Source organism: Erinaceus europaeus, chromosome 17 (assembly GCF_950295315.1).
Source record: "Erinaceus europaeus chromosome 17, mEriEur2.1, whole genome shotgun sequence".
Classification (NCBI taxonomy): Eukaryota; Metazoa; Chordata; class Mammalia; order Eulipotyphla; family Erinaceidae; genus Erinaceus; species Erinaceus europaeus.
Genome location: NC_080178.1, coordinates 66607828 through 66749691, shown reverse-complemented (window position 1 = coordinate 66749691; position 141864 = coordinate 66607828). Strand labels below are relative to the sequence as shown.

General features: G+C 43.4%; 13 protein-coding genes and 1 pseudogene across 13 annotated transcripts in view; 8 read left to right on the top strand and 6 right to left on the bottom strand.

The window, feature by feature from the left end:
- Nucleotides 1-4458, bottom strand: part of LOC103122823 (tripartite motif-containing protein 5-like) — an 11067-nt gene extending 6609 nt beyond the window's left edge. The window contains exons 1-2 of the mRNA XM_007533443.3: nucleotides 1971-4458; nucleotides 320-415 (exon numbers count right to left, since the gene is read on the bottom strand). Of these exons, the coding sequence (XP_007533505.1) occupies nucleotides 320-415; nucleotides 1971-2390 (516 nt within the window). The 5' untranslated portion in view covers nucleotides 2391-4458. The remainder of the gene's footprint in view (nucleotides 1-319; nucleotides 416-1970) is intronic.
- Nucleotides 4459-10515: 6057 nt separating this feature from the next.
- LOC103122889 (tripartite motif-containing protein 5) lies at nucleotides 10516-25391 on the bottom strand. Its single transcript, XM_060175818.1, has 7 exons — nucleotides 25262-25391; nucleotides 21304-21788; nucleotides 19083-19178; nucleotides 18161-18442; nucleotides 14605-14812; nucleotides 14047-14073; nucleotides 10516-13805 (listed from the first exon to the last, which is right to left on the bottom strand). The coding sequence occupies exons 2-7, from the start codon at nucleotides 21727-21729 to the stop codon at nucleotides 13147-13149; spliced, it is 1698 nt and encodes a 565-aa protein (XP_060031801.1). The 5' UTR covers nucleotides 21730-21788; nucleotides 25262-25391; the 3' UTR covers nucleotides 10516-13146.
- Nucleotides 25392-29981: 4590 nt separating this feature from the next.
- Nucleotides 29982-49699, bottom strand: TRIM6 (tripartite motif containing 6). The gene is made up of 8 exons (XM_060176939.1): nucleotides 49614-49699; nucleotides 40537-41026; nucleotides 38884-38979; nucleotides 36236-36466; nucleotides 33362-33384; nucleotides 31797-31897; nucleotides 31326-31352; nucleotides 29982-31131 (listed from the first exon to the last, which is right to left on the bottom strand). The coding sequence occupies exons 2-8, from the start codon at nucleotides 40957-40959 to the stop codon at nucleotides 30569-30571; spliced, it is 1464 nt and encodes a 487-aa protein (XP_060032922.1). The 5' UTR covers nucleotides 40960-41026; nucleotides 49614-49699; the 3' UTR covers nucleotides 29982-30568.
- A 5528-nt stretch (nucleotides 49700-55227) lies between these two features.
- On the top strand, nucleotides 55228-56464 carry LOC103122888 (olfactory receptor 52H1-like; annotated as a pseudogene).
- Nucleotides 56465-62240: 5776 nt separating this feature from the next.
- Nucleotides 62241-63203, bottom strand: LOC103122887 (olfactory receptor 52B2). The gene has a single exon (XM_007533504.3). The coding sequence runs from the start codon at nucleotides 63189-63191 to the stop codon at nucleotides 62241-62243; it is 951 nt and encodes a 316-aa protein (XP_007533566.1). The 5' UTR covers nucleotides 63192-63203.
- Nucleotides 63204-73970: 10767 nt separating this feature from the next.
- LOC103122822 (olfactory receptor 52H1) lies at nucleotides 73971-74918 on the top strand. The gene has a single exon (XM_007533442.1). It carries the CDS (start codon nucleotides 73971-73973, stop codon nucleotides 74916-74918), a length of 948 nt encoding a protein of 315 aa, XP_007533504.1.
- Nucleotides 74919-86442: 11524 nt separating this feature from the next.
- Nucleotides 86443-87441, top strand: LOC103122886 (olfactory receptor 52D1-like). The gene has a single exon (XM_007533502.2). The coding sequence runs from the start codon at nucleotides 86443-86445 to the stop codon at nucleotides 87439-87441; it is 999 nt and encodes a 332-aa protein (XP_007533564.1).
- A 1312-nt stretch (nucleotides 87442-88753) lies between these two features.
- LOC103122885 (olfactomedin-4) lies at nucleotides 88754-95136 on the top strand. Its single transcript, XM_007533501.1, is given in 6 exon segments — nucleotides 88754-88759; nucleotides 89058-89112; nucleotides 89223-89411; nucleotides 90166-90325; nucleotides 94414-94597; nucleotides 94600-95136. Coding segments are annotated over 6 exon segments (1131 nt in total).
- Nucleotides 95137-98114: 2978 nt separating this feature from the next.
- UBQLNL (ubiquilin like) lies at nucleotides 98115-100393 on the top strand. The gene has a single exon (XM_007533500.2). It carries the CDS (start codon nucleotides 98330-98332, stop codon nucleotides 100193-100195), a length of 1866 nt encoding a protein of 621 aa, XP_007533562.2. The 5' UTR covers nucleotides 98115-98329; the 3' UTR covers nucleotides 100196-100393.
- A 4192-nt stretch (nucleotides 100394-104585) lies between these two features.
- On the top strand, nucleotides 104586-107018 carry LOC103122819 (ubiquilin-3). The gene is made up of 2 exons (XM_060177508.1): nucleotides 104586-104665; nucleotides 104916-107018. Exon 2 carries the CDS (start codon nucleotides 104953-104955, stop codon nucleotides 106915-106917), a length of 1965 nt encoding a protein of 654 aa, XP_060033491.1. The 5' UTR covers nucleotides 104586-104665; nucleotides 104916-104952; the 3' UTR covers nucleotides 106918-107018.
- A 9288-nt stretch (nucleotides 107019-116306) lies between these two features.
- Nucleotides 116307-118168, top strand: LOC103122882 (ubiquilin-1-like). Its single transcript, XM_007533499.2, has one exon. The coding sequence runs from the start codon at nucleotides 116431-116433 to the stop codon at nucleotides 117979-117981; it is 1551 nt and encodes a 516-aa protein (XP_007533561.1). The 5' UTR covers nucleotides 116307-116430; the 3' UTR covers nucleotides 117982-118168.
- Nucleotides 118169-124135: 5967 nt separating this feature from the next.
- On the bottom strand, nucleotides 124136-125102 carry LOC103122818 (olfactory receptor 52D1). Its single transcript, XM_007533439.2, has one exon. The coding sequence runs from the start codon at nucleotides 125092-125094 to the stop codon at nucleotides 124138-124140; it is 957 nt and encodes a 318-aa protein (XP_007533501.1). The 5' UTR covers nucleotides 125095-125102; the 3' UTR covers nucleotides 124136-124137.
- A 5711-nt stretch (nucleotides 125103-130813) lies between these two features.
- On the bottom strand, nucleotides 130814-132323 carry LOC103122814 (olfactory receptor 52D1-like). Its single transcript, XM_007533435.2, has one exon. It carries the CDS (start codon nucleotides 131768-131770, stop codon nucleotides 130814-130816), a length of 957 nt encoding a protein of 318 aa, XP_007533497.2. The 5' UTR covers nucleotides 131771-132323.
- A 7559-nt stretch (nucleotides 132324-139882) lies between these two features.
- On the top strand, nucleotides 139883-140830 carry LOC103122881 (olfactory receptor 51I2-like). The gene has a single exon (XM_007533498.1). It carries the CDS (start codon nucleotides 139883-139885, stop codon nucleotides 140828-140830), a length of 948 nt encoding a protein of 315 aa, XP_007533560.1.
- Nucleotides 140831-141864: the final 1034 nt, after the last annotated feature.

Sequence of the window (141864 nt, the reverse complement as noted above, 5' to 3'; positions counted from 1 at the left end):
ACTGACACTACAGCACAAGTCAGGATGATTGTGTTGTTGCTGTAGAAGAAAAGGCTGAACACTTTGGCAGGTGTTGGGTGCAAAATTCATTTGTCATCCTCACCAGAGAATCTCTCTACAAATACCTTCTTCTAAAGACCTGTATTCATCAGTGACGTGTTCCCTAATCACCCCCACCTTTACTAGGCAAAGAGCAGGGGATGCATCTGATGACTTGTGCGGGCTTATCATCAGTCAACAAAGAGGAGGGAAGGTCTTGTGACTCAGCCCCCAACTCTTACCCAGGTTCCTAACTTCCTCAGAAAATGCCTCCCCTTACCTGCCAGGAAGTTTTCTCTTCTCTGATGTGAGCTCTCAATTCTTCAGCTTCTGCCTTCTTTTCTGACAGTTGCCCTAGAGTTGCCTGGAGTTTCTCCTGTGAGAGAAGAACAAAGTTGAGTCGAGCTATGAGCTTCTTTAGTGTGTGAATAGACAGAAGACGGGGAGAGTCAGACAGATGTCTTAAATTATAGAGTTTAGAGAAACCGAAAGAAAAGAAATTAAAACTGTGACCTGAAAATGGTCAAAAACCTGAAATGGTGAATGGTTCAGTAAGCAGGTTCCAAATGCTACCATGCTGCCAAGTGGACTTCCCTGGGCAGACAACCCCATCAATGTGTCCTGGCGCCCCACATCCCCAGAGCCCTGCCCTACTAGGGAAAGAGAGAGACAGACTAGGAGTATGAATTAACCTGCCAATGCCATGTTCAGTGGGGAAGCAATTACAGAGTCAGACCTTCCACCTTCTGCACCCCACAATGACCCTGGGTCCATGCTCCCAGAGGGATAAAGAATAGGAAAGCTATCAGGGGAAGGGATGGGATACAGAGTTCTGGTGGTGGGAATTGTGTGGAGTTGGACCCCTCTTGTCCTATGGTTTTGCCAGTGTTTCCTTTTTATAAATAAAAATTGAAAAAATAAAAGTAGATGCATGTCATGCTCTCTTCTCCAAGAAAAGACTGGATTTCTATGTCCCAGAAGAACATAGCTGATTCTGTACCAAGAAAATTGCTTGTATCTCAATTTACCTATCTCCTACTTATCTTTCATTACAAAGGCTTATTGAGAATTTTTCTTAGGCACCAAATCATCTCCTAACACAAGCTTCAAAAACAACTATCGCAGCCCAGAAGGTGGAATAGTGACAGGAATGTTGCACTTAAAAGCATGAAGTTGGTCACTGAATTCCCAGGATCATGTATACCATCCTCCCCCACCCTGATGTTAATAAATATATAAATATTTTTTTTAAAGGTATCTCTTAATGGCTAAAAATCTAGCATTAGTGGCTTGGGAGGTAGTAAGGTATATAAAGCATTGGACACTCATATACAAGGTTTCTGTTCAATCCCCAACATCACATGTGTGAGGGTGAAATTTTGGTTATTTCTCTCTCCTCCTCTCTATTATTACAAATAATAGATCTTTTTAAAGTTAAATAATAATAATAATCTAGGATTATCCTTTTGTAAGTGGCTAGATGTCCTCCAGGCATTAAAAAGTGAGAATAGGGGGAGTCAGGCAGTAGCTCAGCAGGTTAAGCGCAGGTGGCGCAAAGCACAAGGAGGGGCATAAGGATCCTGGTTCGAGCCCCCAGCTCCCCACCTGCAGGGGAGTCGCTTTACAAGACATGAAGCAGGTCTGCAGGTGTCTATCTTTCTCTCCCCATCTCTGTCTTCCCTTCCTCTCTCCATTTCTCTCTGTCCTATCAAACAATGACGACATCAGTAATAACAGCAATAATAACCACAACAATAAAACAACAGGGACAACAGAATGGAATAAATAAATAAATATTTTTAAAAATTAAAAAAAGAAAAGAAATATTAGGTCTTAGGACTTTGTTGACAAGGTCATTAGCATCAAAGGCCTAGTGGATTTCCAAAAAGGTCCAATTTCTGCCCTGTCATCCATTTATCTTGTTCTCCCACCTGGTATTTCTGGGCACTCTCCTCCAGGAGGAAAGTCTGGTGGCCGCGGTGCTCCTGAGACCTCTCACAAAGCCAGCAAATGACCTTCCCATCCTTCTCACAGAAGAGCAGGAGTTTCTCTCCATGGCGCACACAGAGATCTCTCTTCTTCTCCTCTGGGCTCAACTTGACCTCTCGGAGTTTCTCCACTATGTTAGTCAGAAGCCGAATAGGACGCAGTTTCTTAGGCTGGTAACTGATCCTGCACACGGGACAGCTCTTGTCTCCTTCTTGGGCAGTTCCAGACTCCTTGTCATTTGCTAAGATGCAGGCCTGGCAGAAGACATGACTACAGTCCAGAATGAGGGGTTCTCTCAGGAGATCCATGCAGATGGGACAGGTCACCTCCTCCTGTATGTCTACCAAGATTCCTGATGCCATCTCCACTGCTTTCCAGCTCCAGCCGTCTGACTTCTAAGGTCTTCTTGCTCCCAAGTGCCTGGCTGATTGAAACATTGTGGGGGGGGGGGGGGGCTTAAGCAAGAAATACATAAATAACAAAGTTTAACTGTGTACAAATCAAGGATGGATCAAGATCAAGTTATGAAGATAAAAATAAAAGAGGAAAACAAGGAAGAGAGAGTGCTTGACCATACAATTTTTTAAAAAAGTTCTTTTCTCATTATGTCAGCACTTCTTTCTGAGTTACTGTCTACTGACACAATCTTGTCTTACCTGTGTAATGCTTGTTGGTTTTCTGTACTCATATGGAACAAAAAATTTTGCTCTAAGTTGTGGTATATATACACAACGGAATACTATTCAGCTGTAAAAAAAAAAAAAGGTGATGTCACCGTTTTCAGTTGATCTTGGATGGACCTTGAAAAAATCATGTTGAGTGAAATAAGTCAGAAACAGAAGGATGAATATGGGATGATCTCAATCTCAGGCCAAAGTTGAAAAACAAGATCAGAAAAGAAAACACAAGTAGAACCTGAAATGGAATTGGCATATCGCACCAAAGTAAAGTGGTGGGTGGGGAGAATACAGGTCCAAGAAGGATTCAGAGGACCTAGTAGGGGTTGTATTGTTATATGGGAAACTGGGGAATGTTATGCATGTACAAACCATTGTACTTACTGTTGAAGGTAAAACATGAATTCCCCAATTAAAAAAAATCAGAAAAGAAAAAAAACGTAAACAGTACATAAAAATAGTTATAGTCTTCATATGAATTGGCTTTCTTTTTTAAAGTCAGTCATTAATCCCTCCAGTCTACAGTAACTCGGTTCCATTCATTAGACACAACACACACACACAAAATTTGCTATAAGGACTGTTCTCTCACTGTTTGTGAAACTGAAGTCTACTCTAGCAAACAAAGAAGATGAGAGTAACTTAGTCTGGAGAAATAATGACTCCTCCAAGAAAAAAAAAGAAAGACTTATCCACTCTCTTAAACCTCTTTCCCAGTGTGATACTTTCAGTCATCTCACCACTTCTGTCATTATTATTATTATCACTATTATCTTTACTCATTTATTGGCTAAGACAGTCAGAAATCAAGAGAGAAAGGGGTGATAAGAGAGTGAGAAAGACAAAGAGACACCTACAACACTGTTTAATGACTTTTGAGAACTGTGGTTGCTATCTTTGGGAGGTGGGAGGGTGGGGATACAGAACACTGGTGGTAGTTTGGTGTAGAGCTTTACATTATAGGGCCGGGTGGTGGTGCACCTGGTTGAGCGCACATGTTACAATGTGCAAGGACCCAGATTCGAATCCCTGGTCCCCACCAGCAGGGGAAAAGCTTTACGAGTGGTACAGCAGTGCTGCAGGTGTCTCTCTGTCTCTCTTCCTCTCTACCCCCCCCATTCCCTCTTGATTTCTGGCTGTCTCTATCCAATAAATAAAGATTAAAAAAAAAAAGAACTATACACTATAATCTTAAAGTCTATTAGCACACAGATTAACAGTAACATAGTATTAATAACAAATAAAAGAAATTATTATATAAAAATAAAATAAAAAATAGTCCTGTTCATAACAGAACCTCATCTGGTGTCCAGACTGGCATCAGGGAACTCAGGCAGGTAGACCTGGAGCCTCCGGGGGGAGGGCCAAGGGTTTGGCTGAGACAGTCAGCTGCTCTTAACTGGCCAGTCACCAGCTCCAGCAAAATGTCCAAGTTCAGATAGAGCCCCAAAGCACCAGCCCTTTGGGAAAATAAGACTATTTATCAGATTCTCTTCACTTGTTATGAAAAAAGATAAGAACTCATAAAAACAGATTCTTTACAAACACTCTGCTGGGAACTGAAGGCAGGGGTGGGCTGGCTTGGAGGGCGAGTCTCAAGGTAGAGAAACCCCAGAAGTTCAGTGGGTCCCATGTTGAGCCTCTTTCCCAGGCTCTAGTTCTACAAGGAAGGCCCTGAGTTCCTACTGTGAAGGGCTTTTATCTCTTCTTGTGGAAGAACTTCATTTGGTTACCCAAACCTTAAAAAAAATTTTTTTTAAAAACTTGAGATTTCAACAGCTGATCATCTTGGGAGCCATCACGTACTCACTTTTAAAAACAGTTGCATTGGATTATAGTGACGACAAATATAGTCATGTTAACAATGGAATACTACGACATACAGTAAATGTATGAACATATATTTTTAAAAGATTCACAATTTTTTCTGAATTCACTGTACTATCATCATTATAGCTAGAAAGGTAGTGAGAGAGGAAGAGAGAGAGAGAGAGAGAGAGAAAGAGAGAGGGGAGAGAGAGAGAGAGAGTCCTTCAATGCAGTGAAATCCAGGCTTGAACCTGGGTCACACACACGGTAAAGCAGCACAATATTCACAAGCTATTAGCCCCAGCGCATGGAGTTTTGTATCTACTGCTGCTCAGTGTCTATCTACGGACTGGCTCCTCTGGAAGATGAGCATCAGCAGCCCTACCCCTGCGCCCTACAGGGATCCTGGAGGAGAAGCCAAATGCCAGGATGTCTGCACCCTGCACCCATAGCTCCCTTTCCACTTGGCTGGCAAGGCCCTAAAATGCAGGTGAATGCAGATGTGGGAACCTGGAGACCCTGGTTGAAGTTAATCCCCATCAGGCGAGGCATCCCAGAGCTGGAATGTCAAAGCTGGAAGACTGGGAAACTCAGGTCTCGCTCTAAGTGCCTCTAAAGCTTGTGTTTGTCTCTCTTTTCTATCACTGCTTTGCTTCAGTAAATGCTCATCTCTTGGAACGTGGCCGAGTCCTGTAACTCTCTATACAGACAGTCTATGACTTTACGAGCAGAGTTTAAAGGGAACTTCTATATCCTTTGCCATTTTCCCTCTGGCACCACTACTGAAATTCAATGATAAATGTTCCTACCACTGAATATAAAACTATATAGTCCAGGTCCCCTGAGATAGAGCATAGGTTCAGGTTCACCCGTGCCCATAAACTAGGGAAAAATATATACCTGATAGCAGAAGTACACAAGAGCATGCAGGGAATAACCCCCAACATTTCGTCTGCACTATTCCAGTCTTTAGGTCCATGATTGTTCAACAATTTGTTTGGCTTTGTATGTTAACTCTCTTTTCAGCCACCAGGTTCCGGATGCCAGCAAGATGCTGACCAGACTTCCCTGGATTGAAGACCCCACCAATGTGTACTGGAGCTCCGCTTCCTCAGAGCCCCACCCTACTAGGGAAAGAGAGAGGCAGACTGGGAGTATGGATCCACCAGTCAACGTCCATGTTCAGCGGGGAAGCAATTACAGAAGCCAGACCTTCCACCCTCTGCAACCCACAACGACCCTAGATCCATACTCCCAGAGAGATAGAGAATGGGAAAGCTATCAGGGGCGGGGGTGGGATATGGAGATCGGGTTATGGGAATTGTGCTGAACTGTACCCCTCTTATTCTATGGTTTTGTTAATGTCTCCTTTCTTAAATAAAAAAAAAAAAGAAAAATGAAAAATGAAAAAAAACTAATGCTTAGTCATCATCCTTATTTTGGCCACAGACATCCATCAACCATTAATTTTTTTTTTGTATTTTCATCAATTTGACTTTGCTTATCAATTCACCAAAAAATAGGATTATAATATATGGTGACTTGAATCCAATGCTATCACTCCTCTTATTGCCAACAACTTCATCTACCCTGGATTTATTTGCAATGTCATCCGCCCCTGAGCTACTGACTTCTCTTCTCTTTTCCCTGCTTCAGTTCCCCTGACTTTGAGCTTCCTTCTGCTCTCAGATCCTGCAAGATGATCAAAGTTTCAGAAGGTGGCAGAGGAAGAATGACAGGAATGAAATTGCCTACTTCTCCAATGTCCCCTACCTGTCTCACTTCTTTACCCTGTCCCTTGGCCCTTCACCTATTTATTCTCTACCTACTTCTCCTGCCGCACCCCCCCCCTTTAAAAAAGGAAGCCAGGCATTGGCATACTCAGTTAAGTGCATGGTGTGCAAGAATATGGGTTCAAGCCTCTAATCCCCATCTGCAGGAGAGAAGTTTCACTAGCAGTGAAACTGCAGCAAGGGAGCTCTGAGTGTGAGTGCACGCATGCTACACGTGCATGCTGCATTGGAGAAAGAAAATTCGGGGAGTCTGGCAGTAACGCAGCGGGTTAAGCGCACGTGGCTAAAGTGCAGGGACTGGTGTTATGATCCCGGTTGGAGCCCCCAGCTCCCCACCTGCAGGGGAGTCGCTTCACAGGTGGTGAAACAGGTCAGCCGGTGTCTGTCCTTCTCTCCTCATCTCTCTCTTCCCCTCCTCTTTCCATTTCTCCAACAACGACAATAACAACAACAAGGGCAACAAAAGGGAATAAATAAATACTTTCTTAAAAGAAGAGGGAGTCGGGCGGTAGCACAGCGGGTTAAGCACAGGTGGCCCAAAGCTCATGGACCGGGTAAGGATCCCTGTTCGAGTCCCCGGCTCCCCACCTGGAAGGGAGTCACTTCACAAGCGGTGAAACAGGTCTGCAGGTGTCTGTCTTTCTCTCCCCCTCTCCATCTTCCCTCCTCTCTCCATTTCTCTCTGTCTTATCCAACAACGATGACAATAATAATAATAACTACAACAATAAAACAAGGGCAACAAAAGGGATTAAAGAAAGAAAGAAAGAAAAGAAAAGAAAAAGAAAATTTGGCTTTTTGAGGTTCCCCAAACCCTGACCTTTATAATTGCTGTACATACCTTTGGACACCAGCTGGAGAGTCGTGATTACCTGCAGCTGAAGGAAGAGCCCAGTGAAGGCAGGCCAGGAGCAGACCTGGTCAGAGGTCACGCACTGAATCCCAATGTGGCAACTTTCTTACACAAAGAGGGTAGAGAGCTCAGTGAAAATGAAAGCAGAATACCCGGGTGGGGAGGGCAAGAGAGCTACTGTGGACCAATGGGAAGTCTCCACACTAACACAATGGGAGGGGCCATGACTTCCTGCAGCTGCAAGCAGAAGAACCATGTGACTACAGTCTTAAATGAAACTCTCTCTTTAAGTTCATTTTAATTTAAGTTTCAGTTCTGTTTCTCTTGGATATTTAAGAAGGCTGCAAACAATTTGAAAATGAAAATGCAGATAAAAATGGTTATACCTCCAGCTTTGGGAACATAAAATACCATACTGCATTTGTTTGTTGAAGAATTTTCTCTTGGGGGTCAGGCATGGCACACTGGGTTAAGCCCACTTAGTACTAAGCGCAAGGACCCCCTCAAGGATCCCAGTTCAAGCCCCTGGTTCCCCACCTGCAGGGGGATTACTTCACCCACATTTGATACCCAGTGAACTTTTTACTTTAGTCCAGAATCCTTATCAAAACATTTTCTAAGAAGCAGTAGAAATAGAAATTACATATAAGTGCTTTTTACTGTGCCCCAGGATGGTTCCGTAGCCCCCATGTCCACTTGGGCGATTCCAAATTATATTCCTCCATGAGGATAATTTCTGGAACCATCCTTTCCACCCCGGTTCCATGGCTGCCAGTTCTTAGCAACATCGCCCCGCCAGATATTCGTCGGGATGCGGCATCATCTAAGTTCATTTCCCACGTCTATGCTCGACCGGACCTGCCAATATACGCGGATATCTTCGCCCACCCTGTCCAACGCTTGACGTCTCGTCACCCAATCTGGTCCCCTATGCCTACACTGAACTTCTCTGTTGCAGACTCTTGGAAACAGAGCTGGCAGTCAGCTGAGGTCAAGAACAAACACCTCATCACAGACCTCTGCAAGCGTCAACCCAGCTCTGACCTAGCACGTTATGATCGGGCCCTCCTCAGTCACTATCGAACAGGCCATGGCCGGTGCGCCGCTATGTTCTATCGCTGGGGAGCCAGAGACGACCCGAACTGCCCCTGCGGCTCCAGACAGACTATGACCCACATAGTCAACGACTGCCACCTCTCCAGATTCAAAGGAGGTCTCGAAACTTGACATCAGGCTCAACCTGACGCTGTTGACTGGCTACGGAAGAAGGGCAAACGCTAGAAGAAGAAGTGCTTTTTATCACAATCTTTATTTTATTTTGAGAGAGAAGGATATATATCAATAACTTCATGTCTTCTACAAAGAGCATACCCCGAGAATTAAGCTTAGAAGATAAAAGATGGGAGTTGGGCAGTAGCACAGCAGGTTAAGCGCACGTGGCGCAAAGCGCAAGGACCAGCATAAGGATCCTGGTTCCAGCACCTGGCTCCCCACTTGCAGGGGAGTCGCTTCACAAATGATGAAGCAGGTCTGCAGGTGTCTTCTTTCTTTCCCCCTCTGTCTTCCCCTCCTCTCTCCATTTCTTTCTGTCCTATCCAACAACGACATCAATAGCAACAATAATAACTACAATAATAAAAACAACAAGGGCAACAAAAGGGAATAAATAAAATTATAAAAAAAAAAAGAAGATAAAACCTGAGTTCAATCTCCAGCACTGCATGTGCCAGTAATATTCTGGTTCCCCTTTTCTTCTCTCATTAATAAACACACACTTCTGGCAAAGATGGTGGCACAGCCCAATAAAGAAATTTAAATTTAAAAAAAAAATAAAACCTTGCAACTAAGACCAAAAAATTACAACAAATTTCTATGCTACATACAAATACAAATACACACACACACACACACACAACTAGTGCAGGGAGCATTAAACTAGTCATGACATCATAACCATATCTGGAAGCAGAACACTGAGACTTTCCTAAAAGCAACCCTTGGGATCCAAAAATAGGTTTCGTCACACATCGACACAGCTGATACTTCCAGTAATTGGTAGAGCAAGATTTTATTACTCCGTTGAGACACTTAGGTGCTTTGTACATTATATCCTTTTTCCTTCAAAAAATTATCATATTTAAAAATATGCACCACAGTTTAGTGCATTTTTCATACCAACATTATCTTAAGAAAATAAACACAGACCTTAACTATATTATTTCTGGTTACACTATTGGAATGTGGAGAAACAGAGCTTGAATTCAGACACTCTGGCCAACTGAAAGTTTCCTGTCATGGTATTTGTGATAACATCTGCACTACTGTCGGGCAGCCCCCCTGCACCATATGCTGCATTGCTGACGCTGTGGTCTATTTACATAATCATTGTTTTGCCTGAGACCCACCCTGCCTGCAGGGTATTGGTTAATCCCACTGGTTAGAACCTTCACAACAGCTGCTACGGAAGGTTTCTACCTTCGTACTCTTTTCTCCACCCCCTCTCCTAGCCATTTCCTTTCCCCACTTGCCACTTCCGGTTAAAGATATATATAAAGGCATTGTCTCTGATCAATAAAAGCATTGCATTGCGTTCCCACTCCACCACGAGTTCCTCAGCTCTCTCTCTCTGGCGACGCTAGCCCAGCACACTACTTTTTGAGGAATTAGGAGCAGCATGAGTAAACAACACACTAGTAAGAACTCTCTTGTTAGCTAATGGCTTCTATGGAAGGAACAACTCTAGATAAGCCATAGAAAAAGTAGGGCTTGAGGGATGGGCAGTGGCTCATCCAGTAGTGCACATGTACAGTGAAAGAAGTCCTGGGTTCAAGCCCTAGGCCCCACCTGCTGGGTAGAAGTCACACAAGTGGTAAAACAGTGCTGTAGGTATTTCTCTCTCTCTCCCTCCCTCCCTCTCTCATTTTTTCTCTCCCTGCTTCTCTCTCTCTCTCCCTCTATCTTTCTCTATCTCCTCTTCTCCTCTGAATTTCTCCTTTTCCAAATAGAAGAAAAATAAAGTAAAACCAAGCCCAAAAAGTGATAAATTTTAAACCAATACTAATAAATAACTCAAATTAAAAAGTGGGCCAAGACCTGAACATTTTCTAAAGACGTTATACACAGGGTTTAAAGACATAAGGAAATAAATGCTTCACTTCATTTGATTAGAGAAATGCAAATTAAGACCACAATGAGATACCAGCTCACACCCCTCTCCCCAAAAATGGCTTACATAACAAAACAGGAAGTTTAAGCATTGACAAGGATGTGGAAAGAGAAATCTGTTATGATGCTGATGAGAATGCAAACTGAGGCATCCATTATGGAGAACAGTAATAGAGACTCTATAAATGAGTAAAAATAGAAATACTTTATTGTCCAGCAATACCACTTATGGCATTTACCCAGAAGATATGAAAACACTAATTCAAAGGGACATATGCATGGCCATAAATGCGTAAGAGCTCAAATCTGAAGGCAATCTCAATGTTCATTGACAGAAGATGAATACAGAAGTTAGGGGACATATACTCAAAGGGATACTGTTTAGTAGTTAAAAATGCTAATACTGAGTCCTTCAAGAAAAATTATCTCATTATTTACATTTCTGTAATATCTCAATGAAAATTAGCTTCATTCTGAGCTCTTGTTCCCAGATTTATTTTAATTGAGGTAATGTTTACCTACAGGCTGTATTTTAGTTGAACAGTATTGTTGCCAATTTTTTTGGCTGCCCTATCCCACACCACAGTGCCAATCTCCCTCCCTCACAGTCTGCTGAATCGCCTTTCTGTCCTGTAACTCCTTCCCTTTTGATTACCTCAGCTCTGATCCACTTTGTGTAGTTATTACTGTAGGATTTATTAGTAACCGTGTAGGTGAGTGTTTAGTCTACCCCAATCAGCCCTAGTTTTGCAGTCAGAGTTCTCAGGAGTGGAGGGAAAAACCTGTCCTTTAAATAGAAGGAAAAATGTTTCCATGACTTAGACTGGAGTTGGTATATTGCACCAAAGTAAAGGGCTGGGGTCGGGGGAAGGGTCGGGTCCTGGGGCATGATGACAGAGGAGGACCTAGTTGGGGGCGGGGTTGGTTGAACTGTTATGTGGAAAACTGAGAACTGTTACACATGTACAAACTGTTGCACTTTACTATTGACTGTAAACCATTAATCCCTCAATAAAGAAATTAAAAAAAAAATGTTTCTGTGATGGTTACTCATTCAAGACTTGGTGGCATCCCTTTATCTTTTGGCATGTTTATTCATTCATAACAACCAGAAAACAAACAGCAGAATGGGGATGAGTAAACCACATAGTTTAATAACTTCATGTTTTCTTTTTTTTTCAAAGAGCAAACCCATGGAACTTACTTGAGAGGATAAACCCCATACAACTAACAACATCAAGAAATCATAACAAAGTTCTATGAAATATATGGAGTGTGCAAAAGCTTGCACTCATCTATCACCAAGAGCCTTGGAGTAGTTGTAAAAACAGCACAGCCATACTTGGGAGCAGAAAACTGAGACTTTCCTGAAAGCAAACCCCTGGGGTCCAAAAACACATCACAGTACATCGACACAGCTGATACTTTTCAGTAACTGGCAGAGTGAACTTTTACTACTCAGCTGAGACAGTTAGGTGCTTTATATACTACCCTCTTTCCTTCTTAAAAAAAAAAAATCCCAATTACAGTGCAGTTTTCATACCATTATCTTAAGAAAATAAGCACAGACCTTAAGTTTATTATCCCAGGTTACACTGTCAGAAAATGGAGAAACAGAGCTTGAATTCAGACACCCTGGTCAACCAAAATCTTTCTCATGGTACAGATTATTTGTGATAATATCTCTTTTTAAATTTTTTTTATTAAATACTCTTATTTATTTATTATTGCACAGAGACAGAGAAATTGAGGAGCACGAGAGAGAGAGAGAGAGACAGGAGACAGAGACACCTGCAGCACAGCTTTACCACTTGTGAAGGTTTCCTCCTGCAGGTGGGGACCAGGGACTTGAACCTGAGTCCTAATGCACTGAAATGAGTGCACTTAGCCAGGTGAGTCACTGCCTGAACTCTTGTTACAACATCTCCATCACTTTCTGAGGAGTGAATTGACAACATGAGTAAACTGACAACACTAGTAAGGATAATAATTTGTTAGCTAGTGACTTCTACGCAAGAAACAACACTATATAAGGCACTGAAAAAGTGATATTTCAGGGCCAGGTGATGGTGCACCTGGTTAATTGCACGTATTACAGTGCTTAAGGACCTGAGTTCAAACCCCGGTTCCCTTCTACCTGTAAGGGGAAAGCTTCATGAGTGGTGAAGCAGGGCTGCAGGTGTCTCTTTGTTTCTTCCCTTCTCTGTCTCCCCTCCCCCTCTCAATTTCTCTGTTTCCATCCAATAATATATATATATATATATATATATTAAAGTCATACTTCAGGGACAGGCATTGGCTTACCCAGTAACAGAGTAAACTTCTATTATTCAGTTGAGACGACTGGGTGCTTTATGTCCTTCTCCCTTTCTATCTCCCCTTTCTCTTTCAATTTCTTTCAATCTGTATCCAAAACTAACTAAATAAAAGTGTTTTGAAAAAGAAAACCTTAAAAAAAAGAAATTGTTAAAATTAAAAACAACAAAAAACGATACTTCATCTTCTCAGTCAGTAGCAGAGAAAATGAGACTGTAGAATTTTAACAGACATAGTATCTAACTAGTTCTAAGGCCTCAGTCATTTCTCCTTGGGAATAATGAACATGTTAAATTACAACTTCCCCTAGTGCAGACATGATCTTGGAGGACTGTAGATTGTAGAGCCTATGACTATGACGGATGACACTCTAACAAAAAACACAAGTGAAGTGAGATGGCAATGGCAGAAGTGGCAAAATGGTGCTGATAAGCTCACTGAGTGAGATGCACCCAATCCAGAGACACTACAGAGAAGCGTTTTGGGTCAAGTTTCCTGAGCTGGGCTAACACACAGTCATGGGGAACTCACAAGTCATTGGATTGAGGTAAGGTCGCACTTCCTGAGAAAAGGAGCAGGAAGAGAATTTATAGATTAAACAGCCCTGGTTTGTAACATTGTAGAATGAGAGAGTGTCTGCCTCTCCATCTAGGAAAATTCCCACACGACGGGGAGGAACAGTGGTGGAAAGAGTCACGGTCTCAGCATCACCAGTGGAAGAATCTACAAAAGCAACATATTCAGATGTATTCTGTAAGCCTATAACTTGGTAGCCATATTTAGGTTGATATAAGGAATAAACATGCTTTTTCAAAAGGGGGAACCCCTGGTCTTGTAGGACAGGGCCCGTTTGGTTTTGCTGACAACATCCTGCATCGTATATCCCCAGGATCCAGGCACGTTTGTGAGACACATCTACTTCCCAGTAGTGTTTCCCTGACGTAATAATTCTTGAGCCGAGGACACCATAGTCTTCACAATAACCACCTTGCTCTGGTGTATTGCTGTTGTGAGCAGGTCTCATAGGAGCCCTGTTTCTCTGCATGCGTTTCCCAATGAGATGGTTCATAAAAAAAGAACCATTGTACATGTATCTCACTTGTCTTCCATCTGAAGAAACAACAGCACTGCACTTTTGAGTGTCAGGTTCCAGGGTTATATCAACTGTAGAAAAATCAGAGTTGGGTTAGGGTGAGGGAGACTGTGTTGCTTTATCATTGACATTAGAAGAGGGATCTTGAGAATAATTTATGTGTGAACTGGGAGAATCTTCTTCTGTTCTTGGGTAGAGGTATAAAATACATTTTTGTGGAAAAGGAACACAAGCCTGAAAACATACAATCTACTGGAAATATTTAAAAGCTATGAAAACAGATGGACTAATTACAATGTGTTGTTTCCTTACCCCAGTACTGTTGTACATCTTTCAATTCTAAAACAAAGAAGAAAGAAAATGCAGTTGAGTATAAGCAAGGAAGTCAGTACAGAAATCTATTCTCCTAAACTTGGGATTATGGTCAGGTAGTAAATTTATCAATACAAGAGCCCATGACCCTGGTCACTTCCTATTAAACATGGCCACAGACCATGTCATTACCACTTATGTCTCCTCCCTTCTCTCCTCTGCCCACAACTAGAAGCTGTTTGCTCTTCTGCATTTAGCTCCTGCCATCACAAAATCTAAATGCACTCAGTTTCTCTACACTACTCACCATTTTTTAAAATTTATTTTTTATTTAAGAAAGGATAAATTAACAAAACCATAGGGTAGGAGGGGTACAACGCCACATAATTCCCCCACCCAATCTCCATATCCTACCCCCTCCCCTGATAGCTTTCCCATTCTCTATCTCTCTGGGAGCATGGACCCAGGGTCGTTGTGGGTTGCAGAAGGTGGAAGGTCTGGCTTCTGTAATTGCTTCCCCGCTGAACATGGATGTTGACTGGTCGGTCCTCTACTCACCATTTAAGGCTTGTATTGTTCGTCTCAGACCAGGAGCTTGGTGGACACTCCTTTCTGGCATGGAAAATCTTGTCAGCTTCTTCAGAATCAAGGTCTCACTCCTATGGATGACAAAAATGAGTCCCAGAACCCTAACAAGTTGATCCTTAAAATAACTGACTTCCTTCTTCTTTGTCTTCCTCTTCATCCACCTCCTCCCCTCCTTCTTTTATTATTTGTTTCTTACTTATTTATTTTTGCAATACTTGTACCTTGTGTATATTCAGCTCTCTTCCTCCCTTTCCTTCTCCCTTTCTCTCTTTCCTTTTCTTTCTTTCTCTCCTCCTTTTCTTTCTTTCTTTCTATCTCTTTCTCCTCTTCTGTGTGTGTATGCACACTTTTAACATGCTCAAACTCTTTTTTTTTTTTTCAGAGGGAGAGAGACACATACAGAGAGACAGGAGAAGGCACCACAGTGTTCACATGTGGTTCAGGAGGAAGAAAGAGAACCTGAAGTTTAGCACATAGTAAGGGATGTGCCCTAAGGGTCCCATCCACTGACTTCCTACATTTCTACCTCTTGATGTACTTGATCTAAAATATACAGTAAAAGGGAGGGTAGAGTCTTGTCAGAACTAAAAATAAAAGTAATGTCCACCTTCTCAGTTAGGTGTGTGAACCTAGGAGGTGTTGTCTTCTCAGAAGTAATGTCCTTCCTTGTATAATAAAATCATTAACTTCTTGCCACCTCCTAAAATGTATATGAAATATTGAATGGGTCTGACAAAATTGTGCTATCTTAAAAAACACATCATGTGGGGGGAAGAGCCAATATGGTGGCTTGAAGACAACGTTTGGCATATGCTCTGCAAGGAGGTGGCTTTAAACCTGGGAATCTCAGCCACCAAGTTGCAGATGCTACCACAATGCCAACCTGATTTCTGTGGACAGACCTCACCAATGTACCCTGGGACCCCACCTCTCCAGAGCCCTGGCCCACTAGGGAAAGACAGAAACAGGCTGAGAGTCTGAATCGACCTGCCGATCCCCATATCCAGCGGGGAAGCAATTACAGAAACCAGGCCTTCCACCTTCTGCATCCCATAGTGATCCTGGGTTCATGCTCCCAGAATGATAAAGAACAGGAAAACTTCCAAGGGAAGGGATGGGATATGGAACTCCGGTGGTGGAAATTGTGTGGAATTGTAGCCCTCTTATCATATGTCCTGTCGATCATTATCAAATCAATAATATATATAATCGTGTGTGTAAAAGTGGATATGGGAACTCTGGGAGATGATTAGAAAGAGAGACTGCAGAACTTGGATCCTGGGTATTTGAGATCTATTCAGTGTGGGCAGATGGGTTGGGAAGACCAAGATCTCCAAGTCTGGTTCTCTGGTTTGGGAATCCTCACTAAAAATAATTACAAACACTTAGAACTGAGTTGGTTTTGAACTCCTGACTACCAGTAGATTAAATGGCACTTATCTGGAAGGAGGCTGATGTTGTTGTCAAGTGGATGTGCAAAGTCAGACAGTAGGATACTGCTTTTCAATTCTGACTTCTAAAGTACATGACCTAACAAGGTACATTTGCTTGTACTAATAACAAAATATTCCTTGAATCTCATGTATGTTTCAGAACAGAAACTTACTGGAAAAAAAAAGGGGGGGGAGTGTCTCTTCCAATCTCAGGACAGAAATTTAAATAAACTGGAGCTATCTCATATCCTATTTGCTTAACCAATAAAGAAGACCCATTCTTCCTGTCATAACTCAAGCACCAATGACATACAGGGTTGGATATATTACACAAGGTTTTTTTTTTTTTTTTAAGTAGCAAAGTCACTGAGGTCTGATACTTCAGTGTCACATCCCCAATAATGCAACTGCTCCAGAGTTGTCACTTCTCACCACCCACCCAGATCCCTTCCCATAGGATCTACCTTATTCTCAATAGCTATAGAACATATGCAGTAACTTGTAAATTCATGATAACACTGCACCCAAATTTTCCTGATCAGTATGATGTTTTATCCTGACCGTGAGAAGACTGATGGCATTAAAGCTCTTTTCACAACAAAAACACTTAGCAGAAGAGATCCATGCACACTTATGTTCATAGCAGTACAACTTGTAATAGCTCAAACTTGAAAGGAACATGGAACATAGATATCCTATGATAGATGAATGGCTAAGAAAGCTGTGAGATATATATATATATATATCACAAATTAAAAAAAAATCATGGACTCATCCCTTTTGTGTCATCTTGAATGGAACTTGAAAACATCATGTTGAATGCGATAAGCCAAAAGGAGAAGTATAAATACCAAATGATCTCACTTCTAGGCAGGAGTTAATAAAGAGGGACAGGGAGGGAGAAGACAATGTGAAACTTGGACTGGTCATGGAGTATTGCATCAAAGCAATGGACTCGGGAAGGAGCAGGAGGGAGGAGCTGAAGAGAACTCGGGGGGGGGGGGGGGAGGGAGTCCTGGTACGTGGTGATATAGAGGGAGCTGGGTTGTGGGTGAGACTGTTCTGCACAGAATTTTCACAGGGCTATGAGAAACTTGATCCATGTACTAATGGGTAAACATTCTAAACTGTTAATCCTTCAGTAGATATGATTTCTAAACTGTTAACCCTTCAGTAGATATGATAAAAACAAAATAATGCTATTTGACAGTCAGTATTCTACCTTTGAGCTGTGTCCCCTCCTAAGAGGGAACTGGGAACCCAAAGCAGAGGGTCATCTAGGTACCTAGATGAGAGAGACACCTGTCACAGAATGATGAGAAATGACAGCCAACTGGAAACAACTGTTTTGTACATTATTACTTTCCAATAAAACAATAAAAGAAGAATATATATATATATATATATATATATATATATATATTTTTTTTTTTTTTTTTTTTCACACGAAGGACCATTACTGGTCTTTCACACATACCTGTGCAGGATGGCATTCACATCCTAGAAGGAAAAAAAAAATGAGCCTGGAAATACAAGACCCTCCTCAACTACTAGTCAGTGCTTAACACTAGATCACAAATGACGAGAATCTATTAGTTGCACTGGACACACAATAGGTCTTCTCTCCGTGGCAATTTTTTTTTTAAGGTTACAGGTAACTTAGTATTTATTTTTTAAAAAAACTATTTTTTGAATTTTTTTTTTTTTTAACAATTTAAGGTCAGTGTCAGAATTCAATCAGTTTACAAATTGGAACATTAAGTGCTTAGATGAAAGGACTATATACTGAGACCTAAGATCAAGGTAGTTAAAGAACTTGGAATATTCAGTCTATTTTCCCCCCTGACATATTGAATTAATAATGATTTATGAGATTATGAGTTAATAGGAGTATAGTTTTACACTGCTCTCACCACCAAAGGTCTGTGTCCTCCCCCACCCCCCCATGGTGGAGCCTACATAATATAAGTGAGCTATCTCCTTGTTTCTCATGCATTCATTTGTACTAATAACCTCTGCTATGATGCAGGGAGCTAGTGCTAAAGGACCACTACCCACTGAGAGCACAGATGTGCAGAAGAGAAGGGAAGTTAGTCTTCAGTTGTCTTCAAGTTCAGATTCTGTCTGAAGGATCTCCGTCTCACCTGCAGCATTTCCACTGCTGACCCAAGCAGTTGATGATCCAGATTTGAGATGAGAGCTGTCACCAACTGCCTCTGCTGGGCCAACTCATGCTCAGCCTCTGTCATCTTCGAGAGAATGTCTCCTTCCTGTGTCTTCAGCATTTGCAGCTCCATCTGCTCCTCTGAGTCCAGGACATCTCTCAGTTGTTTATACTCTGCCTGGACACTCTGCATCTCCTTTTCTATTTGACTCTTCAGCAATGAGAAAGAAAACACTTAGGGTCTTAAAGAGACTAAGGACCAGAAAGAGAATCATTCAGTGTGGCAATTCCCACAGAGGAGTAAGTCAGACACAAAAGAGGCAATTTTGGAGAAGTTAACTTTTCTTGTTAACCTCCCTCCATCACATTCTATAATGACCCCTAGTCTGCAATAGTGAGGTCAACCTTGAGCCCCAAATTCAGCAAGTTATGTTGGCTTTTACAAAGCTATCCAGGATAAGTTGTCCTCCAGTAAGTATGACCCCCAACGACACCCATTATTCTGACAAAATTGAACTCTAAGCACAAAGCTGTGAGTTTGAAACAAATGTTTTCCCTAGAAGAATCAAAAAAAAAAAAAAAAGAAGACAGAAACAGGACAAATAATTTCATTAACTAGTCCTACTGGATGAATAAATTTCCTCCAAAGATCTGACTTCATCACTTTTCAGACCTCACCTCTATCAGATAAAGTTTTCTTTCTTTTTTTTTCCCCCCTTTGAAAGATGAATGAGTTTTAGGGATAAATGAGTTTTAGTCATATCAGGAATCAGGAAGGGAGTTCCTTGTGACTGATATCCCAGTCTACCCAAATTTCTGCCCAATTTTTTTCAGGAAGTTTCTCTTCCTACCTTCCATTGAGTTCCCTGACGTCTGATGTCAATTTCCAGAGACTCGATTTCCTGCTGTTTCTTTCCCAGTCTCTGCAAAGTTTTCTGGAATTTCTCCTGAGACGGAGAAATCAAACTAAAGTTAAACGATGGGATTTCATAGCATGTAAACAGAAAATAACCAGGGGTAAAAACAATGGGCTGGTGTCTTACAAAAATAAAGTTCACAGGAACTGTGAGAATAGCAATTAGGACCTAAGGGTAGAAAGAAAGCCTGCAGTTGTAGATGTGTTGGGGTCACTAGAGAGGAGCCAAGATGGTTGAATCAGGAGAACCTGTATTTGCCTCAGTAGACCCCAGCAAACTTCTAAGCAGAGGAAACAGGAAACACCATCTACTCAGGGAGGAGACTGGGAAGGATCTCAGAAAAGAAATTCCAATACTGGAGAACAGGTATCAAGTAGGAGTGTGAACCACTAAGTTGGGAACAGAAAGATAAGTTTGTCCTCCCCACCAGTACCATCATGCAAGCTTACAATGACAAAGCAAGAACATGAGGCTGGAGACAACAGGGTATAAATGAGGTAAGAGTTGCCAGAAGATTATATTTGAGCAGGAGAGTGCTACTCACACTGCTGCCATAGTGGATGACACACAATCTCAATAGTAATAGTCCCTAAATGTTGGATCCTGGGACATTTTCTGTGTCCCCCACAGGGTCTGCTCACTAATACTTGCCAGCGGGTGGTAGCAAACAACAACAAAGTATAGTTATTGGAACAGTGTGGTACTGAATTAAAACAGACACACAAGTGCTTTGGGAGGTGGTGCAGTGGCCAAGGCACTGGACTCTCAAGCATGAGGTCCTGAGTTTGATCCCCGGCAGCACATGTACCAGAGTGATGTCTGGTTCTTTTTTTTTTTTCTCTCTCTCTCCTATCTTTCTCACAAATAAATAAAATAATAAAAATAAAAAAACGGACACACAAAATCAGTGGCATAGAATTGAGAACTCAAGGTGGTCATGGAATAACTGGGATGGAATTTTCTCTCCTCCCAAAACAACAAATAAATACAAAAGACCCAATTGAAGCCGTAATCTACAGCTGAGAGATCTGCAGCCTCAGGTGGGTTGAGGCAAAAAGGGGCATGCCGGGTTGAAGCACAGCAAAGTCAGATCAGAGCTCAAGGAGGCACGGAGCACCATTTTGGCGATTTCACTTGAAGGGCAGCAAGCAATGAAGGTTGTTCCTACTGCCAGGAAAAAAAAGAGAGAGAGAAAGGGGCTTAAAACTTTTCGATCTTTGACTCAGGGAGTATTTAGACTTCTTAATTTAACGCAAGGATACAACATAAAACAGAGTATTTGTGACCACAAGACAGCCCAAAGCAACCACCCCCACCAGCCCACTGCACATCCCAGATCATAAGAACAAGAGAAGCCTAGAGATCACAATAGCACCACCTGCTGGCCATCAATAACCATCACAGAATATCAGCAGCTGCGACTCCCTTCTCTCTCTAGTCAGACCCAAGTCAATCCAGGCAAGTGTGATTAGTAGACTGAATGGTACTCAGAGAGGGACCTCATAACACACCATATAACATGGCCAAACCAAGAAGAAATATTAGAGAAATAAACCAGGACAAAAGTCCAGATAACCCCCCCCCCCAAAAAAGGGTTTTGAGGATAAGATCCAAACACTAATTGAGCTATTAGTCACAGAAGTGAGGACAGAGTTTGAAAACAATATCATCAGAAATGGGGGAACAGCAAATGAGACTCTGAAAGAAAACACTATCTGGAGGTAAATGGAGAGCTGGAAGCTGAAAGCTGAAATAGCTGAGCAAAGAGCATCCTCTTGCCCTTGTTTTTTAGTGTTGTAGTTATTGTTGTTGTTATTGATGTCATTGTTGTTGGATAGGACAGAGAGAAATGGAGAGAGGAGGGAAAGACAGAGAGGAGAGAAAGACAGACACCTGCACACCTGCTTCACTGCCTGTGAAGCGACTCCTCTGCAGGTGGGTAGCCAGAGGCTTGAACCGGGATCCTAAAGCCAGTCCTAGCGCTTTGAGCCACGTAGGCTTAACCCGCTGCAATAGTGCCCGACTCCCCTCCTCCAGATTTTTTAAGGTGGACACAGGAAGTAAAGAGATCATAGTGGCCAGGTTAAGGTGAGAAGATGGAGGCTTCTTATCATGTTCCACTTTCTGTCCTTTCTGCCCTTCCTCTCACTCTTACCTGGCATTCCTTGACAACCTCCTCTAAGAGAAACGTTTTGTGCCCATGATGCTCCTGAGACCTCTCACAAAGCCAGCAAATGACCTTCCAGTCCTCCTTACAGAAGAGCAGGAGTTTCTCTCCGTGGCGCGCACACAGAGGTGCTGTCTTCTGCTCCTCTTTTAGGCTCCACTTGACCTCTCTGAGCCTCCCCGCTATGTTGGCCAGATGCCGATTAGGCCTCAGGTCCCCAGGTTGATAACTGGTCCTACACACGGGGCAGCTGCTCTTTCCCTCTAGGTCAGTCAACAGCTCATTTTTGTTTGCAGTGATGCAGGCCTGGCAGAAGCTGTGGCCACAGTTCAAGCTCAGGGGTTCTGACAGGAGTTCCAGGCAGATGGGACAAGTCACCTCTTCCTGTATGTCTACCAGGATTCCTGAAGCCATAGTAGCTGCTTTCCTGCTTCTTTTGTCCTGGCTATGAGGTTCTTTTTGCTCACAGATTCCTGCATAATGATAAAAGTTAAAAAGGGGGGCTGAGTATGAACGGTAGGAATAAAACCGCACTGTGTGGAAATAAAAGGAAAGCAAAGAAACAAAAGAAAATGGAGAGGAACAACGGAGAGTGTCTGATGGCTTGATGAAAAAAAAAAAAGAAAAATTTATGTTCAAAAATTGTTCAGTGCCTATTAAAGTGCAGGTGGGGACCAAGTGCTTGGACCTGGGTCCTTGTGCCTCTCATGCCTTGTAACATGTGCCTTCAATCGGGAACTCCAGTTTGTCCCTCCCCCCTTTTTTGTTTCCCTTTCTTTTCTTTTTTTAAATAAATCTTTTTTCACTATTATCTTTATTTATTGGCTAGAGAAAGCCAGAAAACTAGAGGGAAGGGGGTGACAGAGGAGAGACAGAGAGACACCTGCAACACTGCTTCACCACTTGCAAAGTCTTCCGCCTGCAGGTGAGGACCGGGGGCTCAATCCTGGCTCCTTGTGTCCCTTTCTTCCCCCTCCCTTTTCCTTTCCTTTTAATTTATTTATTTATGAGGGAGAGAGGTGTAAGAGAGAATTGGAGCATCAAACGTGAGACCTTGAGCTTATATGTTCAGAATTCCACCATTGTCCCACCTCCCAGGCCACATCTAAATCAAAGCCATCCCTCTCTCTTTTCCCCAAGCACTGCTTTACTATGTCCTGACTTTAGCTGTTTACTTGGTGCTGGAGCCTTCCCTGGGACTTCTGATAACACACTTTACTTCTAATTCATGACAGGGATGATTTTTCCCAAACTAAGGTGAGACTAGAAGCCAACTTTAGTCATGTTGATTAAAACCCATTTGGCGCTGTTGAGGTCAGAATGACAGGAAGTACCTAGCGAGGTCACAGACACTGCTGCACCTTGCCAGAACAAATATTCTCCGGGCACACCTGGGGAAAGAATTTGTTGCACAGGAAATGGGAGTGGTAACGGGTGTGGCTTAGAAAGGAGAAGGTGGGGCTTCGGAGTTTATAAACTAGACCTGTGGACGCAGCTTTCTCTCTATGCTTGGGTGAGCCTGTGAACATGTGAGTAAAGAGCTCCTCTCTCTCTCTGTCTCTCTCTCTCTCTCTTGCCCTAACATGTGAATGTTCTCAATTTTCCTGAATAAAATTTAAAATTCCTGAAAATCATGCTGTCTCCTCAATTCTTTGAGGTTGCACAATGAACCTTTAAACATGTAGGGAAGAAACTCAGCCTGAAATTTCCCCCAATGCAGCCCTTTGAGGAGAGTGAGCTTCCTTTAGGTCTCTCCTGGCTGAAACATAATGAAATTAATGCCAGACACATTGACGAGAAAAAAAAAATAATAATATGCAAGGTCCTATATACATGGGAAAGACACAATAATAACTAAGCATATTTTAAGCCTCCTCTTCAAATAACCAAGTACAAAAATTCTTGGGGACCAGGCGGTAGTGCAGCGGGTTAAGCACACTTGGCTCTAAGTGCAAGGACCGGCTTAAGTATCCCCATTTGAGCCCCCAGCTCCCCACCTGCAGGGAGATCACTAAGCAAGTCTGCAGGTATCTCTCTTTCTTCTTCCTGTCTTCTCCCGATTTCTCTCTGTCCTATCCAACAGCAACGATAGCAATGACATTCAAAACAACGATAAACGAGGGCAACAAAAGGGACAAAATAGCCTCCAGGAGCAGTGGATTCCTAGTGCAGGCACCGAGCCCCAGCAATAACCCTGGAGGCAAAATAAATAAATAAATAAAAGTTCTTTCTACAAGCTCCTCTTGCTCCTGATATCTTATTTGCATCCAGATGGCCGATGTAATTCAAGGAAAAGGGTAATTACGGTAAATGATGCTCATTCTGTTAGAGGAAGATCAGGACCAGAGGGCCCTGAATCCCCCCAGTTCCACTGGGACCCAGAACATTTTTGACCAGGAACCACTGTCTTTTGTCACTGAAAGGGAAAAATTTCTGGAGAACTCTTGAGAAAGTCAGGCCCTTTGTTTCCCTTACCTGACAGGGATAAGGAAAAATGAAAAACATTCAGAAGTGGTAATAGTATAGCTTGAAAGACAGTGATGGCAGTGTCTTAGAAGTTAGGAAAAAAGAAAAAAAAAAAAACAGAAAAGCCCAGCTTCATTTGGTCCTTTTTGTCTACTATGTCTCTATGCTTACACTTTCTTTTTCCTGAATCAGAGTTTAAGATATTCGAAACTATGGTCCTCTCAGTTCTTTGTGGAGTTAGCATGGCAAACCAGACATTATGGGGATACCTTTCTGCCTCATTTCCCCCATAAGGATCCCGAGTATCAGAGTCAGTGGAGAAAGAGGATGCAGACAGAGCCTGTCAGCGGAGCATAGTCTACTAGTCAGGTCAGAGTGACAAGAATCTGCCTAGAGTGCCCGCAGGAAGTATTTCACTGCTACCCTGAAGGTCATCCAGTCACCAGCATTCAAAGAGCCATTTGCCTCTGATCCTATAGTTAAGAGAGACCTTTTACCTATGAAACACTTAAGATTCTGGGGCCAGTTAAGCACACATAGTACTATGCACAAGGACCTGTGTTCTAACCCCCACTCCCCACCTGCAGCCGGGGTGCTTTACGAATAGTGAGCCTCTCTTTCTCTTTCATTTTCTGTGTCCTATCCAATAAAATGGGGGGGGGGGGGGGAGAAGGAGGTGGCTGCCAGGAATGGTGGATTCTTACTACCAGCACCAAGCCCCAATGATAATAATAATAAATTAACTTAAGAAAATCTGAAGATTCTGTCTTTTCTCAGCAAGGCACCACACACATTATAGAATGAGCAGATGCTAGTAGATGCAGTCTAAAGAGAAACCTTTTACACCTATAGACATCTAATTGTTTACAAGGGGCCCCAAACTATTAAGTGGAGAAAAGAAAGTCTCTTCAACAAGTGGTGTTAAGAAATCTGTAGAATGAAGTTGAACAACTACATTTCACCACACACAAATGGACCAAGGACTTGGATGTTAGACCAGAAAGTATCAAATGTCTAAGTCTCTGAGGTCCTAGGTTCAATCTTACATGCCACCACAAGCCAGAGCTGAGCAGTGCTCTGGTAAAAAAAAAAAAAAAAAAAAAAAAAAAAAAAAAAAAAGAATAGTAAGTAAATATATAAATATTTAAAAAAATAATACAAATTCGGGGCCAGGCAGTGGCGTACCTGGCTGAGTGCACATTATAATGTGCAAGGGCCTGGGTTCAAGCCCCTGGTCCCCACCTGCAGGGGGAAAGCTTCACGAGTGGTTAAGCAGAGCTGCAGGTGTCTCTCTGTCTCTCTCCTCCCCTCTCAATTTCTCTATCTAAAAAATAAACATATTAAAAAAATTAGAATTTGGGCTGCAACTCGATTACAAGGCCCTGAGTGTACAATTACACCCACCACAGAAGGAAAAAAAAGAAAGAAAGTAAAAGAAACTCATTTCGTTTGTTGTTTGCTTTACGTTTCCCAAACTTACCTTTACAAAGCTTTGGATTCCAATAAAAAGTCCTGTTTCCTTGCAAAAAAATGAAGGCAGTCTGGGAGGCAGAGGTTATTCACCAAAACAGAACATAATTTACACAATAATGAAATGAAGGAAACGAAAGCAAAACTCTCGGGATGGGAGGGACATGACGGGGTAGTGAGGGGGGGAGAACTGTGGACCAATGGGAGAATTCCAGGGAGGAGCCAAGACTCTCTGTGCTTGAGCACTGAAAAACTGGTGGTTTCATTCTGTGATCCTTAGTTCAACCTCTAAGAGCTGTTCTCTCATTAACTGCACATCATTAACTACTGTCTGTGCAGATGCCAAGAAAAATTAACCCCACATCTTTGGGCTCTTCTGAGACAGAGTGAACAAATTTTTCCCCTTTTTCTTTTGTAATTTTTAAAAATATTTATTTATCTATTTTCCCTTTTGTTGCTCCCTTTTTTATTGTTGTTGTAGTTATCATTGTAGTTGTTATTGATGTTGTCGTTGTTAGGTAGGAAAGAGAGAAATGGAGAGAGGAGGGGAAGACAGAGACGGGGAGAGAAAGATAGACACCTGCAGACCTGCTTCACCGCCTGTGAAGGCACTCCCCCTGCAGATGAGGAGCTGGGGGTTCGAACCTGGATTCTTACGCTGGTCCCTGCACTTAGCGCCAGGTGTGCTTATTAACCCGCTGTACTCGACGCAAACAAATTTACATGAGACAGATAAATAAAGACCCAGTTTAAAAGTATATGTAGAGAATTCATATAGCAGTAAATTCTTTTTTTTTACATTTTATTAGCGGTTAATAATTATTAACAAGATTGCAAGAGAACATGGGCATAATTCCATACACTTCCCACCACCAGAGTTTTGTGTCCCATCCCTTCCACTGGAAGCTTCCCTATTCTTTATCCCTCTAGAAGTATGGACCAAAATTCCTATGGGGAGCAGAAGGTGGAAAGTCTGGCTTCTGTAATTGCTTCTCTGCTGGTTATGGGCATTGGCAAGTTGATCCATATTCCCCAGCCTGTTTCTGTATTTTCCTAGTTGGGGATGGCTCTGGAGAAGTGAGGTTCCAGGACACATTGGTGAGGTCATCTCATGGCAGTAAATTAGAGTAAAGGGTTGGGGATATACTATGCTAAGAGACTTGGGATCTTAAGGAAATAGAAGGGAGACTCACCCAAAATGGGGTGACTTCACATGGCCAAACCTTATCTCTAGACTCTTGTTCTGCTCTATGATTCATTTCACCTATAGAAAGTGTGTTCTTATAAGTGAATAAGAAGAACGTGACAGGGAGTTGGGCTGTAGCGCAGCGGTTAAGCGCAGGTGGCACAAAGCACAAGGACCAGTTTAAGGATCCCGGTTCAAGTCCCTGGCTGCAAAGGAATCACTTCAAAAGCGGTGAAGCAGATCTACAGGTGTCTATCTTTCTCTCCCCCTATCTTCCCCTCCTCTCTCCATTTCTCTCTGTCCTGTCTAACAATGACAACAACAATAACTACAACAACAGTGAAAAACAACAAGGGCAACAAAAAGGGAAAATGAATAAATAAATATTAAAAAAAAAAGAAGAATGTGACAGTAACTGAAAGGTGGTTGAGAATATCTACAAAAGAAACATCTTCTCAAGTAAAACATTCGCCTGAGGCTTCAATGTCCCAGGTTCAATCCCCTGCACTGAGCAGTGCCCTGGTAATAAATAAAAGTAAAATAAATTTAAAATTGTGTGTGAAACACTAAACAAATCTCGGAAACATTATAAGAAGAGAGAAAAAGAAAGAGAAGATTCAAGAGCTTGTCCAGGGCACAAGGTCATGGAGCTGGACAGACTCACTGAATACGGGCAGACTGTTCAGAAAGTTATGTTCAAGAACTCATAGATTGACTTGCCAGCAGTTTGTAACATTCAGACATGAAACACTGCGGCCAGGGGGTTAATTCCAAAGGATTCTCATGCCTGAGACTCAGTAGTCCCAGGTTCAATTCCTGGCACCACTATGAGGAAGAGAAGGAAGGAAGGAAGGAGGAAGAACAATGTCAGTGTCTGCCTCACCGTCTAGGAGAATCTCCATATGAAATGGTAAAAAAAAAAAGTCACAGGATGAAGACTTTGGGATCAAAGGTGGATGAGTCCTCAAAGGCTCTGTATTCAAATTGATTCTGTAACCCAACAACCCAGTAGTCAAGTGCAAGTCTGTATCTGGGATAAACATTTTGATGAGTCCTACCCTCACTAATATCAAACTTCGTTTTGGGAACATAGCCTAGTGTAGATTCTAGGATATACACAAACTTCTAAGACATAGATATTTCCCTAAGGAGAAATACTAGAAAACCCCAAATACCTTGTTACTACAACTGGTACTACTACTACTACTACCAGGAGTAATATACAATGATAATGCTTAATACACCAATGTAGCACCAATATCACTATCTGATATTCTGAAAGGACAAGATTCAAATTTAGGTTAACTGGATTTGGTGTGATACCCACTGTAGAAAATAAAAAAAAATTACTGCAGCAGGGGAGATAGCATAATGGTTATGCAAAGACTCATATGCCTGAGGCTCCAAAGTCCTAGGTTCAGTCCGCTGCACTACTATAAACGGGAGCTGAGCAATACTCTGGTATAAATATCAAAAATAAAGAAAAAAAAATGACTGCAGTATCTATCCATAAAGCATCTGGGCTAGGTTTTCTGCTGACACTGTGCAAAGGACATTTGACAAGGAACTAGGAAGAATTTACACATTTTTTATTCACTGAATTGGGGATGGGGTGAAATTCTGCAGATTTTTCAGTCTAGTTTTCAAGGGGAGGAGAGAGGATTACTGGAAGATAGATTTGGCAAGTTCTGAAGGCAATTGTGGTTACAATTAGAGAGATGCTACTGCCACCTACTGGATAGAGGACGGGAATGCTGCTGAACATTTTTAATTAAAAAAATTTTTTTTTTCTTTACTGGGGGTGGAGAGAGGGGGTAATGATTCTACAATGTACAGAAGCTCTCCCACACCAAGTTCAGTCCTCTCTTCCCCTCCATGACCCTATTACTACATCCAAATGTCCCTCCATTTCCCCTCCTCTCTTTTGGAGTCTTGATAGAGCCCTCTTACCCTCTTCTTCCTATATCACTTCTCCCCCACTGGCAGAAGGATCAAAAATCTTTATGGGGTACAGAAGGCAGGAGTACTGTTCAGCTCTGGCTGAAAATGGGGACTTTGGAGCCTCAGGCATGAGAGGCTCTTTGTATATCCACTATGCTTTCTACCCCCACCCCAATATGTATACTTCCAAAATGTTCAGTTTAGTGGACTTTGACAGAGGTTTGCACCTGCACAACTACCATACAGTCAGAGATTAGTAAAGTCCCAACATAGCTGAGCAGTACTCTGGTTAAACAAACAAAAAAAAAGTACATATTGTTTCTCATAGTATGGGCCTCAACAACAGTGCTTAAAAAAATTTTTTTTTAATTGAGACAGAGAAATTATAAGGGAAGGAGGAGATAGAAAGGGATCGAGGGAGAGCTTTCAAGTGAAGGGGTGGGATACAGAGTTCTGATGGTGGGAATTGTACCCCTCTTATCCTATGGTTTTTGTCAATATTTCCATTTTATAAATAAAAAATTTTTTAAAAAGGAATGAATTTAATTTGTCCCTGCCTCCGGCAGTTTATCTTATTTTATAAGACAGAGGGAAATTGAGAGGGGGAGAGTAGAGGGGGAGAGTAGAGAAAGTGAGACAGCTGTAGAACTGCTTCCAGGCCTGTGAAACTTAGCCCCTACAGGTGGAGACTGGAGGTTTGAACCCTGGTACTTGGGCAGTGACGTGTGCACTCAGCCATGTGCACCACTACCCGACCTCTTTGTCAATTTAAACTTCCTCAGTTGTAGCACTTACTCGACTGAATGAGAGGTGAGGTGATGTGCGCTTAGCTTGGGAGTCGTAACACAAGTACTCAACAAATGACAGTCACATATTTTAAGATCTATCTATCATCTTTTAAAATATTTAAGATATCATATTTTAAGATAAAATACATTTCATAAAATGTTCATAAAAAAAAGACTGAGACCTGCAATAGTATTTCTAGAACTCTAAACCAATGGATACATCAACGTTTTATGTATAAGATATTCAAGGGCACCTAATAAACATGAATTCTATATCTAGCATATATGTATATATAAAAACTTCACATAAAACCACTGTCATCCTAATAACTTATTTAAAATTATTTCAAAGAAAATATTTCACGATTTTACAATTTACAAAAGAGGGCTAGCATAGTGGTTGTGCAAAGAATTTCAGGACTCATGTTCAGAGGTCCCAGGTTCAATCCCCAGAACCAGCACAAGCCAGAGCTGAGCAGTGCTCTAGTAAACAGTAATAGCATGCTAGTAACTTAAAAATAATGTAAATTTCTTAAATAATATTTACTCTGTTAAAGGATATTACATATACTAGTGAAGCAATATTTGTGGAATTCTGAGCCTGCTAGGAATTGGGGGGGAAAAAAGGCAGCACGTAAGAAGTACAGTCTACTCGTTCACTTAAAGCAATGTCCTGCCACATAGTTGTTAATTATCAGGGTTATATTCTGCATAGTCCAAAAGCTAGTTGACACAAATGTGACAATAAATGTGTTGCCCAGGGGCAGGGGTAGATAGCATAATGGTTATGCAAAGAGATTCTCATGCCTGAAGCTCCAAAGTCCCAGGTTCAATCCCCTGCACCACCATAAGCCAGAGCTAAGCAGTACTCTGGTTTAAAAAAAAAAAAAATGTGTTGACCATCATTTTCTTTATGGGCCTACAATCTTCACAACTGACTCAGCACTTTGTATACCACACTTATTGCTCAGCTCTTGATTTCCGGCTGTCTCTATCTAATAAATAAATAAAGATAATACAAAAAAAATTGAAAGATAAAAAAAAAAAAGAGGTAACATGTTAAAAAAAAAAACACACACAACCTAAGCAATTTATCGACAAAAGGAATACAGTATTGCATATGAAGAATAACAAGTGTTTTATTTTAGGAATCTGTGTTAGATTTACAACTGAAAAAAATGTATTCCAACTGCCGAGTAAAAACAAGTCAATTATCTTAGAGATACTCTCCTGAAACCCAAATGTTCACTGAGAGTTAACAACTTGTAGCAAATCAATTGACAGCTTTGTACATTTGATCCATAAGGTACTTCTATTAGATTTCATGTTTAACGGCGAAACGTTGAAAGCTTTCTCCCATCTACCCACTTCAGACCTGTCATCGGCTGAGAGTGGAGAATGTTCAAGAGCTTGGGCGACGCATGGTCATTGGAACGACACAGTTGCAGGGATTAAAATATGGACAGAGGGTGGTAGGAAAGTAATACTTTGAAAAGGTGTAGATGGGGAAGCCGTGGTTTGTGACATTATAAAAGGAAACAGTGCCAGCTTCATAGTCTAAGAACACCCCAACGCGGCGAGGGGGCACTGTCATGGAGAGGAGCAGGGAAGTGGAAGAGTCCTCGTAAGCTCGATATTCATGCTCATGATGCAACCCAATCACCCAGTATCCGCTCTGGGGTTGGTATCTAGAGTAAGCATTCCGACCGTGTGAAAACTGACTGAGAGACAATGTAGGTTCCGTGGAGTGGGTGCACACACCCAGGATCCACTCAGTCTTCCTGGTCACGTCGACTTCCCAGTAATGCTTTCCTGAGGAGAAGTGCTGAGAGCCCAGGACACTGCAGTCATAATACTCATCCAGGGGAGACCCAGGCAGCTCACCACCCACATACCTCACTTGCCTCAGGTCTCTAGACAGCACAAGATTTAAAGTAGCTGTGTATGGGTTCAGGGTCACGTCCACTGTAACAAAAGAAGCCCGGGTAGATGAGGGTGGGTATGTGGAAATATGGCAAGGGGGTGGGAGGAAGCGGAAGTGCGTGGTGGGGAGGAGCATGCAGGCGAGTATCAGCAACTTATGGCTGAGGGGTGTGGGCCTTGTTGAGGGGAGAACATGTGAAGGAGGCAATCTCAAAGAGGCTGTAGTTTCTACTCACCCCAGTAGCTCTGGACATCTGTCAAGTCTGTAATGATAAAGAGTGGATAATATATGGAACCCCACAGCTTCCATTCTGATACCTCAACCCTTTACCTGACAGAGCTGTGAGGCAGGGAATTCTGTGAGAATTGAGTTGGTCATTCCTTCCAACAATTTAGAAGCTTAAATTGTTTTGTAGCCGACCAAGAAAGAAAGAGAAATTTAAGGCAGAGGCTGCAAGATCTGATTGTCAGATCTGGGAAAACAAGGCAGAAAGGAAATTCCCACAGGATGGAACAGATAAAGGAAGAATCCCTATGCATTTTGAGGTAGCTCTTAAGCTACTAGAATCCCATCCAGTGTACTCGGGCAGGCTTCAGTACTTGGTGTCTTTATCCCCACATATCCAAGTGCCAGTAATAGCCTCTAGTATTTCCTTCTTAATTGACATTTATCCCGCATTCAAATTTTGCCCAGTGAATTCTCTCACCTCTAAACACTCGCAGCATTTTTTTCAGATCTGGGGCTCGAAATCCACTGTTTAGCTTGGTTGGCAGCGTGTCTGGTCTCTTCAGGGTCCAGACCTCACTCCTAGAGAGAACAGACCTTATGAATCTCCTACACCACCACTCCCCTTTGGTTCCTTCAGCACTTCTCTCTCTCATCTTCCAAGAAACTGGTGCCTTTTAACATTCTTTCTTTTTTTGAAGAAAATTAGCATGATTTTGCAAAGGACCCTAGCAATGCCACCGGAAGAACGTAAGTAAATTGATTTTTCACCATCTGTGTAAACTTTCAAAAGATCTAACCTCTTGAGGCCCTTGTTAAGGTTTTCCCTTTTGTATGAAGTATAATATTTCCCCTTTTTTCTATATATCTTAGAGATTATATAAATGTAGATGAAATAATAGCTAGAAATTCTTGGGGCCGGGAGGCTGCACAACCGGTCAAGTGCACGTAGTACGAAGCACAAGGACTCACTCAAGAATCCTGGTTTGAGCCCCCAGCTACCCACCTGCGGGGTGGGGGGGGAGTCACCTCACAAGTGGTGAAGCAGGTCTGTAGGTGTCTATCTTTTTCTCTACCTTTCTATCTTCCCCATCCCCTCTGAGTTTCTCTCTACCAATCCAAAAATTGAAAAGGTGGCCACAAGAGAAGTGGATTCATGGAACAGGCACTGAGCTGGAGGCGAAAAAACAAAAGCAAACAAACAAACAAAAACTCTGCTGTTTCAAAGATAGGAAATGCTTAAAATGTTTATACCCTCTTGGATCGTCTACCATGAAAGACTGGAGATGTCTGTGGAGAGGCTGCACATCAGAAGCCCGCTGGTAGGGTCTTAAGAGTATCAGGAAATAAAATATCAGCCCAAGAAAAGAAATGTGCTCACCTCCAAAGGAAGACTTCAGAAGGGACAAAAGACCCCCACATTTCATGTGTCTACAAGGAGTCTGAAGGTGGCAGGTATGTGAGCTACTCTAGACACACCTGATTCAAGATATAGAAAAGAGATGTTTTGTTCCAGGGCCAAATCTACTCTTCTCAAGACTGCAGGCCTATGTTTTCAGTGGAACTGAGGACAACGGAAGTCTGAAGAGAGCTAAGAGCAAAGCCTAAATTGTTCTGTAGCCAAGCAAGAACGGGGAATTTAAAGCAGAGACTGCAAGATTTGATTGTTAGATCTGGGAAAACAAGGCAGAAAGGAAATTCCCATACGATGGAACAGAACAAGAAAGAATCCCTATGCATTTTGAGGTAGCTCTTAAGCCACTAGAATCCGATCTAGTGTACTAGGGGAGTCACTGAGACCCTTCATGCATTAGCTCCAATCTGTGACCACCCATCACTCAGATTCTATTACCATAGGAGATAGGCTGTTCCCTTTATTTAAAGGATCCAAAAGTTCTCCTGGTACATGACACAAGATACCACTGTCCTCAATCTTTTCCTGCCTTGGAATTTTTCTTTCCTTTCCCAAGGATTTCAAGATAACACTATCCCTGCCGGGATCTTTTGTGAATCTAAGGCAACCACTTTGTGTTTTCCTACACATACCTTTTCGTGACATCACTCACATCCTGAGGGAGGAAAGAGACAGATTTAAGTCAAGGAGTAAAAGGCCTTGTCTTCTAGTACAGCTTCGTCACATGCCTAATTCCCCCACACACACCCCTACCCCCACCCCCACACTGCCCTGTGATTTAGTCAAAGTAAAAATGATCCCAAGATGAAAGCTACCAAGTCAAGGTAAGAACTCAGGTGGACCCCATAGAGGGATGTTGGGAATGCTTCCATTTATTAATGTTCATTCCTCAGTACCACTGTAATTCAGAGCTGAGCAGTGTTGCGGTCTTTCTCTCATTAAAATAAAATGAAGAGAGTCAGGTGGTAGCACAGTGGGTTAAGCACATGTGGTACAAAGCGTAAGGATCCTGGTTCTAGCCCCTGGCTCCCCACCTGCAGGGAGTTTGTTTCACAGGTGGTGAAGCAGGTCTGCAGGTGTTTAGCTTTCTCTCCCCCTCTCTGTCTTCCCCTCCTCTCTCCATTTCTCTCTGTTCTATCCAACAACAATAATAACTACAACAATAAAACAATAAGAGCAACAAAAGGGAATAAATATTTTTTAAAAACTTAAGAAAAAATTAATAAAATGAAGTAAAATATTTTTAAAAGTATCTGCCCTTCATCTATTAATCTTGCATAAGTAATCCATAATGTTGTGTCCTTGAGATGTTTACAGTGATGCCAAGGATACAAAGGTCTTAAATACAATTGTTTTTCAAGCCTCACTCATCTAGTCCTCTACCTTCTCTGTATTAACTTGCTCTATTTTGCTTGATCTTAACATATATGCGTGGATTGAGGACTTCTACTACTTCTGCTCAAACCTCTTATGTACCCCAGCAAATGAGTCACAAACTCAAGATGTTTAAAAAGACAAACTTACTTTTTGCGCTATCATGAGGTCAATGACACAAGCATCTACAGTCACCCACTTTCGACAACGTACCACCCCAAACACTTTATATTCACTCTGACTTTGACCGAGCTAGTTTATTTCACTCCCTAAGCATCACTTAGCCACTTGCTGCCCACCATCATCACTGCTGCCTGATTTGAGAAGTATGGCCTATTTAGTCTCCCTGACCTAAGTCTTATACACTTTAGTAACTACAGAAAAGGCTGGTAGTTTGACCTGAGTAATACAGGCATAACTCTCTTGTTTATACCAGGGACTATTAACTGCCATCCACAGAAATGGAACTCAAATTGGTTTGGATCCAGAAAGTGGCAGAGCTAACAATTTATAGGAAACATCTCAGCTTATATCAACCAAACATGGCTGCAGTGAGGAGCTCAAATGATCAGTCAGTAAGAAACTTCACAGATCCTCTACACTCTGTTAACTTTATTCTAAGGGTTCACACTCTGGAACTGGAAAAACGGTGGCCATATCCAGCTATCATATCTTAATGAGTAACAATATCATAGAGATTTTAAAAAAAAAAAAAAAAAAAAAGGAAGATCATGAATGACGGGTAAATTCTGGAAAAATTCACTGAGAAAACAGAAATTACAGTGGCCATCAGGCAGCATGCTGATGATGGGTGTGGGAGTCCAGAAAGTCAGCTGACCTAGGGATACAAACTGGAGACTTTATATTTACACAGTAATATCTTGAGTTTGAAGAGTCATTATAGAAGGGGTATCCTAGGACAAAGGGGTATGGAGAAAGTCTTAGGATAACCCAACAGCAAAGGGAGAACAATGGCCAAGAAGACAATGGTGAAGCCATGAAACCAGAAGCAGTGAAAAGAGGAAAAAAGTTCCTGCAGGTGGAAAAGAAATACCCTAAGCTCCCAACACCGTGGCCCCGAGAATAAGCAAGACAGTGATTCTTCTACCAGAAAAGGGAGTGTGCAGAAGAAATTAAGAAGGCACACAGAAAACAAGGAGCAGCCTGAAGTTTCCAGAATGTTTCAGCCTCACACACTACTCTTCAATCTATGTGGGAAACAGCTGTGCAGATTTCAACCTCAGTTCAAGTCGCTCCATCAGATCTCTCCATATTTGATTTTAAAAAAATAAAACAAAACCTGCATGTGCACAGACCAGAACCTCCAAAGATCTGGTCAAACTTCTGTGTGACATGGCTCTGTTCTTGGGAAGAGCATGAAAGCAAAGGACTGGTGGTGGCATTAAGACTTTCTAAGTACTGTGTGAATAACCTGGGTTGTAAAGGCCCTGGCAAATCCCAGCGCAGAGTCAGAGATAACAGCTATCTAATGCCCCCAGTGTTCTGGACCAGGGAGGTATAATGTGCAGCTCCCAGGATATGTGGCTGCCTGGAAGGGATTTTGGTTATCACAGTTGAATGTGGGGTAGTGGAATCTTGTGTGAAGAGACCAGAGTTGATGCTCAATCTTTTACAGTGTGTAGGGCAGCCTCTGAGTAGCAATGAATGAAGTGTGGGGCCAACTGTCAACAGTGTAAGACTGACAAAATGCTGTTGCGGACTGACACTGACTAAAATGGACCTTCTCCTTCCTACAGGGCAGAGTTTTAGATGACTTTGTAATAAATAAAATAAAAATGAGACGCTCCAAGGGCCAGGTGGTGGCGTACCTGATTGAGCTTACATGTTACAGTGCTCAAGGAAATGAGGCCCCCCCCCCGCCCCCCGTCCCCACCCGCAGGGGGAAAGCTTCACAAGTGCTGAAGCAGTGCTGCAGACGTCTCTCTCCCTCTCAATTTCTGGTTGTCTCTATCCAATAAATAAAAAGAAAACCGAGACTCTCTGCATGGCTTACTGCAAAGGAACTTTGGTTCTTGACCCTCCTACCCACCAGGCTTGCCCCTCGACACAAGAAAGATCATCTCCTCCTGTCTCGACCCTCTGCGTGGGAGGCACCTTGGTGGGAGCCTGACCTGCAGCAGTTCCATGGTTGAGCCCTGACACCGACGCTCCAGATCAGACACCAGCTGGCCCAGTGACTGGCTCTGCAGGATCAACTCCTGCTCTGCCTGTTCTAGAAGATTCAAGCCCTTCCTTTCTTCTTCCTCCAGCTTTTTCAGCTGCCGCTGCTCTTCTTTATCCAGGATGCTTCTTAACTTACTAAATTCTGTCTGTATCCTGTGTCTCTCCGGTTCCACTTGATTCTGCAGGAACAAGGAGGAGGAAGAGGATGTTAATCTGTTGGACTGGTAGGCTTCTATGGAAAGGGTGAGGAGGGGGCTGGGTGGTGGCCCACTCCGTTAAGCACATGTAGTATGAAGCATGGGATGCATTGGATCGACCTTCCCGTGGTGCATCTCGTGAGTACCCATCCATTGGGGAAACTGACGATCCTTCCTAGCCGACTGAATCCACATGGATCCTAGTCACTTTCAAAGCCAGTAACAAGCAGCTCCTGACAGCTTTCAAGCTGTTGGTCCTGCTCTTTGAGTCCTCCAACTTAATGTTGAGGGGCAAACCAAACGCGTTCTGCTACAGACAGACTATGACCCACATAGTCAATGACTGCCACCTCTCCAGATTCAAAGCAGGTCTCGAAACTTTACATCAGGCTCAACCTGACGCTGTTGACTGGCTACAGAAGAAGGGCAAACGCTAGAAGAAGAAGAAGTATGAAGCAAAAGGATCCTGGGTTCGAGTCCCCCTTCCCCATCTGTAGGAGTGGTGAAGCAGGTCTGCAGGTGTCTTTCTCTCTCCCTCGCTATCTCCCGCTCCTCTCTCACTTTCTCTCTGTCCTATCCAATAAAATGGAAAAAAAAAAAAAAAAGTGGCCAAGAGCAGTGGATTTGAGGCACCAAGCCCCAGGGATAGCCCTGGAGGCAAAAAAAAAAAAAAAAAAAAGCTGGGGAATTAGGCCCAGCAACTGCTTTCCTGGCTGATAGAGGAGGAACAGTCCGAGGGTATAAGTTCTGCAGAACTCGTTCTCCCCTCAACCTTCCCCACATCACTGTCCCCAGGTGGTCTTATCTAGGCCTCCTACACAGGCTGTGATTTCTGACCTAAACTGAAGGTTCCTCCTTGGCCTCTCAGTTTTTACATAAGCCTCGCCGCCTGAGAAGGTAGAAATTACTAGCCTGTGCATCAACAGTCTTTCCAAGTTTCAAAGCTTGAAGCTGTAGGATTAGGTCCAGGATCAAGAATTTGGGGTCACTAATGGCCATGGTTCCTAAGCTATGTAAATGATTTAAAAATCTGAATTCCCGGAGTCTGGCGGTAGCACAGTGGGTAAAGTGCACGTGGCACAAAGCACAAGACTGGCATAAGGATCCTGGTTTGAGGCCCCAGCTCCCCACCTGCAGGGGAGTCACTTCACAGACAGTGAAACAGGTCTGTAGGAGTCTATCTTTCTCTCCCTCTCTGTCTTCCCCTCCTCTATCCATTTCTCTCTGTCCTATCCAACAATGACAACAACTATAACAGTAAACAACAAGGGCAAAAAAAAGGGAATAAAAAAAAAGAAATATAAAAAATCTGAATTCCAGTCACAAGTGGTGAAGCAGAACTGCAGGTGCCTTTGTCCCTCCCTGTCTCCCCTTTCCATCTCAATTTCTGTCTCTATCCAACAAATGAATAAATTAAAAAATATTTTAAAATTTCTTGAATTCCCATTGGCTATGTCCATTTTCAATTTTTAAAAAGTAGGGCAGGGGTAGATTGTATAATGGTTATGCAAAGAGACTCTCCTGCCTGAGGCTCCAAAGTCCCAGGTTCAATCCCCTGCATCACCATAAGCCAGAGCTGAGCAGTGCTCTGGTGTAAAAAAAAAAAAAGTTTACTTGTATTTACTGTTGAATGTAAAACATTAATTCCCCAATAAATAAATTTTAAAAAAAGATTTAAAATAAAAATAATAAAAAACGTTTTCCTCCCCCTCCCTCTCTGCTCTTTTTCAATTATGAAAGGAGAGAAAGATCAGAGCACAGTTCCATCATTTTACATGAGGATGGAGACTGAGCCACTGAGTTACTTCTTTGGCTTTTTTTTTTCTTTTCTTTTCTCTTTTTATTGATTCTTATGATCAAGAGAAAGCCTTGTTCCATCACATGCAATTCTGGGAATGGAACCCCAAGTCTCACTCATCAAAACACGTGTCTCCTACTCAGCCACCTCCTTATCCCTGGCCATGTTCCTTTATTTTATTTTATTTTGTTTTGTTTTGTTTTATTTATTTATTTATTTATTTATTTATTTATTTATTTATTATTGGATAGAGACAGAGAGAAATTGAGAGGAGAGACAGAGAGAGAGAGACACCTGCAGCCCTGCTTCATCACTGTGAAGCCGCAGGTGGGGACCAGGAGCTTGAACCTGGGCCCTTGTGCACTGTAATGTGAGCACTTAACCAGGTGCGCCACCGCATGACCCCCCTTACCATCACCTTTTATTCACTCCGCTTCTTTCTGTCTACAATAAAACTAGATATTTGATTGGAAGGTAACAGAAGTGTCGGAAAGGGAAGCTGTAGCCAGATCAGGGAGCAGACAGAACCAGGCCTCCTCTTCACTGGCTCCCATGCCCCATGTCATCCTAGCTCCTAAGACACCCTCAGGGGGCGCCTGACCTTCCAGGATGCTCTCTTCTCTCTAATGACAGCATTCAGTTTCTCAGCTTCCTGCTGCTCTTGCCTCAACTTCTTCAGGGACTCCTGGAACTTCTCCTGGAAGGAGTAAAACAGTGGTGGGTCAAGCATTAAATCAGTTTCTGTATGGAGTGACTAAAGCAGAGTTCATCCTGGCTTCAAGAGAAGCTTGTTCTGCCCTGGAATGAAGAACTGGGAAGATGGATGATGGATTTATACAGAAAGGACGTGGAAACCAGTGCATTCAACTCACTCTCTTTCCTCTCAGAGAAAGAACCCAACTACATAGCAGTTTAAGTCCTTTACTTTCACTGCCAACATTTCCCCACACTCTTTCATGCCTGCCGCCATGAACTCTGAGCAGTCAGCTCTACTCATAACATGCAGAGCTGAGCTTGGGCAGCGAAAAGAGACTAAGCTTGGGGGCCAAGCAGTGGTGCACAGGGTAAAGCGCACATAGTATGAAGTGCAAGGTATGATGCAAGGATCCCAGATTGAGCCCACGGCTTCCCACCTGCAAGGGAGTCACCTCACAAGTGTTGAAGCAGTTTTTTTTTTTTAATTTTTTTGAAAATATTTATTTAGTTTCCCTTTTTTTGCCCTTGTTTTATTGTTATAATTATTATTGTTGATATGGATGTCATCGTTGTTGGATAGAACAGAGAGAAATGGAGAGAGGAGGGGAAGACAGAGAGGGGGACAGAAAGATAGACACCTGCAGACCTGCTTCACTGCCTGTGAAACGACTCCCCTGCAGGAGGGGAGCCGGGGGCTCAAACCAGGATCCTTGCCGGGTCCTTGCCCTTCGCGCCACGTGCACTTAACCTGCCACTGGACTCCCATGTTGAAGCAGTTCTGCAGGTGTCTATCTTTCTTCTCCCCTCTCTCTATCTTGCCCTCTTCTCTCCATTTCCCTCTGTCCTATCCAATAAAATGGAAAAAATGGCCGCCAGGAGCAGTGGATTCATAATGCAGGCACCACGCCCAGTGATATAACCCTGGAGGGAGGGTGGGGGGTGGGACAGAGAATAAGCTCTACTTTTTTTTCTTTCTTCTTAAGACAGAGCAGCAGAAAAGGCAGAAAGAGACACTGTGAAAGTGTTCACAGCATCAAAATTTCCTTCAATGCTGAGCATGAACCTGGGTCACATACATGGTGAAGCGGCACAGTATTCCAATATCCAAGTGAGTTATTTCACTGGCTCAGAGTTCTAGTCTTGCTCCAAGGAGTATTTTCTGGGGTTCACCCTACAGCCAAATGGGAGGAGTGCAAATAAATCTGCTGAAGAGCCTTCTGCCCAGGGACCCAGTTCCTTTTTTCTTTTAATAAATATTTATTTATTCCCTTTTGTTGCTCTTGTTTATCATTGTTATTGTTATTATTATCATCATTGTTGCTGTTGTCGTTGTTGGATAGGACAGAGAGAAATAGAGGAGGGGAAGACAGAGAGGGCGAGAGAAAGATAGACACCTGCAGACCTGCTTCACCACTTGTGAAGTCACTCCCCTGTAGGTGGGGAGCCAGGGAGTCGAACCAGCATCCTTCCGCTTGTCCTTGCGCTTTGAGCCTTGTGTACTTAACCTGCTATGCTACGGCCTGACTCCCAAGGCCCTAGTTCTAGCCTTGCCTCCCACCTGATACTCCTGGGCGACCTCTTCCATGAGGAAGGTTTGGTGACCTCGATGCTCCTGGGTCCTCTCACACAGCCAACAAATGACCTTCCCATCGTCCTTGCAGAAGAGCTGGAGTTTCTCTCCATGGTGTGCGCACAGAATCGCCATCAACGGCTTCCCTGAGCTCAGAGCCACCTCTTTGAGTCTCTCTGCTATGCTGGCCAGATGCCGATTAGGCCGCAAGTTCCCGAGCTGGTAGCTGGTCTGGCACACAGGGCAGCTGGTCTCCCCTTCTTGGCCAATCACAGATTCCTTGCTATTTGTCGTGATGCAGGCCTGGCAGAAGCTGTGGCCACAGTCTATGCTGAGGGGTTCTGTCAGGAGCTCCAAGCAGATAGGGCATGTCACCTCTTCTTGTATGTCCACCAGTACTGCTGATGTCATTGTAGTCACTCTTCTGGCTGTGGCCTGCCCACCCCTGACTGTTAAGGTGCTTCCTGATTACAAAACCCTGCATAGATGGAAAAATAGTAACAATAACAACAACAAATAGGGTAGGAGAAAAGGAGGAGGCTTACTGTCTTGGATAGAGAGATTGCTTTACAAAGGTTCTTCATTCTAACTTCAAGATTTAATATTACAAACAACCAAAATACCCTGTGACAGATGACTGGATAAACAAGTCATGGGACATACACTCAATAGAGGAATTAAAAAAAAAAAAAAAAAGAAAAAGGTGATACAGGAACAAAATAATGGACCCCCATAGGACCTTGCCCTCAATGTGGATCAACAAGGGTAGGGACTGTTCCATGCTCCGAAGGGAGGTTGGGCAACAATACTCTACCATTCGAGGAAGATGGGTCCTGAAATTAGTGCAGCCTAGAATGTTCTTAGCTGTGACCACAGACCTACAGGGATGCAGAGGTTATGTAGGCTCTTGTGCTGACTATGGGCCCCAGATCAAATCAATGGGGTTTACAGTTAACAATATTTATATACTTTCCCCATATTTGGGAGCTACTCTCTTCCCTGATCCAGCTTCCTAGTCCTTTTTCCAACTACACCATCTCCTGAGACAATGCATTGGGTCCACCTACGTGTTAGCTGTCAGACTCAGGCAAAAACTAGTAAAGTCATGGCTCCCTTGGAATGTATCTAAAATAGACCTAACAGCTTTTTCCAAAATGAAGACACCCCCCAAATCTTCATTTGCAATATTCTTGCCTTTAGGTTCATGATTAGTCAACAATTTGTTCTGAGTTACATCTTTTATTATTATTATTATTATTATTATTATTATTATTATTATTATTATTATTAACCAGAGCACTGCTTAGCTCTGGCTTATGGTGGTTCAGAATATTGAACCTGGAACTTTGGAGCCTCAGGTATGAGAGTCTTTTATGTTATCTACTCCCTGCTATGATTTATATCTTAACTTTTTCAGCCACTAGGTTCCAGATTCTACCATGATGCCAGCCTGGCTTCCCTGAGCAGATGACCTCACCAATGTGTCCTAGAGCTCCGCCTCTCCAGAGCCCTGCCCCACTAGGGAAAGAGAGACAGGCTGGGAGTATGGATCCACCTGCTAATGCCCATGTTCAGCAGGGAGGCAATTACAGAAGCCAGACCTTCCACCTTCTGCACACCACAATGATCCTAGGTCCATGCTCCCAGAGGGATAAAGAATAGGAAAGCTACCAAGGGTGGGGATTGGATACAGAGTTCTGGTGGTGGGAACTGTGTGGAATTGTACCCCTCTTAAACAATGGTCTTGTCAATATTTCCATTTTATAAATAAACATTTTCTTTCTTTCTTTCTTTCCTTTTTATTTAAGAAAGGATTAATTAACAAAACCATAGGGTAGGAGGGGTACAACTCCACACAATTCCCACCACCCAATCTCCATATCCCACCCCCTCCCCTGATAGCTTTCCCATTCTCCATACCTCTGGGAGCATGGACCCAGGGTCATTGTGGGTTGCAGAAGGTAGAAGGTCTGGCTTCTGTAATTGCTTCCCCGCTGAACATGGATGTCGACTGGTCGGTCCATACTCCCAGTCTGCCTCTCTCTTTCCCTAGTAGGGTGTGTCTCTGGGAAAGCTGAGTTCCAGGACACATTGGTGGGGTCTTCAATCCAGGGAAGCCTGGCCAGCATCCTGATGGCATCTGGAACCTGGTGACTGAAAAGAGAGTTAACATAGGAAGCCAAACAAATTGTTGAGCAATCATGGACCCAAAGCTTGGATTAGTGGAGAGGAAGTGTTAGGGGGGTACTCACTGCAAGCTCTAGTGTACTTCTGCTTTCAGGTATATATTTTGCAGTAGTTTATAGATACGTGTGAAGATATGCTCTCTCTCACAGAAACTGGTGCATATCTAGTTAATTAATATGAGAGGGGTAAAGTCAATTGTATGTCTCAAAGTTTTTCAAAACACAAACTGAATCTTTTTAATATATAGGCTGTGTATTTGATACGCAGACTCTCTCAAAAGCCTAGACCAAGTAGATCAGAAGCATCCAATAGCACAGCTATATATAAGATACTGGGTACTGTACAGCAAACCCTAACAAAAGGACTTTTCAAAGTTAACCCAATTACCAAATAATGTGATGATAACATTAACTATCGATTGTCTCTTTGAACCCTAAGACAGCAGGAACCTCACATCTCCACTATAGAGCCCCTATTTCCCCCAGTCCTGGAAACCTTGGATAGGGCCCACTTTCCCGTATGCCTCTCCCAATCCATATCAAATAATATTGTATCCGCCAATCACAACCTAACCAATGCAACAATTGCCACCTCAACATGCTTCACTTCAGACTGTGTCCAGAGACTTCACATATGGAATGACAACCCTTCAGCTTCATTACTCAGGTGAGACCTTTCCTTTCATAGTATACTCTAATTTCATCTCAGGTGGTTCACTTTCTAACAAAGTCCCAAAACCTAAATAAACATTTTTTTAAAAAAAGACGTGTCCTAGGGAGTTGGGCGGTAGCACAGCGGGTTAAGCGCACGTGGCACAAAGAGCAAGGAGCGGCATAAGGATCCCAGTTCGAGGCCCCGACCCCCCACCTGCAAGGGAGTCGCTTCACAGGTTGTGAAGCAGGTCTGCAGGTGTCTGTCTTTCTCTCCCCCTCTCTGTCTTCCCCTCCTCTTTTGATTTCTCTCTATCCTATCCAACATCGACGACATCAATAACAACAATAATAACTACAACAATAAAACAAGGGGAACAAAAGGGAATAAATAAATAATTTTTTTTTTTTAAAAAAAGATGTGTCCTTTGGGATTAAGTGGATGGCACTGGAGAAGATTATGTCAGTGAAGCAAGTCAGGAGGTGAAAGACAGCTACAAAATGGTTTCACTCGTAGGCGGAATATAGAGAATTGAGTATATGAATGTGAAAAAACAAAATGTCAACCTATATCAAAGACCATGGGAGAATTAGAGTGGTGATCTATGGGGGTGAGGATGAGGACACAGACCTTTGATGACAGGAGTGGTGAAAAATAAAAATAAATAAATAAATAAATTTTAAAAATCAATGTTATCATTCTAGCTCATATTCGATATCAAATCACACCCTTCTATAGGCAGTGACTACGCTTTCCTGTTCCTCCTACTGGATGGATGGACACGAAGAAGCCCTGGAGAACAGGGGCCTTCTGTGAGCCACGCCTGTTTTGAGTTTCTGAATCCATCAAATCACACTCAGCAATCTTAAAACCACCAAAGTATGCTGCAGCCTCAGAATGTTTATCCTTGCTGTTCCTGCTTTCAGGAAGAACCCTCATCCTGACGTCTGCATGGCTCTCTGACCTTCCTCCACTCTCTGTGACCACGTCCCTTCATGAGAAAGCTCTGCCCCTTCGCATGGAGCTAAGACATGCTCACACATGCTATCACTCTACCGGAACCAACTTGTGGGATTTTCCCGCTTCCCTACCCCACCTCTTGCTGCCACAGCTTTGCAACAACACAATTCCAGCATCCCCAGTGGATTCCTTTAGTTATTTAAGTACTTATTGGTTTTTTAGATAATGGGTAAAAGACAAGAGAGAATGAATACATAAGAGTCAACCGATCCTTTTCACTTGTTTCTGTTTATTTTTACTAAGGTCACTAGAAGTTTTTAAATTATAGATATGGCTCCATTATATTTTCTTTTCTTTTGCCCCATTTTATTTCTGTAATACTTTTTCTTGTTGTTTATTTGGCCTAATGCACACCTATAGATATTTAAGAGATAGGTCTGAACAGAAGAAAAATGCAAGCGTTTTGTCAAAGGGTATAAATTGGAGAAAGGAAGAAAGTATTAAGGAGAGTATCCAGTAAGAAATGTGTGAGTATCCTTCACTCACATACAGGTAGCTTCTGCATCACTGGCTGCCCAGAGACCAAAAAGAAGCCAACTGAGGCCATGTCTGGTCCCCTACGCCTACACTGAACTTCTCTGTTCCAGTCTCTTGGAAACAGAGTTGGCAGTCAGCTGAGGTAAAGAACAAACACCTCATCACAGACCCCTGCAAGCGTCAACCCGGCTTTGACCTAGCACGTTATGATTGGGCCCTCCTCAATCGCTATCGAACAGGCCATGGCCGGTGCGCCATGTTCCATCGCTGGGGAGCCAGAGACGACCCGAACTGCCCCTGCGGCTCCAGACAGACTATGACCCACATAGTCAATGACTGCCACCTCTCCAGATTCAAAGGAGGTCTCGAAACTTTACATTAGGCTCAACCTGACGCTGTTGACTGGCTACGGAAGAAGGGCAAAAGCTAGAAGAAGAATGAGCAGGGAATATGGGCAATCTGTCTGCTGGAGAGCAGATTGCAGGGTCTATTCCAGAGTTTTAAGGACTAAATTAGCAAATCAAAGAGACTTTTTTTAAAGACCAGAGGAACCAGTTAAAACCTGTTCCTGTAAAAACGGTCAACTAGTCTGCTAACAATTTATAATTTAACTAAACTATGGTAAGCTGTGTAAAGGAGAATATGACTGTTGAAATGTGAAGTTAGATTATGAGATCTTTATTTTATTAATTTATTATTGAAAAAGATAGGCGGAGAAAGTATCAGACATCACTCTGATACATGTACTGTCAGGGATCAAACTCAGGACCTCATGCTTTAGAGTCCAATGGCATATCCACTGTGCCACCTCCAGGACCATATCTTAGTTAAATTCCATATTCTTTTCAGGGTGAGCACTTGAAAGTCTCCAGGTGATTCTTAAGCACAGAAAGGTTTCTGCTGCCTAGCCTCAGGTAAGACGGCATCTTTTCCCAAGAAGCAAGTTATGTAGAAAATAGCTAGAACAGGATGTGGTGGGGTAAGGACCATGTGGGAGGCCCAGAAGAGTCATATTTAGATCGGAAGCATCTAGTAGAATGGGGGTTCACAACTGGATAACCAAAAAATGTTTTCAAAGGGGCCAGGTGTTGGCGCACCTGGTTGAGTGCACATGTTACAGTGCACAAGGACCCAGGTTCGAGTCCCCGGTCCCCATCTGCAGGGAGAAAGCTTCACGAGTGATGAAGCAAGGCTGCGGGTGTCTCTCTTCCTCTCTATCCCCGCCCCACTTCCCTCTTGACTTCTGGCTGTCTCTATCCAATAAATAAAGATAACAAAAAAAATTTTTTTTAATGTTTTCAAATAAAGTCAATGAGTGACTGGGCTAGAAATATTAAAGGCTGGTTCTGGCCAGGGGCTCAGAGTGAAAGAAAAAAGATGGGCAGGGTTTTCCTTGTGAAAGTGTTGTCTAAACAAGTGGCAATTGCATTACTGAACGTTGGGTTCTCGTGCTTTGGGAGTAGTATTATTATTAATTTTGAGTAGGGTTAAATTCCATTTTAACCTACTGTATGGAGCAAGTGGCATTCAATACATATTGGAATATAATCAGTTTCTGTCACTTTTCCAAAATTTCAAAAAAACTGCTGCCATTTCCCTCACTACCACCCCCCATTTCAGAAATGCAACACTCTAGTAATTTTGCAAGCTCTTAAAATGTCATCCACAAGTTTTTTTTCCCTCCTGAATGGTAGATAATGCAACATCTGGGTCCTTCTTTTAATTCCTAATTTTAAAACTCTTGCATTTGTGTGGTCCAGGAGGTGGCACAGTGGATAGATATGCCATTGGACTGTAAAGCATGAGGTCCTGAGTTTGATCCCTGGCAGCACATGTATCAGAGTGATGTCTTACTTTCTATGCCTATCTTTTTCAATAATAAATAAATAAAATATGAAAAAAATAAAATAAAGCTCTTATAATCTAACTTCACATTTCAACAGTCATATTCTCCTTTATGTGGCTTAGCATATCTTAGTCCCTACTCTGCGCTTTCAAAAATGTGCGTTTTACATAAATTTTAAAGACATCTTCAATGAAACAAATCCAATTACAAAGAAGATTAAGGCAAGCATAAACCTATGGGACTATAGCAAATTAAAAAGCTTCTGCACATCTAAAGAAACTACTACCCAAACCAAGAGACCCCTTCTCAGAATGGGAGAAGATTTTTACATGCCATACATCAGACAAGAGGCTAGTAACCAAAATATATAAAGAGCTTGCCAAACTCAACAACAAAAAACCAAATAACCTCATCCAAAAATGGGGAGAGGACATGGAGAGAATCTTCACCACAGAAGAGATCCAAAAGGCCGAGAAACACATGAATTAATGCTCCAAGTCTCTGATTGTCAGAGAAATGCAAATAAAGACAACAATGAGATACCACTTCACTCCTGTGAGAATGTCATACATCAGAAAAGGTAACAGCAGCAAATGCTGGAGAGGGTATGGGGTCAAAGGAACCCTCCTGCCCTGCTGGTGGGAATGTAAATTGGTCCAACCTCTGTGGAGAGCAGTCTGGAGAACTCTCAGAAGGCTAGAAATGGATCTACCCTATGATCCTGTAATTCCTCTCCTGGGGATAGATCCTAAGGAACCCAACACATGCACCCAAAAAGATCTGTGTACACATATGTTCTTGGCAGCACAATTTGTAATAGCCAAACCCTGGAAGCAACCCAGGTGTCCAACAACAGAAGAGTGGCTGAGCAAGTTGTGATATACCTATGAATACTACTCAGCTATAAAAAATGGCGACATCACCATTTTCTTGGATGGACCTTGAAAAACTCAAACTCATGTTAAGTGAAATAAGTCAGAAACAGAAGGATGAATATGGGATGATCTCACTCTCAGGCAAAAGCTGAAAAACAAGATCAGAAAAGAAAACATAAGTAGAACCTGAACTGGAATTGGCGTATTGCACCGAAGTAAAAGACTCTGGGGTGGGTGGGTGGGGAGAATACAGATCCAAGAAGGATGACAGAGGACCTAATGGGGGTTGTATTGTTATATGGAAAACTGGGGAATGTTACGCATGTACAAACTATAGTATTTACTGTTGAATGTAAAACATTAATTCCCCAATAAAGAATTTTTTTAAATGTGTGTTTTAGAAGATAGGTGCTGAGTTTGTCATTCATATGTTAAGAACTTGAAATACTGACTAGTTGCTAGTCTCTGCCATAGTCTCTCCTATGGTTCTACTAAGCCTTTGCTTCACTTCATCCTCACCGAAACAGTAGGCTATAAATACAACTCTGTCCATTTTATTGACAGTTGGGCTGAAGTTGCTGATCTAGGAGCAGGTGGGGATCACACAGCATCTGAGCGTCAGTGTCAAGAGTGTCAACGCCAGGTGACCACAGGCAGCCCAGGACAGCCCTGCTCTTAACCACACACTAATCTCTCTCTCTCTCTCTCTCTCTCTCTCTCTCTCTCGATTGAATGATTAAATCTCAGTGTCTCTAGTCTCCCTGCACTCATCTGCAGTGAGGCTGAAAAAGAAACGGTAGAAATTATCACTACAATGAGCTCCAAAAGAGAAGGGACCTGGAGCCAGGTGGTGGCACACCTGGTTAAGCACTCACATTACAATGCCCAAAGACCCAGTGTCAAGCCCCTGGTCCCCACCTGCAGGGGGAAAGATTTGCCAGTGGTGAAGCAGGGCTGCTCCCTCCCTTTTATCTTTATTTATTGATAGAGATAGCCAGAAGTTGAGAGGAAGGAGGAGACAGAGAGAGACAGAGACAGAGAAACCTGCAGCACTGCTTCACCACTTGTGAAGCTTCCCCCCTGCAGGTGGGGACTGGGGGCTCAAACACAGGTCCTTACACATTGCATCATGTGCGCTCATCCAGGTGCGCCACCACCTGGCCCCTCTCTATCTCCTCCCCCTTCTCAATTTTTCCCTAGTCTCTATCCAATAATAAATAAAAATATTTTTAAAAGAAGGCGAAGGAGAAGGAGGTCAAGGAGAAGGAGAAGAAGGAGAAGAAAAGAAAGAAAGTAAGGAAGAAAGGAAGAAAGAAAAGGGATCTCAGCGCTTTCACCTTTGCCAGAAATGACACAGCACGCGACCCATGACCTCAGAGATGCTCTCAGGTAGGGAACTGCACCAAGTGGTCAAGGCTCTTCAGAGACAAGCAGGGAGCAAGAAACAAGTCTCTGAAGAGCACAGGGCGGGCGCGCTCCTCTTTGGGCTTTTCACCCCGATCCACAGCGTGTGGCTTCGTTTCCTGCAGTGAAAATCAGGCGCCAGGCGCCGGCTGCCCTGGGGGCCTTTGCACCGACCTGCAAGGTCACCTCCCAACACCCTCCGGGAGGACGGAGCCCCTGGGTGGAGGCTCAGCGATGCTCACTTCCTGGAGCCGGAGCGCTGGGGGAAGGGCTGCAGGCCACCAAACCCTCGCCACTCCTGGGGCTGGCGACCACCCCCGACACCCCAAGCATCCAGAGCCGCCCCGCCCCGCCGCCCCCCTTGAGCCTCCAGAAGCCGGCGTTGATTTCCCATTGCCCTTAGCACAGACAGTCCCTTAGTCCCAAAGGTGCTCTTCTGGGCCAGCTTCCCAAACTTGAGAAAACTTCAAACTGCAGAGCGGGTTGGGGGTGTCCCCTCGCTCCTTCTCCACCAGAGAGCCCTGAACCCCACCTGTAGGGCCGGCCAGGCTCAGGGTATTGGTGGGGACAGCTGAGGCGGCCAGAAAGTGGATGAGCTCACTCACCTGGTATCTGCGGCCGGGATCTAAGCCGAGGGTATTTGCAGCTCGGCCGCCACCACCAGAAGCCAAAAAGCCGGCGGGAGAGGCGGGGCGGGGCGAGGAGCCGGCAGCCGATAGGGCGGGTGAGTCCAGCGGGCGCAGGGGTGTGGTCGCCGCGGTGCCCCGCCCGCGCTGGGGGGCTGTGCAGCCCACCTACCCGGTCCACTTTGAGTCCTGTGGCCTCTAGCCTGAAGGTAGGGGTGGCGTTTGTAAAAAAGTCTTCATTTTATTCGACCTTTCCGACCTCATGCCAATGTTTAATGGCACCTATGTGATCTATGACTACGCTCAAATATCTAAATAAATCAAAAGTACCTCAAGTTATACAAACTGAAAAAGGTATCCACTGGGCATTACGGTGGCGCTGTACAACAAAACCATTTTTCAAATATCGGCTTTGAATTACATATAAAAATACCTGGGTCGGGGTATCACCTTGTTGAGCGCACATGCTACAATACCCAAGGCCCAGGGTTCAAGCCCCCAGTCCCTACCTGAAGGGGGAAAGCTTTATGATAGGTATAGCAGGTCTGCAGGTGTCTCTGCCTCTCTCCCTCTCTTTAAAAATATTTTATTTATTTATTTATTTATTTATTTATTTATTTATTATTGGATGGAGACAGAGAGAAATTGTGGGAGGAGGGAAAGATGAAAGAAATGGAGAAAAGGAGATGATAGGAAGGGAAAGAGGAGGAAAGGAAATAGAGGGAGGACGAAATAAGGGAAGGAGGAAGGGATGAAGGCAGAGAGAGAGAGGGAGAGAGAGAGAGATGTAGGGAGGGTGGAACTTGGCTTACATCCTGAAGTAGAAAGAGAAAGGAAAACATGGACTCAGTCCTTCTGTTACTCAAGTCTTCAGGGCTGCCTCTGTAGAGACTGCAGGACATTAGCCTTCACACAGCCCTTTCATGACCAGAAATTGTCTTTGCTGTGATCTGTCTCTAAGCTGGAATCACACAATAGACAGGCAAAAATCCGCCACATTTCTCCACCTGCTCTGATAGGAGAGCTGAGACCCTCTCCGGAGAGAGTCAAGTCCAGCTAGGTTCACTCCGCCACCTCAGTCTGAGTAGATCTAGATAAAAATAAAAATAAAAATAAAAAAAAAGCAAAGAAATCTTTTGGGGGTAGGGTGCGGAAAATTGGACAAGGACGTGTTTTGAAAGGGTAAGAGGAGTCAGCTGCTGATTAGGGCCCAATTCTAGATGCAGCCAGTTGTTTCCAGACCAGTTTGCTCAGGAATGCTACAACTCCAACCAGAAAGTGAGTAAGGTTCCTGGAGCAAGGAAGAACTATCAGGATCTTGAAGGAGAGCAAGTAGGAAGAGCCTAGATCATCCCAGAGGCCAGTAAATGGTGATATGGATGTCTTAGCCTCAAAGATGTGATGTTTACTTTCTCTCCATTGTGTAGAACAAATACCATGTGCTAATATTTATTTATTTATTTATTTCTGCCTCTATGGTTGTTGCTGGGGTTCGGTGCCTGCACTATGAATCCACTGCTCCTGGAGGCCATTTTTTCCTTCCATTTTGTTGACCTTGTTGTTGTCGTTACTGTTGCCAATGATGTTGTTGTATAAGACAGAGAAATGGAGAGAGGAGGGGAGACAATGAGGGGGAGAGAAAGATAGACACCTGCAGAGCTGCTTCACTGCTTGTGAAGCGACCCCCCCTGCAGATGGGGAGCCGGGGGCTCGACCCGGGATCCTTACACCAGTCCTTGCACTTCGCGCCATGCGCACTTAACTCGCTGCGCTACCGCCCGGCCTCCTACTTTTGTAATTAAACTAAGATTTAGAGGGGGAAAGGCAGTGGTTCACTTGGATACAAGTCCCTGCCTCCACCTGCAAGGGAGAAGCTTCACGAGCCTTGAAGTAGTGTTGCAGGTGTGTTTCACTCTCTCTCCCTCCCCCTCTCTTCCTCCACTTCTTTCAATTTCTCTCTGTCTTATCACATAAAGAAAGAATTAAAAAAATAACAAAGGGGGGGCCAGGCGGTGGCGCACCTGGTTAAGTGCACACATTACAGTGTGCAAGGACCCAGGTTCAAGCCTTTGGTCCCCACTTGCAGGGGGAAAGCTTCAAGAGTAGTGAGTCAGGACTGTGGGTGTCCCTCTGTCTTTCCCCCTCCCTCTCTCTCCCTCCCCTCCCTCTATATTTCTCTCTGTCTCTATCCAATAATAAATAAATAAAAATATTTAAAAAAAATAACAAGGGGAATCGGGCGGTAGCACAGCGGGTTAAGCGCAGGTGGCGCAAAGCACAAGGACTGGCGTAAGGATCCTGGTTCGAGCCCCCGGCTCCCCACTTGCAGGGGAATCGCTTCACAGAAGGTGAAGCAGGTCAACAGGTGTCTTTTCCTCTCCCTCTCTGTCTTCCTTTCTTTCTCCATTTCTCTCTGTCCTATCTGACAACGACGACGACTCAATAACAACAATAATAACTACAACAATAAAAAGGGCAACAAAAGGGAAAATAAATATTTAAAAAGAAAGTCTTTAAAAAAACAAATAAACAAAATATTTTTAAAAACCTAAGATGTAGAAGGAAATTTTCATCTTGAAACAATTATTTAAATATGTATAATCATGACATCCTAAGATATCATGTGTCATCTTTCATTTATAATTGCATTACCATTTATGGTCCTTAAAAGTCTTTTTCGGGAGTTGGGCGGTAACGCAGAGGGTTAAGCGCATGTGGTTCGAAGCATAAGGACCAGTTTAAGGATCCAGGTTCAAGCCCCTGGCTCCCCACCTGCAGGGGAGTCGTTTCACAGGCACTGAAGCATGTCTCAGGTGTCTATCTTTCTCTCCCTCTCTCTGTCTTCCCCTCCTTTCTTCATTTCTCTCTGTCCTATCTAACAATGATGACATCAATAATAATAATAATGAAGCAAGGGCAAAAAAAGTAAAAATAAATAAATATTTAAAAAAAGTCTCAGTAAGCCAAATGGAGAAGACAAACACCAGAAAACCTCACTCAGGTGAGACATAAGAAACAAAGAAGGGAAAATAAACGGTCAATTAGCTCAAATTAGCTAGTGGCTATCGCTTCAGAGCCAAGGACTCTGAACTGGGGAGAATGAGACCATGGCCCAGCAGATGTTAGAGACCTCGCACACAGTAATGGAAGAAGACTTCAGCTGGGTGTGGGTGGAGTATGCAGACAACGATCATGGGGAGATAAGAAACTGCACTCATGTGACAACTGTCTTGTAAATGATTCTTCCCTCCAGTCAAGTGATCTAGAAAAAAAATAATAAGTATGTATAATCTATGATCTAAGTATACTTTTGAATAGCCTATAGTTTCAGACTTGTCTAAATTAGTGGCGTGTTTGCAGGCTTGCAAACAACCAGGAGACCTGTACCCATGCACAGGTCCCATCGTCAGTATGGGCTACTCTGTGTATATGATCACATACACACTTTGCTCAGAGAACCCTTACAGACCCCACCACACGCCAGCTGTGTTCTTCAGAGGCTCTTCACAGAGGTCTGAGACTTTCAGGCAGACTGATTGCAGACTCACGATAGTGCCACTGGTTCTGAAAAGAGCAGGCATGACTGAACCATCAAAAGTGATGTCTCCAAACTCTATTGGAAAATGGACAATAATGAGCTCTGCAAACGTCCCAACGGTGCATGGTGAAGCCACCACCTCACACAAAAGAGGGAAGGAGGAGGCAGAGAGGGAGAGAGACAGAAAGACACCTGCAGCCCTGATTCATCACTTGTAAAACTTTCCCCCCTACAGGTGGGGACTGGGGGCTTGAACCCAGGTCCTTGCACACTGTAACATGTGTGCTCAACCAGGTGTGCCACCACCCAGCCCCTTGTCTCTACCTTAAATAAATAAATAAATAAATAAATAGTAAAAACGTAGACAAAATGACTTAGTCTGTTTTCTTTAAAATATATCATTTTGATTCAAGCTGCATTAGAAACTACTTGAAGATCTTTCTTCTCTTTACATGACTTGGACTCGATTACGAGTGTGTAGAGGCCATAACCTGGAAAATCCCAGAACTGGCCGGTTTCACTTCTTTTTCCCAAACCCTGAACCACAGTGTGTGTGATATTGTTTCTAGGTAAGAGACATTAATGTAAAAGTTTACTAACTAACAGTATTGACTGGAAACTCCAGCCCCAGGAGTTTGTATAGATTTTTCAGTCTCCCGATCCCCTGAGAAACCAATAAGAAGATAAAGTGTTATGTTATCCAGAAGTTTCTGTCTTTCTTAACTGGAATTGCATTTATTTCTTTCCACATCTTACCCTCTACTGTAGGTTTTCTCTCTCTCTCTCTCTCTCTCTTTTTCTTTTTATATGCCTCTCAATTATGTTGTGTTCTCTCACATGTTTCCTTGGTGTGATCCTCTGCAAGCCTTTTACTGACTAGCTAAGCCAATGCCAATATCAGAATTAGACGTCTGTGAGTATAAACGGAGTATGGAAATGACAGTGACGAGGCTAGAAACCATGGGGAGGCAAAACAAACAAACTAACAAACCAGACCCAGGCAATGTATGAGGTCCTTGTAACAGACAAAATAATAAATGGTCCTTCAGAGATCCCTGTATCTGCATTCCTGGGATCATATACATTGCAGTGGTCTTTAGAAGCAGTCTCTAGAGAAAGAAAAAAATTGAGACAGAGAACTATATGTGTTAGAACATATATATATAGAGAGAGATGTGTTATTCTAACAAGGGTTAGAATAACAGTATGTGAGGACCGCCCTAAGTATCCCAGTTTGAACCCCCGGCTCCCCATCTGCAGGGGAGTCGCTTCACAGGTGGTGAAGCAGGTCTGTAGGTGTCTATCTTTCTCTCCCCCTCTGTCTTCCCCTCCTCTCCCCATTTCTCTCTGTCCTATCCAACAATGATGACAACAATAATAGTAACAACAACAATGGCAACAAAAGGGAAAAAATGGCCTCCAGGAGCAGTAGATTCATAGTGCAGGCACCAAACCCCAGCAATAGCCCTGGAGGCAAAAAAAAAAAAAAAAAAAAAGAAGAAGAAGAAGAATATGTGAAAAAGACTATATTTACTGCTGGTTCCTTTGAAGAAAGAGGCAATTAGCCAAATATATTCACTTCTTCTGATTAATATGGGATTCAGTAAAAAAGTTTCATGTGAAAATCAGAATTCTGAAAAGCCTAATGATAGATTTGAAATATCAAATTTTCTCCTGCTAAAACAGGAATGACCTTTCTTCTCTAAAGTCTTACTTGTTATACTCTGGAAGAGACTCCAGGGAGCAGAGAGTTTTGTCCTTAGGAAAAGCTCCCAGTCATTAAGAGATGATGGTCACACAGCTAGAAAAGAAAGTACAAGAGAAAAAGCAGGAAAGGAGCACAGATTTCAAGGGAACTGCCTCAGTTTGTTACAGTGATTAAGAGCTGTGACTGTGCAAGCTGGGGCGTACTGTGCACAGTCCAGCAATATTCAAGATTTCCTATAGGACTCAGAAGCATAGAACTGCAGAGGACCTGGCTCTCGGATGTAAAAAAAGACTTAAGGGAACTCAGAGCCAGTCAGTCCTTGAGTCCAATATAATATTTGCGTCATCATGATGGACGCACTGAATACCACAAGTTTCAACCCAGGCGTGTTCGTTTTGGTGAGGATCCCAGGACTGGAACATTCCACAGACGGGTTGGGATTCCCTTCTTTGCAATCTGTGTTGTAGCCCTTGCAGGTAATGTCGTCCTCTATCTCATCACTGTGGACCACAGTCTTCATGAGCCCATGTTCTTCATCCTCCCAATCTTGGCTTCCACAGACCTTATATTATCTACCCCATGCATTCCCAAGGCACTTGGATTATTCCGGTTGAAAGCTTGGGTTAGGGAGTCGGGCGGTGGTGCAGCTGGTTAAGCACACGGTGCAAAGCGCAAGGACCAGCGGAAGGATCCCGGTTCGAGTCCCCGGTTCCCCACCTGCAGGGGAGTCGCTTCACAGGTGGTGAAGCAGGTCTGCAGGTGTCTGTCTTTCTCTCCCCGTCTGTCTTCCCCTCCTCTCTCCATTTCTCTCTGTCCTATCCAACAACAATGACAACAATAACTACAACAATGTTAAACAACAAGGGCAACAGAAGGGAAAATAAATACAAAATAAAAATAAATAAAAAATAAAAAAAAAAAAGCTTGGGTTATCACGTTTCCTGGCTGCCTGACCCAGCTGTTCATTCTCCACTTCCGTTTTTTTTCTAGACTCAGCCATCTTGTTGGGCGTGGCCATTTGTTCCCATTTGAGATATTCTAGTGTTTTGACACCGAGGACAATTATCAAGATCCTGGTGGGTATTTTTGGCCAAAGCTTTCTTGTTATTTTGCCGGCCTTTTTCCTAGTGAAGCACCTGCCTTTGTGCAGGTCTCATGTTATCTCTCAAACCTATTGTGAGCATATAGGGGTAGCCCGACTTGGCTTGTGCAGACCTGTCTATAAATACCTGGCACGGCTTATCTGTGCCTGTACTGACTATTGTGTCCGATCTGGTCCTCATCGGCATTTCCTACACTCTCATACATCGTGCTGGTTTTCATCTTCCATCCAGAGAGGCCCATGAGAAAGCCCTCAGCACCTGTGGATATCATGTTAGTGTCATTCTCGTATTCTGTGTACCAGCCATGTTCTCTCTGCTTACTCATTGTTTCCGTCACCTTGTCTCTCGTACCTTTCACATTACATTCGCCAGCGTCTATGTGGAAATGCCTCCTGCACTCAATCCTGTCATTTATGGTATAAAGACAAAGCAGATCAGAGACAAGGTCACCCTTCTCTTCTTTCCTGAAGTGGTTCAGTGACAAAGAGGAAAACTGTAAGAAGTAAGTAGTCATACTAATTTGACAGAATGTCTTATGCAGATCAGTATGAAGAAGGACTCCAGTGATGAATCTAATGCCTATGACTTTCAAGACCTTAATTCTCTCAAAGAAAATGATTGGTAGAGTTAGATGAAGAAAGGTAAAAATTAGTAAAGGCCCAGGAAAACAGTAGGCGTGAGATGACAAGAAATACGTTTCTTTTTCTTTTTTTTTTTTTTTTTTAAGATTTTATTTATTTATTCATGAGAAATGACAGGAGAGAGAGAGAGAACGAGAACCAGAGAGCCAGACATCACTCTGGTACATGTGCTGCCGGGAACTGAACTCGGACCTCATGCTTCAAAGTCCAAAGCCTTATCCACTGTGCCACCTCCCAGACCACAATTTTTTTTTTACTCTTCTTTTTATCCAGTTTAAATATCCTTTTTAATAAAAGAAAATATTACGGGAGTCGGGCTGTAGCGCAGTGGGTTAAGCGCAGGTGGCGCAAAGCACAAGGACCGGCATAAGGATCCCGGTTCGAATCCCGGCTCCCCACCTGCAGGGGAGTCGCTTCACAGGCGGTGAAGCAGGTCTGCAGGTGTCTATCTTTCTCTCCTCCTCTCTGTCTTCCCTTCCTCTCTCCATTTCTCTCTGTCCTATCCTACAACGACAACAACAAAAATAACTACAACAATAAAAAAAACAACAAGGGCAACAAAAGGGAATAAATAAAAAAAAAAAAAAGAAAATATTACTTAGTTCATAGGCTTGTTGTGAGGTTAATTTACTTAGTGCACAGAAAACTAGTAAATTCAATAACTATCTGTATGTGAAAAATTACCAAGTCTAAAGTACTAACTAATTCCTTTGCTATTTCACATGGTAAATTCATTGATATCTTCACCAGAACTTCAAAAACTACCCTGCACAAAAATTTATATCATCTTCTCTTTCTATCCTATGATTCATCTAAAGAACTCTCTTGAATTCTCTCTCTTATTTAGCAAGTATGAGGTAGAATTCAACCAGGTTCCTTTTTTTTATTTTCCCTTTTGTTGCCCTTGTTGTTTTTCTTTCTTTTTTTTTTTTTGTAGTTATTATTGATGTCGTCATTGTTAGATAGGACAGTGAGAAATGGAGGGGAGGGGAAGACAGAGAAGGGGGAGAGAAAGATAGACACCCACAGACTTGCTTCACTGCCTGTGAAGCGACTCCCCTGCAGGTGGGGAGCCAGGAGCTCGAACCGGGATCCTTAAGCCAATCCTTGGAATTCGTGCCATGTGCGCTTAACACACTGCAATACCGCCCGACTCCCTCTCAACCAGATTCTTATGCCAAAGCCAATTCTTATTTCAGTGGTTCCTTAAATCATTTAGTTATTAATTTTTTATTGATTGTACTCTGAGGAGCGTTTACATTCATTCACATGTTTCATATGAAAACACACCCACTATTCTCTGGAATTTTTTAGGCAGACCCATTTAGGAATTTGCTACCTCTCCACTTTTCTCTCATATGTCCATATTTTACTTAGCAACTGGAGGGGCTTTTTTTAAACTCCAACTGAGATAATTCCAATCCTCTAGTCAAAACCCAGGTATCCCAAGATAACCTGAAAACCATCCATGGGATGAAGAATGCTGAACACTTAGTGCTTGTTGCCTGATGCTTTCAACTCTTCCTATACTTCTCTCTTTCTTTTTTCATATCTTCTTTATAAACATCACCTCATTCTTCGTTTTTTTCCCTTCTAAATCTTTTTACTGGGGCATTAATGGTTTACAGCACAGTTGTTAACCCTGGTGTACAGTTTCTCTTGTCCCTGGATAGGTGTCTGCTGAACACTCTCACACCTGACTGGAGGTCCTTTCACATCATTACACACCAGGGTTCTTATATTTTTTTCAAGCAACCTATTTTATCTTTTCTTTCTGCACTGTCATGGGCATATCATCTCTGCAATCTGAAGCTTAATTTTTGTTACTTATACTTTCTTCTACTTAAGGGGGGGTGGTGGTTAATAGTTTACAGTATATAATAGTTGCACGTAGGTACAACCTCTCATCTCCCCATGTTAGGTGTCTGCAAGACAAAAAAGCAAAATCAAGTTCTTAGATTATAAGAACTAGATAGTTCCAGAAGGGAAGGGAGTGGTGGTTTGGGGTAAATTGGTTTGAAGTACTTGCGTCTGTGTTAAACGTTAGAAACTAATCTTTGGGGAGTCAGATGGTAGCGCAGTGGGTTAAGCATACATGGCACAAAGCTCAAGGACCGATGTAAGGATCCTGGTTCAAGCCCCCAGCTCCCCACCTGCAGGGGAGTCGCTTCACAGGTGGTAAAGCAGGTCTGCAGGTGTCTATCTTTCTCTCCCCATCTCTGTCTTCCCCTTCTCTCTCCATTTCTCTGTCCTATCCAACAGCAATCAATAATAACTACAACAATAAAACAACAAAGACAACGAAAGATAATAAGTAAATAAACATTAAAAAAACTAATCTTGGGGGTTAAATAAAACACAGTATATACAGATGTTGAATTATTATTCCATGATTGAAACATATAATGTTATAAATCAAGGTTTATTCAATAAAAAATTTTAAATGATAAGATAGTGACTTCCCTTCTATGTGAATCTTACTAACTTTTTTTTTAAAATGAGAATGTCTACTAATGGGTACAGTCTTCTTTTTTAATGTTTATTTATTTGTTTATTTCCTTTTGTTGCCCTTGTTGTTTTATTGTTGTTGTTATTGTTGTCATTGTTGTTGTGTAAGACAGAGAGAAATGGAGAGAGGAGGGGAAGTGAGAGAGGGGAAGAGAAAGACAGACACCTGCCAGACCTGCTTCACTGTTTGTGAAGTGACTCTCCTGCAGGTCAAGAGCCGGGGGCTTGAACCGGGATCCTTACACCAGTCCTTGTGCTTTGCGCCATGTGCACTTAACCCGCAGCGCTACCGCCTACTCCCTCTTACTAACTTTTAAATCATGTTAAGATTATGTATATGGCATATGATGTGCGTATAACTAAGTTGTCTGTTTAATTGAAAAGATGTTTTCCTTCCTCATTCACTCATTTCTTACCTCTCATGATTTTTCTGGTACAGAAACCCCACCCTCCCACATCTTTTCCGAGTTATACCAAGAGCAGTAAAGCAGAATTTCAGGAGCCTTTCTTTCTCTCTTCCTCTCCATCTCCCCATCCCTTTGCAGTTTCTCTCTCCTATCAAATAAAAAAAAATAGTTACATTTTTAAAATATACTGTTTTTAGTCCTTGACTTTGCATTCACAGGTATTCTCTAAATCAGTCTTACTTCTATAACCCTAAATTGTAAGGGATAACACAATTAAAACCCTGTATAACCTGAGACACCACAGACCCACACTGCCTGGCAGGTCAGCTGTGTAGATAGGACACAGGTGACACAGGTGACGGGACACGTGTTTACCATCCTCCATCCACAGTGGCTGGTGCACATGTGACAGGCGAAGACTGTGGGACTCCTCTCTGTCACTAGATAAGCCCTGATGGGAAATGAAGGAGGCTCTTCAAGGTAGAAAGATTTTGCTGTAGACCAGAGATTCTTCTTTTTGAATGTTTTGTTTCATTTTAAAAAACATTTTTATTTATTTATATTGGCTAGAGACATAGAAAAATTGAGAGGGGAGGAGGAAATAGAGAGGGAGAGAGACAGAGAGACACCTGCTTCACCATTCATGAAGCGTCCCTCTGCAGGTGGGGACTGGGGGCTTGAACCTGGGTCTATGTGCACTGTAAAGTGAGCGCTTAGCCAGGTGCTCCACCATCTGGCCCTGCTTTGTTTTGTTTTTATCCTTCCAGCACAAAGACAGTGAAAGCTCACACCAGGGAACACAGTGATATTAAGGACAGTGACACAACTAGGTATAAAGTTTTAGAATTTACAAAATGTCCTGTCATCCAATTTCTTATTGGATCTTCATATGACTACCTTGTGAATTAAATGTTGGAAAGTCTAACCACAAGTAAGGAGGATTGCATAGACAACCAAGGCCATTTGCCTTTTCAAACTGTTAATGAAATCAAATTATCTTTTCTTCTTCACTCTAATCATATACTTAGTATGATTTTATTTGTGTAGATGGTACTAATACTATCTTCAGATATTCCTGTTTGTATTGAAAATTTTTTAATAAATATTTCTTTTTGAATTTATTTATTTATTTATTTATTCATGAGAAAGATAGGAGAGAAAGAACCAGCCATCACTCTGGTACATGTGCTGCTGGGGATCGAACTCGGGACCTCATGCTTGAGAGTTTAGTGCCTTAGCCACTGCGCCACCTCCCGGACCACTGTATTGAAAATTGTTAAGTTCTTTGGTGAATATGGTGAACCTGATAAGGAGCTTCTACCATTCTTTTATTTGTGTATAATTTTGGTATTTACATTTTAATTTTTTTTTTACCAGAGTACTGCACAGCTCTGGTTTATGGTGGTGTGGGGGATTGAACCAGGGATTTCAGAGCCTCAGGCATGAAAGTCTTTGCATAAACATTATACTCCTGGTGTTGGCAAGGTCGTGGAGAAGAAGGGACTCTGGTGGGAATGAAAAATGGCTCAGCCCCCTTGGGAAACTGTATTGACAGCCCCTGATCAAATAAATGTAGAATTAACTTATGGCCTAGCGATATCACTCTGAGACACTTATCCAAAGGACACTCAAACACTAATTTGAAGGCATATATGCACCTCTATGTTCATAGTTACATTGTTCGCAATACCCAAAGAGTGAAAGCAGCCTAAATGTCCATCAATAGATAACTGGTTAAAGAAGTTATGGGATGCATATTCCATGGAGTATTGCTAGGCAATCAAAAAGATGATATTGTGTCCTAAGGGACAAAGTGGACAGAAGTAGACGTGATTATGCTTTGCAAAATAAGCAAAAAGATGAAAGACAACTACTGGATGGTTCTACTCATACATGGAATCCAGAGAACTGATATACATGAACTTGAAAATACAACAACATATAAGTTGACAGTCTGTTTCTAAGACTTGTGAAAACTATGGTGGTTATCTTTGGGATCTGGGAATGTGGGATGCAGAACTTTGGTGGTGGATATACTGCAGTCTTATGACCTTGTTAACCTACTATTATTCACAAATAATAATAAAAAAAAAGCATTATACTACCTCCCCCCACTCTACACTTTAATTTTGTATTCATAAAAGCTGTTGAGGAAAAGGCATAAAGATCTAACATTTAGGGACCTGGTGGTGGCACACCTGGTTGAGCGTACATGTTACAGTGCCCAAGGACCTGGGTTCGAGCCTCCAGTCCCCACCTGCAGGGGGAAAGCTTCACAAGTGCTGAAGCAGGGCTGCAGGTGTCTCTCTGTCTCTCTCCCTCTCTGTCACCCCCTTCCCTCTCGGTTTCTGGCTGTCTCTATCCAAATAAATAAATAAAGATGATTTTAAAAAAAGAATTAAAAAGAGATCTAACATTTAAATATATGGGTAAGGGCATAATAAATTTTATTTGAGTTTAGTAAAAACAGAGATACAATATCATCAAATACTGAAGAAGCATTTAAGATAGCAGTTTATGCCTGTGAATATATAGATTTTAATCTGCCTTTGACATCAGTGACTCAAACCATTTGGGTCATTTCTATTTAGTGAAAACAAGGTGAGTTTCACAGCGAATACAGCCTATCGTAAGTGGCAATTCATCTCTTTTCCAAGGGTCATTTTCTCCTCACCTATAAAGTGAGGAGAACCAGCCATGCTTAACAACACTTGCCTTTCGAAACAAACACAAGGGCCACTCGTTCACGAATCTGTTTGGTCTTCACTCCATAGATAATTGGGTTCATCATGGGGGGAACCAGAACATAGAGATTGGCCAGAAGTATGTGGACATGCTTGGGGATTTTTCGACCAAAGCGCTGAGCAATGACAGTGAATATTCCTGGAAGGTAGAACATGAGGATGACACAGACATGGGAGCCACAGGTGCCAAGTGCTTTCATCCTAGCATCGTGGGATGGCAGCCTGAAGACTGCCTTCAGAATGAGTCCATAGGATATGACGATGGTCACCATATCTAGCATAACACTGAGTAAAGGCACAGAGATGCCGTACCAAATGTTGATGGTGATGTCAGCACAAGCCAGTTTTGCCAACCCCATGTGTTCACAGAAAGTATGGGCAATGATGTTTGTCCGGCAGAAGGGCAAACGCTTCACAAGAAAGACAATGGGGAAAACAGTTGCAAAACTCCTGAGCACTACAACACCCCCTATTTTTCCAATCACGCCGTGACTAAGTATGGTGGTATATCTCAGTGGATAGCAGATGGCCACATAGCGGTCAAAAGCCATCGCCAAGAGGATGCCTGACTCCACTACAAAGGCAAAATGCATAAAGAAGAGTTGGGTTACACAACCGCCAAAGGAGATGTCCACATCATCAAACCAGAAGATGCTCAGGGCTTTGGGTACAGTGGACGTAGAAAGAATCAGATCCCAAAATGCTAGCATGGAGAGGAAGAGGTACATGGGCTCATGAAGACTGCTTTCTGCCGCCACCACACAGATCAGGATCCCATTTCCGGACACAGCCACCAGGTACATCAGGCAGAAAGGAATGGAGATCCACAAGTGTAGCTCCTTCAGGCCAGGGATACCAATGAGAATAAACATATCATAGTTGACAGCGGAGTCGTTCAGAGCTGCCATGGCTGAACTGTTGTATGGGACTTTTATCACTTATCTGTAACACGAAGGACAGGGTGACTGGGCAGTAGCTCAGCGAGTTAAGCGCACATGGTGCAAAGTGCAAGGACTCATGGAAGGATCCTGGTTTGAGCCCCCAGCTCCCCACTTGCGTGGGGCGGGGGGTGGTGAAGCAGGTCTGCAAGTGTCTATTTTTCGTTCCTCCTCTCTGTCTTCCCCTCCTCTTTTGATTTCTCTCTGTCTTATCCAAAAACCACAACAGCCTCTATAACAACAATAACAACGAGGGCAACAAAATGGGAAAAATGGCCTCCAGGAGCAGTGGATTTGTACTACAGACACTGAGCCCCAGCAATAACCCTGGAGGTTAAAAGAAAGGAAGAAAGAGAAAGGAAGAAAGAAAGGAAAGAAGGAAGGAAGGAAGGAAGGAAGGAAGGAAGGAAGAAAAAAACAGAAGTAGCCAGTTTAGCTAGTCAGTATGTACATACTTACTAGCCCTCAGTTACTCAGACATTGTTATGCAAAATACTTTTTTCCACCCACCAGGGTTACTGCTGGGGACTTGGTGTGACCTTTTCCCCTTTCTGCTTTTATTAGATAGGACAGAGAGAAATTGAAAGGGGTGGGGAGATAGGGTGAGAGAAAGAGAGACACCTGCAGACCTGCTGCACCATGCCTGAAGCTGCCCCCCTGTAGGTGGGGACTGGGGATTTGAACTTGGCTCTTTGCATATGGTGATATGCACCACCGCTGAACCACCGCTGCAAAATCTTAACTAGTGAGCTTCCACCAACTCAGAGGTGTTAAATCTGGACCAAAATGTGTGCAGTATCCTGTTCTGTGAGAAAGTTTCAGTGCTGGGCCATGACTCACCCAGTTGAGAGCAGATACACTAGAACCTGGGATCAAGCCTACATTCTTTTTAATTTTTTAAAAATGTTTATTTATTTTCCCTTTTGTTGCCTTTTCTTATTTCGTGGGAACATGGGAAAGAGATCAGAGCTCTGGCGTTTAGGTGCATGGTATGGAACCTGGAGGTCTCTGGCTTGCAAAACATGAATTCTATGCACTGAGATACCTTTTTTAGACTTTTTTTTTTTTTTTTAAACTACTTAGCTCTGGTTTATGGTGGTGCTGGCTGGCAGTTGATCCTGGGATCTCAGAGAATTAGGCATTGAAGTCTTTTGCACTTTTTTTTTTTAACCAGAACACTGATTAGCTCTGATTTATCATGATGCAGGGGATTGAACCTGGGACTTTGGAGCCTTAGGCATGAAAGTCTCTTTGCATAGCCATTATGCTATCTACCCCTGCCCATAAAGTCTTTTGCAACACCTTGATACTATCTCCCTGCTTTGTTTTAGAAGTTTCTGGCTGTCTATATTCAATAAAGAAATGAAGATAATAAAAATTTTTTTTAAATAAAAATAGCATATGGAAGTCATCTTGGATAAAGAAATTGTAGTGTGGGGCAGTGGACGGTGGTGCACCCAGTTAAGCACACATATTACCAGGTGCAAGGACCTGGATTTGAGCTCCTGGCTCCCCACTTGCAGAGGAGACTCCTCACAAGCTGTGAAGCAGGTCTGCAGATGTTTTTCTTTCTTTCTCCATTTCTATCTTCCCATCCTCTCTCAATTTCTCTCTGTCCTATCCAATAAAATGGAAGAAAAAATGGCCACCTGGAACAGTGGGTCTGTAGTGCTGGCACCAAGCCCCAGCAATAACTATGGAGAAAAACCCAAGATAAGACTTCAGATCTGAGCCAGGCCTGCATGGATGATAAAGGGGAGGGAGCTCTAAATAGTGATGGGAAGTTAGGGATCCTATGGGTACATCTCAGATCATGTCCTCTGTGGGATCTTAACTTTGACTTCCTGGCTGTCTTTTAATGAAGTCAGAGTTCTCACACACAGCATGTCAAAAACATTTTATTTGGGAGGCGGGCGGTAGCGCAGCGAGTTAAGTGCATGTGTCAGGAAGCTCAAGGATCCCAGTGTAAGGATCCCAGTTTGAGCACCTGGCTCCCCACCTGCAGGGAAGTCGCTTCACAAGTTGTGAAATAGGTCTGTAGGTGTCTGTCTTTCTCTCCCCCTCTCTGTGTTCCCCTCTTCTCTCTATCCTATCTAACAATGACGACATCAATAACAATACCTACAATGATAAAAAAGGAAATAAATAAATATAAGAAAAAACATTTTATTTATTTATTAATTTTGGATAGATACAGAAAGAAGTTGAGACGGGTAGGAGAGATAGAGAGTAAGAGAGATACCTGCAGCACTGGCTCACCCCTGGGTGCTTCTCCCCACATGTGGGGATTGGAAGCTTGAACTTGGATCTTAGTGTACTGTAATGTGTGCACTCAGCCAGGAATGCCTCTTATCCTATGGTTTTGTTAATGTCTCCTTTTTTAAATAAATAAAAAAAATTCAAAAAAAAGAGATGGGATTACTCCGGCTCCCTACCTGCAGGGGAGTCGCTTCACAAGTGGTGAATCAGGTCTGCAGGTGTCTATCTTTCTGTCCCCCTCTCTGTCTTCTTCTCCTCTCTCATTTCTCTCTGTCCTATCCAACAGCGACGACATCAGTAGCTACAACAATAAAACAACAAGGACAACAAAAGGGAATAAATAAATATTAGAAAATTTTTTTTAAAAAAAGATGAGATTACTTTTAAAATGGAACCTATTGACAGCCTGTCTTTTTCAGGGGTCTTTGAGTGCTGGCATTCTCATCACTAGAACAAGGTCATCACAGCTGTAAATAGCACATGGAGTGACTCAGAGAACAAGGATCAGCAGTGAATATTATTCCACAAGAAGGCTGAGCTGAGAGCTAGGGAGAAATTGCTGCAGGGTCCGCCTTGGGGGTGGGGAATATAAGCAGATTCAGATTCAGAGAATGAATATCATAGGAAGGGCAATCAAAGAAACACACATAGGCCAAAACTGTACTGAAACCATTAATCTCCCAATAAAAACACACACGGGGAAACTATATTACTTACTTTACTTCCTGCCTTCCTTGTTGATCCACAGTCACAAAAATGATTTCTTACAATACAGATGACAGTCACTGCTTTCTGTATGTCCAAGTTCTCTGGAAATTCTCCCCCTTCTGCCCATGCAAAGGACCTCACTCGCTTCCACCCATTCTCTAAGCCTTAGAAGGGAGACTCCCCTCTGCACAGAGGGAGAATCATTCTGGGACCATTATTGCTCCTGCAGTGTCCCCAGGGAGTGACTTCTGGGACTTGTTGTTTGGTCTTGCCTTGAGCTAACCTAAAGACTCTGCTCTGGGGACATATGAATCAAGAGACTATTTAATTTTTTTTTTTCCCCTCCAGGGTTATTGCTGGAGCTTGGTGCCAGCACTATGAATCCGCTGCTCCTGGAGGCCATTTTTTCCACTTTTTGTTTTTAATTAGATAGGACAGAAAGAAATTGAGAGGGGAGGAGGGATATAGGGAGAGAGAAAGACACTGCTTCACTGCTTCTGAAGTGCCCCCCTACAGGTGGGGAACTGGGGACTCGAACCTGGGTCCTTGCACTTCTTACTCCTGTGAGCTTAACCAGGTATGCCACCACCCAGCCTCAGAGACTGCTTAATTCTTTTTTTTTTTTCTTCTCTTTTGCCTCCAGGCTTATCACTGGGGGTCTGTTCCTGTACTACGAATCCACTGCTCCTGGAGGCTATTTTTTTTCCTTTTTGTTGCCCTCATTGTTGTTTATCATCATCATTGTTATTATTGTTCCTATTGCTGTCATTGTTGTTGGATAGGACAGAGAGAAATTGAGAGAGGAAGGGAAGACAGGGGGGGAGAGAAAGATAGACACCTGGAGACCTGCTTCACTGCCTGTGAAGTTGACTCCCCTGCAGGTGGGGAGTTGGGGGCTCAAACTGGGATCCTTACACAGGTCCTTGCACTTCGCACCATGTGTGCTTAACCTGCTGCACTACCACTGGGCCCCTGGGACTGCTTAATTCTTTGCTGAACTATCGATAATGGCTCCATCAAGATGCCAAGGGTCTAAAATGTAAGGGCACTTAAGATCACGTAAGCAAGTGCCTGCTTATTTTATATCCTAGGCACTGCTCTAGCCTCATCTCAGCCCCAGTCCAGGAAGGTGCAATGCTTAATTCAATTCTGAGTCTTCCGAGCAGGCGAGTTCCTCGTGATCTTAGTTTGGAATACAGCGATGTTTTTCTTTCTTTTTTTTTTATTAGTGATTTAATAATGATTGACAAGATTGTGGGATAAGAGGGGTACAGTTCCCACCACTAGAGTTTTGTATCTCATCTCCTCCATTGGAAACTTCCCTATTCTTTATCCCTCTGGGAGTATGGACTAAAAGATTTTTTAAAATATTTATTTATTTTCCCTTTTGTTGCCTTGATTTTTATTGTTGTTGTAGTTATTATTGTTGTTGTTACTGATGTTGTTGTTGTTAGATAGGACAGAGAGAAATGGAGAGAGGAGGGGAAGGCAGAGAGGGAGAGAGAAAGATAGACATCTGCAGACATCCTTCACCACCTGTGAAGTGATTCCCCTGCAGGTGGGGAGCTAGGGGCTTGAACCTGGATCCTTATGCTGGTCCTTGCGCTTTGCACTACTTGCGCTTAACCCGCTGCTCCACCACCCGACTCCCGGGCTAAAAGATCTTTATGGGGTGCAGAAGATGGCGGCTCTGGCTTCTGTAATTGCTTCCCTGCTGAACATAAGCGTTGGCAGTTCGATCCATACTCGCAGCCTGTCTCTCCCCCTAGTGGATCAGGGCTCTGGGAAGGCGGACTTCCCAGAACACATTGGTGAGGCTGTCTGTCCAGGAAAGTCAGGTTGACTCATGGTCGTAGCTGCAACTTCGAAGTCCGTTGGTTTTTCTGGTCTTCAGAAAGAGATCTAGGTTCCACAGCACAAGGGACTTGTTCTTTCTTGTTTCTTCAAGCTCTTCCTCTGGCATATCTAGCAACGACATCAATAACAACAACAGTAATAACTACAACAACAATAAAAAAAAAAAGAAATTTCTTCACCTAATGACTGAATAACATGGGCAACCTTTCTGTGTTTCACTTTCCCATCTGTGTTATGGAAATAATAATGGTTCTGGGGGGTGATGCACCTGGTTAAATGCACATATCACCAAGCACAAGGACCTGAGTTCGGGCCCCCACTCTCCAAGTGGTGAAGCAGGTCTATAAGTGTCGATCTTTCTTCCCCTCTCTATTTCCCCCTTCTCTCTCAATTTCTCTGTCCTGTCTAATAAAAAAATAATAAGAGGCTCTACCTCCCTGGGAAGGAGGAAGAACTGAATCATGTTTCTTTTTAAATATATTTTTTAAATTCTTATTTATTTATTAATGAGAAAGATGGGAGGAGCGAGATAGAACTAGACATCACTCTGGTATATGTGCTGCCAGGGATTAAACGTGGGACCTCATGCTTTGAGAATCCAGTGCTTTATCCATTGCACCACCTCGAAGACCACAGAAAAATAAAGTGTTGATTCTAATCACTCAAGTGATTTCAAAGATATTTTGGAGTCTAAATTTTAACATGAATTTTAAGTTTTCAGCTTTGATCCTTTGGGATCTCAGAACCTCAGGAGATGAAACCTCTGGGAATGACCTGACCAAGAGTAGCCCACAAAGTCACTGGTTATGCTTCTATCTCTGGTCTCTCAGGAGCCCACAAGCATGAGTGCTCTCTCATAAGCCCAGGAGAAATAAGAAGACTAAGAGGAAGGACCTTTTGAAGGTATTATTTCTGTCCTTCTCTCTGTCCTCATCAAGGGCCTGAGGTTTGTCGAGTGTTGGGTAGGCAGGCGCGCTGGGGAAGAGGAAGGTCTCAAGTTCTTCAGAGAACCCAAGAAGAGAAGCAAAGAGAGGCAAAGGAAAAGACAGGTAGGTTCAGTTGTTTGCTCTGTGAAATGGGGTCTAGTTTTAGCAACTTAGTGGTTAGAAAGAGGATGAAGCAATGGGAATTAGGTGGCTGGGCTGCTAGAGGCCACAATTCAACGGCTTACACCTAGTGGACCGAGAGCTTGGATCTCAAAAACTGGCTTTGGAATCAGGTTTCTTTGTGATTAGAAACTTTTCAGTTGTCACACAAGCTTCTGCCATCCATGTATGTTTGCATGCATTTAATTACAGTAGTGATGATGTGACCCAATAGTTGCTATTTATTGATCACTTTACCTTTACCAGTCACTGAGCCCAGAACTTTTATAATCCCTCCAAAAATTCTCTAAGAAAATAGGCATTTTAAACAGATCAAATGACTTATTTGGTATAATGAAAAACAGAGACACAGATCAAATGGAAATCCAAGATAGCGACTCTAGACTCTGGTTTCTTTTTCTTTTTTAAAAAAATTATTATTTTTTTAATTTTTAAAATTTTAAAAAATATTTATTATATTTATTTTCCCCTTTTTGTTGCCCTTGCTGTAGTTATTGCTGTTGATGTCATCATTGTTGGATAGGACCGAGAAAAATGCAGAGAGGAGGGGAAGACAGAGACAGGAGAGAAAGAGACACCTACAGACCTGCTTCATCCTCTATGAAGCGACTCCCTTGTAGGGGATCCAGGGGCTCCAACCGGGATCCCTGTGTTTAAACCGCTGCAATACCACCCGACTCCCTAGACTCTGGTTTCTTAAGCAACATCTATAATGTGACTTTGTGTAGAGTTTGTCTATTATTTACATCTATCTGCTGTTTGTGAATGTGTGTATGTTTAACTTATACATTCATTATGTTCGTCATTTGTTCCTTAAACTGGACTTTAAAATATTTGTATACATGATTTAATAGTAGTTTACGAGATTATAAGGGCATATAGCTCAAAGTTGCACCCACTGTAAAAGTTCTATGACTCCCTGCCCCCCCCTCCCGCCAGCAAATCCATCAACAATAACCACCATAGTTCTCACAAAATCTTAGAGACAGTTACCAGCTGGGATGGCTGGTGGTGCAACTGGTTGAGCGCATATGGTACAATGTGCAAGGGCATGTGTTCAAGACCTCAGTCCCCACCTGCAGTAGGAAAGCTTTGTTAAGTAGTGAGACAGTACTGCTGGTTTCTTTCTGCCTCTCTCCCTCCCTGTCTGCCCCTTCCTCTTGATTTCTGGCTGTCTCTATCCAATAAATAAATAAAGATAAAAATAAATAAATGAAGATTTAAAAAGTTACCAGATACTCTATTTCTTTACAAAACTTGCTTTAAGATTGCACTCATTTTCTGTGAATTACTAGATTTTTTTTTTGGTAAAGATTGATTACAGAGAAAAAATTTTTTGAATTTATTATTTTTTTATTTTTTGAGTGAGAGAACTGTAATAGGAAGTAGGTGAGGAGGGTATCTCAGTCTAAGTAGACACTATTTTGTTATGAACTTTATACTGACTCACTACAGACTATTGTGTATTTTTGCTTTCAGGTATATATTTTGCCCTGATTTATGGATCTATCTGAATATATGCTCTATCTTACGGGACTTGGTCTATATCTAGGTTTTGGGACTTTGTTAGGAAGTGAACCTCCTGGAATGGAGTTAGAGAATACTATGAAAGGAAAGGTCTCATCAGAGTAATGAGGGTGAAGGGTTGACATTCCATCCATGCCTGACGTCTCTGGACACAGTCTGAGGTGAAGCATGCTGAGGTGGTACTGGTTGCATTGATGAGGTTGGAATCAGTGGATGCAATATCATTTGGTATGAATTGAGAGAAGCGTGGGACTTCACAGACGTTTAAATAGAGGAGTTGAAACAATCTGCATGTACTATCCTAAATTGTATTTTGGATATTTTTGTCGCTACTTGTTTTATGTTTTTAGTTTCCAGGACTTTCTTTATGTGACTTATCTTTTATGCGGTACAAATATAATGTATATACCACTGGCCATATATATACTCTACAGAGAATTGTGGTTGTGTACACAGGACTCTAGCAAAAGACTCCTTGACTTTAATTCCCAATGTTACCATTTTCTTTTTTTTAATTTTTATTTATAAAAAGGAAACTGACAAACAACATAGGATAAGAGGGAGACAACTCCACTCAGTTCCCACCACCAGAACTCAGTATCCCCTCCCCTCCCCTGATAGCTTTCCTATTCTTTATCCCACCATTTTCTTTTGGGATAGTCCTTGGTCTTATTTTATTTCTGCTTGACCCAGTTTCTTTATCTTTAAAATAAAGTGTTATTTAACATTCTTATCGACATCATAGGGGTGTTGAAAATTTTACTGAAGTGATTTTTATACGAAGAACTTTAGATTTGTACAATATATTGATTGTTCTAAAACAATAGTAACTTTTTCTTGGTGGGGGGGGGGTTCCTGATTTGCTCTCAACCCAGAATTTGGAATATATAAAGTCCCTACTCTTCCACTAGAGGTCACCTTAGTATTTTTCTTTATTTTTAGAGATTTAATTATTTATTATGAAAGGGAAATAGAGGCAGATGCAGAGGGAGAGGGAGAAAAATAGGGAGAGGGAGAGGGAGAGAGGAAAAGGGAGAGGGAGAGGGAGAGGGAGGGGGAGAGAGGAAAAGGGAGAGGGAGGGGGAGAGGGAGAGGGAGAGGGAGGGGGAGAGAGGAAAAGAGAGAGGGAGAGGGAGAGGGAGGGGGAGAGAGGAAAAGGGAGAGGGAGGGGGAGAGGGAGAGGGAGAGGGAGAAGGACAGGGAGAAGGAGAAGAATGGGGGTAGGGGAGGGAGAGAGAGAGGCTAGAGTGTCACTCAACTCTGGTATAAGGTGGTCTTAGATATTGAACCTGAAATCTTTGAGGCGTCAGGCATGGTATCTAACAGGCTGAGTTAACCCTGGACCCCGTTTCTGTACTTTTTATTTTTATGCCATCTGAGCTTTGCACTTTTATTATTTGATTGCTTCTGACTAACATTTTTTTCAAGCTGAGGGAGGGAGGGAGGGAGGAAGAGAGAGAGAGAGAGAGAGAGAGAGAGCAATGCCTTGCTCTACTGCTTGTGAAGCTTGCCCTATGCAGGGTGCTCCCCTGTGGTGTCAGAAGCTTGAACCCAGGTCCTCATACAAGGTCAAGTGTGTAGTCTATTAGCTTAGCTAACTCCTGGCCCCCCACCTCTGTGTTTTTCAAAAGCACATTTGAGTGGATTAAGGATTAAATTGCATATATTTTCTCGAGTTACCCTCCTTCTAGCGTTTGCCCTTTTTCCGTAGCCAGTCAACAGTGTCAGGTTGAGCCTGATGTAAAGTTTCAAGACCTCCTTTGAATCTGGAGAGGTGGCAGTCGTTGACTATGTGGGTCATAGTCTGTCTGGAGCCGCAGGGGCAGTTCGGGTCGTCTCTGGCTCCCCAGCGATGGAACATAGCAGCGCACCGGCCATGGCCTGTTCGATAGCGATTGAGGAGTTACCCTCTAAGGTGAAGCATCAACCATCATTAGTCTCACAGAATATTCTGGTCTGTGAAACTCTGAGGTTCTATAGTGTCAAGGATCTCAGAGATAGTAGCACTGGTATGTTGGATGATTATGGTTCCAAGGTTACATATTTCCATTTACCAGTCTCTACATTCTGCTGCCTTGTCTCTATTGGTAGCTTCTAACAACGCGTTGAGGCAGTCCCCTGGTGAGCATCGGCAGCATTAAGGATATTGGTTGTAAAATCTGGTGGTCTTGGTTTTGCTGGCAACTGGAGATAAAATCATTATCTCTCGGTTTCAATGTCTATTAAAGATACTGAGGGCAGAAGAGACAGATCACCTGGTAGGATATGTACCTTGACATGCACACAGCCCAGACTGGAGCCCAGACATTGGGTAGGAAGAGCTGCAACATTGTTGCAATGCTCAGCTTCCCTCCCCTTCCCTCCCCTTCCCTGCTCCCTCCTTACCCTCCCTTGCCCCTCCCCTCCCCCTCCCTCCTCCTACCCCCTCCCCCTCATACATGTGCAAGGCCCTGGCTCCTCAGTGAATAAATCACCTCTAAAAACAAGGAAAGGAAAAAATATATCTGGAAATATTATATTAAATGAGACGATACTTTATGGGAACCTGACATAAAGCAGATAGAGCCTGTAATTGTGAATTTTCAAATTTTCCTTATTGTGTCCCAATGTCAATTTTTAATCTTTTTAATAATTATCTTTACTTATTTATTGGATAGAGACAGCCAGAAATCGAGAGGGAAGGGAGAGACAGAGAGAAGGGAGGGAGAGACAAAGACACCTGCAGCATTGCTTTTCCCCTGCAGGTGGGGACCGTGGGCTCAAACCCAGGTCCTTGCACATTATAACATGTGCACTTAGCCAGGTGCTTAACCACCAGCTCCTCCCTTGTGTCCCATTTTCAACATTATCACATTCTCCTCCTCCTCCTCTTTCTTCTCTTTCTTCCTCTTCTTTTTTCTTTTCTCCTCCTCCTTCTTCTTCTCCTTCTTCTCCTTCTCCTTCTCCTTCTTCTCCTTCTTCTTCTCCTTCTATTCTCCTTCTCCTCTTTTTTAAAATCTCTACATGTGATTGAATTATTTTTCTCTGTCCTACATATCTGCAGAAACAAATTACATTAACTCTGGGAAAACTGATGAAAAGAGCATTTACTGCTGCTTTAAGACTTCAGAGTATATCACAAGTGTTGAAGAGATGAGTATCCCTCTTACCTGTAACAGGGGACTCTCACCTGGCAGATAGGAAGGAAGGAGGGCTGGCCATCAGTGCATGGAGGAGAACTTACCATATAGTTTCCTCATACTATGTACCTGGTCTTTTTTTTTAGGACACAGAAGCCACTCATCAGAGCTCCATGGCCATATCCAATCTAAGTAGCTACCATGCAGGTGCCTTCACCCTTTTGGGCATACCTGGACTTGCGGAGTACCATGTTTGGATCAGCCTTCCCTTCTGTTTCATCTATCTTCTGGCCATTGTGGGCAACAGTCTTCTTCTCTACCTCATTGCAGTAGAGCACAGCCTTCATGCCCCTATGTTCTTTTTCCTTTCCATGCTGGCTGTCACCGACCTCATACTCTCTACTACATGTGTCCCCAAAACCCTTACCATCTTCTGGTTTGGTCCCCAGAACATCAGCTTTCCTGGCTGTCTCACTCAACTGTTCTTTCTGCACTATAGCTTTGTCTTGGACTCAGCGATACTGTTGGCTATGGCGTTTGACCGCTATGTGGCCATCTGCTCCCCCTTGAGATACACCACCATTCTGACCCCCAGGACCATTGCCAAGATTGCTGTGGGCATCTCCTTTCGAAGCTTCTGCGTTTTTGTCCCATGCGTTTTCCTCGTCAACCGCTTACCCTTCTGCGGCACACGTGTCATCCCCCACACGTACTGTGAGCACATAGGTGTGGCCCGGCTCGCCTGTGCTGACATCTCCATCAACATCTGGTATGGATTTGGTGTTCCCATCATGACGGTCATCTCAGATGTGATTCTCATTGCCATCTCTTACACCCTTATCCTCTGTGTTGTCTTTCACCTCCCCTCTCGAGATGCCCGCCAGAAGGCCCTGGGTACCTGTGGCTCCCATGTCTGTGTCATCCTCATGTTCTATATACCGGCATTCTTCTCCATCCTTGCCCATCGCTTTGGACACAATGTCCCTCAAACTTTCCACATCATGTTTGCCAACCTCTACGTGATCATCCCACCTGCGCTCAACCCTGTTGTGTATGGAGTCAAGACAAAGCAGATCCGGGACAAAGTCATTCTTCTCCTGTTCCCGAAGGTTTCGCAGTGAGGAATACTGATGGTCTGTGTGCAAAGCACAAGCTCATTGTCTATATTAGATTGACATGGTCTGTTTGATTAGATATGTTAGTGACTATTGGAGAGTGGGGCCCGCTGTCCTGAAAAGTCCAGGCCTTTGTTTCCATGAGGTCCAAGCGAATTGATCCCCAGCTCTCCCTTCTGGTCAGGACAAGGGCAGGTTCCCCTGACCTGAACTAATGATGGATGACTTCTCCGGAATGGGGCTACCTTTCTGCACATGCCCCTCCTCTCCCCTTAAAACAAAGGGCATGAATTACTGTACATTGTGTTTGGCATAACTTGAAAGCCACCGCATATGTTCTTGCTCAACTGCCCCCTCCTCCTCCCCCTCCCTCTGAAATGCCTGTAATTTACCCCCGGGGAAATATGCATCGTGAAGCTTGTGATCAAACCTTGTATGGCAATTCTTCACTTGTGATCAAATAGTTTGTAGGTCAACATTCAGCTATGCATTGTGTTGGGGTTAATGATTACCTTGACCTTCTGCCTGGGCAATGGGTATATGTACTTGTTTCTCTTTCAGTAAACGAACTGTCCCACTGAGGCTTTCCCAGAGCTGACTCCCTTGTCTTTCTGCTCACTTTGCCCTCAACTCATGGAGCTACCCCAGGACTCCCAGGAGGCTGCTCTGACCCTCGCCTCAGCTGGCCGGGGGGGAGGGGGACCCAGAGGGAGCCTGCAAGTGACATAATCTGATAGTGTATGTTAGATCTCATCATAGTATATTAGACTGAACCAAAATTTGCTTTTGTTTTCTTTGTAAATTTAGTTCAGTCAGTCCACATGTTAAAAATAAATTCTAAGTCCTGGAAAAAAAATAGACTGACATTTCTGGAAAATAAAATGCTTCAATTCTTCATCATTGCTCTACGAAGATTGCAAACTGCTTTAATGAAAACTATATACCCACTAGCATTTTCTTTTAACTGAACATATATTTGGGAGTGGCTGGCAGAAGTACACTCCATAGACCACACATATTATAACACACACAAGGACCTGGGCTTAAGCCTCAGTTCCTACCCAAAGGGAGATACTTCACAAATAGTAAAACAGTGCTGTTTTCTCTTTACCTCCCCTTTCTTCTCCATTTTGTGCTCTCTGTATAAAAACAAAAAGAAAAAAAGAGATTAAAGAAATAAAAGGAATTGGAGTATTACACCAAAGTAAAAGACTCTGGGGTGGGTGGATGGGTGGGGAGAATACAGGTCCGTGAAAGATGATGAATGACATAGTGGGGGTTGTATTGTTAAATGGGAATGTTAATGGGGAATGTTATGCATGTACAAACTATTGTATTTACTGTTGAATATAAAACATTAATTAAAGAAATAAAGAAATAAATAAAGAAATAAATTATTAAAAAAATTAAAAAAATAAAGAAATAAAAGGTATTCGTGGAGTTGATGGTGGAGAAGCCAGTAGAGTGTACATATTACCAAGTACGAATATCTGGGTCCAAGTACCTGGTCCCCACCTGCAGGAGAGAAGCTTCCTAAGTGGAGGAGCAGTGCTGGCACTGTTTCAACTTCTCTGATTCTCTCTCCTTCTCTATTAAAAGAAAAGAAAAAAAATTAAAGGTGATTCTCATAAGATAAGTGAATTACATTTTTTTCAGATTTACGTATTATAGTATGTTACACATCATAGGAGAGCGAGTAATTTTTATCATGATGAATCCATGAGGTTGTGAATACTCAATCTGATCACTTCACCCATCTCTAGAAAACAGCAGAAACAGGCCCTCGTGTGTAGTAGTGCATAAGAGGTGTTTGTCGGCTAAGTGAATGTTAAGTAATCAAGAAATTGAGTGGGGAGTCTGGCGGTAGCGCAGCAGGTTAAGTGTGTGTGGCGCAAAGCGCAAGGACCGGAGTAGGGATCCCGGTTCCAGCCCCTGGCTCCCCACCTGCAGGGGAGTTGCTTCACAGGTGGTGAAGCAGGTCTGCAGGTGTCTATCTTTCTCTCCCCCTCTGTCATCCCTTCCTCTCTTCATTTCTCTCTGTCCTATCCAACAACAGTAATAACTACAACAACAACAACAACAACAACAACAACAAAAAAAAACAGAGCAACAAAAGGGAATAAATAAATATTAAAAAAAAAAAGAAATTGAGTGAAAGTCTTTTTCTTTTTAGGGTTTTTTTAATCTTTATTTATTGGATAGAGATAGCCAGAAATCAAGAGGGAAGGGGGAGATAGAGAGAAAGAGAGACAGACAGAAGCCTGCAACACTGCTTCACCACTGCTTTCCCCTACCGGTGGAGAGAGTGCAAGTCTTTATTATGGACCAAGGAAGAAGTTAATGTTGAAACCTGAAAGCTGTTCTCCTACCCTGGAGAGACCTCTGTGAGCCAGAGGTCTGTTACCTCTTTATCCTGCCTCTACCAGACCTTCTCCTCTGTCCTTGAGCTATGTCCCCCTGCTGGTATAACAGAACTACCAGCAGGATCTGGAGGCTGCTGTCATACTGATTGACCTGGAACTCTATGCCTCCTACTGCAGATTGATAAAGACTCTTATGAGTGGAAATTCTAGTTCCCCTTTTGTAAGGCAGAATTTGCATCTGTATCTAATTTAGGTGATATTGGATTGCAGTACTTGGGATATCCTGTCTAGAAAACAACATAAGTAAACTTTTTTCTTCTTTTTTTTCTTTTCTTTATTTTAAATACATATATAGAGAGGGGGGAGAGGGAAAGAAAGAGAGAGACAGAGACAAAGACCAACAGACCAGAGCACTGCTCAGCTCTGGCTTAGGGTGGTGCTGGGGATTGAACCTGGGACTTCAGAGCTTCAGGCATAAGAGTCTTTTGCAGAACCATTAAGCTATCTCCCTCAGCCCAATTCTGAATTTTCTTTTCTTTTTTTTTTTTTTTTACATTAGTTGGAGCTAGCAGAAAGTACACTGGACATTTTCACAAGGAGGAGAGGGTTGGAGAAGGGCACTGATCAGGTGTCCCATGAACAGGGAAGGCAGTGCCTGTGGACACCACCAAAAGCCTCGGCTCTAGGTGCAGGGTATTGTCACATAATCAGGCAGCCTATCTGGTTCAGCTTTGTTAAGCTTTGAGAGTGGCAGTAATGCCCCCTGGTGGAGATGCAGAAGCGTTAAGTGAGGATGTCACTGCGTCTGCCATTCTGAACGTGAACAAAGTCCTCTTGGAGGTTTGAGGACTCCTAGATGCCAAGAGGTACCAACAATAAAGCGTAACATCTTTTCCTTTGTCACTTCCTGAGGAGCTCTGTTTCTAAAGCTAGCATATATGTAAGTGTCCCAATTTAAGGCCACAAGGAGAAATTCCATTTATTTGTCTAGCTGCTAATTTATATAAACATTGTTACTAATATTATATAAATACGCATTGGTATTCACTTAAAATCTAGTCTTCTAGAGACCCTTAACAAACCCTTAAATTCTCTCTTGGAGAGAGTTCTGGCAAGATTAACTCTAAGGGCAGTTCTGCAAGGTGCCTATTTTGGGATAAGTAAACTTTTAAAAAAAAAATCGAATTCAATTCATGAGGAAATGCTGATTTGTAAGACTGTTGTCAAAAGGGTATAGTTTCCCTCTCCCTAAGAGAGGTGTCAGCACACCTCACCCACCACCAAAGTGTCAAAAGAAAGCACAATGAGCCATTCCTTTGTGTCAAATAAAGCTTCCTGAAAGACTCCATTTCTGTGGTTGTCTGGAACAAAGATGTTCAGATTCAAGAATAAGGGGAACACCTCCTGCCTGCCAACCTTTAGGATGACCTCTGCTATGGAGGGGATCATGTATCATGTACTGCCAACATCTCCAAGTCTGGAAGAAGAGTGGTACAACTCAAAGTGATCTTAGAGGTTGGTAGAGAGAACCATGAGCCCTAATAAACCAATCTTCAGTGGATATAGGACACTGGTTGGATTGTCAGTAGGTATTTATAAACTGTCCCAGAGCTTGGTGCTTTGTTGTTACTTTAAAACTAGTAGTTAATCACACATTATCTAATAGGAATAAGAAGCAGACAGATTGTAGGAAACCATGAACATTACTCAACAATGCACTACCTTTAGATTTTTTTTTTTTTTGGTCTCCAGGTTGATCAATGTGCTTGGTGCCTGCACTGTGAATCCACTGTTCCTGGAGGATATTTTTTCCCTTTTGTTGCCCTTGTTTTATCGTTGTTGTTATTACTGTCATTGTTGTTGGATAGGACAGAGAGAAATAGAGAGGACGGAAAGACAGAGGGTAGGAGAGAAAGATAGACACCTGCAGACCTGCTTCACCATTTGTGAAGCGAACTCCTGCAGGTGGGGATCCAGGGGCTTGAACTGGGATCCTTATGCCAGTCGGCGCACTTTGAGCCAGTGTGCACTTAACCCACTGCACTACCGCCCGGTCCCCTACCCTTAGATCTTTTTATTTCTTACTTTTCAAGTCTAAACTTGCCAGAACACATCTAAGAATGAGTCAGAATTCACAGAACAATTGCACTGGCTAACTTGTCCACAGAAGAAACTGCTGAATCACAAGTGTAGACGTACATATGTATGGACCGATGCAGAGAAAAGCTTCTAGATGAATCCTTTTCAACTATCAATGAGAAAGGATAATTTCTTCAAATGTCCAAAGACAACGTTAAAACCTTCATAATAAACTACTCAAAAAATAAGCAAAATATTTAAGTCTAATTCTTGATTATGTTCCAAAGACATGATGCATATTACAACAGTATGACTAGAACAAATGTGGGGGGGGGGGAATACGGAAGTTATAACTTCTGTCTTTTGAAAGTGCGACAGTTCTGTAATTAATAGAGAAAACACATTTGTGAGATTTTGTCACTCGTGACTACCGTTAAACATACAATTATGAATGAAATAGTGAATCCTCATAGTAATAGCTAATAAACTTTGAAGGAGATAGTATACATCAATATTTAAAATATTCAATGAATTTAGTTCTTATTAGTTTAAACAAGGTTGAATTGATGACAATGCTATTTGAAAACAATATTTTTTTAATTGTGAGTTTTTTTTCTGTGACAGTGTAAGCACACACACAAATCTATTCACACTAGAGACTCAAAAGAAATATGCAGATGAGCTATTACAAAGCCTCAGTTATTTCCATACTCTGTCATGAACCTCCAAACAGAAGAGGATGAATTTTTTTGAGAAGTTATTGTGACACTAAAAAAACCTCACTAAGGGGTGTACCTGGTTGAGCACACATGCAAGGACCCTGGCTCAAGCCTCAGGCCCCATCTGTAGCAGGAAAGCTTTGTGAGTGGTGAAGCAGGGCTGCAGGTGTCTTTGTCTCTCTCCTTCTCAATCTCCCCCTTCCCTATTAAGTTATGACTGTCTCTGTCCAATAAATAAAAATAATAAACAAACAAAATCCTAAAATCTACCTCCAGGTGAATCTTAGAGGCAGCTCAAATAGCCACAATTTACCCTCACGTTGATACTGTCCAAGTCACAGAAACTGAGTAATATATGGATTCTCTTGAACTAATAAAACACCTGTTTGGTGTAATTTTTTTTTTACATATTTTTAAAAGATTTTTTAAACCTTTTAAAAAATTTTTACTTATTTATTGGACAGAGACAGCCAGAAACTGAGAAGGAAGGGGGAAATAGAGAGGGAGAAAGACAGACACCTATAGCAAGACTTCACCACTCACAAAGCTTTCCCCCTGCTGGTGGGGACCGAGGACTCGAACCCAGGTCCTTACACATTGTAACATGTGCGCTCAACTAGGTGTGCCACCGTCTAGCCCCTGTTTTCACATTTTTTACCAGGGCACTTGTCAGCTATGATTTATAGTGGTGCTGGGGACAGAACTTCGGACATTGGGAGTTTTATGCACGCTAATCTAATCTGCACAGCCTCTTCCTCAGGAATTTTGTACAAGGGCAATAATACTAATAATGATAATGATGAATTCCTTATTAACACTCCACAGCTGAGACTTAGCAGGTTCTCAATCCCACAAGGGTTTAGGATCATGTGCCCCTGGGGGGAGAAGGGGGATCAGAGAAGAGACGCATAAATCTTCTCACCACACCCGTTCTCTCCCCAGCCTACTGAAGAAGCAACCTTGAAGTCTCTCAGCTCCCTGGTGCACCGACTGCTGAATGAACCAGCTGAGCAGCAGGGAAAAGCTAGATGTCCATGCCTCATCTTTAATCCAATCTCCACAACAGAGGTGAGAGATTTCTGTCCCTTCAACAACAGAACTCACCAACCAAGATCAGTCACAGCCTAGACAGAGTTTCAGAGATCTTTTTTTTTTTTCCTATGCCCCCCTCCCCGGATTTAATTCATATTGAACTAAAAGTGAAAGTCTTACTAAGACTGCCGAAACACAAAGTGATGGTCCAGAAAGACTCCTTGGCCTGATGGAAATGAGTTTGTAGACTTTTTTTTTTTTTTTTTTTCCTGAGAGAGCAACTCTGGATGAAAAGGGGAGGGAGGATGTGGTGAAGGAGAGCTGAGATTAACGCATCACTATTTTTTTTTCTCTCTCCTACCATTCCTGGACCAAAATAATGGTGAAATATAGAGGCTGGGGGCAAGGAGGTCTGAAGGGCTTGAACAATAAAATTTCCCATTATTTTTTTAGATACTCAACTTCCATTTCTCATAACTATTCCCTTCCCTTCCCTTCCCTTCCCTTCCCTTCCCTTCCCTTCCCTTCCCTTCCCTTCCCTTCCCTTCCTTCCTCTCCCCTCCCCTCCCTTCCCTTATTTCCTTTCTCTCCTTCTTTTTAAATAATTATCTTTATTTATTTATTTATTGGATACAGACATCCAGAAATCAAGAGGAGAGGGGGAAATAAAGAGGGAGAGAGACAGAGAGACACCTGCAGCCCTGCTTCACAGCTCACTAAGCTTTCCTTTGCAGGTAGGGACCAGGGACTTGAACCTGGATCCTTGATCATTGTAACATGTTTCGCTCAACCAGGTGTGCCACCACCTGGCCCATCCCTTCCCTTCCCTTCCCTTCCCTTCCCTTCCCTTCCCTTCCCTTCCCTTCCCTTCCCTTCCCTTCCCTTCCCTTCCCTCCCCTCCCCTTCCCTCCCCTTTCTTTTTCTTTCTTTCTTTCTTTCTTTCTTTCTTTCTTTCTTTCTTTCTCTCTCCTTTCTTTCTTTCTCTTTCTTCCTTTTTTTCCCAAAGAATTACCTTTATGATTTTATTTTACAGTGAAAAAGAATATTCTAGTCCATGTAAAAGAGTCATTTTATCTACATTCCTGGCCCATCTACCAAGTTGTTTCACTTAAACTCTCTAAATTTCTAGGTAGCGAATGTCTACTTTCAAAGGAGATACATTCTTTGCTCTAATCAGATCTGATCCACATTATTCATTCCACTTTATACTGTTTTTTAAATATTTATTTATTCTCTTTTGTTGCCCTTGTTGTTTTATTGTTGTCATTGTTGTTGGATAGGACAGAGAGAAATAGAGAGAGGAGGGGAAGACAGAGAGGGGGAGAGAAAGACAGATACCTGCAGACCTGTTTCACCACCTGTGAAGTGACTCCCCTGCAGGTGGGGAGCCGGGGGCTCGAACCAGGGCCTGGAACCTGGATCCTTACACCAGTTCTTGTGCTTTGTACCACCTGTGCTTAACCTGCTGTGCTACCGCCCGACTCCCTATACTTTTTTTTTTTTTTCAAACTCAGGACCATTCCACTCTTCTGTATTCCGAGATCAGCTCAACTGCTTTTTCAAAATATTTATTAACAGGCTGTTGGTTAGATTATGAAACTGAGAACTAGTAAGGTAGGGGAAATAGACTGGAGCAGGATAGATTGCGTAAGTAATGCAAGTGCTGTGGATAATGACAACAGACCTATTTAACTTAAATGTGCTGGGATTTCATGTTATTTCATATATTATGTACCCAATCTGGTTGTTTTGCACACCTATTTTTCAGTATTACAATAGTTCTGTGAAGTAGCTGTGTTCATTATTATTCCTTGTTTTAAAATAAGACTGTTGAGGCATGGAGAAATTGAGTATCCTGTTCAAAGTCATATAGCTTGCATAAGCAGAACTAGGATTCCAATCTAGGTAATATGGTTCTAAGTCTACTCTCAAACTTAACTAATGTGTTGAAAGTGTTATGAACAGGAACAAGAAAAAAAAAATAACATGCTTCCCTCTCACTTCTAATTTCTCTAAAACTAGGACTGCAGCCACATACTCTGTCTAAATCATGGTTCGACAATTGATTCATCCTTAATCTTATATCAGGACAGTGCGACACCTTTGCGATCGATGCACAGCCACCACAGATATGCCCCCCCCCTCCAGGATTCCCATCCACTTTTAAGACATGGTCTTGTGCCTGGGCCCAGGGAGCAGCTCTATTCTAGCTGATTTATCTCTCTCCATGTGCCCCTGTCTGCCCTCCTGCTCTTCAGAGGAGACTGAGCTGTGTGAGGCCTGGCATTGAGACCAGGGACTAGACAGACAAGGAGAGTTCTTCTTCTAGCGTTTGCCCTTCTTCCGTAGCCAGTCAACAGCGTCAGGTTGAGCCTGATGTAAAGTTTCGAGACCTCCTTTGAATCTGGAGAGGTGGCAGTCGTTGACTATGTGGGTCATAGTCTGTCTGGAGCCGCAGGGGCAGTTCAGGTCGTCTCTGGCTCCCCAGCGATGGAACATAGGGGCAAGGAGAGTGAAGTGAGCAGATGGGAGCAGAGGTGGGGTCTGCTGCAGAGTGAGCAGTTGGGAGCAGAGGTGGGGCCTGCTGCGGAGGAGGACAGGGCACATGTAGGGGCTGAGGCTGGAGGGTGGTCCGAGACTTTAGCTTCCTCCTCCTCCCCTTCACTTAGTCTCTGAGGGAGGGGATGGAAAGAACAAAAACATGAGTGGAGGATTGATGGGAAATGGGCTGTTGTCCTTGAAACCTTTTGAAGACCAAGTGTTCGAGAAGGGCTCACAATTTTGAGTGCAGGACTTAGTTACAGGAGTCCTGTCTGGGTGTGGGCTGTGCCTGCCCTGTGGGTTTGAGAAAGATGTTTCCAGGTCTTAACAGAGCTGACTGGGCCTGTCCTGTGGGTACTGACAGAATGTTCTCAGGGCCCAGAGGAGCCCACAGGGCCCTTATTGTGAAAGGGACAGGGCATGTCCCATGAATCAGCAGAGCTTCGCCCTTCAGAAGGGAGCACTGGTTTCCAAGTCAATAAGCCTTCCATGTGGGAAGGGCAAGCCTCGCTCTGCTCTGCAGGAGTCAATGTGAAGGGAGGTGGGAGGGCCCCTGGGGAGAAGAGAAGCCTGGAGCAAACAGACTGCTTCATTCTGACATTTATCCCTCGCCCCTTCCACTCTAGCCTAACATCCATGTCCTAGTAGGATCTGAACCTCCGAACCTTTCCAGACTGAGTCCTATGGGGGTCCACAGCATCCTCCTTCCCACAGCCCAAGGACAGAAGAAAGAACTGCAAAGCGGATTTTACAGTAGTCAGAGGAATTAAGTTCTATGGCAAAGGTACAGAGGGTTAAAGTGGCTTAGAGCTGGAAGAAGGGATATTAGAGGGCATGAAAAAGCACTAGACTAGTCATGACTGGACAGTGACTTCTGGAAATGGATGAAGAAAGAGGTGCTTTGTCTGAGATGTTAGTGGATGGAGTGGGAACAAACCACTTCCTCCTCCTTTCTTACTTACATCTTCCCAAGGGCAGAGAGAGCACTAGGCTACCCTATGATGGTGAGATATGACATAGATAAAGCACGTGACTTCTGGGACAGCTGACTAGGAAAGACACACTCCTGTACCCCATGTGCCAGGTCTGATAAGGGGATATGCCATCCAGAGAAGATCAGAAGAATAGAATCTTTAGTCTGATGAGTTTTGATTCAAATCCTGCTTCTTCTGTTCCCTAGGTATGTCACCTGCAGTAAATCTCTTAATTGTTCAAAAATCAAGTTTCTTTTTTTCTTTCGTTCTTTTTACTTTCTTTCTCTTTCCCCTCTATCCATCCAGCCTTCATTCCTCCCTGCCTTCCTTTCTTTGTCTTTCTGTCCTTCTTCCTTCCTTCCTTCTTTCCTTTTTTACTTTTATTTTCCTTATTGACACTAGGGTTATTGCTGAGGCTTGGTGCTGGCACTAACAAATCCACTGCTCCCCAGTGGTCCATTCTCTCTTTCTTTCTTCTTTCTTTCTTTCTTTCTTTCTTTCTTTCTTTCTTTCTTTCTTTCTTCCTTTCTCTCATTCTTTCTTTCTTTTTAATTTGACAGGAAAGAGAGAAGTTGAGAGGGGTGGGGGAAGTTGAGAGGAGAGAGAAAGATAGATCCTGCAGACATGCTTCATCTCCCATGAGGCGTCTACCTTGCAGGCAGGGAGGGGAATGAGGGCTTGAACCCAGGTTCTTGAGCTTGGTAATATGTGAGCTTAAGCTGGTGGTGCCACTGTCCCCAGCTTCTTGAGTCATCACGTGGGGTGCCTTAGCAAACCCACAGATGAATTCATGAGTCAGCATATGCCAATTCCCCGGGAGAGTTCCCAATATAAAGCTGATTCTCAGCCAGCTTAAACCTCCATCGTCGGGAGTTTAAGCGCACATGGCACAAAGCTCAAGGACTGGCGTAAGGATCCTGGTTCACACCCCCGGCTCCCCACCTGCAGGGGAGTCACTTCATAGGCCATGAAGCAGGTCTGCAGATGTCTATCTTTCTCTCCCCCTCTCTGTCTTCCCCTCCTCTCTCCATTTCTCTCTGACCTATCCAACAACAACATCAATAATAACTACAACAATAAAACAACAAGGACAACAAACAAGAATAAATAAATAAATAAATGTAAAAAACCTCGGTCCTCATCTACCACTATGTACAAATTGCTGTATGGGGCTGGGTCTTAGCTCATTGGGCAGAGTGCACACTTTGCCTTGCGCAGGGACTGGGTCTGAGCCCCTGGCACCGTATGGGAGCACCATACCTGCTGCAAGGGGAAGTCCGTGAATGGTGGAGTGGTGCTGTAGTGACTCTCTTTCTGTTTCCTTTTATTCTTCCCTGCCTCTGAAGTTGGAAGAGGAAAAAGTCACTGGGAGCTGTTGTATGCTTTACATTGGGTTGTTCTAGCTCTCCCCCTGCCAAGAAAATTGGTTCAGTCCTGCTAGTTTCGCGGGCCCGCTTGTCCCCGCCCCAAGGAACCCCGAGAGAGTTCCAGAGTTCCAGAGTTCTTGGCGCCGCCATGTGAGAAGGAGGCAGGAGAGTTTTGTTTGGTGATTAGTTTGGGTTAGTTTATGAATCGTTGTTTCTGAATAAAGAAATACAGCTTCCCTGCCCAGCCGTGTGTCCTCGAGTCTCTGTTGCCCGCCCGTGAAGCTAGCCAAGCCAGCTGGAGCCTCTGAATTTAAACAACAGGGAGCCATGGAGTTATGTAGATACAAGGTGGCAGTGGGCAGTAAATAAACACAATAAATTCTCTGTAAGCCAGGTGGCTGCCCCCCACAGACCCTACTTATCCCCTGCAGGGCTGAACCAAGTGGAACCTGGAGATGAGGCTGGATCCTACATTCTCTGTTCTCAACCAGACTGAACCCATGTCAGGGCCTGGGCCCTTCATCTTGCTGGGAGTCCCAGGACTGGAGGCCTTGCATGCCTGGATCTCTGTCCCCGTGTGCCTGCTGTACATGGCAGCATTGGCAGGAAATGCCCTCCTGCTGGGGCTGGTGGTGGTGGACAAGGCCCTTCAGGCACCTATGTACCAGCTTCTGGGGCTCCTGGCGTTCATGGACTTGGTTCTGTCCACATCCATAGTGCCCAAAGCTCTGGCAGTTCTCTGGGGCCTATCAGGGGAGATCTCCTTTGGGGCCTGTCTTGCCCAGCTCTTTGTTGCCCATGTGGCCTTCATTGCTGAGTCCTCTGTGCTGTTGGCCATGGCGGTGGACCGCTATGTGGCCATTTGCCAGCCGCTGCGTTATGGAGCCCTGCTGACCCAACGTGTGGTGGGCATGGTGGCGGTAGCAGCTGTGACCAGAGGCACCTGTGTCATGATTCCCCCCATAGCTCTACTCCAGAGACTGCCATACTGTGGGCAGCGGGCACTGCCCCACACCTACTGCGAGCACATGGGGGTAGCCCGGCTGGCCTGTGGAGACACACGGCCCAACATCTGGTACGGGCTGGCCACCACGCTGCTTTCCCCAGTCCTGGACCTGGGGCTCATCGGTGCTTCCTATGCCCTCATCCTCCGGGCCATCTGTCGCCTGCCCTCTCATGGTGCCCGCCACAAGGCCCTAGGCACCTGCGGGGCCCACGCCAGCGTCATCACTCTCTTCTACACTCCTGCCCTCTTTTCCTTCCTGGCTCACCGTTTCGGCCGCCAGACGGTCCCAAGTCACATCCACATCCTGCTGGCGAACCTTTATGTGGTGGTGCCTCCCGCCCTCAACCCTGTGGTCTATGGGGTTCGCACCCAACAGATTGCCCAGAGGCTCAGGCACCTGCTGCGGCTGTGCTGGGTAGGGCCAGCGAGGGATGTGGGCCCTGAGTGACCCTCCAGCAGGAAGGAATGAGGCATCTGCATTCTCCAGCATGTGCTCCCAGATTGCTCAGCAGTGTCACAGGAGCTGTGTACCCCTGCTCTAACTTCAGACGCTAAGGTGGTCTTGCCTGCCCAGCCAGCTTCCCTCCACATGGGCAGAATGTACCCTGAACTGATCTCTTTCCGGACCTACCATTCCTGGACTATCTTTGCCCCTTCCAGACTCCATATTCACCTCCTTAGATGAATCCCTGGCAGATAGAAGAGGGTGGGCCTGGACAATGAAAGACTAGGAGGCCTCAGGGGCCAGCCTGGCAGTGGGGTGGGGGTGAGGGTGGGGTCAGGAGCTCATCTTTCTCCATCACCACTCAGCCACAGCCAGATTAACAAAAAGGGGCTCTTAGTGGGGCCTTTTGTACACAGTGTGTGTACAAAGAAGAAGGAACTCTGTGTTTGCTGAAGGGATGAGAACAGGAAGGGCTGGGGTGTGATGTGTGATGGGCATGATGTTAATAAAACAGTACGGCCCTAGAAAGTGAGATGGCTTCCTACCTGGGGGGTTAACACTGAGATCCTGAGAGACCTGTGACTCTGGAGGGGAGAAAGAAATGAACAATAGCATGGTTGCCTCTTTCAGCCATTTCTCCACTTTTTTTTTTTTCACATGCCAAGGTATCTACTACTTTTCTAATGCACAGAAGTCAGTAGTTTCAGAAAATGTGCAGGGGGAAGTTTTGTCCATTCCTTTGTACTCCTTTCCTACTCTTCCCTTTTTTAAATTATTAATTTATTTATATAATAAAAAATATCAACAGGACTGTAGGATAAGAGGGGTACAATTCCATACAATTCCCACCACCAGAACTCCATATCCTATCCCCTTCCTTGAAAGCTTTCCTATTCTTTATTTCTCAGGGACAATAGACCCAGGGTCATTATGGGGTACAGAAGGTGGAAGGCCTGGTTTCTGTAATTGCTTCCCTGCTGAACATGGGCATTAGCAGATCGATCCATACCCCCAGCCTATTTCTATCTTTCCCTAGTGGGGCAGGGCTCCGGAGAGGTGGGGGTACAGGACATATTGTTGAGGTCGTCTGCCCAGGGAAGTCAGGTTGGCATCATAGTAGCATCTGCAGCTTGGTGGCTGAAAAAGCATTAAATAGAAAGCAGAACAATTTTTTTAATAATCAGGCACCCTAAAGGCAAGAATATAGCAGGTGAATTTTGGGGTCTCAGTTTTGGGAAAAGCTAGTAGGTCTGGTTTAGGTATATTCCAAGGAGCCCACGACTTTACTAATTTTTGCCTGACCCTGACTGCTAACATGCAGGTGAACCAAGGGTTTTGTCTGGACAGATGGTGTCAAAGTTGGAAAAGGGACTAGAAAGCTGGATCAGGGAAGAGAGTAGCTCCCAAATATTGGAAAAGTATATAAGTATCATATTTTGGTGTCTTTTTTTTTTGAGGTCTTTCTACTTTCTTGTTGTCCACTATACCCTTTTAAATTTTTCTAGTAATATCCATCTGGACACTGATTCTGGATAGGTATCCTATTCTAAGCAGTTTTTGTTTTTCTCGTGCCTCCTCTCTTATTCTCCTGTTGTCTGTGACTCTTCTGGTTCCTCAAGGTTGGAACAGAGGAGAAGAATGAGTCTCTGGCATCAGACAAGGGGTCAGATGATGGTAAGCAATAAAGTGAGGCACAGGTAAGGTCACTCAAGGGTTGTCCAGCAAAGCCCTGGGTAAGTCTTCCTGGACTCAGACATTCACATTAGCTCAGATCCTTTCCCTAGAAGGGGGCACTTCACCTACACAGGTGGCCAATGCCAGCCTCATGATCACGCTCTTGGCTGACTCTGACCAGCGTAGCTTTCACACCTCCCGCCAGGAGGTGGACATCCTTGAAGGGCGACTCAGCCAGTGTGAGCGGGAGAAGGAGCAAGAGGAAGCTTCCAGACACCCTGGTCCTTCACTCCCCCCTGGTGAGGCCTCATGATATATTTCCTAAGGTCTCTTTTAGCCTTCTCTCCAAAAGAATGGGTATGACATACTGAGCGAGGGGCACAGAGCTTGGTACAGAATTAATCTTTCATATTTTTTTTTATTTTTTGCCTCCAGGGTTATTGCTGGGGCTCAGTGCCTGTATCATGAATCCACTGCTCCTGGTGGCTACTTTTTCTTTCCCCTTTTGTTGCCCTTGTTGTTTTATCGTCGTTGTGGTTATTATTATTGTTATTGATGTCATTGTTGTTGGATAGAACAGAGAGAAATGGAGAGAGGAGGGGAAGACACAGAAGGGGAGAGAAAGATAGACACCCGCAGGCCTGCTTTACTACCTGTGAAGCAACTTCCCTGCAGGTGGGGACCTGGGGCCTCGAACCTGGATCCTTAAGAAAATCCTTGCACTTGGCACCATGTGTGCTTAACCCACAGTGCTGCAGCCTGACCCCCATCTTTCATTCTTTGCTAGATGGTTTATGAAGAGCTGTTGACCAAAGCAGGTACAGTTATACCCATTATATACACTCTATGATAATTTCCATAGTCAGACACACACACACATTAACATCTACTTTTGCAAGAACAAAACAAAAACAAACCAATCCCCTGCTTCTGTGTTTATCTAGTATATGGACAGATGCCCAAATGCATATGGGGTGGTCATAGTTTCCTCCCCCGTTTCCTATGGGTCGTGCGCTTAACATTTAACCCATGCCTGCCCGCTGTCTTCCTGAGGTTCCTGTGCCCATGGAGGTCTCCAGAAAGTCAGCAGGCCTCTGGTGGTACAGCTCAATTGGAGAGGCTTCTCATACAAAGCTGGAGCCTGGGGTCGAGACTCGGCACCCAACCCAGCCTCTTCCCTCTACTGGGTGGCCCCCTTGCGTGCAGACGGCAGGTGAGTTCAGGATGCCTCTTTCCTCCAACCAGGTTCACTAGTCGTGTTCTCTAACTTTACCCTGGCAGCTTTCTCTGTGCCCCAGTGCAGTTTCCTCTCTATTTGAGGGGTGCTTTGGGGGTAACTCTAGCTGAGGTCTGACAGATTCCCTCCCTTTTCTACTCTCAGATGAAGGATGGTCCAGATTGCTTCAACTTCCTTCAAAAACTTGCTGTCTGCAATTTCTAATCCTATCATAGTTCAAAACTGATTCCGTCCCTACACAGAACTTTTATTAATAATAAACTCTTCTACTCCAAAGCCTCAGAATATTAACTTCTGCTCAGAAGTTTGTAAGATGGACTTGACCAAGCTTGAGACTTGAAATCAAATAAGTCCAAGTTTGAATTTTAGCACTTCTGCTTTGAGGTGACGGTGGAGACATGCACAAATGCCTCAGACCCATTTTAGTCATTTTCAAGGAGAAAATTTATTATTTTGCTTAAAATTTTTTAAAAGAATATTATCTTTATTATATTTATTGGATAGGAAACAGCCAGAAATCAAGAGGAAAGGGGATGAGAGAGAGGGAGAGAGACAGAGAGACACCTGCAACACTGCTTCACCATTTGCAAAGCTTTCTTCCTGCAGGCAGGGACCAGGGGCTCAAACCTGGGTCCTTGCACATTGCGATATGTGCACTCAACCAGGTGCATCATCACCTGGTCCCTAAAATTTTTATTAGTGATTTAATAGTTACTTATAAGATTATAAAATTGTAGTCCCACTACACCACTCCCACCTCCAAAGTTCTGTGCATGTCACCCAGTCCCCACCATATTTCTCCCAAAGTCTTACAGATTGGCTACTTAAAAATTATATATAGTTAATTTTATTTTATAGTGAGAGATACAGGGGAATGGATAGATAAATAGATAGATAGATAGATAGATAAGATATATAGACAGATACACAGACCAGGGTACTGTTCAGCCCTGGCTTATGTGTTACTAGGGATTGAATCTAGGGCTTAAAAGCCTCAGACATTTTGCAGAACCATTATGTTGTCTCCTTAGCCCCTGGGTGACTACTTTTTCTTTTTATCCAAGTTCATGAGTTTCAGTTCCCTATAATGCACATATGAGTGAAACCATCCAGTTGTCCTTCAACTTCCTTCCTTACTTCCTTACTTCATAATCGTTAGCAGTTCCATCCATTTTGTCCAAAGGACACAACATCATCTCTTTAAATTGCTGAATATTACTCCATTGGGTAGAGGTCCTGTATTTCTTTATCCAATCGTGTTCTGATAGGTAAAAACTGCATCTTTTGATTATTGTGAATAATGCAGCTATGAACGTGTGTGTGTGGGGGGGTGCACATGTACCTTTTAATTAGTGTTTTCATAAAATGAGGACAATAAAATATATGAAAACACTCCATAGAATTACATAGAAAAGCATACACAACATAGCAGGTACTAATGCATTACTGTTAAATGAAAGAGTAACTAAATGAATCACTGAGTAGATGAATTAGCCTTTGTGTTCAGGCAGCCACCTTACTAGGTAGGTTGACACAATTCACAGGCAGGTGTTTAAATTCACGTACACAGAGGGGTGGCATAAACCTGGTTGAACTGGAGGTTATGAAACAGAGGGATGAACAGAGGCTGAAACAGTCACTGAAGGACCCCAGTGGAAGCTCATCTTCCAAAGGTTAGCTGTTGGGCTGGGGAGACAGCATAATGGTTATGCAAAAGGATTTCATGCCTGAAGTTAAGAGTTATCAGATTCAATCACAGCACCAGCATAAGCCAGAGCTGAGCAGTGCTCACTTCCTTCTCTCTCTTCCCCTCTCTCTCTTTCATTAAAATAAATACTTTAAAAAAGGGGGTCTGGCGGTGGCACAGCGGGTTAAGTGCATGTGGTGCAAAGCGCAGGGACCGGCGTAAGGATCCCGATTCGAGCCCCCGGCACCCCACCTGCAGGGGAGTCACTTTACAAGACATGAAGCAGGTCTGCAGGTGTCTATCTTTCTCTCCCCCCTCTGTCTTCCCCTCCTCTCTCCATTTCTCTCTGTCCTATCCAACAACGAACAACATCAACAATGGCAATAATAATAACCACAACAAGGCTACAATAACATGGGCAACAAAAGGGGGAAAAATGACCTCCAGGAGCGGTGGATTCATGGTGCAGGCACCGAGCCCAGCAATAACCCTGGAGGAAAAAAAAAAAGATTAGCAACACCAAAAACAATGATCCCCAATTCCAATCGATATTCTTGTGAGATGAATCTTCTCAAAATCTCTGAGAGTGAGGGAAATTTTATTGTCCAGTGTTGACTGGAAGGACTTTTAAAAATGTGTTTGTGACTGTAAGTCTCTCTGGTCTGATCTAGATCAGTGTCCTTCTACAGGACAGCTGTCTCAGGGTCAGGGAGAAGGCAGGGAGAGAGCGAGGGAGAGAGAGAGAGAGAGAGAGAGAGAGAGAAAGAGAGAGAGACAGAGAGAGAGAGAGGTATGTAGGTACACAAGAGTACCCATAAAGAAAAACAAAAGCCGCTACTTTTTTTTTTTGATTGCTTGAGGCGAATACTAAATGTTTTATTTGCATTCTCTCTCTTTTTCTTTTATTGCCACTTTTTCTTTTATTCATAGCTCTGGGTGGCCATCTTTTCTTTCTCTTTCTTCCTATTTTATCTGATAGGATAGAGAGAAATTGAATGGGGAAGGAGGAACAGAGTGATAGACACCTGCATACCTGCTTTGCTGCTCATGAAGCATCCTCCCTGCAGGTGAGAAGAGGGGGGCTTGAACCTGGGTCCCTGCACATGGTAATGTACTCCCAACTGGCTGTGCCACTGCCTGGCTCCCTATTTGCATTATCTCTATCAGTCCTGACTTTAATGAGTTAGATCTTTCATTATTCCCTTTATTAATTTTGCTTTTGAGCTGAATGACCTTGATCAAATGACTTTAGCCTTTTGAGACCCAGTCTTCTAGCCTAATGGGGGCTAAAGTGCTTTTGTTATAGTTAAATGAGATAATGCAAGCATAATGCCTATAAAGCATATTTGTGGTTGATGCTGATATTATTAATGTTTTGAGGCAGAGAACAAAGAAAAATAAAGGTAGGTGAGATAGACTCTAAGATTTCTTCCAACTTTATAGTCTAACAGACTCTGTTCCTCATCTGCCTTGGATAACCCGAAAGATTCTTTAGCAGTGTGTGTAGTGACATTATTCAAGGACTATATATTTTTTTTAATTTTAATTTTTTAGATTTCTAGAGGAAAAGTCACCCTCTAAATGCAAGATTCTGTATTATGAAGGATATTTTATAAATACATGAAATATATATATATATATATATATATATATGTTTGCAAGTGTTATTTGATTTGAATAGAGGCAGAGAGAAATTGATAGGGAAGAGAGATGTGTGCAGCACTGCCTTATGGCTCATGCTTCCTCCCTGCTGACAGGTATAAGGGACTTCAGCTTGGGTACTTGTACACCATAATGTGTTCTTCCAGGGGCACCGCCACCTTGCCCCTTTGAAGCATGTATATTTTTATAAATAATTATTGGCAGAGGGCTGGGTGGTGGTTCACCTGGTTAAGTGCACAGAGTACTAAGTGCAAGGATTCATGCAAGGACTTGGGTTCGAGCCCCAGCTTCCCCACCTGCAGGTGAAGCAGAACTGGCAGTATTCCTCTCTCTCTCTCCCTTTATCCCCCCCAACACACACTTAATTTATCTCTGTTCTATTCAATAGAATGGAAAAAAAAAAGGCTGTCAGGAGCGGTGGATTTGTAGTGCTGGCACCAACCTCCAGCAATAATCCTGAAGGCAATAAGTAAATAAATAAATATTGGCACCTTATATAGTTAGTAAAATGAGAAGGAGAGACAGAAAGAGAAATGCCAGAGTGCCACTTCGGCATATGTGGTGCTGGAGAGTGAACCCAGGGCCTCAGGCATGCAAGTTCTGTGCTCTGTTCTGCATCCTGGATCGTTTCCTTGGTTGTGCTCGCCCATTTCTTATAGCATGTCCCCCTGCTTGTTGCTGTCCCCTGATAATTCTGGTGTGGGGCTTGGCCTAGGTATTTTGACTACTACCGGCTGTACAAGTCCTACAATGACCTAGTACTACTGAAGAACTATGAGCAGTGGAAGATAGGCTATGGCGACGGCAGTGGCAATACTGTGTATCACAACTTCATGTATTTTAACTACTATGGCACAAACGACATGGCCAAAGTGGACCTTTCCACCAACACCCTGGTGCACTCCGGCGCCCCCTGCCGGGAGCCACCTACAACAACCGCTTCTCTTATGCGGGTGTGCCTTGGAAGGACATAGATTTCGCTGGCGATGAGAAGGGGTTGTGGGTGCTCTATGCCACGGAGGAGAGCAAGGGCAACCTGGTCATTAGCCGTCTCAATGCCAGCAGCCTCCAAGTGGAGGAAACCTGACGCACCAGCCAGTACAGGCCAGTCGTGTCCGGGGCTTTCATGGCCTGTGGGGTGCTGTATGCCTTACGTTCACTGAGCACCCGCCAAGAGGAGATCTTCTATGCTTTTGACACGGCCACTGGGCAAGAGCTTCACCTCAGCATCCTGCTGGATAAGATGCTGGAGACCCTGCAGGGCATCAACTATTGCCCCGTGGACCACAAGCTCTATGCTGTCAATGATGGCTACCTCGTCAATTATGACCTCAGCTTCCTGACAGAGAAGCGCAGTGTGCCCAGACCACCTCCCCAAAGAGGGTGGAGATCTGGGGCTCGGGCTCCGCCCAAACTTTTCAAACCCAGCAAGGCCTAGGGGTTCCTGGGACCGCAGGACAAGCTCTCACTAAGGCGTGTCCCCCTCCTCACCTTCCATGCTGACCATTCTCCCAAATGGCCACCAGCCCTCATGACTGGAAGACCCCCCCCCCCCTGATTGTATCTAGTTGGTTCTTTCTAACGAATAGTTCAAGAAGCACATTAAAATCCTCTTGAATGATGGTCTGGGTGAATTTGACTTGGAAACAAAACACAAGTGAGAAAAATTTACCCCGTTTTCAGTCAGACTCCTACAATTTCCCATTCAGATTGGAAAAGCTGAGGCCAGCTCCTATAGTTCTATATATCAGGACTCTGTGAACTGGATTTAGAAGTAAAAGTCCTGGGTGAAGGATCCTCTGATTCCATTGTAGAACAACTTGGCATCATTAGCTTAGAATAAAAGAATTCCCACTTATCCAGCCTCCTGGGGATGCCTAGGGGACAAGGGACAGTGGTCACCATGTGAAAACCAGTGTTTCACTCTCCTGGACAAATCCCACTTTGAGGGCAGTTGAGAGGGAGTTGGTTTCTTTCTTTTTATTTTTTTTTTAGTTAATTTTTAAAATATTTATTCCCTTTTTTTGATGCCCTTGTTGTTTTATTGTTGTAGTTATTATTGTTGTTGTTGTCATTGGATAGGACAAAGAGAAATGGAGAGAGGAGGGGAAGACAGAGAGGAGAGAAAGACAGACACCTGCAGACCTGCTTCACCGCTCGTGAAGGGTGAAGCCTCGAGCCAGTCCTTGCGCTTTGCACCATCTGCGTTTAACTCACTGCACTACTGCCCGACTCCCGAGAGTTGGTTTCTTTTTCTTTTAGTGAGGGGGATGGAAGATATCATAGCTGTTATGTAAAAAGACTTTCATGCCTGAGGCTCCAAAACCCCGGGTTCAATCCTCTGTGCCACCAGAAGCCAGATCTGAGCAGTGCTTTGGTCTGTCTCTTTGTATCTTTCTGATCTCTCTCTCTCTCACTTCTTAAAATAAAATAAATAAATTTTATTTTTAAAGTAAGGAGGGGGAGGGTCAACCCAAGTGCTCAGCTTCAGGAGGCGAGCAGCTGCTAGTGAGTGTGAACCGGGTCTGATCTGACTGGGCTGGGGCTCCAGACAGCCTCAGTCTAGAGTCCTTTGGCTCATGTCACCAGAGGACAAATGTCTGTGGGACGTCTTTAACATGCTGAGGACACACATGCCTGTAGTCTCTGTCACTCCCTCACATATCTGCATGTTGCTCTCCTCCTCCTGGTGGACAGATTCAATGTTCAAGGTCTGGGTCTTCAGATCCTGAGGTATTCACAGTTTCACAAAAGATACCAGGGAACTCTATACATTTTGCCTCATGCTTACACTTCCACAGCCCGTGCAGACAGAAAATGTACATCCTGTGAAGAGAGATAGCTCACCCAGTCGGGTGCCTGCAGGGCCATGTGTGCAGCCTAGGTCTGAGCCCCTGTGCTATGTGGTAAGCTTTATAGCCGTGGGATAAACACTGGTTTTGTGGTGTGTCTCTCTGCCTTTGTCTGACTGCAGAAATGACCCAGAATAGTGGAATCATGCATATGAGATATTCTGGGATCTATCAAAACAAACAAGCAAGGACAAATTCTATATCCAGTCAGGCACATGCAATTCTCTTAACGTTTCCATTGGTATCCAAATGCCATTGTAGATGTAAACAATACATATCCACGGACAGAACAGTTGTCTGCTAGCTGAACACAAATCAAGCACGACCTTTTATATTTGTTTGAAACTGATATTCTTGTGTTATTATTTTTTACTTCTTAAAACTATTTTTAAGAATTTCATTACTAAACACTGCCACCACCACCACTTGTCTCTCTCTCTCTCTCTCTCTCTCTCTCTCTCTCTCTCTATATATATATATATATATATATATATATATATATATTATCCCCTTACTGCTTCCATACAAAATCAGGCATATGAGGTAGGCTTAGGGCATTGAAATGAATTGTTCTAAAAATTCTGCTCTCAAGGAATGTAGAAAAGGCTAAGTGTTAAATTAATAAACAATGTTACTAGAAATTGCCCCTCTCATTTTAGTTTCTAATGTTCTAAACAGTTACCCTGGTTAGTCCTGATTCTGCTTCCACACTAGAGGAAAGTTTTTGCAGTCACAAGGAAGTACTTCCAGTTAAGGGCAGAACTCCAAAATCTAGATCCAGAAGAAGACTAGGTTTCTCTCTTCCACTGGACAGATTTGCTCTTGCTTTTTTTTTTTTTTTTCTAAATTGCCATTCTGCCCTGCCCCTCCCCCCATCACTGGAAGAAGTAATAATTCCTTTCTAAGAAGTAATAATTCCTAATACACACACACACACACACACACACACACACACACACACACACACACACACTTATGGCTTCTCTAGACTCTACTTTTCATACAATAAGCTTGGCATCCATCTCTAAGGGAATACCCCCACTCCACCCCATCATAGAGTTCTCTAATTTCTTTTCTTCTCTCCCCCCCTTCTCCTTCTCTTCCTCCTCCTTCTCTTGCCACCAGGGTTATTGCTGGGGCTTGATGCCCGCACAATGAATTCAACTCTTCTGATAGCCATTCCACCCCCCCTACTTTTATTTGATAAGACTGAGAGAAATTGGGAGGGGTTGGGGAGACAGAGAGGGATAGAGAAACACTTGTTGACCCACTTCTCCACTGCAGGGGAGAGTGGGGGCTTGAATTGGGGTCCTTGTGCACGGTAATATGTACGCTCAACTGAGTGTGCCACCACCTTGTCCCCTCAATTTCTTCTTTGTGGTTCCATCCTGAGAACTTTTTTTCCTGCTTTCTGGAACAATGTCCTGTTTCAGTGTGGAGGCCTGAACCACCAAAAACCTTTCCCAGCTCATCCTGGCAGGACTGTGTGGCTAGAGATGACATCACAATTTCTCTTTTTTCTAGAGGTTGTGCTCTTGGTGGGAGGGGCGGCCCTGGGAGGAGTCCTCTCCACTTAGTCCACCCTGAACCAACCATGAGCCAGTAGCCACAACAGACCTCAAGGAAGCCACATCTGGAGAGCTGGGGTGGGGGTACAACATCGCAAAACACCTGGCTGCACACCGGCCAGTCATCCCTTTTTGGGAAGCCACAAGGAAACTCTTTGGCCTAAAACAGAGACCAGCAGAAACAGCTTTCTGCCCTCACCCCATCCCCCCCATGCCCGATTCCTCCTGCTCCCCATCTGCCCGCCCACTGAAGTCCATGCCGCATGTCACTTCTCGAACATCCAGGGTGGCCCACCCCGGGCGCCCTTCTGACCAAAAGAACATCTCTCCGAGTGCCAGTAGAGTGATAGTGAAGACCCCAGGCAGCCAAGAAGACTTCATGATAGCTGATGACACCTCGGTGAGGCAGTTCAAGGAGAAGCTCTCAGCTCACTTCCAGTGCCACATAGATCAACTTGTGCTCGTTTTCATGGGCCGTCTCCTCAAAGACCAGGACACACTGAGCCAAAGGGGCATCCTAGATGGCCACACCATCCACTTGGTCATCAAGTCCAAACACCCCTCCAGATCCGTGATCCATTCTTCCCAGAATTCATCGGCCAGTGAGTTTTGCCATCAGAACAGAAGCGCCAAAAGGAACAGCAGTGGGGTACACCAGCCTGCTCATGTGAGCCGCACCCCAGTAGAGCCAGCCCTCTCTGCCCAGCTCGGTGCTTCCCAGGATCTGGAAGTAAACAGTCCGGAGTATCCAACACAGATGCTGGAGAATCCTCTCATCCAGCAGCTGCTGTCCAACAGGGACGTTTTGAGACAGTTCCTCTCAGAACACCCAGACATACAACAGTTGATACAACAGAACCCAGAGGTCTCACACATCCTTGACTACTCTGAGATCTTATGGCAGACTCTGGAACTGGCCAGGAATCTTGCCCTGATTCAAGAGATAATGAAAATTCAGCAGCCTGTTCAGAATCTCGAGTACCCTCTGAGCCAGCAGTCACATCTGGGCTCAGAGACAATTCCCGATGGAGACAATGCCCAGAGCTATCCGCTTTTCAATGACCAGATCCACAGCTTGCAAGATGACTTTGGGGGCAACATTTTCACAGCTCTCCTGCAAGGGCAAGCACCCAAAGAAGCCCAACCTTCACCCCCATCTTCACCAACACCCCAGGGATGTCAGGACCAGCTCCCACAGCTCCCAACAACCCGAGTCATCTACACGAGTTCTCGAGGTTTATCCTCCATCACCTCAACCAATGGTACCACCAACAAGGTGAACTATTCTTCCCGGACCAATGCTGCTGCCTCTGTCTCCACCAAGGCTCAGAATCACATGTGTGCTATGCAGCAGCCAGCTGAGGTACCGGCCTTACCAAGCACGGAGTTCACTCAGCAGTCCCTGACAGAGGACAGAGAAGCCACCATCTCTGTAAACAGTGCTGAGCACAGATCAGAGGATGACCTCCAGCTACCGGATGAGCAGAGCAGCTCCCAGATCCCAGGAAACATGTTACAGTTGCTTCTGAACAATCCTGGTTTGGTAGCCAAGATGATGATGTTCATGAGTATGTTCCAGCTGAATGAACAGAGCAAGCAAGATCTGCAAGAGTCATTCCTCCAGCAGACACAGCTTTCCGACATACTTATGTCCCTGGCCAACCCTCGAGCTTCCCAAGCTATCTCGCAGATTGAGCAAGGTCTGAAGCTGTTGGCCACAGAGACTCCTGTTCTTCTATCCTGGGTGGCACCCTACCTATGGGGCCTGGGTTGGCTTCCTGCTCCCAACTGGAACTACCCTGACACAGTGCCCTGTGCCTGGAATGAGTCACGTGTGGCGAAACCTAAAAGGCCTCAGTGCTGCCACAAATCTGCCACGCTCCTTCAGAAGCAGCAGTCGCTAGCCGGAGACCCTTCCCAACTTCTGCAAGCCCCTGAGATTCGTTTCAGCAAGCAAATGGAGTATCTCCAGGCCATGGGGTTTGGGAACCACCAAGCAAATCTACAAGCGCTTATCGCTACCCAGGGGGACACCAGCGCTGCCATTTGCAAACTCAAGAGGTCACAGGGATTCTGAACACCCTGCCTGCTGACTCAACTGCACCTGCTTGCTGACCCACCTTACTTACCTTTTCTGCCTCTTCTGATGTTCCCAGTCAGGAGAAGTCCTGAAATTGAAGAAACCAACCAATGCGTTATCTACTGAACAACGGATCATTGGCCGTGGCTGGGAGCTCTGGCAATAAAATGGCTACACCCTCCTGTTCCCCTTTAAGGTTCGGCTTTTTTTTTTTTTTTTAGCATAAAGGAAACTACCCTTGTGTGATATCCCTCACCTGCAACACATACATGCATTTATACATGACCTGCATTAATTCATATAGAGAATCCTAGCTGCCCACACAGCACTACATGATTCAAAGATATAATTCCATCTTCCTGTGCCCAAGAACATGTGTATGTATTTCATAGCAGTGTGGATACAAGCACAAGATCCATAGTCAAAGGCTTATAGGTATGGACTTGTGACATCAACATACAGGCACCACAGTCATGTGCAGACATGGCTATACGCCGATAGCTAGAGGCATGTAAACAGACCCACTTATATGGGAAAGCATCTGTAAACAAATGGGACAGCCTCAACAAACAGGGAAACGCTATATTAGTAGATTCAGATGGCAGTCACAAAACTTTTGTTAGTTTCTTTTTTGTTTCAATTGCACATTTCTTTTCCTAGCAAAGGTCTTTTAAAAATTATATTTTATCTATCTATTATTGGATGGAGACAGAAATTGAGACAGAAATTGAAAGGGGGAAGGCAGAGAGGGAAAGAGATAGACACCTGCAGACCTGCATTACCATTTGTGAGCTCCCCCACCCCACCCCCGCTGCAGGTGGACACCAGGGGGTTTGAACCTGGTTCCTTGCACATTGTAATGTGGGCACTTCACCAGGTGCACCACTGCCTGGCCTCTGATTGATTTTCTCTCTTCGAAATTGTTCCAGTCTGTTTGAAAGTGGAAGAGAATGACCTTGTGTGCTAGAATAAAGGAAACCCACATTTCAGCTAGTACTTGGTGAGCATTTTCTCACAATTTGGCATTGCCACAATTAGAGGACTTTGCTGGACTATTTTCTCTAGCATAGATACACCACTCCTCTCACATCATCTTCCAGCCACGATAAACTAAGCCTTGATGGGTCATGGCCCCTTCCAAGAATATCACACCATTAGCGTAGCTACTTTCTGTAGCTAATGTTTTCCATAATTAGCTAAGGTCCCAACTTCTGTTCCAGTATTCCTGAGTACCCTGACCAATTGCAATGTAAATAATTGTGGTCCAGTTATTCAACTGAATCAATGAATAAACTCTTCCCAGAAGTTAAGATGTCACACATGAGACATTGAAGAAAAAACAGCAGTGACAAAACAAAGATACTTCATGAAGTTTTCTTTTTATTTGTGGGTAATATAGTCATTCAATAATTTAACTTACAGATGTTGGAGAGCAAACGATGCTATAAAAAACCAGGAAGATTGTTGTTTTCGATGGGTTATGTTGTTTTCGCCGGGCTGGCTTCACGGGCGGGTAACAGACAACCATGGCTGGGTTGTAGGCAGTATCTTTTTGTGCAGGACGCAGCACAATCTAAGACGAGCTAAGCTGAACTCAAGGTACTCTAAAACTCACAATGCTGTCTTTATATATACTTGTCAAGTAGGGTGGAAACAGGATGTGACATAGAGAGGGTGGAGAGAAAAGTGACTGGTGAAAATCAGAGTGTGACAAGGAGGGGGCAGAGCAGGCGAGAATCCTATCACTGAACCACCAATGCCCTGGAGGGAGGGTGGTACTTGTTAACAGTGGTTATGTAAATAGAATAGTGTTAAGCAGGGGAGATTTAAACCAAATGAAACAGAAGGGGTCTCATGCATACCAACAGAAGATGGATAAGTGATTCTAGATAAGGTATGATTAGGGCAGGCCTCTGTGAAAAGGTGACAGCTAAGCAGGACTCAGAAGGGGCTGGGTAAGCTGAACATAAGATTTCCTTGGGAGAAGTATGTTCTAGGGAGAATGCAACATGTGAAAATAACAATAATGAACCAAAACACTGCTGGATTTGAAACAAAGGGATAGATTGATTCATTCATTCAGCTGATCTATCTCATAGCTTAGGGGGTGTTACTAGACTGTGGTAAAAGTACAGCACAGAAGTCAGGAAACTCTAGAGACAGCAATGGTGCACCTGGTTGAGCGCACATATTGCAGTGTGCAAGGACATGGTTCAAGCCCCCAGACCCCACGTGCTGGCGGAAAGCTTCACAAGTGGTGAGGGAGGTCTGCATGTGTCTCTCTGTCTTTCTCCCTCTCTGTCTCCCCTTTGCCTCTTGATTTCTGGCTGTCTCTATCCAATAAATAAAGAAAATTAATTTTTTTTTAAAAAAAGAGAACATGATTAAGTGCAGGTGGCGCAAAGCACAAGGACCGGCATAAGGATCCCGGTTCGAAGCCCGGCTCCCCACCTGCAGGGGAGTCGCTTCATAGGCGGTGAAGCAGGTCTGCAGGTGTTTATCTTTCTCTCCTCCTCTCTGTCTTCCCCTCCTCTCTCCATTTCTCTGTCCTATCCAACAATGACAACAACAATAATAACTACAACAATAAAACAACAAGGGCAACAAAAGGGAATAAATAAAATAAATATTAAAAAAATTATTTAAAAAAAAGAGAACATGAAAGATGGTGGTGTTCTGGGTTAGGATAAAAGCAGAGGTGAAATTAATGGCTAAAACATGTATTATACTTCCCCAGTTAGGTGAATCTAGAGATTAAATGATACCTTCTACCCTGTTTGTTTCAACTTGCATAAAATGTTCACATTCTCTAGGGCATCGTCTTGACTATCACCCCAATATACTCTGAAAATCCTTCATCTGACTCAGCTTTTTCTAAAAATGTTTTTATTTATTATTATCTTTTTATTTTATTTACTTATTTTTGTAGCTATTGTTGATGTCGCTGTTGTTGGATAGGACAGAGAGAAATGGAGAGAGGAGGAGAAGACAGAGGGGGTGGGGAGAGAAAGATAGACACCTGCAGACCTGCTTCACCACTTGTGGGGAAGCCGGGGACTCAATCCCTACACCCGTCTTTGCGTTTTACGACACATGCGCTTAACCCGCTGGACTATCGCCTGACTCCCTTGAATCAGCTTTTTATTCATCATAACCATACATACCTTTGTCTCTTTTCTTCCTCTCCCTCTCCCTCTCTCTCTCTCTCTCCATATATATATATATATATATATATTTTTTTTTGTTTGTTTGTTTTTTTTGCCTCCAGGGTTATCACTGGGGCTTGGTGCTGGCACTATGAATCCATTGCTCCTGGAGGCTATTCCCACCACCCCTTTTTTTCTTTATATGATAGGACAGAGAGGACTTGAGAAGGAAGGGGAAGATAGAAAGAGGGAGAGAAAGATAAGACACCTGCAGACCTGCTTTACTGCTTGTGAAGTGAATTTTCTGTAGGTGGGGAGCCGAGTGCTTGAACCAGCATCCTTGCACGAGTCCTTGTGCTTTGTACTATGTGCACTTGACTCGGTGCACTGCTGCCTGACCTACTCCCTCCATACCTTTCCATCCTGCCATTTACTGAAACACTCTTGCTTCCATTCTTTCCCCTCTCTCTCTCTCTCTGCCTCCAGGGTTGTCACTGAGGCTGGATGCTTACACTAGGAATCCACTGCTCCTAGTGGCCATTTCCCCCCCATTTTATTTATTGGATAGTACAAAGAGAAATTGAGAGGGCAGGGAAGATGGAGAAGGGGAGAGAAAGATAGACACCTGCAGACCTGCATCACTGCTTGTGAAGTGACCCCCCTCAAGCAGGTGGGGAGCTGGGGGACTCGAACTGGGATCCTTGTGTTGTTCCTTGTTCTTTGTACTATTTGCGCTTAACCCAGTGTGCCACCACTGGAACCCTACCCCCACCCCATTCCTCTCTCTAAATACCTATTTTTGTTGTAGCTGAAATCTGGCCAATCATCAATAACACTGCCTCCTCAGTAGTGCTGGCTATTCTTTATTTAATGTGGACTATGAAGTGGGGTAGGCACCTCCCTTCTACCTGTTGTTCCCTGACCAGCTCTCTATGGTGGACACTTCTCTATGATCTGGCAGGATCCACACCCAGCGCTCTCATAGGGTCACATCTGATTGTCCAGTCCAACTCTGGATTTCCACCTGCCACATACCAGGGTGTATGGACGCAGGACTCTTGGCCTAAGCAGGAAAGGCCAGCTTAGGCACTTCACCATGAACAACAATGAAAGGGTAGAGGAGACAGACCTCCTAAGGGGTCCAGGGCATCTTGGAGGAGACTCTAGAATCCATTGTGTGAGTCTATGACATCGGTGCTGAGGTCACAGAGAGGACCGACGAAGTGGGTTCCAGTTCAGAAGGCTTCTGGGGTGGTGGCTTGACAAGATGAGGGCTGCTAGGAGCCCTGTATAAGAGGAAGGACGGGGTCACAGCTCATTGGTATGTATTCACTGCTTCCTGCCTTTGACCCTCTGTGTCAATTATAGATAGAGCTCTTCCCCAGGCTCTCATGTTCCCTTCCTCTCATCCCAACATCTCTCAAGCTCCCCCTCCTCCCAAGGTATCTATCCTAGCCCCTTCCATTTGTACCTTAGTTCCCCTGCCCAGAGAACCCAAACCTCTTCCTCCCTTCCTGCTGTCTCCAGTGCCCCACAGGATGATCTTGATGTCCCATCCCCACCTCTCCTAGCTGTGTCCCCACAGACCTGGGCTTCCTGCTGCCCATCATGGCCAAGAGTGGAGAGGCCCTGCCACAGGGTAGCCCAGCGCCATTGGTCCAAGATGCCCACCTCATCAAGGTGACAGTGAAAACGCCCAAGGACAAGGAGGACTTCTCAGTTACGGACACGTGCACCATCCAGCAGCTGAAAGAGGAGATATCCCAGCGCTTTAAGGCTCACCCTGATCAGCTAGTCCTAATCTTTGCTGGCAAAATCCTCAAGGATCCCGACTCCCTGGCACAGTGTGGAGTGCGGGATGGCCTCACTGTCCACCTGGTCATCAAGATGCAGCGGCGTGCCCTGGGCACCGAGAGTCCGGCTGCTTCCGTCCCTGCCTCTGCCCCCAGTCCTAGCTCGCTCCCCCAGTCCAGCCCTGTGTACCCATCCGAGGGCCCTCCCACCTTCAGCTTAGGTGTCCTCACCGGCCTCAATGGGCTGGGCCTGACCGCTGGCAGTTCCCCTGACCAGCCGAGATCCCTGATGTGGCAGCAAGTGTCTGTGCCTGACATTGTGGCTCAGATCATTGACGACCCCTTCGTCCAGGGGCTGCTGTCCAACACCTGCCTGATGCGTCAGCTGGTCATGGACAACCCGCACATGCAGCAGCTGATCCAGCACAACCCCGAGATTGGGCACATTCTCAACAACCCTGAGATCATGCGGCAGACACTGGAGTTTCTGCGCAACCCGGCCATGATGCAGGAGATGATGCGGAGCCAGGATCGGGCACTCAGCAACCTGGAGAGCATCCCAGGCGGCTACAACGTGCTGCGCACCATGTACACAGACATCATGGACCCCATGCTGAACGCCGTGCAGGAGCAGTTTGGTGGCAACCCTTTTGCTGCAGCCACCACAGCCAGTGCTGCCAGCAGCAGCAGCCAGCCTTTGAGGATGGAGAATCGTGACCCTCTCCCCAACCCCTGGGCTTCTACTTGTGGAGGCTCGGGAGGCAGGAGAGGCCGGCAGTCTGGGGATCAGGACACCCCTGAAGGTAGAAACAGGGTCCCCAACATTCTGGGAACCATAGGCCTTTATGACTATCTCCAGCAATTACAGGGGACCGCCCAGCCTTTGGGAACCTACCTGCAGGGGACCACACCCACGCCCAGCCCAAACCAAGAACCATCCACGGGAGGAGACCAAGTTTCCCCGACTTCACCTTCACCCCAGGAACCTGAGTCAGGCCCGTCACATCCTAAGGAGCCGGTAGCCATCAAGGGCAAGTCCTCTTGCCCAGCCTTCCTGAGATATGGTGCAGAAAGCAATGCTAGGCAAGATGGAGGCCGAGATGGGGAGGGGAATGCTTCCCCCAGCCACAGCTCTAACATGCCCGATCTTGTCTCTGGGCTGGGGGATTCTGCCATCAGGGCCCCATTTGGCCCTTTATCACCTGCCCCCATGGCAGCTACCCCCGGCGTCCCTGAGCATGCCTGGTTGCCGTCACCAGTTTGTCCAGGAACTCCAAGGCCAGAGGGTGAGAACCAGGTGCCCCAGTTGCAGGACGAGACGCCCAGGCAGCTGCCACTGCTGCTGCACCTGCAGGCAGCCATGACCAACCCTCGAGCCGTGCACGCCCTGCTGCAGATTGAGCAGGGCCTGCAGATCCTGGCTGTTGAAGCACCGTGCCTCCTCCTCTGGTTCATGCCTTGCTTAGCAGGGTTGGGAAGTACAGCAGGTGGTAGGGAGCCTAGAGCAGGCATGCCTGAGGGTCCCTCTGCTGTCCCAGCTCCTGAGTCCTCCCCTGCACAAGGCTCAGTAGAGCAGGGCCTCCGTCCAACCCCCTTTCTCCAGACGTGGCAAGTCCTGGCTAGTGCCAATTCCCAGCAGCCACAGCCCGAGACTAACTTCCGGGTGCAGCTGGAGCAACTGAGGGCCATGGGCTTTCTGAATACGGAAGCCAATCTCCAGGCCCTCATTGCCACTGGAGGTGACGTGGACGCTGCTGTGGAGAAGTTGCGGCAGTCATAGGAACTTGGGCGTTTCGATCGTTAATTTCCCTCTGTACCTTTTCCTGTTCTCCTGTGACCCTAAGTCCCCCCTTCTTGAATACAGCTGCACTATGAACCAAATGAACTCTGATGATCTTTGCTTTGGACAAAGAGGGGTGCCAGAGTCCCTGAGGAAGAATGAGGGGCAGAAACAATTGTAGGGGGTGCTGCCTGCAGCCCCTGTACCTCTACCACAGTTCCAACTGACGGGGCCCCAGTCTGAGCTCTGCTTAGGCCTATTTGACATACAATACTATACAGTCTCCAGAGTCCCTGGCCATCTATTTCTGATTCTTTGTGGGTGATCAGGAAAGGGAAGTTGTGAGAGAGGAAGTAGGATAAAAACAGCCTCTGTGTGGATGGGGAGCTGCAGAGGAGTTTACCAAAAGTTTTGATGTCAGGAGATTTAGAGTTCTGGAGAACAGAGGAGGGGGGCCTCTGAAGCCTCCTTCCAAAGGTCCCCAGAGTCTGTGTCTTACAGAAGCTGCCACTGGGAGTTGGCCAGTAGCGCAGCGGGTTAAGCGCACGTGGTGCAAAGCGCAAGGACTGGCATAAGGTTGGAGCCCCCAGCTCCCCACCTGCAAGGGAGTCGCTTCACAGGTAGTGAAGCAAGTCTGCAGGTGTCTATCTTTCTCTCTCCCTCTGTGTCTTCACCTCCTCTCTCCATTTCTCTCTGTCCTAACAACAATGACAACAATAACTACAACAACAACAACAGAAAAAGAAAAAAAAAGAAACTGCCACCAACTCCTTTGTTGTTTGGGGGCCTAACCTGAATAAAAGGCATCACCTTTTATCTTCATTCTGCCCCAAGGACTATCTCATGGACAACACTCTCTGAATTTGAGGGATTTGAGACGGATCCCTGAGAACACACACACACACACACACACACACACACACACACACACACACACACACACACACACACACTCACACACGCATAAACACACACCAGATCAAGTTTTAAAATTCCTTAGTTTCACTAGCTGTACAAAGTTACTTCTCCCCTCAGCCAGACTGAGAGATTTTATTGATTTTATTCCATGGACTCTGTCTTGGATTTTGTCTTTCTTGTACCCCTTAAGCTCAGGAATTGAGTTCTTATCATGTGCTCAGTTTGTGGTAAGGCTTCAGAGTCACTGTGAGTAAGAAATGTGATGCTACCCCCTCGAGTTTATGGTCTGGTAGCAGGATCTGTTCAAACTGCATTTAAAACATATTCCACAGATGTAATCAGGAACTCTAATGAGTGTTATAAAGAAAAAGATGGGGAGCTGTGAAATAGCAAAAAACGTGACCTTCATCTGTGGAGAAAGAGAGGGCTTCTGTGAGTTAAACTCTGGGAATTGGTAATAATAAAGTAGGTAATTACTTTGGGGCAGGGACATTTAGTTCAAATGTATCTCCTGGAGATGCACTTCCTGCATCTCACACCAAATTCTAGGTTGCACTCAGGATTTTTTTTTTTCCTCTAAGGTTATCGCTGGGGTTCAGTGCCAGCACTATGAACCCACTGCTCCTGGCAGCCATTTTTCTTGGGTAGGACAGAGAGAATTGAGAGAAGAGGGGAAGACAGAGGGGGAGAGAAAGACACATTTGCAGACCTACTTCTTCGCTTGTGAAGTGACTTCCTGCAGACGGGGAGTCGGGGGCTTGAACCAGGATCCTCGCAGGAGTCCTTGCACTTCGTACTATGTGCACTAACCTGGTGTGACACTGCCCAGCCCCTTAAAGAATGCTTTCTATCACACATACTTCCCACATGCTTCTAAGATAGAAAGAAGGGTTATTGTGTGGAAATGTACCCCTCTTTTCCTATAGTTGTCAATGTTTTCATTTTATAAAGAAAAAATAAAGAAGGGTTACAGTGTATAAGTTAGGTGGCTGAATATGACTTTCAGTGCATGCGCACACACACATGCACATGCACTCAGAGCAGTAACTGTCCTATGAAGAAAGGCACAAGCAAACAGGGCCTATTCACATCTGTTTAAGACAAGTAGCACTATTCAACCTGTTTCAGAAACAAGTAAAATAAAGGTTACATGTAGTTCAAGGTTACACACTCAGGAAGTGCTGGCGCTGGAGCTGGGATTTGAAATAGCATTTCTAGAGGCCACACTCAATCCCTATCACTGCTTATTACATAAGAATGATTATTGGATTGCAGTTAAGATTCTATACAGCTAGTGGTCCGGGAGGTGGCGCGGTGGCTAAGGCACTAGACTCTTAAGCATGAGGTCGTCCCGAGTTCGATCCCCGGCAGCACATGTACCAGAGTGATGGCTGGTTCTTTCCTCCTGTCTTTCTAATGAATGAATAAATTCTTTAAAAAAAAAGGGAGTTGGCAGTAGTGCAGCGGGTTAAGCGCATGTGGCACAAAGTACAAGGACCGGCCTAAGGGTCCCGGTTCGAGCCCCTGGCTCTCCACCTGCAAGGGAGTTGCTTCACAGGCGGTGAAGCAAATCTGCAGGTGTCTATCTTTCTTTCTCTCTCTCTGTCTTCCCCTCCTCTCTCCATTTCTCTCTGTCCTATCCAACAACAAAAACATCAATAACAACAACAATTACTACAACAATAGAACAAGGGCAACAAAAAGGGAAAATGATATCAATAACAACAATAACTACAACAAACAAGGGCAATAAAAAATAAATAATTTTTTTAAAAAAAGATTCTATACAGCTAGTAAAGATTTTGTTAATTCCCCCACGAAGAGAGAAGGGACACACACACAAACACACACACATCTGAAAGGAAGCCAACGTGTATCTCTGGAGAGAGAATTTCTGCTGAAACTTGAAGAGTAAGAGAAAGCCTGAGCCTAGCAAAATAGCTCACTTGGATGGGTCATGTGCTGCTTCGCCATGCGCACTACCCAGGCTTGCGTCCAGTCCCTATTGCACTAGAGGAAGCTTTGGTGTTGTCTCTTTCACATACTCTCTCTGCTTCTCAGCCTTCGCTGGCTCTATAAAAAAAAATAGCAAACATCCCGACAGTCAAAGAGCCGGGGGAATGACTGAGTCAAGCAGAGAAGAAATTATGAAGTCAGTGAAAAGGCCAGTGAAAAAAGTCAGTGAGAAGGCCAGTGAAAAAAGAAGGGCCAGTGCTTCTAGGATGCAGTGAATGAAAGGGCAAGTATGTGAAGTTCAGGTAGGAAACACAGATGAATGCAGAGTCACACAGGGCTTAGCCCCCGCTAGGTGTGTCTCATCCTGTGCAGCATGAACAGAGTATGGAAGAGTAGTAGCAGAATCAAGTCAGAAGACCCCTGGGGTCATTCAGGTAGGAGGTGGTGGTGTCCCAAGCTTAGGATTCTTTTTTTTTTTTAAATTTAAAAAAAAATTTATTCCCTTTTGTTGCCCTTGTTGTTTTATTGTTGTAGTTATTATTGTTGTTGTCGTTGTTGGATAGGCCAGAGAGAAATGGAGAGAGGAGGGGAAGACAGAGAGGAGGAGAGAAAGATAGACACCTGCAGACCTGCTTCACCGCCCGTGAAGCGACTCCCCTGCAGGTGGGGAGCCGGGGTTCGAACTGGGATCCTTATGCCGGTCCTTGTGCTTTGCGCCCCCTGTGCTTAACCCGCTGCGCTACAGCCCGACTCCCAAGCTTAGGGTACTTTACAGAGAGTGTGACAAGAGGTGAACAATGGAAAAGGTTTTTTTTTTTTTTTTTCTCATTTTGCCTCCATGGTTATTGCTGGGGCTCAGTGCCTATATTACTCCACCATTCCCAGTGGCCATTTTTTCCCCTTTCCTTTTGATAGAGGATAAGAAGGAAGGATAGAGAAAGAAAGACCCCTGCAGTAGTATTCTACTTCTTGTGAAGCTTCTCTTCTGCAGATGGGGGAAGTGGGCTTGAAATCTGGTTCTCACACATCGTAATGAGTGCACTTCAGCAGGTGAGCCACCACCTGGTCTCCAGAAAATATATCCTAGGGATATTAGGCAAGATAGCTCACTTGTTTAGTGCCCTTGTTTTGCTGTGGGTACAATGGCTCACACTTGAGCCCAACCCCCCATTGCACTGAAGGAAGCTTTGGTGCTATGGTGTCTTTCTCTCGGTCTTTCTTTCTGTATGAAAAAGTCAGCATGGAACACTGAAGGCATACTGGTGAGATAGAAGAAGAGAAAGAGGGAGAGGGGGCGGTATTCGATGTGTAATGTTAAGAAGGAAAGGGAGGGGGGCTGGGCTGTAGTGCAGAGGGTTAAGCACACATGGTGTGAAACTCAAGGATTAGTTTCACAAGGATCCAGGTATGAGACCCCTGGCTCCCCACCAGCAGAGGGGGGGGGGTCGCTTCACAAGTGGTAAAGCAGGCCTGTAGGTGTCTTTCTCTCTCCCTCCTGTCTTCCCCTCCTCTCTTGATTTCTCTATGTCTTATCCAATAACAGGCAAAAAAAAAAAAAAAAAAAAAGGGAGGAGTTGAGAGTTTTTTATGCAAGTTAATTGAAGACCTTTCCTGTGCTAGGCCCTGTGGTAAAAGTAGGAGGTATCCTAGACCACAGCACCCTATCTTTCTAGAACCAATGGAGAGGAATTAAATCATATAATTTCCAACAAAAAGAAGGCAGGGGTAGATAGTAAAATGGATATGCAAACAGACTTTCATGCCTGAGGTTCTGAAGTCCTAGGTTCAATTCCTCACACCACCATAAGCCAGAGCTGGCCAATGGTCTGGTTAAAATAATAATAATAATAATAATAATAATAATAATAATAATAATAATGGTTTGGGGTAAGGAGATAGGGTAAGGTACTCAGGGTGGTTATCAGAATTGAGCATGTAAGCAGAGACCTAATTAATAATGGAAGTCAAGTAACTACATTTCAGAGCAAGGATTCTCAAATTATTTACTAAATTTTATTTATATTAGATAGTACTTCCTGGTGATAGGGTTGGCTATTTATAGAAGGAAATGAGAAAAGGACCCTGTCATCATGGAGATTATAGTCCAGTGACAGAAACAATCAGTTAAATATATAATACACTAATGAGTTCTGTGCAGATATGTGGAAGATGGCTAGGAGAGTGAATTATTGAGAAAAATTGTGAAGAGATTATCTGAGTGACAAGAAGGGTGAACCTTGTAAAAAAAAAAAGATGGACAAGCACTAAAAGTTTAAGATAAAGCAAATAAGATAAGGCCCTCAGTGTGGGAAGGCATTTGGAATGGTTGACGTGCAGAAGGGTTATCGGCATGTTGAGTTTCATAGGAGCCAATCATCACCAGGAAATCAAAGAAATAGGGGTGTCCAACTATGGGAGACTCTAGATAAAGAAAGAATTTGGATTTTATTCTAAAGGCCATAGGGAGGATAGCTTACCTGAACAAACTTAATATAATCATAGGCGCACATAGCTCCCATCAATTCAGAGGCTACAGGAAGGAAACAGCTCACATGCAGGGCAGAAGCAGGTAGTGCTCATTTAATGGGAGTTCACACACAGGTCACATATCACTAGCATAGCCACCCAGAAGTTGTCATCTCCCAGGTGTCAATTCTAGGTTACAAAAAAAAGGAAGCTTTGGGGAGTCTGGTGGTAGTGCAGCTGGTAAAGCGCATGTGGCACAAAGTGCAAGGACCTGTGTAAGGATCCCTGTTCAAGCCTCCGGCTCCCCACCTGCAGGGGGGGTCACTTCACAAGCGGTGAAGCAGGTCTGCAGGTGTCTTTCTCTCCCCACCTCTGTCTTCCCCTCCTCTCCCCATTTCTCTCTGTCCTATCCAACAACAACAACAACAACATTAATAATAAGAATAACTACAACAATAAAACAAGGGTGACAAAAGGGAAGAAATAAATAAATAAATATTAAACACAACAAAACAACCAAAAAATGAAGCTCTGGGGCCAGGTAGTGGCAGCACCTGGTTAAGTGCACACACGTTACCAAAAAAAAAAAGCTTTCACTAGATTTCTCTGAGGTTGTTGATAAACACCAAAAACTACATGTGATACTAGTGCTTCTCACACAGTTGAATATAATTGACTTATCCATTTGGGCAAAGCTTAACCAATCTCCGAGAAGAATATGGGCATAACGTATGTTTTCTGGAAATGAGATTTTTAAAGAATATTTTATTTATTTATTAATGACAGGGATAGGAGGAGGAGGAGGGGAGAGAGAACCAGAGATCACTCTTGTTCGTGTGCTGTTGGGGACTGAACTCAGGACCTGATGCTTGAGAAGCCAACACTTTATCCACTGGGCCAGCCACTCCCAGACCACTGGAAATGAAATTTCCAGTTAATGCCTAACTGCAGAGTTTTCCAGAATGTGGTTGGAGTCCTTGGGTTGACAAAAAAGTGTCTGGCCACCATACTTTGTCCACTCATCTGTTTGGAGAACTTTCTACCATCTGCTGCTGAATATTGGCTGCTGAATCCTAGAAGATATGTCTGTTCTCTGTCTTCCAGTCTGCTACAGACATTGCCACAGGATGGCCAAAGACCGGCACTTCTTCTTCTTCTTGGCACTGATTGTAATAGTCACCTTCGATGTTTAACAAGCATCTGTCTGTTCAGTGCTGGTAGTGGCTTGGGTTGTATATGATATTTCAGTCAGGTCCTTGAAGCTTCAAGCCAAAGGTGTGAAAAACTGCCATTTTATAGTGAGGAGACTCAGGCTCAAAGAGGACTTGTTCAAATAATGAAGTGGCAGTGCGATTTAAACTGGGCTTATCTGCCAGTACAGGCCAAGCATGCTTTTTCCCCTATCCTCTTCTAAATGAAATATTTTACTTTATTCTAAGATTTGTTTATTTTAATGAGGTGGGGAGAGTGGGCAGAGCACAACTCTGGCCTAATTGGTGCTAGCTAACAAGCCCAAATCTGTCCCCAAGCACTGTACTCTACCATTTCAGCTACCCTTTAACTGTTAAAGGGTAAACTTAAAATTAATTGGTTGTAAATTAACTGTGGCATGCCATGCGTATACTAGGAGTACATACACAATGGAAAATATTTGTACAACCTTGGGCTCAAGAGCTCAGTGAACGTGTGGGTAAAACTCCTGACTGTGGCTCAGCTTGTCAGTGACTCAGTTGACTTGTGGTGAGGGGCTGTTCTGGCACTGACCATTGAGCTCTAGGAGAGACTAAGCAACAGTTCGCTTTAGAGGTAAAGATAGAGGGAGGGGAGATAGGATTAAGAACACTGAGAGAGAGATTCCAGCTAATTGTTCCCTGGGATGTTCTTCAAGCCCCTGATATACACTATTTGTTATAGTCAGAAACATTAACTTGAACAACAAATTCCACTAAGGCCAATGTGAAGGCAGTTCCACAAAGTAACTGGTTTTGCTAATATATGTACCACAGAAGTTATTGTGAGCGGCCATTACCAGGAGATGCCAACCAGGCTGGTGGAAGCCAACCTTGAGAATCACTGTGAAATTTTCTGGTCTTCCAAAATCAGAAATTACAGTGTGTCTGATGCTGGTTGGACAGGCAAGATACAGAGTCAAATTGTTTGAACTTTCAGAAAGCATATCAATCCACTATAAATTAGGCCATCTTAGAGGGGCCTCGATGCCCCATTCTCTACATCTGGTAGAATCTTCTGGAGGTGCCATTCTAGGCAGCCAGATTCTAATTGTATAGAGACTATGGAAATTCTAGAAGCAGAGAAAGGGTCAAGACTAGAAAGGCAAACAGCTAAGGCAGCCTGATATATACTATGTAACCGCTACACTTCTCAGACTTTGCTGGAGGGTCAGAACATGCCAGAGATAGCTTCTATATTTTGCTTTACATCTAGAAAAAAAAATACCAATCCCAGTGACAACTGTCTTTTTTTTTTTTTTTCCTCCAGGGTTATCACTGGGGTTCAGTGCCAACACTGCCAATTCATTGCTCCTAGTGGACTTTTTTTTTTTTCCTTTCAATTTTATTTGACAGGACAGAGAAATTGAGAGAAGAGAGCAAGATAAAAAGGGAGAGAGAACAATACCTGCAGAACTGCTTTGCTGCTTGTGAGGCATCCTCCTGCAGGTGGGGAGCCAGGGGCTCTATTCTTGTGTAGATGTTTACGCTTAGTACTCTGTTTAATTGGGTATACTACCGCCCAGCCTCCTACAATCCTCTCTTAAAAGTTTACTTTCAGTCTAATCATTGTTTTCTTTTAAATATTTATTCCTTTTTGTTGCCCCTGTTGTTTTTAATAATTGTTAAGTCATAAAGATTCAGAGTAAAAAAAAGTACTTTCTCAGAACTTCTCTTGTCTCTAAATCTCCTTTAAATCACAGCTCATCTGAGAGCAACTATGTTTACAAGTTCTTTGGGTAAGTCAATCTTGTGGGCTTCAGAAGTGTAAGCTGTTTAGGAGACCTAGATGTGGCTGAATGGACTGTCAAGATTTTAATTCTGTCCTTGCAGAAGCATGGAGTTGAGAGTTTAACAGGACCACTGCCATTACACGGTAGGTGAGCAGACATTAGATAACAAGAATCAACACACCAGGGGGTCAGGCAGTAGCACAGCATGGCACAAAGCGCAAGGACCAAAGTAAGGATCCTGGTTAGAGCCCCAGACTCCTCACCTGCAAGGGGGTCACTTCACAGATGGTGAAGCAGGTCTGCAGGTGTCTATCTTTCTCTCTCCCACCTCTTTCGTCCCCTCCTCTCTCCATTTCTCTCTGTCCTATCCAACAATGACATCAGTAACAACCATAATAACTACAACAATGATAAAACAACAAGGGCAACAAAAGGGAAAAAAAAATAGCCTCCAGGAGCAGCGGCTTCTTGGTGCAGAGACCAAGCCCCAGCAATAACCCTGGAGGCAAAAAACAAACAAACAAATAAGGAATCAACACACCCTAAGATCTTTGACTGGTGTCTTTTCTATTAGCTGTAATTATTTTGCAGACTCAAGTATATGAGCTTTAAAAGGCTTAATGATTTCCTAGTGCTTCACATGATAAGATTACAGAGGTGTAGTTCCGCAAAGTCTTAGTTTGACTCCTCCCTTGCCTCCTCTACAAGTTCATGTGTTTCAATTCTCTATATTCTGCATCTGAGTGAAATCATCCACTGTCTTTTATCTTCTTACTTCACGGAGAGGGGATACTCAAGTATATGATTCTTTGATTTTACAGTGTAAAGACTGGTGACAACTGTGTAACCTAAAGACCAAAACCAACTGTGTGTAGAGAGGAGTTTTAAACGTTCTCTCTATTGCTGTTGGAGTTCAGCCATAAGATCTGACCACAGTCAGGCGAGGAGGTCTCTACCCTCCCCCACTTGGGTCTGTCTCTAACTGTGATCTCATCACTGACATTGTGTCCCCTCAGGCTCACCTTGGAGAGGGGCAGCTGCCACCGCTGTGGGAGCCAGGTGGCTGCAGGGTGACACTGGGAGGTGTCCTCAGGGTGTGGGCACAGTTATAGCTGGACACCAGCTGGCCCCTGTACCCAGTGTGCTTGGGGCTTCACCTGAGCTTCTTCTACAGGTTCTCAGGTGGCCTTTCAATCTGTTTTCAAGGAAGGATGGCCCAGGCTCGGGAAGAAGCAGGGGACAGCCGGCTGGTGTCTGCTCGGGAACCTCTGTCACCCATCATTAGAGTGTCTGTCAAGACCCCACAGGGCTGCCAGGAGTTCCTTTTGTCTAAAAACTGTAGTGTCCACCACTTGAAGAAACAGATCTCCAAACACCTTCACTGTGACACTGACCGCCTGGTACTCATCTTCACTGGAAAGATCCTCCGGGACCAAGACATACTGTGCCAGCGTGGTATCCATGATGGCACCACAGTACACTTGGTAGTAAGGACCCATCTGAAGGGACCTCCACCAAGTCCTGGGGCTCTGCCAGGCCCTACTGAGTCAGGCAACCAACACCCTGAGGTACCCACCTCTGAGGGCACCTGCATGCTTTCCAGACTGCGCCGACTGGTCCGGAGTTCACCTGATCTGGCCGACTTCTTTTGTCAATTGGCTCAGCTCTTGATGTCAACCCCTGAGACAGTGGTGCAGTTCTTGGAAGACTCTCTAGTCCAAGGCATGGCAAGCGAGAAACCAAACAACGCCAGCCATGTTCCCGAATCCTCAAGGCCAGGTCAGAAAGCTGAGCTGGCTCTTAAAGTTCCAGAAACAGTGCAGAGCACAGCTCGGCACCAGGACATCCAGCAGACCGACAAGCGGGGCTTAGATAAGAGCCTGAAGGCAGTGCCAAGTGGTGACAACGTTATGCGTCCCATCTGCTCTGATGTCCAGCAACTCATGCTCACTACTCTGGCCCCAATGGTTCCTTCCAAAGGCCACAGTGTAGGTCCAGAGGCTGGCAGAGGGGAATGCAATGCTTACAGAAGCGTTGAAACTGCCACCACTATCCCCACAGCGGTGACACCCACCAGAATATTTCTGCCTGAGGTCAGTGCAGGAGCAGGCACCCAGCCCAAAGGGATGGCCTCAAAACAAGCCAACGCAGGGTGTAAGAATGGTGTGCTATTCTCCAACTCAGGCCAGGATGCTCCCTCCCAGGATAGCCAGCAGTCCAAGGGGAAAGTTCCTGGTACCTGCCAGCGGAGACCCTCCCCCTCTGCCTTGCGTAGAGCCTTGCATGTTCTGCAGCAGAATCCATCTCTGCTCCATCAGCTGGCGACTGGCAGCCCCCTAAGACACCACATCCCACTGCTTCCCATTCTCACCAACCCGCGTGCACTGCAGGCATTGATCCAGATAGAGAAGGGGCTGCAGGTATTGTCTAAAGAAGTACCGGAACTGGGGCCCTACCTGTGGGCCCCTGGCAGACCAGAGAGGGCTAAAGGGACCCGTGAAACCAGACAGGACCGTGGAACAGACTCTGTGCAGCCTGCCTTGGCTGTTCTTCAGCTTCTCCATGCTCTGGCCAATGCCTGCTCCCCGTCCACTCAGCAGCCCTCACCACCTTTCCTTGCTGAAGGCTGCTATCAGCAAGAACTGGAACATCTGAAGGCCATGGGTTTTGATAACCACGATGCCAACCTTCAGGCCCTGAAGGCCACCAGTGGAGACATCCACGCTGCTATTGAAAGGCTGCTGGGGGCACTGGAAGCCTAAGTTCCTCCAGCTGATGTCCACCCTGCACCACCTCATGGAGCTGGAGGAAAAGGAAGGAGAAGGAAGGGAAGATGAGAGGAAGAAGCTTATTTTGGGAATTCCTCCTACTTAGATCATGAATGCACTTAAAACCCCCCTCCTTTATTGCCCAAGCCTGCCCTACATTAAAATGATTGCTTGGATCTCATATTGGCATCAATTCTTGGGGGTAGGTGTTCAAAGAAAATGTTATTGGGGGTGGGGGTGTTGTACCTGGTTAAGCATACATAGTACAAAACTCAAGGACCCTGAGCAGGGAAGCAGGCCTGCAGGTGTCTGTCTTTCTTTATTCCTCTCTACTCCCCCTTCTCTCTTAATTTCTCTGTCTTTTAAAAAATTTTTTAAAATATCTATTTTATTTAATTCCCTTTTGTTGCCCTTGTTTTTTATTGTTGTTGTTATTGATGTTGTTGTTGGATAGGACAGAGAGAAATGGAGAGAGGAGGGGAAGACAGAGAGGGGGAGAGAAAGATAGACACCTGCAGACCTGCTTCACCGCCTGTGAAGCGACTCCCCTGCAGGTGGGGAGCCGGGGTTCGAACCGGGATCCTTATGCCGGTCCTTGTGCTTTGCGCCACCTGCGCTTAACCCGCTGCGCTACAGCCCGTCTCCCAATTTCTCTGTCTTATCCAATAAAATAACTGCCAGGAGCAGTGGATTTGTACTGTATGTACTGAGCCCCAGTGATAACTCTGGAGGAAAAAAAAAGAATGTTATTGAGGTGGGGATAGATAGCATAATGGTTATACAAAGAGATTCTTGTGCTTGAGGCTTCAAAGTCCCAGGTTCAATTCCCTCACACCACTGTAGGTCTTAGCTAAACAGTGCTCTGGTGAAAAAAAAAAAATACTGTGAGGAGGGACTGATCATGCTGTATGGTCTCCAGTCTGGCATTTACTCTCTGATCTCAAGCCCCTATTCACATAGTATTTTCTAACTTTGTGCATAAGGTGAAGGAATTTCTGAGTCTTTTTAATTTTTTTTTTTTTTTTTTTTTTTTTAGTATCTTTACTCTTGCTTAAATGGTTGCCTAATTCATAGCTCCCCCACCCCCCAACCCCCGTCATAATTGTCACCACTGCAAGTCACCTCTGTTCCAATCCCTGAGTGACTCTGTAGGAATTCTGACTGTTGTACATGTTGGGAAGCCACAAGCTGACTTTTCCAGATTTTTCACCTATGGAAACTACCCGGTTTCAGTATGTTTCCTTCTCTACCTTTAGTTACGCTTTCTGGACATGGTAAGAAAAGATGCTTCTCTTCCTATGACTCTCCCTTTACTCTGTCTAAGCCAGGATCTTGTTCTAAGTCCCCACCTCATACTTCATCCTCTATTTCTATCAAAGATTGTTTCCCCTTTTGTTCTGGAAAAATGCTAGGCTCTTTTATTAGCTACCAATAAATAACTACAGTAGCAATTAGGAGGTGGAGTGAGTGGTAATCTGGAGAACTTCTTCAGGGCTCAAAGGGAATAATAATCATTCTTTTATTATCACCTATACAAGAAAATGTGTGTGTGAGACACAGAGGCAGTGACAGACTTAGCAATGTTTAGAACTTTGGGGAAAACTCTTTTTTATTAATGATTTAATATTGATTTACAAAATTGCATGTCAACGGGGGTATAATTCTACATCGTTCCCACCACCAGAGTTCTGAATCCCCAATCCCTCCAATGCAAACCACCAAGGTTCTCCTAAGGTTGTACACATGGGTTAATTATCGTCTCTACATCTATCTGTTTAGATTTGTACATAATTGCCACCTTTTTCTTCCAGGTCCAGTCCTCTCTTCCCCTCCAAGCCACTCATGATCATATTAATACTTCTAAGTGTTCTTCCCCTTTTTCTCCTTTCTCAGTGGGTCCTAATGGAGCTGGGGTTCAGAGCCCTCTTCCCCTCTTCCTCCAATCACTTCTCCCCCACTGGGAGTATGGATCAAAGTTGTTTTTGAGATGTGGGAGATAGGAGTTCTGGCTTCTGTAATTGCTTCTTTGGACTTGGGTGTCAGCAGGTCAGGTCGATCCATACCCCCAGCCTGTTTCTAGCTTTCTCTAGTGGGGTAGAGCTCTGGAGAGATGAGGTCCTAGGACGCACTGGGAGAACTTTCTAGGCTGATTACAACAGGCTACAAATATGACTGGAGCACTCTGAAACAGTTCTCTGTGTATGAACTATCTCCACAGCTAGAGTTCTTTATGGCTAGAACTCTATGATCTGCCTATTATCACTCTATCTATTTATCTATCTACTGTCATCTATCTATATAGCATCATCTATCATTAATCTATTTTATTGGATAGAGACAGAAATTGAGAAAGAAGGGGGAGACAGTAAGAGAGAAAGAGAGACATCTGTAGCCCTGCTTCACTGTTTATGAAGCTTTCTCCCTGCTGGTAGGGACTGGGGCCTTGAACTGGGGTCTTTACCCCATGTAACACCAGAGCTCAACCAGGTGTGCCACTTTCTAGCACCCAAGATTTTTAAAAAATTTTTTATTTATAAAAAGGAAAGATTGACAAAACCATAAGATAAGAGGGGTACAACTCTGCACAATTCCCACCACCAGACATCTGTATCCCATCCCCTCCCCTGATAGCTTTCCTATTTAATCCTCTGGGAGTATGGACCCAAGATCATTGTGGGATGCAGAAGGCTGAAATTCTGGCTTCTGTAATTGCTTCCCTGCTGAACATGGGCATTGACAGGTCAATCCATACTTCCAGCCTGTCTCTCTCTTTCCCTAGTGGGGAGGGGCTCTGGGGAAGCGGGGCTCCAGGACACATTGGTCGGGTCGTCTCAGCCCCCATGATTTAAGACAAGAATTAGATGGGTCATCTCTCAAACTACTTCATTCACAAAATGTGAAATACCTTTAATTCTGAACAGAGACTTCTATATCTTCAGGAAGGGTAAATTTTTGAATTTTATGGTTAAAAGGTATGAATTTTAAAGCTGATAATCATAAAAATACAGTTTTAATGTGCAATATCTCTATTGAAAGTGCTGGTATATTTTAGAATTGTTATAACATGGCTAGTAAATTAACTGAACATTTTACATGTCAGTTATGTAAGTTTTCTACATTCATTATGGATTTCTTCTCCTGATATTCAGTGTTAGATAATAAACATTATCTTCCATTTCCATTTGATTCTTCTCTGGACAATTCAGAGATGCATAAGAAATATTCTCGGTGCAATTCTTAATATGACCAACTTATCTACACATTTCTCTTCCTTCCTGGGCTACTCCAATGTCATGTCATCCTCCTCACCTCACAGACTCCCATACTTATAAATTCATCCACAATTATCCTGTCTTTTTTCTTGCCTTCTCATTTTTAATTTTTAAATTATCTTTATTTATTTATTAGGTAGAGATAGTCAGAAATTCAGAAGGAAAGGGGTGATAGTGAAGAAGAGATACCTGCACCCTTCCTTCACCTCCAGGAAGCCACATATCCACCCTCCCGCTCACCACAGGGTTTTTACTTTGGTGCCCTACTTGCTTCATCATTTTTTAATTGTTTCTCAGAACTCACAAAGATATTTCCCAAGTGAAGCAGTTTTAGACATTGACTCTCAATCTCCTTTGTTCTAAACCTATAGGCGGATAGATTTTATACATGGGACACCAGTGCATAGAAATTAACCAGAAAGTCAGGAGCATGCATTGGAACTTGCTTAAGTAATGGTTAAGGAGGGAGAAGAAGGCAAAAATGTGGAAGGTAATAATCTACATATAGGAATTACAGATTCTATGAGTCCTGTGCCTTACCTCTGGAGACAGAAGACAGCCTTTTATGAAAACACACTTAAGCTATTAAATCAAATGTAGATTTAAGGTAAAGTGACAGAAAAAAATTTACTCCAGTGAGAAGTTTGTTTGAGGAAATGCCATACTACACTAGATATAATAGACTTGTAGTCATCCACCTGCCAACACCTATGTCTAATGGGGAAGCAATTACAGAAGCCAAACCTTCCACCTTCTGCACCCCATAATGATCCTGGGACTATTATGATAAAGTGATAAAGAATTGGAAATTTCCCAATGGAGGGGATGGGATGTGGAACCCTAGTGGTGGAAATTGTTTGGAATTATACTCCTCTTATCCTATGTTCCAGCTGATCATTAAATCAATTAAAAAAGATTCAAATATGGACAAAAGAAATTGCTACAATAGGAAGGTAGAAGAATTATAAACATAGAGCCATCCAACATAGCATATCTAAAATATACAAAGCAAATCTTAGAGAAGGGAAGCACTGGCAGTAGGGCCATAATATTAGGAAGCTTTAACACCCCCACTTACAGCAATAGAAAGATCACTGGATAGACAATCACTGAAGCTGCTATTATACCAGAGGAGCCTCCAGTACTGTGGTTCTCTGTCCCAGTGACTGAACAAAACAGTAGTTAAAAGTGGTAGAGAAAACCTCTCAGCTTAAAAAAAAATCACCAAGGAAAAAATATTTTAAATGATAAATTAGATGTGTGAACTTAATAGTAACAGATCATTTCACACCAAAACACAAGAATTCACATTCTTTTCAAAGCACACAAAATACTCTCAGGGATAGACTACATGTTTGCATACAAAATAAACCTGAACAAGTTTATGGAACCATAAAATACACCGAATATCAAAAAAAACTAATGAGAAAAAAAGGAAAAAAAATGGAGGAATCATGCTCCTTGACTTCAAGCTATACTAAGAAATATTAAATCATATATATATATATATATATATATAAAACAATGTGTATAAATATAGTAACTAAGGCTTTGTTGTATTTGAAATAAAAATATATATACAATGAAACAGAATTGAAAACTTAGAATATATATATATATATATATATATATATATAATTTTAGGATAAAGTTTCAAAGCCTACTATAGAATAAATGCCTCTTCAATAAAAATATAGCTGAAAGAAGAAATGTAAATTGAAAGGCCCTTGTATTCCAACATTCAAAGTCTTAATGTTGTTAATACTCTTCACATTATTCTCAGGTTTCAAGCTTTAAAGCATCAAACTACCAACTTCCTTTTTATTCTGGTATTGATGAGCTTCCAAAATGTATTTGTAACTTGTAAGAACATAGAATAACGAAGGACTAGGCTGTGTTGCACCTGGTTAAGTGCTCACATTAAAGTATGCAAGGACCTGGGTTCAAGCCCCTGGTTCCCACCTGCAGGGGGAATGTTTTATGAGTGGTGAAGCAGAGCTGCAGTTCTCTCTCTCTCTCTCTCTCTCTCTCTCTCTCTCTCTCTCTCTCTCCTCACTTTTTCTTGGTCAAAGAGAGAGGGAGAGAAAAGACTAAAGAATCAACACAGAATAGCCAAAGCAGTCTTGAAAAAGAAGCATTCATACTTCCTGATATCAAGATTTATTGTAAATCAACACATTGCTGAACTAATGTAAGTATTAACAATTGGAGTAGAATCGAGAGTCAGAAGGAAGCCCAAAAATCTATGGTCAGTTTCTTTTCACAGGGTTACCAAGACTTTCCAGTGAGGCAAGAATAATTTCAACAAATGTTGATGGGATAATTCCATATCTACATACATCCCTGCAGTAAAAATATTATCACCTTTTTGGAGTGAATTTCTCAAGAACCTCAAGTTTGTAGTATGTTCATTATGAATATTGAATTCTCCAATCATCTGATTTTTAAAAAAATTTATTTATTTTTCATTTTGTTGCCTTTTTATTGTTGTAGTTATTATTGTGGTTGTTACTGATGTCACAGTTGTTGGATAGGACAGAGAGAAATGGAGAGAGGAGGGGAAGACAGAGAGGAGGAGAGGAAGATACCTGCAGATCTGCTTCACCGCTTGTGAAATGACTCTCTTGCAGGTGGGGAGCTGGGGGCTCGAACTGGGATCCTTGCGCAGGTCTTTGCGCTTTGTACCACATGCACTTAACCCACTGTGCTACCACCGCCCGACTCCCTGATTTTTTTTTTTAACCAGCTCTATTGGTAGTACTGGGATTAAACCTAGAATTCTTTTGTGAAAGTCTTGTACTCTACCATTGTATTGCCTCCCTGACCCTAACTTTCTCTTTTGGTTCCTCTCATGTGAACATCTCTGTCCTGTCCAGATTTATAGTGAAAGTTTCCCCAAGTGAAGCAGTTTTAGAAGTCGAGACCGAATCTCCTTGGTCCGAGCTCCATAGATGATTGGGTTGAGAACAGGAGGCACCAACACATAAAGGTTAGCCAGAAAGATGTGCACATGCTTGGGGACTCTGTGTTGGCCAAAGCGGTGGGTGAGGAAGGAGAAAAAGGCAGGGATGTAGAAGACTAGAATGACCCCAAGGTGGGAACCACAGGTACTCAGAGCCTTATGCTGGGCATCACGTGATGGAAGTCGAAAGACGGCACGTAGAATAAAGCCATAGGAAACACTAATGAGAATGGAATCGAGACCCATGGCCAGAAGAGCCACAGTCAGTCCATAGACAATATTGACAGTGATGTTGGCACAGGCCAGTCGAGCAATGCCCATGTGCTCACAGTATGTGTGTGCCATGACACGGTGCCCACAGTAGGGCAGTCGCTTTAGCAAGTAGATGAAAGGGGACACAATGGCCACACTACGGAATATCCCAGCAAGACCGATTCTGCCTATGACAATGTGGTTGAGAATGGTTGTGTATCTTAGTGGGTTGCAGATAGCCACATACCGATCGAAGGCCATGGCAAGAAGAACCGAAGACTCCAGAGCATAGATAGAATGGACACAGAACATCTGGGCCAGGCACCCACCAAAGGAAATATCACCAGCATGGAACCACAGAATGGCCAGCATTTTGGGCACAGTGGTGGAGCTGAGAGCTAGGTCAGTGAGTGAAAGAATACAAAGGAACAGGTACATGGGTGCATGAAGAGCACTGTCTAAGGCAATGACCAGGATAAGGGCAGCATTGCCAGCCAGCGCTACCAGATACATGACACAGAAGGGGATGGCAATCCAACTGTGGGCCCACTCCAGTCCAGGGATCCCGGTCAGGAAGAGAGCTGCTGGGAGGCTGCCAACACTGATGTTGGGGTCTGACATCCTTCTTGATAGAGAGCTCTATCCAGGAGGTGAAGATATCCCTGCCCTGTAACATCCATAATTTGAATCACTGGTATGAAATGAGGGCTTTTTTGTAACAATATTTCTAGATTGAAAAAAATATTTTCATTAACTTTTTCATGAATCTTAAAAACACAGTATTTCTGGACCTCTGGGGCTTTGGTCTTTTTCCTTTTTTTTTTTTAATACATGACATGTCAGGGACTGAACTCAGGACATCGCACATGAGAGGCTATTACTTTATCAATTGTACCACCTCCAGGGCCACTTTGTGCTCTTAAAAGCTTTTTTTTAAAAAAAAATTATTTATTTATTTTCCTTTTTTGTTGCCCTTCTTTTATTGTTGTAGTTATTATTATTGTTGTTATTGATGTCTTCGTTGTTGGATAGGACAGAGAGAAATGGAAAGAGGAGGGGAAGACAGAGAGGGGGAGAGAAAGCTAGACACCTGCAGACCTGCTTCACTGCCTGTGAAGCGACTCCCCTGCAGGTGGGGAGCCGGGGGCTCGAACCGGGATCCTTACGCCAGTTCTTGTGCTTTGCACCATGTGCACTTAACCCTCTGCGCTACTGCCCGACTCCCCACCCTGCACAATATTAACTAACCTTAGTGGATCCACATCCAGGGATATACCTTGCCTCTAAATTCATGGATGTTTTTATTACCACAGAATCTTCTTTATTTTCTTATTCTTTGTATTTCAAGCTCTAGTGAATTTTTTTGTCTTACACAAGTCATCTCTTTCTTCATTGGGATCCTTAGCAGTCCTTCCTATCTATCATCTATCTATCTATCTATCTATCTATCTATCTATCTATCTACCTATCTAATCATCTACCTACCTATCTATCATCTATATTCAACTGCTTTGCAAAACTCACTGTTAGAAAGTATGTCTTCATATAATTATAATTTATCCTCTGTTTATAATTGTATGCAGACATTTTGACTGTTCATCAACAACTCACTTCTGATAACTTCCAATAACATACCAATTACTTTCTGACTTATTTATATAATAACATAGCCACTGTATTTTCTGTTTGCAGTGCATCTTCTACTATGTACACTGAATAACTTCTTATACCTCCCCTGAAAGGTTTAGAAAGAGATGAGGCAGTGTGGATGTGCTTGCATGTTTCATATTGATATCCACAGTGGTTTCAGTGTTTATAGAGGGCATGATAGAACAAAGCAAGAGATAAGGCAAATATGCCAGCTGTGGAGACATCATTCCCTCCTGTGGCATCGTAGCCAGATCGAAGTCCATCTGTGTTACAGTTGGAAACTAAGGTCAAGTCAGTATGACAAGTGCTCATAGAGACAGATTAAGAAAGAAATTTGGAGTGTGTTCTACTTTCTAGCAGAGAAGAAATTCTAGCGAGGGAATCTTTTTTTTTTTTTTTTTGCTGTGGAAAGCTAGCTAGTAATTGCATGCAATCATGCTTGGTAACCCACAAAGCATTCTGGAAAAGCTGAATTTGAGTTCTGGTCCTGTAGTTTGATACTGTGTCTCTCTTGGAAATCTAAACTGCAAAAGGTCTATGGTTCAGTAATTATTCTTTCACTCATGAGGTGACACTGGAGACATTCCAAACTTGGTGCTGCTGATAAATTTAATTTCTAAATTGTGATTGGCATCATCTGACATACTAGTTGAACTTTTTTTTTTTTTTTTTTGTGGTTACTAAGGTTACACTGCTGGAGGTTGCCTTTTTTTTTTTTTTTTTTTTTTTTAAGAAAAAGGCAGATGGAAAAGAAGATTTCTTTACTATTGTGTGAGTCAGGCTCAAACCTGGGTTGTGCTAATGATAACACAAGGATGAAAGTACACTATTCGCTATACACCATAAATCCTACAAAATTTTATCTCTTGGAGAACTCCTGGAGAAAATGAAGTATAATGCTTACTTGCACCCCTTAACCAATGGGAAGACAAAGTCCAAAGAAGTGAATTTATGTGTTTAGGAAAACAGCTTTTTCGTTGCAAAACAGATATCAATTTTTATTATTTTCAACTCAGCCACATAACTTCACCTCATCCAAATTTTCATTAATATATCCAATATCAAAATTCCTATCTCTTTTTAAATAAAATATTTTGCCTGGTAAGAATTCATAATGCTACAATCATTTTATTTATTTTCTGAATTCCCCAGAGTTTAGAGAACTGTGGAATCTTTCTTACCTGCACAGAGACTTTTATTGATGCTCCCAGTTGGTCTTGGCAGTAGTCTGGACTTGGTCTGTGACATTATGGAAGGCCAGTTTGGATGGTGACGGGCAAAAAACTGGAATTATTCTCCTATTTCCTTCATTTCTCTTTTCAGCTTTCTGCCACCTCCCTTCCCCCCTCTTCACCCCCCTCCCACTGGACAGTTTCATAGGTTAGTGTGGGATGTTTTATATTTTATCTGTTTATGTGAAATTCAGAAAGACTATTCACAAAGACAGATTTGCCCCCTCCAGCCTCCCTCTACACACACACACACACACACACACACACACACACACACACCCCTCCTAGTAGACAACAACATAGGAATGACAACTTCCTTCACAGCTGGGGGTATCCTCCCCCTGCTTTTTTACCCCCAAACATTTTGTATTTCAGATCTTCCTCTCTGACCTAGACCTGAATAATTTAACTCTCAGATTTCCAGAATGTACCTGTGTGGTAGAGATGCATTTGCAGGTTCGGTGCTTGGAGGCTGGAAGAGGCTGTGCTATGTGAACATGTCTGGGTAGAGGAAGAGAGCTTAGAGGAATGGGAGCTTGTGCAGGAGATGTGTAGCCAAAAGCATAATAATAAGCAAGGAGGCAAAATCTGTGCTTCCGTGGAGTTCCAGGTGGCTGTGGTGGGAAGAGTCTGAATGCGTAACCTAGGTTGAGAAGTGTGATTCTGTTCTCCCTTTTCTGGGTTCACTGAATCTTTTCAGCTGAGCTCTGTTCCAGCTTTCTGGAGTCAACTGACTTATTAAATGAGGCTGTTTATCTACCCTCTGTGATGCTCAGGTGTGAAAACCAAAATGGTCCCCTCTAGGGATTTCATCTGTGATGCAAATTTTGAGAAAGTGAAGTGGCAGGAATCATAATGTTAAAGTGAGAAATGAATGACGAACATGGTCCAAGGGAGGTGACACAGTGGTTAAAGCATTGGACTCTCAAGTAACAGGTCCTGAGTTCAATCCCTGGCAGCACATGTACCAGAGTGATATCTGGTTCTTTCTCTCTCTCTCCTCCTATCTTTCTCATTAATAAATAAATAAAATCTTTAAAAACAAACAAACAAAAAAGACATGAATAAGGAAGTAAATGGTCCCTTTATAACTTTTCAAGGAAAGCAGAAATTAAACATCTGTAATGTTCTGTTTTATACTTTACCCACCTTGTCTCTAACTCTTTTTTCTTATTTTCCTCATTCTCTCATCTACTCTTTATCTCTGTGCTTCTTCTTAAACTCCTACTCACTGTTGGGTTACCACAACTTTTTCTATTTATTTGCTGTGGTGTAAAAGATACATGTGAATGGGATGGCAGGCAATGGTGTTAGACAAGAACATCATATTCTCCTCAGATTTCACTTACAAAACCCAAATCCAAAGGTGAAGTCACTAAGGACTTCAGGACAATGCCAGCAAAGTATTAACCTGAACGTGGTGCTGTGCAAACACTCAGGGCACATGCCTAAGAAGCTGTTCTGATAGTGACTGGTATCACTCTTCTTGGTGTACCACTCCTTACACCCTGATATCTGACATTCACTAAATTCTTGCAGCAAGGATTGCCTCAATCAAAGCTCAACTGTGTTGGTCTCAGTGTACTGCTGATCAGCGTTATAAGTGGACTAGCCCTCTGCTTATTGTGACTGCAAAATGGCCTTCAACAACAATTATCAGGAAGCTTTTTAAATAATAAAGTTTATTACTTGCAAGATCTCAAATTACATGGGACACCTAGAGCCACCTAGTAAAAAGCACAGCAGAGGAAAGATAACACTATGATCCTGCAAATAAAGACATTTTTTAAAGACTTATTTACTATGTCCTATTATAAGGAATAAGAAGAGACCAAAGCACCGCTCAGCTCTGGCTTATAGCAATGCTGGCGTTCACCTGGGGGCTCTGAGCCCTCAGGCAGGTAAGTACTATCCTCTGATGTTAAAGTATTTCCCAGACCCTTAAGATTCTGTAAACTGAACTCTTGCTTCCATAAATAACTTAGTGGTGAGTAAAAGGAATTTTGTTTCTGCAGTGTAGGAGTCAAACCATGACTAAGGTATCTGCTTTTATCAGCGGTAATCCTCAGAGAGGAGGTTCTTGCAAAGATGGATACACACGTAGCTGGGAACCAGACCTCTGATGAGGAATTCCAATGAGTTGTAAAATATCTGAAGAATGCTGGATCACAGCAAGAGTCACACACTCACACACACTCCCAACCCCTGTGCGCGCGCGCGCGCACACACACACACACACACACACACACACAGAACTTGAAACCAATGGTTTTTACTAGGATTAAATGTTGCCATGGCAAAAACAGATGCCAAGGTAACACTAGGAGGAGCAGAATGTGCATGTGATAAATGAATCCCTTTTCCCTCCTTCTATTATCTTCTGTTATCAAAGTCAAACACATAACCAACTAGCAGAGGAAAATGCCCTATGTAGACATCACAAAGCAGAGTACAGAAGGGCAGTTTTGAAGTTGAGAAACAATAGACTAAGGGCGCGCGCACGCACACACACACACACACACACACACACACACACTAATACACTCATCCTTTTTTATATGTATACATGGACATATTATAACTTGTACGATACTTGGAGACTGAATAAATATGAATCTTGTATGAAAGTCAGAAATCCAAGCATTCTCCTAGAACTTACAACATAGTTTATTATTTAATGTAAAAGAAATGTTGCTTCGCTAAGAAAATAGCAATCATTTTAGAAGGCTAAGTCATCTTGGGATTGAAAGGAATTTGGAATAAAAGCTCATTTAAGTTGATAAAAATGTCTTTTAATGGAATAATAATGTACCTTGCTAATGTACATCTCCTCTAAAAACTTTCTACAAACACTAAAATCATTTATTTCATCATCACCACAATCTTAGGAGTTAGAGATCATCAATCTCCCGATTTTTTTTACTTGATTTTGCAAGATTGCTCAACACACACACACACACAGAGATAGAGAGATAGAGATAGATAAAGAGAGAGAGAGAGGAAATATTAAGGGAGGAGCCAGCATTGAGACACAAGGTGTCATATTTTAGCACTTGTGCTCTCACTGTTGCCTAATGTTCTGAAGATTCAAATTCGCATTCCCTCTAAATTATTTGTCATTGGTCTGTTTGCTTTGTATGGGACCACTCAAGAGAGGAATCTCACATTGAAATGTAGCATCCACTCCAAAGCAGAAATGCCTTGTTCATGACAAACTATAGCCCCTTTTGAGGTGAAAGAGAAAAAATAACCATGTTCTGGGCAACTCAGGACTGCACAGGGTATATTCAGTATGATCCTTAGTGCGCTCAATTTGCTGGGAACATTCCTTTTCCTCCCGGTAGCCACACCAGGTCATCTATTGCTTTCACATCACAGGCTTCCACCCATGTAAATTGATTCTATGTAGTTAATCTGTTCATTCTCTCTCTTTCTTATCTCCAACTACTGTTTAGTACTCACATGGAGCCCTTTCCCAAGTGAAGCAGTTTTAGAAGTCGAGACCGAATCTCCTTGGTCCGAGCTCCATAGATGATTGGGTTGAGAACAGGAGGCACCAACACATAAAGGTTAGCCAGAAAGATGTGCACATGCTTGGGGACTCTGTGTTGGCCAAAGCGGTGGGTGAGGAAGGAGAAAAAGGCAGGGATGTAGAAGACTAGAATGACCCCAAGGTGGGAACCACAGGTACTCAGAGCCTTGCGCCTGGCTTCTGGGGATGGAAGGCAGAAGACGGCATGGAGGATAAAGCCATAAGAAACGGCGATGAGGATGGAATCCAGACCAACAGCCAGAAGGGCCACAGTCAGTCCATAGACAATATTGACAGTGATGTTGGCACAGGCCAGTCGAGCAATGCCCATGTGCTCACAGTATGTGTGTGCCATGACACGGTGCCCACAGTAGGGCAGTCGCTTCAGCAAGAAGATAAAGGGAGAAACAACTGCTATACTGCGGAAGACTCCAAAAAGACCGATTCTGCCTATGACAATGTGGTTGAGAATGGTTGTGTATCTTAGTGGGTTGCAGATAGCCACATACCGATCGAAGGCCATGGCAAGAAGAACTGAAGACTCCAGAGCATAGATAGAATGGACACAGAACATCTGGGCCAGGCACCCACCAAAGGAAATATCACCAGCATGGAACCACAGAATGGCTAATGTCTTGGGCACAGTGGTGGAGCTGAGAGCCAGGTCAGTGAGTGAGAGAATACAAAGGAACAGGTACATGGGTGCATGAAGAGCACTGTCTGTCACAATGACCAGGATAAGGGCTGCATTGCCAGCCAGCGCTACCAGATACATGGCACAGAAGGGGATGGCAATCCAGCTGTGGGCCCACTCCAGTCCAGGGATCCCGGTCAGGGAAAGAGATGCTGGGAGGCCGTCACCACTGGTGTTGGGAGCTGACATTCTATCTGACAAAGGGTACGTACCCTAAGGACTGGTATTATGTCAGCTCTGAATTCGTTTATTCACATGGAGTTTTTGGCCTTCTGTAAAAAAAAAATCTTGTTACTAATTTGTTCAAGAATATTAAAATACTCCATCATATGCAGCCCATCTTTTAATATCTGTCATTTTCCTTTTTTATTGTTATTTCTAATTAATTTATTTTGTTATTTTTCTTTATATATATTTATTTATTCACTTTTTGTTGTCCTTGTTGTTTTTTATTGTTGTAGTTATTGTTGTCGTTGTTGTTGGAGAGGACAGAGAGAAATGAAGAGAGGAGGGGAAGAGGATGGGGAGAGAAAGATAGACACCTGCAGACCTGCTTCACCTGCCTGCAGGTGGGGAGCTGGGGGATCGAATGGGGATCCTTCTGCTGGTTCTTGTGCTTCAAACCATGTGTGTTTAATCCGCTGCACTACTGCCCAACCCTTGGCACTATATTTTTATGTGATTGTAACCTCCACAGTGTATGGCAGTGTCAGTACCTAGATATTGTGATCAAAGGTCTATGGGATTAAAACATTTGATACTCAAAATAAATAACAACTCTTACCATTTTACAAGATTTGTTTTTCCTCATAGCTATGTGGAGTGATGCAGACTATAGTCATCTACCTCTAGGTGTGCAAGTTCAGAGGAAGGAGCCGATGTAGTTTAGATGACTACAACTACATATGTTGCTGCCAGAAGTGAAAAGTGGTTTCAGGTTTCCTGATCCCAAAAGCTGGTTTATTTTTTCATTTCACTTAGCTGTCCAGTTATATGGCTAATCCTTGAATTCCTCTTTTTTCTTGAAAGACAAGAAATATATCAGTATCTACTGTTGCAATAACTTTATCAGCATTAATGTTTTTATAACAAGTATTAGTATTGAATGAAGCAAGCAGTTCAGCCATTATCTAAATATGAAAGGACATATAAAAGCAGAAAGACAAGAGTCACTGCAGGAAAGAAGATTGGGTGGTGGAGAGTAGAAAGCAGAAGTGAGAATCATTGTCTCCCTCTCTCCCTCTTTTCCTTGGCAATTCTTGTCAGCAAAAGAATACTAGTGCTTCTTCTAAGGGAGATGTTACCGTGTGGAATTTGATTTGGGCAAAATTCGATTGCAGAACGTACCTGTTGGGTGATGTGTTCACACACTGAGGTAGAAGCTCAGTGACAGGTGGATATCGGATAAGCTGTGTGGGGAGTGAGTGGTAGCGCAGTGAGGCAGACCTGAATGCAGTGATCTCTTCAGGGAGGAAAGTGCTGCATTTACGCGCAGATTGTACAGGTATGATTTAAAGAATATGGCGTCTGAAAATGTAATCCAGGTGGTAATGTCTGATCCACCCTCCGTTTGTGACCTCAGAGAGAGTCTTCGGTTTGCTTCTGGGTTCTGGTTGCCTCCACTGAAGGGCTTGACAGGGAGGTTATTTATTGTCTCTCTGTGACTCAGCTATAGAGACAAAGGGAAGCCTGCTCTAGGGATTTCATTCATGGTGCTCATGCTTAAAGAGAAATTAGGAGGGGTTGAAAATGAGAGAAGGAAATGAGGAAGGGAAACACTATGTGGGAAATTTTAGTGTTAAAATGTTTTATCACGGGAGTCGGGCTGTAGCGCAGCGGGTTAAGCACAGGTGGCGCAAAGCACAAGGACCGGCATAAGGATCCCGGTTCGAACCCCGGCTCCCCACCTGCAGGGGAGTCGCTTCACAAGCGGTGAAGCAGGTCTGCAGGTGTCTGTCTTTCTCTCCCCCTCTCTGTCTTCCCCTCCTCTCTCCATTTCTCTCTGTCCTATCCAACAACGACAACAACAACAATAATAACTACAACAATAAAAAACAACAAGGCAACAAAAGGGAATAAATAAATAAAATAAATATTAAAAAAAGATTAAAAATGTTTTATTACACCTACTTTAAGCACACATTAATACAAACAAAATGAGATACCCTGATCTTACAAATTAATTCTCTACAATAATGCCAAAATATAATTGATGAAAATAAATTTATAAATATAATCTTTTAATAAGATTATTGGGGTTTAAAAAGATTACTGGGTTTTTCTTTCAATGAAATTATATATTCAGCAATTAGTATCACTGAAATGAGACAAGATTCACACCAGTCTTAATTTAATTTTAATTTTATATAACTCAGCTCTGAAAAATCCTTGTTTTTTTTTTGTGTGAGTGTGGAGAGTTTGAACTGCAGGAATTAAAAACCACAATAATAGACTTAATGATTAGTGGAATCAACTTCAGATCTAAAAAGTGTATATATATATGTTTAATTTCTTTATTGGGGAATTAATGTTTTACATTCAACAGTAAATATAATAGTTTGTACATGCATGACATTTCCCAGTTTTCCACATAACAATACAACCCCCACTAGGTCCTCTGTCATCCTTTTTGGACCTGTACTCTCCCCACCACCCACCCTAGATTCTTTTACTTCGGTGCAATACTCCAATTCCAGTTCAGGATCTACTTGTGTTTTCTCTTCTGATCTTGTTTTTCAACTTCTGCCTGGGAGTGAGATAATCCCATATTCATCTTTCTGTTTCTGACTTAGTTTACTTAACATGAATTTTTCAAGGTCCATTCAAGATCAGCTGAAAATGGTGAAGTCACCATTTTTTATAGCTGAGTAGTATTCCATTGTGTATATAGACCACAACTTGCTCAGTCACTCATCTGTTGTTGGACACCTGGGTTGCTTCCAGGTTTTGGCTATTACAAATTGTGCTGCTAAGAGCATATGTGTACACAGATCTGTTTGGATGGGTGTGTTTGGTTACTTAAGATATATCCCCAGGAGAGGAATTACAGGATCATAGGTAGGTTAATTTTTAGCCTTCTGAGAGTTCTCCAGACTGTTCTCCACAGAGGGTGGACCAATTGACATTCCCACCAGCAGTGCAGGAGGGTTCCTTTGACCCCACAACCTCTCCAGCATTTGCTGCTGTTACCTAAAAAGTATATTTTGATTGACAGAAGCATAACAGATATTTAGCAAAGAGTTGGAACCAAGACTGTAAAGAATGAACTAGAGCAAGATGATACAGGCATTTCTGAGTTATGGGATGAGACTGGAAACATGACTGAAAAAAAGTAAACCAACATACTCTACGACTATCTCCTTCTCCTCCTCCTTCCTGACTATCATTCCATTAATTGTCTTTTTTTTTTATTAGGAGTTTAATGGTTCACAGTACAATTATTGGCACAGTTGAATATAATTTCTCATCGCACCAAGATAGGAGTATGCAAAAACTCTCACCCTCTAATTAAGTCCATCATGATCTACCAGAACGTGGAAGTCTCTCAACTCCCACCCTGTCCTTTTTCCTTAGAGTCCTTTGCTTTGGTGCAGCATAACAAAAGCAGAAAATCAGTCCAACTTTTACTTTATTTTTCCCTTTTTTATTATTGTTTCTTAAGTTCTGCCTATTAGTGAGTTGGATCTACATATTACACAGCTATTAAGAGTGATGAAGTCACATCTTCGATGGAGCTTGAAGGAATCATGTTAGTAAGATAAGGCAGAAAGAGAAGGATGAATACGGGATGATCTTACTCATGGGGACCAACTACTTCTATTAGAGTCAATTTCTGTTACTGAGAGTAAAACAGGTGCTGGGTTGGCAGTGCCAAGAACAGAAGCTAGCAGGAACAGTAAAACTTGAATCATGATTTTGGTCTCAGAGTCTGCATCTAACATGCCCTATTAGCTGAGCAATGGTTTTAGTGTCAAAACTCCCTAATACTGTCAAAATATCCTCCTCTAAAAATTACTTATTATTCTTAAATTTTTGTTTGAAATAGTGCAAACCGTGTTTTCCCCAATATTATTCCGAGTCCACAGAGTCAGAATTGAAACTGATGTAGAATATAAGTAGTAAAGGACTTCCTTGGAGTAGCAAGTGTTGCATGTTGTTTTCCTGGTAAACTAGTTAAAGCAGCAGAAAAATCACCTATATGTAGGGCATTGATAGATGTGGCAAAACAACTTGAAGACAGCTAACTAGGGAAAAGTTGAGATGAGATATCCAGAAATCAGTAGAAGTTTTTAGGCCAGAGATAATAATGTTAGTATTCATAGTAAAACTCTGAAAACAGTGGATTTTTTTTTTTTGTATCTTTACTTATTTGATAGAGACAGCCAGATATTGAGAGGAAGGGGGAGATAGAGAGCAACAGAGAGATATCTTCATCGCTGCTTTACAGCTTGTGAAGATTTCCCCCTGCAGGTGGGGTCTGGGGGCTCAAACCTGGTCCTTGAGCATTGTAACATGTATGCTTAAACAGGTGCTCCACCGCCAGATCCTTGGATTTTTTTTTTTTCTTGTTGCTCTTCAGTGAAATCAGGAAATCCTTGTGACACTTTGTGACCATGACAGTGCACTCTCAAAATCTCATTGATAACAAAAAACATTGTCTTAAATTTTCACGTTGTCTGATTTAGGAGGACAGTAGACTAGGGCAAATGAAGGGCAGTTACAATTCTAATATCCATTTTTCTACAGTGTAAGAAAAATACGAGATATTATCTCTAAAAAGGCTTAGAGATTTAAGTCATAATTGGTAGTTAACTGGTAATTCATTGCCTTGATATAGCCACATAGCAGATCTGAAACAATGTGTTGTTTTCCAAGTGATTCCACTCTTACTTTCCTTTTCTCAAATTTATTTCTTGACACTGGTTCTGGGAGTTTGTATATGAGTGGTTTAACTGCTCCAGGTCACTTTTACATTCAGATAAAGTGAAAGAAAGCAAGAGTTCAACAACAGAGATTCCCTAGTGCTGCAACACCTCTCAAGTGGTACTGTAACTCAACCTGGGTCACACCTGGAAAGAACACATCTTATGCAGTGAATAATCTTTCCCGTGCTTGGCTCTTATATTTATGATAATATCTTGGTAATAATATCTTGAATCCTATTTCTACCAAGGAGGAAGGACTTATCAGATATCAGAGAAAATAAAGGTATTAGTACCTATAAAAACCAACTAGAAGACTGACCACCGTAATTACAATCAACATTTATGTGAGTTCTCTTTTCAAGACAACTAGAAAAGATATATGATACAAAAGTTTTTGATACCCAAGACTGAAATACAAAGACTTTAGTAACGTTTTTATATCACTTAGTGCACAAAGATCTCTAGTTTTGACTAAATCCTATCCATCTACTGCCAGATGTTCCTTAAGATTTTTCTGTGAGAGGCTCTTGGGAGTAATGAGGACATAGTCTGGCCACATGCAAGCCCTGCTAAATTACAAGGGAAGCAACAGTTATCTTGGCTTTTGGAAACAGACCAGACTCACCTGTGGGACTAGAGTACAAGCAAGATCCACAACAGGGATTATGACCTGAGGACACTAATCCCAAAGGGTTGAGTTGGGGAATATTATTTCTCACCCCTGCTCAGCGTCTGAGAGGCAGCTCCTGCAAAGTGTGGTATATGTATCATCAACTGTAGTCTTGTCCTAACTTGGGGGAATATTTCTACTGGAGCATCTGGTAAAGGTTGGGTCATAGTCTTAAAGTTGTACTTTTCTTCTCTTTTTTTCTAAGTGACTATCTGCCTAACTTTTTCCCTCTGGCCCTGTATTCCTTATCACCCGACTCTCCCTATTTACATCTCTTTTTATATACCCCTACGTGATTCCTTCTGCCTATTTCTCTCTCTGCATTTTTCTCAATCCTTCTCTCCTTTTTCCCTATTACTTCAACTTTCATTCTCAAACTCCATTTTTTCCCTTGTGCAAATGTTGAGAAAAAAGAAAAACAGAGAACACATAATTGAACTCTACCATCTCTAATTGGAACATAAAGAGATCCCAAGTTTATTTAATTATGAAGCAGCAAATTTTCAGTTAAGAGTATTGATCTGTGATTTCCTTGCTGTGGGGTATTGATATGGTAGAATGAGACTCAAGGGAGGGTTCCCAAGAAGTCAGTGGCCCAGTGTGTCATGCTTGGAGTATTTCCTCTAAAATCCTCCAAATAAGTTTCTTTGTGTGGTATGAATGAAAGCATATTATACTGTACATATACTTATGGGATTCACTCTCTCTACACCTTCAACTCCAAGGATACTACTCAGTATCTCCATTTTTGTTTTAAAGCACTAGTTTCCTAAACCTATGTTCCAGAACTTTATCTCACTGGTAGTTTCTCTTTGATTTCTAATCTGATTTTTTATTGGTGCAATAATGAGATTACACTGAGAAAAGCTCAAAACTCATAAAAATTTCTCAATGGTGAGCAGTTATATTAGATATTTGTGGATTATCCATGAGAAATAGAGGACAGCTAACACCTAAATTCCAAAATGGGTAGGTGAAACAAGTTATTACAAAATATGCAAAGACTTTTTGTATACTAGATAAATATGAAATAATCCTTTAATGTAGTGTCTTTTTTATAAAGAGAAAGGTATAAATTGCATTGATTACTCCTTTAGCATCTCTTCTCACAACCATATTCTACTCCTATTGAAACTTGACACTTTGAGAAGAAAAATAACACTCCACTGTAGAGATGAAAAAAAAGAAGACAATTTTCTTTTAACAACTCACAGAATAAATAAGGTAACAGAGAAAATGTTTTCAATGTCATTTTTTCTTTTTTGTTCTTTAATCAATTGTAAAGATTTTTTAATTTACTGATTTCTGATTTTGTGAGAGAGACCAGAGCACCTATGGATTGGATCAGGGTCTTATGAGGCAAGCTCTGCTCTTAACCTATTAAGCCATTTCCTGGAATGAAATTTTTCTTATTTTTTTTAATTTTTAAAAATATTTATTTATTTCTTTGTTCCCTTTTGTTGCCCTTGTTGTTTTATTGTTGTAGTTATTATTGTTGTCATTGTTGGATAGGACAGAGAGAAATGGAGAGAGGAGGGGAAGACAGAGAGGGGGAGAGAAAGACAGACACCTGCAGACCTGCTTCACTGCCTGTGAAGCGACCCCCCTGCAGGTGGGGCCACCGAGGGCTCCAACCAGGATCCTTACTCTGGTCCTTGCACTTTGCGCCACTTGCGCTTAACCCACTGCGCTATGGCCCGACTCCCTCTTATGTTTTTAAGTACTTTTGCGTTTATGTGCCATAATCTATTATGTGACAATTTATAGTATGAATATACAAGAAGACATGATCCATGATTTTGTCCAAAGAAAGCACACTTATTTTCCCCAACTAAACTTGCTTCCAAATAATATCAGTCACAGCAATATTTCTGTCTGTAATGTTTACTATGAGAAGGATAAACTTCAAGCCAAGTTCTTGTTCTCCATGTCTTTCACGTGTCCACAAGAATATCTCTATAAGTCACCACTATTTCATCCTATCTTAAAAGTAAACAAACTGAAAAATGTTGTTTAAAAAATGTATCTAATGCCACGTTGTTACTGCACAGCAGCATACTCAAACACCAGATGCACAGACTCCATACTTTGAACTAGTAGAATCACCATATATTTATTTATTTGTTGGCTTATTTTTTTTTTAGCTTTTCTGGATGACCTCTCTTAGTATGAAATGGGGGTAAAGGGGCCCTGGGCCAGTAAATAATGCCTAGCAGAAGTTGAATTCTGAGGTCTAATTCTAGCCATTGTAACTGCTTCCCCAAACAACCTGGAACAATTCCCTTCTCTCTCTTGAATGCTTGGTTTCTCCTCTATCAGACTTGGCATAAATAGAAATTTGTTTTAGAGATTACTCAAGGTTATGGATATGAAATCTGAAGCATTTGAAGGAAAGCTGTGATAATGACCCTAAGTAGAGCATCCAGAAGAACTTGATTTGCTAGTCAACACTAATCTATTACTTTTCTGAAAGATGTGTAAGAAAGACATTTTTATCTCAAAAGTTAGCAGCTCAGACCTCCTTATCTCTCTCCTGGGGTATTCTAGGAATCTTGCTGTGATCATTTCATAAATGATCATTTTATAAAGGAAACATTTTATAAACCAGTTTTTTTTCTACCTTAGGAACAGTTGCCATCTTAGACACACACCATATTATTTGTGTTGAAAATTGTGCTGGCTGATAACAAATGTTTGCATCCTCTCATGGGAAACTTAAAGATCAATGTTTCTGATGCACCCACATTTATACTGACGGGCTTCCCTGGAATGGAAGCTGTGGAGCCCTGGTTATCCCTTCCTCTTCTTCTGCTCTATGCTGTCTCCATTGTGGGCAACAGTTTGATCCTTCTCATTGTCAAAGAGGAGCAGAGCTTGCACCAACCCATGTATTACTTCCTGTCCCTACTCTCGGTGAATGACTTGGGAGTGTCGTTTTCTACACTGCCCACCGTGCTGGCTGCCTTCTGCTTCCGTGCCCGTGTGATTGCCTTCAATGCCTGCTTGACCCAAATGTTTTTCATCCACCTTTTCTCTTGGACAGAATCTGGCATCCTTCTGGCTATGAGCTTTGATCGCTATGTCGCCATCTGCAATCCACTGCGCTATGCCACAGTGCTCACTAATTCCCGAATTGTGGCTATGGGTCTATGCACGGTTCTTAGAAGCTTCATTCTTATTCTGGTCTTCCCACTGCTACTGCACAAACTGCCCTTCTGCCACCACCAGAACATACTCTCTCATGCCTACTGCCTTCATGTAGATATGATTAAGCTGGCATGCACTGATGTCTCCCTCAATAGCCACTATGGGCTGTCCATTGTGCTTTTGACTTTTGGCCTGGATTCTGCACTCATTTTTGTCTCCTATGTTTTGATCTTGCGATCAGTATTAGCCATTGCCTCCCGAGAGGAGCGTCTCAAGACACTCAACACATGTGGGTCCCACATCCTTGCAGTGCTCATCTTCTATGTACCCATGGTGAGTGTATCCATTGTGCATCGCTTTGGAGCTGGCCTGCCCCATGCTGTCCATATCCTCATGTCCACCGTCTACCTCTTTGTGCCTCCCATGCTTAATCCGATCATCTACTCAATTAAGACAAAGGAGATACGGCGCAGGCTTCTCAAGATGCTCTTCAGGGTGAAGTCTTGACACTTGGATGATCCCCAAACCATAGATAGAACATTTGTTGTTGGCAGGGAACAGTCATCCAGACACCAAACCGGCATAGCATTAATCTGGAAAGTTATGGTGCTTCCATTTAAGTTCTTAGGTCAAGTATATATGAACTCACACCTACAAAGGGAGAGCTCATCCAGCAATCAATTATGTCAATATTCTCTAGAGACAGAAAAATAGTCTATTTTCACTAGCAACCTAGAAGGTGTCAAACATAATACAACTTGTGAATATTTTCAGAAGGAGCAGGGAAATAACTTCAGATTGTTGACACAACAGGAACTTTTGGGTACAAGTATGAACAATTCTGAAAATTACAGAGGTGTAGATAACTGTGGGGTATTCATTGGCTGTATATCATTTTATTATGTGAGGCTGAGCTTGGTTGACTGATTTGTTTGTTTGTTTGTTTGTTTGTTTGCTTCTAGGGTTATTGCTGGGGATCGGTGCCAGCACTATGAATCCACTGTTCCTGGAGGCCATTTTCCCCATTTTGTTGTCTTTGTTATTGTTGTTTTGTTGATGTTGGATGGACAGAGAGAAATCAAGAGGGTGGTGGTGGGGAGACAGAGAGGGGGAAGAGAAAAACATCCACCTGCACACCTGCTTCACTGCTTGTGAAGTGACACCCCCCCAGCAGGTGGGAAGCCAGGGGCTTGAATGGGGATCCTTACACTGATTCTTGTGCTTCAAGCCATGTGCTCTTAACTCGATGTACTACCACCTGGCCCCTGGTTGACTAATTTTTTTGATGCTGCCAGGTACTTCACATTGTACTGTCTGAAAAGTTTCGTTTTGAAATTTAACTGTTATGATGGCTAATTTTGTGTGTCAGTTGGACTGCACTTGACTGTACTTGGAGGCATCTAGGTATTGAGTTGAAGTTTATTTCAGGGTGTTTGTGTGTGTGTGTGTGTGTGTGTGTGTGTGTGTGCTGCTGAATATTCACATTTGAATTGGTAAAATGACCAAGTATCCACCTTCTATAGTTGGGATGGATCTTATCG

Excerpts from the sequence above, each read along its gene's own strand:
- LOC103122889 (XM_060175818.1), bottom strand. The coding sequence starts at position 21,729 with ATGGCTTCAGGAATCCTGGTAGACATACAGGAAGAGGTGACTTGTCCC. Across the intron at positions 18,443-19,082 it reads GTCAGGGAACTCAATGGAAG|AGTCAAATAGAAAAGGAGAT; the intron begins GTAGGAAGAGAA and ends TCATTGCTGAAG. Across the intron at positions 14,813-18,160 it reads ACTTGAAGACAACTGAAGAC|AAGAAGGAGGGGAGGAGGTG; the intron begins TAACTTCCCTTC and ends AACAAATAATAA.
- LOC103122819 (XM_060177508.1), top strand. The coding sequence starts at position 104,953 with ATGGCCAAGAGTGGAGAGGCCCTGCCACAGGGTAGCCCAGCGCCATTG.
- LOC103122881 (XM_007533498.1), top strand. The coding sequence starts at position 139,883 with ATGGGAAACTTAAAGATCAATGTTTCTGATGCACCCACATTTATACTG.
- LOC103122886 (XM_007533502.2), top strand. The coding sequence starts at position 86,443 with ATGAGGCTGGATCCTACATTCTCTGTTCTCAACCAGACTGAACCCATG.
- LOC103122822 (XM_007533442.1), top strand. The coding sequence starts at position 73,971 with ATGGCCATATCCAATCTAAGTAGCTACCATGCAGGTGCCTTCACCCTT.
- LOC103122814 (XM_007533435.2), bottom strand. The coding sequence starts at position 131,770 with ATGTCAGCTCCCAACACCAGTGGTGACGGCCTCCCAGCATCTCTTTCC.
- LOC103122887 (XM_007533504.3), bottom strand. The coding sequence starts at position 63,191 with ATGGCAGCTCTGAACGACTCCGCTGTCAACTATGATATGTTTATTCTC.
- LOC103122882 (XM_007533499.2), top strand. The coding sequence starts at position 116,431 with ATGGCCCAGGCTCGGGAAGAAGCAGGGGACAGCCGGCTGGTGTCTGCT.
- LOC103122818 (XM_007533439.2), bottom strand. The coding sequence starts at position 125,094 with ATGTCAGACCCCAACATCAGTGTTGGCAGCCTCCCAGCAGCTCTCTTC.
- TRIM6 (XM_060176939.1), bottom strand. The coding sequence starts at position 40,959 with ATGACATCAGCAGTACTGGTGGACATACAAGAAGAGGTGACATGCCCT. Across the intron at positions 36,467-38,883 it reads AGAAGAGAGCATCCTGGAAG|AATCAAGTGGAACCGGAGAG; the intron begins GTCAGGCGCCCC and ends TTGTTCCTGCAG. Across the intron at positions 31,132-31,325 it reads AGATGTCCAGAGCTACTGGG|TGGACGTGACCCTGAACCCA; the intron begins GTGAGTAGAAAC and ends CTTTTGTTACAG.
- UBQLNL (XM_007533500.2), top strand. The coding sequence starts at position 98,330 with ATGCCCGATTCCTCCTGCTCCCCATCTGCCCGCCCACTGAAGTCCATG.